General features: G+C 48.1%; 10 protein-coding genes, 2 long non-coding RNA genes and 1 other non-coding gene across 16 annotated transcripts; 2 read left to right on the top strand and 11 right to left on the bottom strand.

Annotated features, from left to right (window-relative positions):
- Window positions 1-27,990: 27,990 nt before the first annotated feature.
- Window positions 27,991-30,130, bottom strand: Hoxd1 (homeo box D1). Its single transcript, NM_001105884.1, has 2 exons — window positions 29,375-30,130; window positions 27,991-29,064 (listed from the first exon to the last, which is right to left on the bottom strand). The coding sequence occupies exons 1-2, from the start codon at window positions 30,024-30,026 to the stop codon at window positions 28,730-28,732; spliced, it is 987 nt and encodes a 328-aa protein (NP_001099354.1). The 5' UTR covers window positions 30,027-30,130; the 3' UTR covers window positions 27,991-28,729.
- A 9,033-nt stretch (window positions 30,131-39,163) lies between these two features.
- Window positions 39,164-40,785, bottom strand: LOC120101574 (uncharacterized). The gene is made up of 2 exons (XR_005502243.2): window positions 40,347-40,785; window positions 39,164-40,183 (listed from the first exon to the last, which is right to left on the bottom strand). It is a non-coding gene; the product is annotated as an uncharacterized LOC120101574 (long non-coding RNA).
- A 4,685-nt stretch (window positions 40,786-45,470) lies between these two features.
- Hoxd3 (homeo box D3) lies at window positions 45,471-61,573 on the bottom strand. 2 transcript variants are annotated; one of them, NM_001271038.1, is made up of 3 exons: window positions 56,748-57,045; window positions 48,844-49,467; window positions 45,471-47,075 (listed from the first exon to the last, which is right to left on the bottom strand). In NM_001271038.1, the coding sequence occupies exons 2-3, from the start codon at window positions 49,382-49,384 to the stop codon at window positions 46,318-46,320; spliced, it is 1,299 nt and encodes a 432-aa protein (NP_001257967.1). In that variant the 5' UTR covers window positions 49,385-49,467; window positions 56,748-57,045; the 3' UTR covers window positions 45,471-46,317. The 2 variants fall into 2 exon arrangements, with proteins under 2 accessions (NP_001257967.1, XP_038960342.1); XM_039104414.2 differs by having other exon boundaries at window positions 48,844-61,573.
- A 135-nt stretch (window positions 61,574-61,708) lies between these two features.
- Hoxd4 (homeo box D4) lies at window positions 61,709-81,285 on the bottom strand. Of its 2 annotated transcripts, NM_001105885.2 has the most exons (6): window positions 80,891-81,285; window positions 70,694-70,771; window positions 69,957-69,992; window positions 67,372-67,870; window positions 65,646-66,475; window positions 64,223-65,090 (listed from the first exon to the last, which is right to left on the bottom strand). In NM_001105885.2, the coding sequence occupies exons 5-6, from the start codon at window positions 66,070-66,072 to the stop codon at window positions 64,762-64,764; spliced, it is 756 nt and encodes a 251-aa protein (NP_001099355.1). In that variant the 5' UTR covers window positions 66,073-66,475; window positions 67,372-67,870; window positions 69,957-69,992; window positions 70,694-70,771; window positions 80,891-81,285; the 3' UTR covers window positions 64,223-64,761. The 2 variants fall into 2 exon arrangements, with proteins under 2 accessions (XP_038960343.1, NP_001099355.1); XM_039104415.2 differs by lacking the exons at window positions 67,372-67,870; window positions 69,957-69,992; window positions 70,694-70,771; window positions 80,891-81,285 and having other exon boundaries at window positions 61,709-65,090; window positions 65,646-67,307.
- Window positions 67,204-67,312, bottom strand: Mir10b (microRNA 10b). Its single transcript, NR_031815.1, has one exon. It is a non-coding gene; the product is annotated as a microRNA 10b (primary transcript).
- Window positions 80,728-83,036, top strand: LOC120101573 (uncharacterized). The gene is made up of 2 exons (XR_005502242.2): window positions 80,728-81,245; window positions 82,941-83,036. It is a non-coding gene; the product is annotated as an uncharacterized LOC120101573 (long non-coding RNA).
- Window positions 83,037-85,381: 2,345 nt separating this feature from the next.
- Window positions 85,382-87,948, bottom strand: Hoxd8 (homeobox D8). 2 transcript variants are annotated; one of them, NM_001399755.1, is made up of 2 exons: window positions 87,163-87,948; window positions 85,382-86,777 (listed from the first exon to the last, which is right to left on the bottom strand). In NM_001399755.1, the coding sequence occupies exons 1-2, from the start codon at window positions 87,743-87,745 to the stop codon at window positions 86,482-86,484; spliced, it is 879 nt and encodes a 292-aa protein (NP_001386684.1). In that variant the 5' UTR covers window positions 87,746-87,948; the 3' UTR covers window positions 85,382-86,481. The 2 variants fall into 2 exon arrangements, with proteins under 2 accessions (NP_001386684.1, NP_001386685.1); NM_001399756.1 differs by having other exon boundaries at window positions 85,382-86,774.
- Window positions 87,949-92,984: 5,036 nt separating this feature from the next.
- On the bottom strand, window positions 92,985-95,165 carry Hoxd9 (homeo box D9). Its single transcript, NM_001173469.2, has 2 exons — window positions 94,307-95,165; window positions 92,985-93,959 (listed from the first exon to the last, which is right to left on the bottom strand). The coding sequence occupies exons 1-2, from the start codon at window positions 95,094-95,096 to the stop codon at window positions 93,718-93,720; spliced, it is 1,032 nt and encodes a 343-aa protein (NP_001166940.1). The 5' UTR covers window positions 95,097-95,165; the 3' UTR covers window positions 92,985-93,717.
- A 2,849-nt stretch (window positions 95,166-98,014) lies between these two features.
- Window positions 98,015-101,224, bottom strand: Hoxd10 (homeo box D10). Its single transcript, NM_001107094.1, has 2 exons — window positions 100,380-101,224; window positions 98,015-99,017 (listed from the first exon to the last, which is right to left on the bottom strand). Exons 1-2 carry the CDS (start codon window positions 101,122-101,124, stop codon window positions 98,740-98,742), a joined length of 1,023 nt encoding a protein of 340 aa, NP_001100564.1. The 5' UTR covers window positions 101,125-101,224; the 3' UTR covers window positions 98,015-98,739.
- Window positions 101,225-108,482: 7,258 nt separating this feature from the next.
- Hoxd11 (homeobox D11) lies at window positions 108,483-110,777 on the bottom strand. Its single transcript, NM_001427402.1, has 2 exons — window positions 109,927-110,777; window positions 108,483-109,192 (listed from the first exon to the last, which is right to left on the bottom strand). Exons 1-2 carry the CDS (start codon window positions 110,699-110,701, stop codon window positions 108,957-108,959), a joined length of 1,011 nt encoding a protein of 336 aa, NP_001414331.1. The 5' UTR covers window positions 110,702-110,777; the 3' UTR covers window positions 108,483-108,956.
- A 6,166-nt stretch (window positions 110,778-116,943) lies between these two features.
- Window positions 116,944-118,065, bottom strand: Hoxd12 (homeo box D12). The gene is made up of 2 exons (NM_001191903.1): window positions 117,423-118,065; window positions 116,944-117,264 (listed from the first exon to the last, which is right to left on the bottom strand). The coding sequence occupies exons 1-2, from the start codon at window positions 117,988-117,990 to the stop codon at window positions 117,026-117,028; spliced, it is 807 nt and encodes a 268-aa protein (NP_001178832.1). The 5' UTR covers window positions 117,991-118,065; the 3' UTR covers window positions 116,944-117,025.
- A 3,712-nt stretch (window positions 118,066-121,777) lies between these two features.
- Window positions 121,778-125,094, bottom strand: Hoxd13 (homeo box D13). Its single transcript, NM_001105886.1, has 2 exons — window positions 124,327-125,094; window positions 121,778-123,492 (listed from the first exon to the last, which is right to left on the bottom strand). Exons 1-2 carry the CDS (start codon window positions 125,069-125,071, stop codon window positions 123,242-123,244), a joined length of 996 nt encoding a protein of 331 aa, NP_001099356.1. The 5' UTR covers window positions 125,072-125,094; the 3' UTR covers window positions 121,778-123,241.
- An 8,376-nt stretch (window positions 125,095-133,470) lies between these two features.
- Evx2 (even-skipped homeobox 2) lies at window positions 133,471-137,541 on the top strand. Its single transcript, XM_221512.9, has 3 exons — window positions 133,471-134,292; window positions 135,223-135,500; window positions 136,822-137,541. Exons 1-3 carry the CDS (start codon window positions 133,866-133,868, stop codon window positions 137,539-137,541), a joined length of 1,425 nt encoding a protein of 474 aa, XP_221512.6. The 5' UTR covers window positions 133,471-133,865.
- The last annotated feature ends 625 nt before the right edge of the window (window positions 137,542-138,166 follow it).

Below are 138,166 nucleotides of genomic sequence, written 5' to 3'. Positions count from 1 at the left end.
CAGATAGGATAATCTGAGTTTGAATGTGTGAGCCAGTTAGCAAGGCCCAGGACTGTAGCGCCCTCAGACTGTTTGCACTTGGCAGTTGACACGGGGTATAGAGAAGTTACTGGGATCGGAAGGCACAGAGGCTGTACACCAAGGTCTGTGGCTGTGACACAGTCAGCCGATGAAATCTCTGAAAGGAAAGCGGAAAAATAATAACCAGCCCTCCCTGGGCAATACCAATGAAAAGCTAAAGGCAAGGAGCCTTTGATGCTGGCTGGCTCTGTGCGCGCGCGTGGGGATCCGCTCAGACAGCCAGACAGAGAATGGTGGGTGTGGATTCCAGGGGCAAAAAGGGAGCCTTCTACCACAGTTTACTCCTTCCGGTTTCCAACCGTGTGGAAAGGCCTTCCTTCTCGAGTTAATCCTTACACAAGCTAACATGGAAACTCACAAACAAATCGAATTACAGAGCCTGGGACCTAAACGCACAGTCAGCTTTCTATTCTTTTTTTTTTTTTTTTTTTTTTTTTTTTGGTTCTTTTTTTCGGAGCTGGGGACCGAACCCAGGGCCTTGCGCTTCCTAGGTAAGCGCTCTACCACTGAGCTAAATCCCCAGCCCCCAACTTTCTATATGTAGGCGTCTTTGCTTGTCTGCTCGCCACCGTCTCCTAAGAATAATGTGAGGATATTTGATACTTGATGGTATGTTAACCTGCTTCAAGAAAAAAAATTGTAATTACTTCCTTCAATAGCTTAATAACCAGGAACTTCTCTGGTTCTCTTATTATTCATTTCTCTCTGTGCTTCACCTGATATTGAACTCTGCCTCGTGGGCATTCGGTGAACGCCTCTGTGGTTTAATTCCATGTTTGTCACATCTATTGCTCGACTCTGTAAAAGCTAATCTTTCGATTTTTGATTGAGTTTCCCCAATGATACCTTTCATAACTTATCAGAATTTTTTGAGAGAGAAAATTATTCACAGGTACACTTCAAAACCTCCTTGCAATTCAATACAGGAAGCAACAGCAGACGTCTCTTATTAGAGCTGCGGCTGTGGTACTGAATGAGGCTAGGGATGCTCGCTGTGGTTTAGATCTCAAATGTGTGCTCACGGCGGTTGGTGGCCAGCCTGTGGTGCTACTGGGGTCTAGTGAGGCCTGTAAGGGGTGGGGTTTAGGCAAAGGAAATTAGGTCCTATTCCCTGGAAGAATTCCCTCCTTTCCCCTCCCATACCACCCTGTCCCTCCCTTACAACCCTAACAATGAGTTGAGTAACTTCCCAATGACTGAAAAGTACTCCTCAGCCTCAGGCTTCAGGACTTACAGACTCCGTAGGACTCTGAAATGTGAGGACTGAACACAGGTCAAACCCTCTGACTCACCTACACTTTCCCCAATCAAAAGTAGGCTAGCGCTCTCAAAAGTAGTAGTATGGCTTCATCAAAACATCACATGACTCTACATCGCATGACACGGCCAGAGATCTCCACTTCGGGAAGGAAGAAGAAAAGTAGAGAAAAATAAAAACAGTTTGGCTGGGCGTGGGGGGCTGGTGATCAAATTTTGTCACCCATCAATCACTGAGTTAGTCCAAGTGTTACTACAGTAACTGAGAGTTCTACCTCTTCCTTTGATGGCTGCTGGAAGAAGATTGGCTCCCACGTAATTAGCTCCCACAGTGCTCACTTCCTCCTACAAGGCCACACCTCCCAATAGTGCCGCTCCCTGAGCCAAACATATTCAAACCACCACAGTCTGCAAAACCTAAAGCCGGGCCTCCGACTGAAGGGGGAAGCTATGAGAGGGATTTCTTCCCTCTGTTTTCTAAGGCTCCTGTAATACCCTTTCATTGCACTGGCTATCTAGTATTATGGAGCAGACTGCTCCTAAACCACAGAGGCTTAGGCAGGAAGCATGTGTTTTCTCAGTCTTCTGTGTAGAATCTGGACAGACAGCGTTATCTGATGCTCCAGCTTCAAGACCTAGGGTGTGCCCCTTTCTAGATGGACCCTGGAAAGAACTGAATGGACTCTTCCTCCATAGGTGTCATGTTGAGACACATTTCTTCTCTCATCCAGCTTACTGCGTTCCCTGTCACTCTGCCTCTCCATAGGGCAGCTTAAAACAAGGCAGCTGGTTTTCACCAGGGTGAGCACGTGTGTGTGTGTGTGTGTGTGTGTGTGTGTGTGTGTGTGTGTGTGTGTGTGAGAGAGAGAGAGAGAGAGAGAGAGAGAGAGAGAGAGAGCCAAACAATGGAAGCCAGAGTTTGTACAAACACAAACTGGCCATGCCAGTTACCAGGCCTTTGCATGGGTTCTGAAGATCCCAATCCCAGTCTTCATGCCTGCACAGCAAACGCTTTAGCACTGAGCTGAAGACAGATCTTTAAACTCTGCAGGCATCTTCGGTCACACAGTCTTTTATCCCAGTTTGCCGTTAAAACAGGACGAGAGCCCCCAGAGCCGATGAGAACACCGTTAAAGCTGTTTCTGTGGCCCTCTGAAATTGGGACTTCTCCCTTAGCAAGCATGGCTCACGTGGATATGTGATTCCAAGCCAATTATTCCCCATCCTCAAACCAAATGACATATCTCGAACCAAGGGGGTTTTCATTTTAGGTCATTTTACTCTCATGGAAAAAAGAAATTTGTTTCCGTTTTTAAAATCCTGCTGCCTCTTTCCCCCTACAGTGGGAATATGGGAAGTTTATTTTTTCCAGCCCTATCATAGATTAAAAAAAAAAAGTACACATATTGAGTGGGGCACACTTTTAATCCAAACACTTGGGGGAGGAGAGGCAAACTCTGTGATTTTGAAGAAAACCTGGTCTACACAGGGAGCTCCGGGACAGTCAGGAGCACGCAGAGAGACCCTGTCTCCAAACAACAAAAACAAGGGGAAAAAAAAAACCCAAAACAAAAGAAAAAGCCCACATCCTAATCTCCAGGATTTGTAAATATGTTATGTTACAGAGTGAAGAGAAATTCAATTTGTAGATCTAATTATGATTGTCAATCAGCTGACCCTAAAATAAGAAAGTCCAGCCTGGTGGGGACCATAAATCCAATTACAGGGGTGATGGGAGGAAAGGAGCTTCAAAAACATAAGGCCAGCCTAGCAAATGACTGGGACTCCTGTCTTAAAATAAAAAGTAGAAGGTGGATAAAGATGTCCACCCTTAGGGTGAGGTGTGCCTCAGTGATAGAGAGCTTGCCTACCATGCCCAGGGCCCTAGGTTCAGTTCCTAGTACCACACGTGTCAGGGGAAAAGGAGGGACAAAGAGGCTCCTGGATTTTCTCTTTGCAGGCGCCTGTGAAAATGGAAGCAAATGATAGAAGAATCAGAGTCTAAGGGATGTCGGTGTGAGTAGGAAAGACTCATGAGCTGTTCTGCTTTGAAGGAGGAAGGGACCGGGAAGAAACGCAAAACCTCAGGAAGCTGAAGGGAGAAGCTGAAGGCGCAAGAGTAGCTCGCTCCAGAGCCTCCAGAGAGGATGGAAGCCCTGGCAATGAATGCCTGGGCTCCAGCCCAGTGAGACCCAACTCAGAACTCACCCCAGAACTCACAGAGGCCTGTCTTAAAGCACGGTTTGCAGTATCTTCGTCAGACAGCCATGGGAAACAAAGGCAAGGCACAAGCCAAGCAAATTGCTGGAGTGGAGCTCACTCTGACTCAGACTGAATGGAGTGGAGCTTCACTGGAGAGGCTTCAGGACTCACTGGGCCTGGTACATGGGAATGCCATAAAAACCAAAACCAAAACCAAACAAACGAAGCACACCTATGCTGCTGAGGAGACAAGAGCCAAATGTAGGCACAGCACTCACATCGGCTTTTCACACGGAGCTGCGATAGGAACTTGGATCACAGCAGAAACTGATCTCAGCGAGTGCAGACGTTAAAGGGTGCAGGCTTGTTTTATTATTTTTAATCAAAATGAATGGGAAGATAAAAATATCTCCCTTCTTCTGAAACTCAGAGCACAAATGATCTTCACAGCATTCTGTGAGCCCCAGAACTCAGAAACAAGACATTTCAACCAATGCCCTACCACCAACACCACCAAATGTTCTTTAATGTCCACAGAAGCGGGGGTTGATTCTTTTTTATTTTGTTTTGTTTCATTTCGTTTTGACAGTCTCACTGTCTGGATCAGGCTGGCCTTTAAACCTACAATTTATGGTTAGTCTACATTGGCCTAGAATTCAGGATCCTCCCGCCTCAACCTCTGGGTTGTTGAGACTATAGACATACTCTACCAGTTCTAGCAAGATCTGGATGCTGTAAGCCTTTCTTTCCTAGGATAAACAAGGTAAAATCCTGGCTGTCTCCTTTAGAAAGATAAACAGCCAGTCCCACGAGCACGGGAACTTGTGATTCCGAGCAGTTGGGTCATGTTAACAAAAGCCTGGTGTAAGGACTGGTGAAGGCCCAGGGATGGACTCTACCTTCTTCAGAAGTCTTCAAACTCTCTGTCCTCCCTCTCCTGCCCCACCCCCACCCCCGCATGAGACCATGAAATGGAAGAGCAGCAGGTGGGCATGGACTTTAGAAGCATGTTCTTTGGGTGATGCACTCAGATGAGTTTCCATTAACACTTAGGGGAATTGCGTGCAACCATCAGAGGGGAAGTATATCTCGGCTGCTCCGGTTTTAATTTTTTTCAATTAACAGTTATGTTTAGTCAATCCCCAACAGACTGTGCTGGTGAGCTTGCTGGCTCCCTAATGCAAGTCTTTGTTCGGTTAGCCAAGCTAATGCTGATGACCTGTGTTTTAAATTCTGATGTGCTATTAGGTATATCCAATGTCCGTCTAAATGCATTTGTGAAGTAAATCTTGTCTGGAAAGGTTTGCTCGATCAACCCAGGGATTAGAGATTGTATTGGCCCATGAAGCAAGACTTGCTATATTTAGTCTGGGATCGATGCCAAAACATGCATGGCCAGACCAGAGGACGAGGGGAAGGGCTGTACCACAGTTACTCCAAAATCTTATAGAACATTAAGGTTAGCAATGGCTCTATTTAACACCAAAAGATACAAATCCAAGGTTTCATGAATTTTTGTGTGAATCACAATCACATTCCATTGTTAAAGAGATAGATTGATAGATAGATGGATGGACGGATGGATGGATGGACGGACAGGCAGGCAGGTGGGTGGGTGGGTGGATGAATAGATGGATAGATGGATAGAGGAAAAGAGAATTTGGCTCAGACAGACTATCAACAAGGTCTGGATTCTCCTTACACATCCTCGAAAGTGCTGGAATTGCAGGCATAAACCACCTCATGTCTTTATGCACATCTTGCAGCGAGGAAACCAGTGCACAAGGACACTAAGACAATTGGTGTTAGTTAACAAAAGGACAATGACACAGAGGGACAAGTGAGCTGGTACGAGGACCAGGACTCCAGCCAACGCTTGCCTGCCCTCAGTCTGTGCACATAGCCTTGGGAGGTATAACCTTCACTCGCCCTGGGCAGACAGGGTTGTGCACTTCTGGAAAAGTAACGGAGTGACCTCATTATATTAATAGAACGGCTTCAAACACTCACAGGAAAAGCCAAGGAGCTTCTGAGTCAGGCTTCCAGACCTTTTTCAGACCATCATTTCCCCTTCTCCTTCGTTGTCTTTTCTTCCTAAGAAAAGCACTGATTGAATTAAACATTAAAACTCCAGGAGGAAAAAAGTCTCCCGGAGGGCAGAGTGTCATTTATCTTTGTGTCTCTACTGCCTGTTACAATACCTGGCCCGGAATAGGTGCGTGTCACTGATGTCCAGAAGAAGAAGGGATCTGTCACTGATGTCCAGAGGAAGAAGGGATGAATAAGCCCATAAATAATTGACTCCACGAAGGCTACTTTATTTATAATACTTACTGAAAACGCTACTCTACTTTTCAATGGCAGATACACTTTTTTACATTTTTTCAGCCAGTTTATTTAAATATTCTACATACTATTTCTGATGAGTTACAAAAGATATGGGCTGAGTTCGAAACTATTTTTCTCTGTCACTATAAACACACACGTATCTACTACTATAATTTAGTACATTTCCAAAACTGAGTTGAAACAGTTTATAGTCTAACGTCTGAGGATGCTGAGTGCCCAACTAACATCTTTTAAAAGGGTCTTTTTAAATTTCATTAGTTTAGTGCTCCAGGTCAAACCCAAAGTCCCGGAGTGTGCTTTGCAAGGACTCTTCAAGGAGGTACAACCTCGCCACGTTCTGTTAAGTTAAAATAAAGAGATCCCTAAGAGTGGTGGTTTTCACAGCCCTCCCTTAAGAGCAGCTGCCCTTTGAGCAAACTGTACAACTGTAATAAAACATGCATATACAGAGAGATGGGTTACTATTAACAAGAATTTAAGATTAAAGTAAAACAGAGCTGAATATGGTGGTCCCTGTCAGTGATGACACAGAGAAGTGGAGACAGGAAACAGAAGAAGAAACACCACCCCCACCACCCTAAACACCCCATACTATTTTCACACACACACACATACACACACACGCACACACACAACACATCACATACATCTATACACACACGCACACACACACATCACATCACACACACCTACACACACACAACACATACACCTACACACACCCACCCACACACACACACACATCACATTGCATACATCTATACACACACGCACACAGCACATACACCTGCACACACACACACACACACAACACACACACCTACATACATACACACATACACCCATACCACTCCCCCACACCTCCTCACACACCTCCCCACACACCATCCCTCCCCACCCCACCCTCACACTACCCACACTCCCCACACTCCCCACACTACCTCCAATCCCAGCTACATGGGACCCTGTTTCTAAACTTCAACAACAAATCCAGAAACATATCTTTAGAGCTGTATACATATATATATCAAGACTTTGAGAACTCTCAGAATGTGCTCCTACTATTTCCCATACTGGATTGTCTTTCTAGAAAAAATCAAACTTAAGAATTTGTGTTAGAAAGAATTCCAAGAAAAACCTCGTTGCCAAGTGAAAACAGAAATCCAAAAAGGAAACCACCTTAATGAAGCAAAAAGACCGACCATTCTAGAACATTATCTTTTCCAAGGGTGTATCATCTTGCATGAGATACAATTGCAGTTTTGTTTTTCTTGAGACAGATTTTTTTCCATAGTACCACCTTCAGCAAATGTATTGAAATAATGAAACTGTCAATATATGAGGTCACAGATGGGGCACATTTGAATTGATTATGTGTTCTAATGGCCTGAAATCTGAATGAAGAGGTTTTTTAATAAGGAGGTAACAGGACTACAGAGATCTTCATATAACATAAAATGCATGAGGGGATGTATTGTAATGTGAATATGACTAATTGACCACCTTATTAGAGAAGCATTTATCTTGAGATGAAAAATGGCCGCACTGTTGTTTGACATTTGAATTGTCGATGGCTTGACCAGGAGAAACCTTAAGTTGGAAACTCCAGAGGCAAGAGCGGTTCAAGGGATCAGTTACCTGCCAAAGGTCACTGGTGGCATAATGGGGCTTTTATTTCTCACAGCCTTCAGAAAAGTATCTCATACCACTTTCATCTCAGTGAGGGGAAAATAAAATGCTGCCCAAAGTCATCGTTTTATTAAACGAAACCAGTCAATGTTCCAGCCAATGTGACAGGAAAGGCTGAAATCTCTCCATCACAAAATCCTTCAGTAAGAAGCTCAGGCTGATGGCTTGTGTTCTGCTCATCTGAAGTCCATCAAAAGTAGGGTATTGAATTATTATATAATATAAAATAGAACTTAGATAAGAAGTCATCTGACGGGCTGGAGAGATGGCTCAGCGGTTAAGAGCACTGACTGGTCTTCCAGAGGTCCTGAGTTCAATTCCCAGCAATCACATGGTGGCTCACAACCATCTATAATCAGATCTGATGCCCTCTTCGGGTGTGTCTGAAGACAGCTACAGTGTACTTATATATAATAAATTTTTAAAAAAAAAGGAGTCGTCTGAGTAACTGGTTCTCTACTTTAAAATTACTTGAATGGGTAGAATTCTCTTCATTTTCAAATTTCCATTAGAAAAAGAGACCTTAGGTAGTCTAAAAGTATGTGTAATGAGAGGGAGACATAGCACTCCTGAGTGACCCCAGACATGTAGGGACCCCGGGTACCACTAAGAGGACAAAGTAAATGTTGGAAAAATGGAAGAGAAAGAGAAACAAAAGGATGTGGGCACAATGAAGAGAGGCAGAATTAGAGACCTGATGGGGGTGAGGAACAGCCTGTTGTGAGAAGCCAGTGGTGCTGCCTGGAACCATGGTAGAGGTCCTGGCCTGTGCTAGGTACATGGCCCTGCAGCAGCAGGGTTCTGTTACCATCAAAGCCAGGCAGACATCCCTGATCTGGGCTGCCTCCCAGAGACATGTTGTCTGAGAGCTGTACAGACAGACCTGGCCCTGACCCTCACCTGGGCATTTTGGGAGAGCTGACCCTGGGGGCATGAGAGCAGGAAACACATGAGCTGATCCCTCCCCTCGCCAGCTGCAGTTCTTGGAAGGGTGGGCCCTGCACCTCTCCTGGGCAGCACAGCAGAGCTAGCCCTGGTCACAAGGTGCAGATGAGCCAGGGCAAGAGAGCCAGAAAGCCAGCATACTGACCAGTTCAGATGCCTCTCAGCCCAGTTCCAGGACTTTGAATTGGCCCACCCCAACATCTACCACACTGATGAACCACTGGAGTGCATGAAGGGGCTGGTCCTACATATCCAATACTACAGGATCTCCATGGAGCAACAACAGAATATCCTAAAGGAGTCCCAGTGACGTGCCATATTGATAGAGTAGCAGGAGCCAGAGGCCTGGAACCAGACCAACAAGTCATTGCAATGAACATTTGCAAGCAAAAGAGTGTGGAGAAAAGGGTATACTGACTCTGGCCTCCTCACTACCTCCCCAACACCTCCCCACTATCTCTAAATTTTTGCAGAGTGAATTTCAAGTTAAAACATGAAATCAAGGGCAATGGGGGTACATGCCTTTAATCCCAGCACTCGGGAGGCAGGGGTGGGGTGGGGATGGAGAGTGGGGTCAGGCGTATCTCTGTTTCTGAGTTTGAGGCCAGTCTGGTCTACAGAGTTTAAGGACAGCCAGGACTACACTGAGAAACCCTGCCTGGAAAAACAAAACAAAACAAACAACGACAACAAAAAGAGAAAAAGAAAGAAAGAAAGAAACAAAGGAAGAAAAGAGATTAAAATGATGCAATCTGTTTGCAATTCATACTCATCTTAAAACTTCCTGCCACCAAGCCTGATGACTATTTTGAGACAGGGTCTCACTATGTATTTCTGATTGGCTTGGAACTCACTGTCGGGCTGGCCTTGAGCTCAGAGGGATCTTCCCCTCCTCTGCCTCCTGAATGCTGGGACAAATGGTCCACCATTATGAAGCCAACCTAGCAACTTGGTGTGACCCTCTCCACCTGGAGCCAAGGTGGAGTTGTGCTTCTTTCTCCTTTACCTGAACTTTAGTGCCACCACTCCCCTTGACCCTCCTCCCAGTCTATAGATAAATACCCTTCCTTGCTCACCTTGATCCCTCTAGCATAAAAAGGATGCCCGAGAGCTAGCCCACCCTATCCCTGTGCACTGTGTCCGGATAACCCACACACACTGTATCCTCTGGCTATGAAGTGGGCTTCCTGTATTCTCAGTTGCTGTGTGGCTGCACCAGGCTAGCAAGGATATGTAAATATAGGTCACTTTCTCGCCTGCCCAAAAAGAAAGGCAAGCTGCTTTGGAGGAGGAATCTAGCTTTTAGCAGGAGAAAGAAATGTGTCATTCGAGCAATAAAGAGCTAGCAGCTTGACCTGGAGCAGGAGACCTGGAGCAGGAGACCTGGAGCAGGAGACGGGGCAGATTGAGGGAAGGAGAAAGGTTGGAAGCAGAACTGAGCCAAGCTGGGAAGTAGAGCAGTGAGAGCGGGGGTGGGGGTGTGTGTGTGACAAAATGGCAGGAAGTTTCATAGTTAGAGACTAGCTGAGAGACAGCCCCGCAAACATGCCAACAGCCTTACACCATGCAGATGTCCCTGCATTTTTATTATTAAAACCTCAAAAATCCCCCTCCCCCCCCCAAGCCCCATAAAAAGTCTGAGCGCTATCCACTGGTGTTTGCCAAGAAATTGGGATAGCCACTATCTTAGTTACTTAACTCATTGCTGTGGCAAAATGTTTTGACAAGATCATCTTCGGGAAGTGAGGACATGGGTAGAAGGTGGCACAGATAAGGGAGAGAGAGCTCACCCAGCACCAGCACCTTGATCTTGGCCTTCCCATTCTCTCAACCCCTGAGAAATAACTTTCTGTTATAGACCAGTCTGAGCCCGAATGGACTAAGATATCCCACAGTTATTCCCACTATGTAATATGTGGTAAGGGTCTAAAGAGCTGGTGGAGTGGGTAAGAGCATTTGCTATGAGAGCACGAGGACCTGACTTTGAAGCTCCAGCACCCACACAAAAGTGGAACATATCCAACACAGTGGGGAGTGAGAGCAGGGAAATCACTGGATCTGTTGACTACCAGCCTAGCCCACGGTTCAGTCTAGCCCTATCTCAAAGGACTAACGCAGAGAGTAAAACAGCAGGACACCTGATGGCATCCTTTGGCCTCCATGTATACATTTGCACACATTCAGACATGAGAGAGAGAGAGAGAGAGAGAGAGAGAGAGAGAGAGAGAGAGACAGAGACAGAGACAGAGACAGAGACAGAGACAGAGAGACAGACAGACGAACAGGTAGACAGGCAGACAGGTAGACAGATAGACTGAACTGTGTGATGATACAACTGAAACATCCGGACAAGAAGGAATGAAATTTAGAATTATTTCAAACAGATGTAAAGGAGGCAATTCTGTTATAAGTTCAACTCATTGTATTTGGACAACAATTATATGTCACTAATGAATGGCTTGTTTGTTTTTATTTCACAGGATACTTGTAGTGGTTTGAATGGGAATGCACCCCTACCCCACTAGGCTCAGATATTTAAATACCTGGTCCTCAGTGGAGCTAACCCAGTAGGTTTCAGAGGTGTGGCCTTGCTGGAGGCAGTATGTCAAGGGGCAGGCTTTGAAGTTTCAAAAGCCCTGAGCCTCCCTAGTGAGCTCACTGTTTTTAGCTTGTGGTTCAAGATGTGAGCCCTCAGCTTTCTGCTCCTAATGCTGCACCTCTGTCGGCCACATTTACACCCACAACGATGACATATTCTTATTCCTCTGGAGCTATAAGCCCAAATAAATCCTTTCTTCTGTAAATTGCCTCAACCATGGTGCTTTATCCTAGCAACAGAAAAACAACTATCACAACCCTTGTGTCAAAGGGGTCCCTAAAAAGATTAGAGCTGGAGAGACAGTTCTGTGGTTAAGAGCACTGGTTCTTCTCCAGGGAACCTGGCTTCCATTCCCAGCACTCACCTGGTGGCTCCCAACCATCTGTAACTCCAGTTCCAGGAGATCTAATGCTTTCCTCTCAAATCCTCAGTCATCGATACATAAATGGTGACCATACATGTGTGCATGGAGGCAACACCCCCCCACACATGTAAAATAAACAGATACATTTTCAAAGATGTCTGTGAAAACCTAAGACTATCAAGTGCAAAGGTAAGTGTGAGTAACTTTCAAAATACTGTACGATACTGAAAGCCGAACTCATTACTACAAAAACTTACAGATGGCCTCCAGTGTCCACCACACGGTCACAATTCTGGAGTCATCCTTTTAACTATAGAAAAATTCCACAAGAAGATTCTAATAATCCCCTGGGTCATCTGAACCACTGAACACATACCCTGTATTCTAAATATAATCCCCTGCGTTCTTCCTTAAAGGAATGCTAGTGACATGTGTGGACCATATGGTACGGTCTACTATCTCCCCAATCAGCAAGGAATTTCCTGAGATTCTTCATAGGAACCCCCAAGGAACCAGAAATGCACGGCAAGAGAATTCAGCTTGAATTAAGGAACCCTCTTAGATTGAATTAACTATAGTTCTATCTATAAGGGCATCAGGGTCTGTTAGAGTGTTCTAGATACATTGAATAATCCCAAGTGTGTATATCTCATCTATTAGTGGTTTTTTTACTTATAGGGAAATCGCTCCATTAAAATATCTTGTCATTCAAGAATAGTAAATAAGTTTTTGTTTGTTTGTTTGTTTAAGTAAAGACAGAAAGAGAGTGTGCACACTCTCTCAGAGGTAAGTAGGAAATGTACCCAATTAACTCGTGATTGAGGCCCTCTTCAGTATCATCCACCTGCTAAGTGAGCATGCGCAGCCTACAGAGGAAGAACGATCTGGGACCTGCCTGGTAAGACGTGTCAAAGTCAAACTAGGACTGTGTTGGTTACGACCATCCCCCAACAGTTCTGAGACAAAGATTCGGGGTTATGGTTCCCATGACCTTTAGAACACAAAACCCAAATAATGCATTGGCCCAGGGTCTCTTACTTGTGTACATATATATGATGTACATGTATATGTATATATATATATTCTGTAACTCCTGTAAGTGTGTTTACTGCAATTAAGTAACATTTTGCAGCCCATTACCCTGTAATGGATGTAGCCTTTGGGTATTTTGAAAACGAAAATTAAAAGAAAAATGAGCAAGTAAGTATGTTGATTAATTTATCTGGTAAGATCTTACACTATCTTTTAACCAGATGAGTGAACACTTTTAAACAAAATAATAACGTGAAAATAAATACACAGCATATTTGTAATGATAACCTGTTTTTCAAAACAGCTACCACTGAGTTAGTATTGCCTAAGGTATTCTAAAGATGCAGACAGGGAGGCTAAACAGACAACTTGCCGGTTTACACAGCGTGTTACTTGGAGCAGCACAATCTACTACATACCTGCCACCCCGAGTAACAGTAAGTACTAGAAAACCCTTCAGAGTTTCTAAGTTGTGCCCAGTTTCCTCAAATATGAATCATGCTATCTGTGTTCTTTAAAGCAGGTTTGCTTCTGAGCTCTGAATCTTCCTGATTCAAACTGTCTTCCAAGCCCTCTATACAGGGAGACGTTGATGAAACTCACTTTCAGATGATTGTATTTCTCCACTGGGGCTGATTTCAGATCCCATTCCAAATCCTTCAATTGTAGAGAAGTACATAACAGGTGAGCCAAGATTCCCTGCTTACATAGACAGACAGACAGACAGACAGACACACACACACACACACACATACACACACACACACACACACACACGCACACAGAGAGAGAGAGAGAGAGAGAGAGAGAGAGAGAGAGAGAGAGAGAGAGAGAGAGAGAGAGATCATTCCTAGGCTATAACACAAAAACAAGCAAACAAAAAAATTTAACTTTAATTTTGCAGAAGTTTGTATTAAAACCCAGAAATAACCCATATTTATTTATGCATATGGGAAGTTGGGGGTATTTGTTTTGTTGTTTTGTTTTGTTTTGTTTGTTTGTTTCTGTTTTGTCTTGTTGTTGTTGTTGTTGTTGTTGTTGTTGTTGTTGTTGTTGTTGTTTTGAGACAAGTTTTTTCTGTGCACTGGCTGTTCTGGAAATACCCTGTAGACTGGTCTACAAGCTGGCCTCAAACTCACAGAGCTCCTCCTACCTCTGCTTCCCGTGTGCTGGGATTGAAGGCATGGACCACCACCCCATGGTCAATGTGCTATCATTTTATTTTTTAAGAACTTAGGAATACTTTGTGACAGAGATGAAGTACAGCATATGATTTCTATTTTGAAAACCTAAGGCTAACTGAAATAGTCCAGGTACAGAAGAACAGATATTATGGCCTCGCACTTCTGGGAGGCCTAGGACAGTCAGCGTCACAGGGGTTGAGTGCAGAGCAGTAGCTTGAAGGAGTCGGGGAGGGAAGAGGGAGACTGTGCTCAGTGGGTGGAGAATGTCACTTAGGGTGGCATTGATCTGCACAACAATGTGAGCAGACTTAATGTCACTAAGGTTCATGCTTAAAGTGGATAAAGCTATACATTTGTGTTTAATCCATTGCTTTCTCTATGCCTAAAACAGATCATTTTTTCAATCCTTTCGACTTTTAAAGTGTTTAGCTAGTCTTAGCCTCTTCCTCTTTTGCCCGTCTCTACCCCACCATTTTCCTCCAGGGTGTCTGCTGTGTTTTCTGTCCTCATTGCTTCAGTCATCATCGTATCTCATCAAAGCTGTTGAAATTAATCCTAAGTGGCCAGAGTAACTCCTCTCTAATCTGTTTTCTACAACTGCTTTCTGTTTAAATTCTCTGGGTCTTGCTCCCGCCCTGAGAAGATGCCTAAAATGTACTAAGGCAGCCTGATCTCTCATGCGGAAGGAACCTTGTGTGTTTAAGTGTGAGCCTACTCTTACATACACATTAGTTCATTTCTTTTAGTTGGTTAGTACTTAGCATTGACAGAATGCACTCTCCATGGGGTGAAAGGGGGGAGCCCTGCAGGAAATAGTGAAACAGAGCCTCAGAAAAAGAAGAGCTGGGGTTGGGGATTTAGCTCAGTGGTAGAGCGCTTGCCTAGGAAGCGCAAGGCCCTGGGTTCGGTCCCCAGCTCCGGAAAAAAGAACAACAAAAAGAAAAAAAGAAAAAGAAGAGCTAAAGATAACTTTGCTTTACCTCATCACTTCACCCAAGCACAGAATGAAGCATCTCCTAGCAAGACCAGAGTGAACACATGGACAACGCTTTAAGAAACAAAAACCTAATCCAGCATGGTGACAGACGCCTATAATTCCAGCCAGCAGGAGACACAGGCAGACAGATCTCTGAGGCCAGCCTGGTCTACAGAGTGAGTTCCAGGTCAGCCAGGGCTGCAAAGAGAAACCCTGTCTCAAAAATTAAAAGGAAAAAGAAATAAAGAAATTTTCAAAAAAATATCTGAAGTAGTTATATATAATCACTACAATCCTAGACAGAATGTAAAGAAAAATAGCAAAGGGTTTAGATGGAGAAGATGAATATATTATATATCACATACCATATATCATAAACCATGGTTATGGCTTTGACCCTAGTGCTGTTATTGCTATAAGCAGCAGCCCCTTTATAACAAAGATGTGTACAACCTGTAATATGGGCCAGCGGAAAGAAGGAATTCAAATGGACAAAACCATCCTGGGCATGGAAGGGCAAACTGTAATTCCAGCACTCATGAGGCTGAAGGTAGAAAGGTTCAGGTTAGTGTGAGCTACAGAGTAAGACCTTATCTCAAAAAAAAAAAGAGGAAATAAGGAAGGAAGTGGGGAAAGGAGGAGGGAAGAAGGGAGGGAGGAATAAGGAAGGAAGGAAGGAAGGAAGGAGAAAGCGAGGGAGGGAGGGAGGAAGGGAGAAGGTTGGGAGGAAGAGAAGGAAAGGGGAGGGAGGAAAAGGGGAGGAAGGGGCAAAGGAGGGAGAGAGAAAGGAGGGAGGGAGAAATGGAATGGGGAGGGGAGGTCAGATCATGGATAAGGCTAAATAAACCATGAAACAAAACCAGAAGAAATTGATCTTTACCAGCATCTAGTCCAACATTTCCACTTTAACATAAGAAAGAAGGGTTTTGGAAATCGAAAACAGTAGAGAAAGAAAGCTGATCCTGCCTCCATCACTAAAGGCTATGAAACAACCAGCAGCCAGCCACCAGTGGGAGTTGTGGGATTCTCTTCTCCATAGATCTGGTAGACATTGAAGTCTAACGAATTCAATGGGTTGCCAAGTTTGTTAAAGCAACTGGACGCTGGCCAGACTGCCACTCCACTCTGTGCTACATAGACACAGTCCCATGCATGAGAAGCTCCCTAAAGCACTTACTATCATTTTTGAACTTTACTACCAGGTTTATAAGTTCCTTGAGAGTAGGACACTAGGTTCTGAGTAGCACACGCTGGAATCACTAAAAGCAGGGAACTTCCAATCTGTATAGGAGAATCAGTGAACTAGGATTCAACTCCACAGTTAACCAGCACTGCTATCTAGAATATGACTCTGACACAGGCCTCAGTGCTGGAATTACTACCATGGCCCCAAGAATAAACTCTTCCTTTTCCCCACCAGCAATGTGAGGGGCTGTTAGAGGAAGAAGAGATCAATATTAGGTGATTCAAAACAATGAGGTAGACACTCCACAAAATGTACACAATTCTAGACAAACTGAAAAAGCTAATACAGCTAGGCAAGGGAAAAAATAGTTTAAAAACCCCCGTCCCCAGTCTCCTCATCCAAACCTAGTGGTGTCAAGTTGCTAGGAAAATAAGCCATCTTCAGAATAAAGCCATTTCTCATCATAACTATTTAATCCTTACTAACTTCCTTCAGGCTTAACTCACAGACTGTCATCAAACTTTTCAAATCTGTATAGTAGGAATTCAAGAATGTTTTGAGGAGACCCTCCAGAAAATGCAAAGCCTACTTAAAAATGTACATTCATAACAAGGTGGTAACAATCCCAGCACTCTGGAGGCAGAGGCAGGAAGATTGCACTGAAGGCATCCTGGACTGTATAGGAACTTTGGGATCCTATCCTATCTCAAAAAAAACTCACAAAGTTTGGAGACACTGCTCAGTTTTAGAATGCTTGCTTCTTGTGTATGAAGCCATGGGTTTGATTTCCAGCACTACAAAAAGAAATATATTGACTTGCTTCCAACATTAAAATTTGTATTTCACCCAGTGGAGATGAAATACCAACCCACCCACAAAACTTTTGGTGGAAAGTTTTGCCCTGTCTACAAGAAATGCAGGGATGGGGGATCGAGCAGAGAGTGAGAGAACCGCCAGCCAATAACCTTCCCAACTTGAGACCCATGGGCAACCACCAATCCCTGACACTATTAATGATAGTGTGTTATGCTTGCAAGCAGGAGTCTAGCATGACTGACCTCTGAGAGGCTCCACCCAGCACATGGAATATGTTCTTCTAGCTGGGCTGCCTTGTATGTCCTCAGTGGGGAGAGAATGTGCCTTGCCTCACAGAGACTTAATATGCAAGGGTGGGAGGATACCAGAGGTCCCCACCCGCTCAGAGAAGGGGGATGAGGGAGAGAATTGTGAGAAGGGGTGACTGGAAAGGGGCAGTAAGCAGGATGTAAAATGGATAAGTAAAATAATAATAATAAATAAACAGCAAGCAAAATGTGTATTTTGTTAGTTTTGCTTTATAAATATGAAAAAAGATCATCATAAATATTTCCATATCTGTTTCTCAACTTCACCTAAGGTATATATTTTACAGATTTATTCTTTGATGTTTTTAATTATATGGATGTATTTGTGTGGGTGTGTGCAGATGTCTGAGGAGGCCAGGAACATTTGGACCCTTTGGAGCTGGAGTTACAGGCTGCTGTGAGCTGACTGGTGTAGGTTGTGAGAATCAAACTCTGACCAGAACCTTCCCTTAACTGCTAAGCAATCTATCTAGCCCGGTGGTAAACTTTCCTCTTCCCTCCTAATGAGTCTTAAGTTTATCAGCACAACTTAGAACTAATTTCCAACTGGTGAGGAGAAAATTGGACATATGTAGTATCCAAATGCCGAATTCCCTGTTGAAGAAATGAAGGTTAGACCTTATCTATCATTTATTTGACTCATGCATATACCCATGTATATTACAGACATTTTTATTTAATTATTCAAGAATAGGCACATGAGATGCATTATCTAATTCCTCTGGGGCCTCCCATTGGCAAAAAATAGATGCGGAGAGTGTGGCCATCAACTGCATTTTTCCTATATTTGAAAGTAATGACTTCATTATCTCTACATTTAATGATTCACTATTTTTAAAACTTTAAGTAATACAGAAAAGCCCCACAAAGAAAAATAAATCCACAAAGCCCCACTACCTAGAAGCAGACATCAATAACATGTATCAAATCATTAACAATGTATCAAAATGTATCAAGCCATCAGTAACAATGTATCAAACCCTGTACACTAGAAGTCACCATTCCAAACAGTCGATGCATTTCTTTCCTGACATCTCTGTGTTGAGGCTGGAAGCTGAGGAGTGATGGGGAACAAGCAGACACAATCGCTACCTGTCGTTTTTAAATAAAATATGAAGCTTACCTCTGCTTACATTTAGCAAGGGAGAGAAACTGATGGAACTATCAGATTACAATGTCTTCTTCACTAAGAGAGCAGCTAGAAGAAAAAAAGAGCCTTCTAGGAGGAAAGAGGAGCTTGATCATTTTTGGTTTGTTTGTTTGTTTGTTTGCTGTTTGTTTTAGCAACCCAAATGTGGTTTTGAGTTTTATAAGAGTGCCCTCATGCTACAGAATCTTTAGTGAAGCAGTCTTAAGCTAACAATAACATTTTAGGGGTGGGGTGAGATGTTGAGACAGAGACAGAGTTTTCTCTGTAGCCCTGGCCATCCTCAAACTCATTCTGTAGACCAGGCTAGACTTGAACTCAGAGATTCATACCTGCCTCTGCCTCCTGAGTGCTGGAATTAAAGGCATAAGCCACCGTGTGCTAAAAAAGGTAAATAATATTTTATAACTGTGAAAGATTGAGAAATCTGAAACCTTTATTCCTCATTTGCATATAACCTGGAGTGCACCTTGTTACTGTGATGGTGGGGAATCAACGGCTTGATTTATTTTAGGGCAGACTCATCGGTGTGCTAAAATATATGTGTTATATCGTTTGGTTTTTATATAGAATCAGTTTACAGACCTATAATATTCTCTTACAAAATTCTCAGAGTCAACAGCCAAATCAAGCATGACAAATTTTCCATAAAAATAGGCTCAAAAACTTCTCAGATATCTTCCCCGTGTGACAAATTCCAAGGCATCTTCAGAGACATAAACACAGCTGTTTTTAAAGTTTGTAGGGGAACCTTATGCTCCTAGAAATAAAACTAGATTATTCTGCTGTAGGTGTGCTTTTATTTGCAGTCAAGACAGAAGGCCAAATTGGCTATCTTAGCAGGTTGAATAGCTTTTTAAGTCAACTTAAGAGTTTTAGGGGCAAATAATATACTGTGTATATCAGAATGAAAAATACTATAATTTTAATTTATTCTTTGCAGGTCATTTTATTTATTGGCATTGACTCTATCTTAGCTACAAGTTTTTCATAAGCCAGAAGTTTCTTTCCTTAATCTGTATATTGCATACTTCACCCATCTGAAATGTGGCTCAGGGTTCAAATGTAAGAGGAGGTTCAGACAGCTATGTGTGTGTCATCGTTCATATGATCTGTTGAATAGCAGCTCTCTTTCGACAGTTAGATCATAAGCAGTTAGAAAAAAAATAAATAATCTTATTTACCAAGAAATTTACTCTATTCCAACGTGTCCTTTTTGTGCGATCTTTATTTGTTGTTTGTTTGTTTCATTTTAAGTTCAGACGTTAGTAAACTTTTGGTAGAAATAGCTTTATATACAGTTAAGAAAATTCACAATCCTCTCCTTCCAAAGTAAATTTAAACAGAAATTTCTTCTCTCTGCATCAACCGAGTTAAGAACATAACTGGTGGGTTGGGGATATAGCTCAGTGGTAGAGCGCTTGCCTAAGAAGTGCAAGGCCCTGGGTTCGGTCCCCAGCTCCGAAAAAAAACAAAAAAACAAAAACAAAAAAAAAAAAGAACATAACTGGTTGGTTGTTTTTTAACTTCAACAGAGTAAAATTGAATAAAAATTAGTAACTGAATAAAAATTTTAAAAAATACTTTGTTCTTTTGAGGATGGGGAGACAAGGTCTCACTGTGTAGTCCTGGCTGTTCTAGAACTCACTATAGAGATCAGTCTAGCCTTAATCTCATAGCAACCCAACTGTCTCTGTGGGTTTAAAGGCCTGCATTACCCAAAGCCTACTTTATTTAGTGTTCTTAAATGCTTCAATGACCAAGGGTAGCAAAGAAGGTTAACAGGGAAAGGGAGTTGTAGAACTGTTTAGAAGTAGTCCTTTGAGGCAACAACCTTGATTGTCAGGATGTCAGCACTCCAGTCCAATAGTAACAGTGGCTTGATCCAGCAGAAACTGCAAGGCCCCCACTGAATTGGCGCAAGTCAGTAGAAGCAGCAAGAGTCAGCTGGACTACCTCAAGAAGTTCTTTGTTGTGTTTCTAAGAGTGAAGACCAGTGAAGACCAGAGAAGACTCCTGAAGACCAGCAAAGTGTTGCATGACTGGTAACCACCAAGAAAGCATTGCAAGGCACTGCAAGACACAAGCACCTTCAACTGTCTGTGGGGCTATATTTATATTCTTTCTAAACATCGCACACCCTCTCAAGCATCTGCTCAAGCAAAACATCACATGCTTGCTCATGTATCTGCTTCAGCAAATCATTCTTTCATATGTCTGCTTCAGCAACACGTTCTATCTCAAGACAGCTTCAAAAAAACATCAAACGAAACAACCGAGTTTCCAAAGAAACCCGAAATTTCTACTTCACAGGAGCTAGAGAGATGGCCCAGCAGTTAAGAGCACTGTCTGCTCTTCCAGAGGACCTGGGTTTGATTCCCAGGACCCTCTTGGTGGCTCACATCCGTTTATAACTGTGGTTACAGGGGAGCTTATGCCCTTCTGGCTTCCACATGCACACTGTGCATCATGTGGTACACAGGCATACATGCAGCTAAAATACTCATGTGCATAAAATAAAATAAAAATAGCCAGACAAAGTGGGACACACATTTGATTCCAGCACTTGTGAGACAGGCAGGTGGATCTCTGGGAGTTCAAGGCCAGCTTGTTCTACATGCTGAGTTCCAGGCTACAAAGTGAGAGTATATCTAAAATAAATAAAATAAATAAAAAATAAATAAATAAATAAATAAATGATAAATCTTGTCTTCTGCACAAAGAAACTTCTTTGACAATGAGGGTGGTATGTCTACACTAATCTGTGAATATAAGGATAGGTATTTATAGTACAATTGGGAATTATACCGGCTTAGGAACACTGCAGTAATAGGTTCTCTAGGGTTCATGACTTCATCAGCAGTTGGCTAGGGTTACAGTACTAGTCATGAATTCCTTCCTATTCGACAGTCATTATGTCCAATCAGGTGGCCATTGGTTAATACTAAGACGTAAGTGCCACTATTACTCCCTTAGCTCCATCCTGCCATGCTGGTTACTGTTGTGTCTCATGGGCTTTACAGGTCAGTAGGGTTGTCAATTGCTCTTCTCCCTGGTCAGCTTACATATTGTGTTTGCATACTGTAAGAGCTATTCCTCAGGAAGGACATTCTCGGGTCCGTTATGACTTGATTCTGCTAAGCCTTGTGTTAGAAGTGTGTAATATCTTCATTAATAGACTCTTACTTTCATGTTCTAGCAGGCAAGCATGGGCAATGGCCATAGCCTACACTGTTTGGGGAGTCTTTTGAACTTCCCTGGTCAACAAGTCAAATGAAGGTATAGAGAGAATATCTTACAAACATCACTTGTCAATAAAAAGGTTGATGGCCAATGAGCTGAGGCAGTAAATAGGAGGTGGGACATTGGCAGGAAGAGAGAGGATTCTGGGAAATAGTGACAGTAGAAGGATTCAAGGGGGATGAAGAGAGATTCCAGAGACGAGATGAGAGATGGATGGAGGGGACAGATGTAAACCAGCAGGTAGAGTTAGTCAGGGAAATGCTGAGGGAGACACTGAGGAGATGCAGATAAAGAAGTGGGCCAGGACTGAAGGAGAGGTAACTAACCAAGTGGTAAACAGAAAATAGCTTAAATGAGTTAAATAAGTAACAAGCTAATCTGAGAATGAGCCAAAGCTTATGGCCTAGGCATTTAATAACAAATAATTAGTCTCAGAGTCAATGCTACTGGGAGCTAAGTGGCCGGGAGGAAAAACAGACTTAAAAATATTTTATTTTTATAGAGAAGTCTCCCATGCATGAACTCGGACTTTGGTAAGTAATTTATGCTTCTTTAGGGGATCATTATCACCCCAAATGGCATAACTTTATATGAATTGTTTGTATTGGCATGCAAACACATGATCTTCATGTGTGTATTTCTGAGAAAGCATAAAATGTGCCTTTGACATTAGTCCTTAGTATTCTTTATCCTTCGTTTTTCACAACAGATGGATTCCATCTCGGAGATCCACAACTGGTCAAAATGCAGAGAACAAGGGACTGGGAGTACCCATCTCCTACAGGTACAGCTACAATTCAACCCCTACCCCTAAGATTCACAGAAGGGACAGGAGCTGCGCCCATGAAGTGTGAACAATACAGTCACCTAAGAATACCTAGACAATGGCAACACCAATTGACCCCACCATGGATGGGGAAATCAGACAAGGACCCTGAGATAAGGAGCTCCTGTCAATTAGCGGCTGCAAAGAGACAGACCAGTCTTCTCCAGGGCCAAGCACACGGATGGGTTATCCAGTCCCAGGGGGTCAGCGCTAAACACATGTACATATGAACAACACCAAGTGGACCCAGCTGACTGTATTTATATGCACTGATATGAATGGGTAAATAGACAGGCAGGCAGAAGACAGACAGACAGACAGACCGACTGACATGTAAGAATGTTGAAGATGAAAAGGTCATGAAGTTGAGAGGGAACAGCAGAGGGTTTAGAATGGAAGTAGAATGTGGTGGAAATAATGTAAATACAGTATTCACATGAAATTCCTAAAATTAAAATGAGTTTTTTTTGAAAAAGAAAGAATGATAAATTTAATTGTGGAGGGTTCCACAATGTAATAAAGCCAAGTAGATAGTTAGTTACCACATTCTAATTCATGATACCTAGCCCCCAAAATCCAATACGTACGAATTCATATGTCACTATGGATGGCAGAGAGTTGAAGAGGCATATGATAGGCTTAGCTTTACCATTGTCTGGACACCATTGCCAGTATACTGAGAAGTATTTAGTGGCCACTTTTATTACTGCCAAGCTCCTCCTGAGCCTCAGGCCCTTAATTCAATGAGAGTTCACAGTCATTGCAAGTATCCTTTTACTAAGTGTCCTGTTACTGTAATAAATTACCCAAGGCAATGAACTTTAAAACACAAAAAGTTTATTTTGGCTCACAGTCTGGGAGACTTCAGTCCATGTCACATTGGTCCCATGTCTTTCACCCTGTTGCAAGACAATATGTCATGGTGGGAAGCAGCAAAGCTCCTCACTTCATGACCAAGACAGGAAAGAGAGAAGAACCAAAATTCCCATTCAAAGGCATATGCTCAATATGTTCAACCAAGACCAGGATCTCAAATGAGCCACCTCAAGTGAGGCCTAGAATCAGAGAAACCAGAGAAATCAGGTCATGGCTTCCTGAGAGATCATAAAACCTGAGCCAGTGGAGGATGGAGAATGTCCCAAGGCATACTGAGTAAATGCGGAAGGGACCCTATGGTGTCAAATAGAAAGGGGTGGTGGTGGAGAGATGGCTCAAAAGGCCGGAGAGAACACTGACTGCTCTTCCAAAGGTGCTGAGTTCAATTCCCAGCGACCACATGGTGCCTCACGACCAACTGTAGTGGGATCCAATACTCTTTTCTGGTGTGTCTGAAGACAGCTACAGAGTACTCATATACATAAAATAAATATACAAGTTAAAAAAAAAAGAAAGGGGGAGAGATTTGATTACCCACACACCCATTCACTTGGAGTCTCATACATCTTAATGGAATGGAATGGATTTGAGGGGTTTTTTTTTTTTTTGATGTTCTGGAAGTTATCAATGATTACCTCCACTCAAGGAATCTCTTGCTAGATCCCAGTTTATCTATTCAGGAAGTAGCAACTTCTAGCAGGCTGTAACTGTAGCTTTCTATTCAAATCAACAGCAGAGAGAGGCACTATGTATCCTACGGTAACAAGTGCTGAAGCCAAATAAATTACTTTTTAAAGCATCAGGCATGAACTTTAAGCCAACAGCTTGTTGATATGAATCTACAAAATTTAGTAGTATTAAGTAGTCATTTCAGTGATAACCAACAGAGTAAAGGATTGCAGAGAAATATTAAGGTCACGAGGATATTTAATGGCCACCCGGAGCAATCCCCTTTGTTTTATAGAAGAAGCTGATGTCAGGGAAGTTATTTTTTTTCTTTTAGTTATAAAACATAACTGATGATAAACCCCAGGTCACCTTCCTTCGAGTGGTCTTATGTCAAGGTCTTTCACCTCAGGGGAACTAACAATAAAGCTCTGATCTAATCCTTCCTCTCATCTAAACCTTCCTCCGTCTCAGAAGCAGAATCACCCAGCAGAGAACCCGTGAGGTGAAGAAGTACCATCTCAGCAGTGAGATAGGCAGGCCAGGGGCCCAGAGGCTCGGAAGAACACATGATTGGAGGGTGCCATAGAGCCAACCAGCCCTCTTCTCCCATTGTTTGCTCTCTGATGCATTTGAAGGAAGTCAGCAATGGTTCTGGTTCCTCTGCTGGAAGAAGGCAGCAGTGGGTGTCAATAAGAGCAACTCCTGGTCAATGATGTAAAGCGATCAGTTCAAGGAAGAGGTGGAGAACCATTGGCAGGAACCCAACAGAACCTAAGCTGCGTTCATCAGGACCCTTTCTGGTTCCGTGAAAGCCTCATCTTTCAATCACAGTTTTGTGTTCATCTTCTTAACGGGGCCCTTCTAAACTGCATAAGCGCAGGCCCCTGATGATGGGGTGTACTCAGCAGCTCAGTGTCCCCTAAAATAATGCCTTGAAACTGTCTGTGGCTTGTTTCATTAGCTATTGCAAGTTCAGATGACCCCCCTTTCCCACTGATATCAATAATAGGATTCAGGGCAAAAGAGGTGATGTTGAAACTTCTTCTTTTTTTTTTTTTTTTTTGTTCTTTTTTTTTTTTTTTTTGGAGCTGGGGACCGAACCCAGGGCCTTGCGCTTCCTAGGCAAGCGCTCTACCACTGAGCTAAATCCCCATCCCCGAAACTTCTTCAAGCTAAGTGATAGATAGTCTTTTTCATATGAATATTTGGGATCTCTTTCCTCTTAGTTTATTATTGAATTTAATTTAACAGTTTCTATTGAAATTATATTTCTGAGCAACAAGGATAATTTAAGAAGCAATTACAAATGAGGTGTTCAATAGAGCTGTTTTGCATATTTATTGCATTTTCATATCTTGGGAACAGGATAGAGGTAAAAAACAATGAAATCCTGATTTCTATTTAGATAGAGATTTATCATTATTTGCGAGATATGTCCACCATGGTTTTACTTTAAAACCACAAATAAAGTTTTAACAATGGGCATTTTTCTTGTTGAGAGGTCTGTGGTCAGACTAAACATCTCACAGAACCTGATTAGATCCTGAGGTTTTCAAATTCAATATTCCGCAAATATAGAGCACTTCTTTGGCCGTAAGAAATAATTAAGAACTTCGGAGCTGATGTAACTTGCCTGAGCCTGCTTCACTTTCTATGATGACATGATAATCAGACATAAACCTCTTCTTGTATTGCGTCCCATCATACATAGGTTTGAGGCAGGATAAATCACTCACAATTAATCTTTTCACAATCTAGGTCTTTCCATCACCAAGGTCTTCATTTGCCAATAGTCAAGTTAGGGAAATTTTATGTTATTAAATGCTTTCTTTTTCCTCCCAATTATCCCGAATTCAGAAAAGTAGACACTCGGTCATTATGTGAAGACAAAGGAACATTGAATAGTTAATTATACAACAGCCAGAACCGTCCATTGTGTATTCATTCTTATAATAGATCGCTGGAGGGTGAATTAGCATATTTAGTTTGAAATCTTGTAAGATAGAAATGGGATTGCTTTAGTGGCTAAGGTTTGCATGTCAGCCTCAGAGTACAAAGATAGCTGCTGTAAAGGATCACAGAGCTCCGAATAATGTCCAGATGGATGTTCGGTGAGTGAGTCACATGATAAGATGTGTCAGATGATGTCTAAAACCCACCGTTTCTGAATTCCCACAGTATCGCTGTGATCCTGCAGAGTTCAGTCGTTCTCCTACAGACAAACCCTCTCCACATGACAATCTAAAAATCAAATATGCAAAAGCCATTGAGTTATAGCAGTTTCTATAGTGTTTCTTTACTGGAAGAGATCTCCAAAGGTCACCTAGTTCGTCCCATCTCCAGCTAGGACTCTTCGTAGTACTGAATATAGCCGTACAGTGATCTGCATTAAGAAAGCTTTTAAAGATCCCTGGGGTTGGTCAAAAAATAGCTAATATTGGCCTGATTCATAGAACAGCATTATATGAATGTCAAAATAGCCACCTTCATCAAGGAAGACATCCATCAGGGCTGTTAAGTGCTAGGGCCAGCTTCATGAGAAAACACTTAACTTTCTCGGAGAACGGGTGGCAGACTAAAGAAACGACCAAGTGTGGTGGTAGCTTTTGTTTAGGTAGTTCAATGCTTGTCAAAAAGGAAACACTGCCATATCAAAGACCACAGCAGAAAACGCTAGAGGTGACTAAAGAGGACTAAAGTAACTAACGGTTAAGTGGGACTTCTGACAGGTCCCTTCAGGTAGCTGCCCTGTGCAGAGAGGAGGTAGATGTTAAAACGTAAGAGTAATATCAACGGACCTACTCTTAAAGTGATCTCCCCTCCACCCCCAACAGCTGAGATTGCTAGAACTAGAGTTCTTTCAACTCCATGAAATGGTAGATGAGGACAAGAATTCAGGTGTGATTTCACATTCCTAACACAACTGTCACATTGCTGTGTATCGAGAAAAGTAATCTCCCACTGCTGGTTAAACTTCTGAGCTATTACAGCTGGAATGCTTAGACTGAAGTCTGAAAACATAATGGAGTAAGGTTTCTGCGGGACTCATTTGCAGCTTTCAGTCTTTCTGCTGAACTATGTACAGATCTTAAGGAAGCAGGGATAACGTAGGGGGAAATGTCCTAACCTGATAATTTTATAAAACACCCACTTGCCTTTATGTGTTTCTGTTGCACTTTTCTTTATAGTTATGTAATTATGAGGTAACACGGGAGCCCTCTTGATTGTGGGCACCTTCTGCAGAAGGGAGACTGAGTGGAAATAAGAATCGAGGTTTTTTTTTTGTTTTGTCTGTTTTTAATCTACTCTCTTGACAGATTTCAAACTGTACCTCTTCTAAGAAATTAATTTAAAAATATTTCCCTGTTTAAAACAGACAAGTAGCCCGTGTTAGTGCCTCATGCCTTTAATTTCAGCACTTGGGAGGCAGAGGTAGGAGAATTACTGTGAGTTCAAGGCCAGCCTGGTGTATAGAGTGAGTTGCAACTCAGCCAGGGCTATACAACCTTATCTAGGAAAACTAAAACAAACAAGCAAACAAAACCCGAACAAATACCCTGTGTTCTCAGCCAGAGCTTGGTCTGGCTTATAGGAAGAGGATGCTCTTACGCTGGCTTCTCCCAGCCTCCATTACATAGGAAATCGGCCACTAGGAGCTCTTTTTATGAGCAGCTGCTTTTCTCAGAGAACACAAGGATAAAGAAACAAAGTCTTCAGGTCACTTTTCCTCTTCCCTTTGTGAGAACAAGAGAAACAAGAAAAAGTAGATCTCCCCACGTCTCTGGATTTTCAGCATTCCTGCAGTGGTACCTGGCCCCTGAGTTAATGTGCAAATCCACCATAAAGCTAAGGGGAAAGAACTAGTTCCTTAGTGTAGCTCTCTGCTATGTACATCAGATTTGCACAGATAATTGTGGATAATTTGCTTTGTGTTTACAACCTGTAAGAACTTTTGCCAGGAGTTGTGGCCCATGCATAACCTTAATTCCAGCACTGAGGATGCAGAAACAGGCAGATCTCTCAGAGTTCAAAGCCAGCCTGCTCTACAGAGTAAGTTCCAGGACAGTCAGGGCTACACGGAAAAACTCTTCTCAGAAAGAAAAAAAAAAAAAAAAAAGGAAGAGGAGGAGGTAATGGTGAGGGTGACACCCTTTGGTTACCAATGTAAACAAACTCTCAGTTTGAAACTGGATCAGCTTAAGGAATCAAAATGAAAGGGATGTAAGAAAAGGCAGAGAATAGTAGATTCTGTAACTTTTATTACCAAAAAAACGGTCAAAATCTTTACATGCTATGCATGACATTAAATGTCATATATAGGGTTCACTGCAAGCAAATCTTTAAAAAATATACATACTGTATATATTTATACTTCAAGTTTGAGTAACTGATGTCAAGGTATAATTAGATTCTAATCCTTATCTACCCAATGGATTTATTCCGGTACCAACTAAAGAGCGATTGTGTATCTTCACTCAGGCACAAGAAGAGGTAGGAACGACTTTAAATAAAACTGGAGTACAATATGAACATCATTGAAGCAGCTTAGCTCCATTGAGGGAACCCTGGCTAGCTTTGGTCATTTCAGGAAGCTGAATATATGTAGTCTGTCCAGGAACTTAAAACTGAAATGACTTCAGAGAGGTACGTTTTGACCACATCAGACTAAGAAGGCCTGCCATTCCGTACCCAAGAATTGTTCATGACTAACATAGCAGCGTTTAGGCTGGTAGCTAGACAGCTTTCCCCTGATGAGGCAAAAATAATATGCAAATAAAAGGTATCAAATATATATCTCTATACATAGCCTCTGGGCCTCAGAAGCCAGTATAGACAATTCCTTTGCCAAGTAAAATCCGTATTAACTTCTACCCACGCCCGTCTCCAGCCTAGACTAAGCTTTTAAGTCTATACAAAGGTGGCTGGGGGCAGTCTGTGACTTCTGTATAATCCAAAGGTCCTCAGCCTTAAGAGTGGGCCTCAGGAAGGCTCTTGAGCCTGAGAAGGGCTTCCTAGATTCCGGCCAGATTTGATGGGACTTGTTTCTGACCCGGGAAGTTGAAGCGAGGCCACAGAGGCAGCTGTGGCCAGAAGCCCCTCTCGTTCCCTTTTCTTCTGTTTCATCCTCCGGTTCTGGAACCAGATTTTGACCTGGGTGTCATTCAGCTGTAAACAGTTGGCTATCTCCATGCGTCGGGCTCTAGTTAGGTACTTATTGAAATGAAACTCTTTCTCGAGTTCTGTCAGTTGCTTGGTGCTGAAATTCGTGCGGATGGCACTGGAGGGGCTTGTGGCTCCATATTCGGACAGTTTGCCTGTAACATAAAGAAAGACAAGGTGTGAGCAGGATGAGGAGATGCTGAAACTACCCAGTGGGACTAGGAGTTAAGATCAAAGTCACAGCGCAGCCCTCCTGAGTGATAGACACAGCTGTACCAGAAGAAGCGCTCTGCCGAGGCCTCTGTCCTAATTTTCTCAGCTCCTGGGGCATTTTCTGACCCTGGGATCTGACCGCTTAGGGGCAGAAGCTCTCTCCAGGGCTCGGTGGCCACAGGCTCCCAGCTCTTCATGGAGGAGGTGGCTCCCTGGACCCCAGGTGCCTCCCCCCAGCGCCCACCTCCTTACTTTTCTTGGGGGCGTTCCTCTTCACTTTCATCCACTCGAAAGTGCTGTGGGCGGCCGGGAGGCCGGAGGTGGGCGAGGCGGGCTTGGGGCAGGCTCCGGGGGCCGGGGACACAGTCTGAAAGGGCCCGGGGTGGCCGTCTGCGGGTTCCTTGAGACAAGCGGGAAAGGGGCCAGGCTCGGCAAAGGCAGCGAAGTCCACCTGGCCGCTGAGCAGGAATGATCCTCCGCTGGAAAAGACCGCCGAGGTGGCATAGTGGACGTGCGGGCCGCTGTCGTCCGCTGCTCTCCCAAGCGCGCCCGGAAAGTCGAATGCCGGCCCGGACCCCAAGAAACCATACTCGGCGGCAGAGGCAGGTGCGGCGCCCCGTTCGTAGGCGCCTTCCAGGGTACAGGGCGCGTACCGGGACGCGGCCGGCTGCGGGCCCGGGGGCTGCGCGGGGGCTACGGGAGGTGAAGGCGTGGGCCGGGCAGCGGCCAGGGGCAGGCAGCTCACGAAGGCGCCGTCGCCGCTGCCCAGGGGGAAGGCGGGCTGCAGGGCCACTGGGCGCGCGTCGGCGCGGCAGAACTTGGGTGCGAAGCCCAGCACGTCGCCGCCTACCCCTCCGCTGCCTCCGCCCGCAGCGCACGATACGTACTCCAGGTAGGAGCTCATGGCTCGATCCGCGAGACCCAGGCGCCGCACCCTGCCGGTCCGCTACCCCCGCTGCCCTCGCCGAGCCATGGCGAGCGAGCCCGAGGTAAATAGTGGCCTCATATACCGGCGGCGGCAGCCACGTGGTGCCAGCCCGCCAATCGGCGCCTTCCCCGCACTGGCCGGTCCCGACTGGAGTGCGGTTCCACGCGCCTGCCCTGCTGCCAACTTAGCCAAAGCGTCCGGGGGGCCTCCGCCCAGCCCAGAGAGAGCGGCGCCGGCGGAAGGGCGGGGCGAGAACCCTGGACATCAGCTCCCGGGACAGGTATTGCCGGAGAAAGGCAGTGGAGGGTGAGGGATGCAGCGGTCAGGGCTGGTCCCTCTTTCGACCCCTGGGGACTGACCAGAGGGCTTGGAGGAGGCTGGGTAAAGTATTGCTTTTGCCCTGCGGGAACTCTACCCAGCCCTCCCTCTGCGAAGGTCCAGTTACTCTTGCCCCTTTTTCGGGGTGCATTCGAGTTTTCTTGACCCAAACCTGGAGGAGACGTTCGTTGCCTTTTCCCTCCTTTCTCCCTCACTGACGACTCCTGGGGACCACCTAGGACAGGGGATGAAATCATTTTCACTATCTTTTCTTTGCACCATCCCCCACAGCATTCATTCTCTTCAGCTCCCCTTACAATTTGTGGTGACATGCTGAGGATGGATGTTTGCAGTGTCAGTGTGGATTTGGGCAGAAAATAAGTTTCTGTGTTGGGGGGGAAGAAGCCGGATTTTCCCCTCTGACGAGGTCATCAGAATACCGAATCCACCCTGTACCCTGAGAGGTCCTTGTATACTATTTAGAAGGCTGGCACGCGAGCTGTGCATGCTTTCAAGGAGACTCTTGGCTAGCGGGTGCTGGGCATCTTGGGGACTGGTCAGATCTCAGAGCTTTGGACTGGCTTGTACCTTAAAGCAATTAAAGCTTCTGTTCCATCAGATAAGTGCTGCGTCGTCTCTTGTGAGTGTAATCTGAGGGCTCGTGATGTTAATGGGCTCACGTCTTTCCCTTGATAATATGGTTTGTTTACTGAGTGTAGAGAGACGGGAAATAAAAGTGTAATTGGCACAGGAAATGGAGAGGAGAAGGGTTATACAGACAGGCTTTACACTGACAAACTTTCCAACTTCCTTAACCGTTTCTTTTCATGTTTTCCTCTTTAGGGCAGTAGGAAAATGCCAAGATAAATAAATACAGGTTATTCACATACAGCCTTAAGTAAGAGTGAAGGCGGTTTTCTAAAAGCCTGTGTAGCGAAGATTCTGCTCCTAGTTTACTCAAGTGCCCTTCAACACTTGATCTTTCGCAGCCTCTAAGTTAGAATGAGTAAGGTGTTGTCATTGCGTCCACTTGTCCTGAAACAGCGATTGAGCCTTCGCCTAACATTCTACTCAGGCATCATAGTCCAGGGAGTGAGCCCCTTCCAGGGCTGTGGACTTGTAAGTAAACAAAGCTACAGCAAAAGTATTTTATGCTGGTGAGATGGAGCTGGTGCAGCTTAAGAACCTAGACTTGGGAATGGAAGTGGGGGGGGGGGACGCGTAACTGAGCACAAAGCTACAAGAGTGTGGGATTCTTGACACTGAATGGAAAGTAGAATCCTTCTACTAAAAACAGCCCTTCCACCTAAAACCACTCATTATCCGCTTTCCCTGGAGCATATTTTTGGCGATTCGGTCTTTGCTTGAAGTAGAAACTATACTGAAATTAAATAACTAGCTGTTGGTATTTGTACTGTTGTTAGTTTTAATGATCGTATTGAGAGTGGACATCAGACACGGAGGTTGGTGTAGGTTTCAATATGTTCAGGCTCAACTGTAGTTACCTGGTGAACCCATAACGGAGAGCTACGGTCTGTTTATCATCCTCTCTTCTTTTAGTTTTTGAGTCCTTGGGGTATCCTATGCTCTGGAGCTCAGACTGATGTCTTGGATCCAGGATTGGTTCTTTTATTTTGGTTTCAATGTGCTGGGTATCCAACCCAGGGCCAACACTTGCCAAGCAAGCGCTCTACCACCGAGCTACAGACGCAGCCCTTGAGTTGGTTCACTTGTTGTTTGTTGGAAGCCAAACCTCTGGTCACTTCATGGCCAAATTCAGCAGATGTTTGCCATCTGCACTAGGCAAGGACATTTTACTATGACGAGAAAAAATCATCCTCAAAGCAAAGGAACAATGTTCATCTCTGCTAGGTTCATCCTACTTCCATTTGTGCGCTCTCTCTCTCTCTCTCTCTCTCTCTCTCTCTCTCTCTCTCTCTCTCACACACACACACACACACACACACACACACACACACACACACAGATCACACACCCAAACCTCACACAGATTAGGCAAATGCTCTGACACTGTATCCCCCACCTCCTACTCCAGAGTAATCTTAGTTTATAATTATCTGAGGAGAGATCAGAAGGTATTAATGCGGGAAAATGTGCATTAAAAATTTGTGAATAGAGGATATATTTTAGCAACAGTTTGTCTCCAGTATTCACAGAACATGAGGGAAATATCTTACAAATTATATTACTCTGTAAGTCCTGAATCCCCAAGGGCCACTTGTCCCTATGTGTCTTAGTGCTGTGAGTTCTCCATGGGAGGTGACAGCCAAGGGGCCGATTGCCAGAATGCGTTTGATGTAGGAATGCTTTGAAATAGCCTGTCTGCTCACCACAGCAGCCATCCACATTCCCACCCTCCCCCACTACCTTTCTCTCCCAATCCAATAGCTTGCTAGCTTCTCTTCTGATAGAAGAGGTGGCTCCTGGTGGCCTATCTTCTGTGTGTTTAAAGCTGGTCTTAAGAAACACCAGGACACCCTCTGCTGTAAACATTGCTCGATAACCCCTGGAGATAGTAAAGCACAATCAGACTCTTGACTCCATAGATCCAAGGCAGAGCTGACTCTCTACTTTTGGAAGTAAATTAAGGGAGCCAAAATGTTGTATGCCAGACTAAGAGAAGAGAGATTAGGGTAGAGTTCTCTAAAGTATCTTCAGCCATCAAAGCATAGAGGTAAGGATGAAGAGGTCCTAAAAATAGGAATTTTAAACTTCTTAGCAGTCTAATAACAGGACCCTCCCTACAGAAACAGTAGAATGCTGTGCCTTTCCCTGAGTCTTACAGATAAGGCCCATGGGCCAACCAGATCTGGACACATGGTAGGCAGTTAATACATGTCTGTTGGTCAGAAAGAACAGAACCAGTATATGCTACCATTATTTAGGACTAGCTTAGGGAAGAGTACCCTCGAGTTATCGACACCCAAAACTAATTTGCAATTATGGAGTCACCATAGAGCAGAGGGTCTCAACCTTTTTAATGCTGTGGCCCTTTAAATACAACTCATGCTGTGGTGACCCCCCCCCCAACCATAATATTATTTTCATTGCTACTTCACAACTGTAATTTTGCTACTGTTATGAATTGTAATGTAAATGTCTATGTTTTCCAATGGTCCTAAGAGACCCCTGTGGAAGGGTCAGTCATCCCTCCAAAGAGGTCGTGACCCACAGGTTGAGAAGCAGTGGCACACAGGGCTGTCTAAAGGTGACGTCTCACTGGCGCTCTATGAGAGGTTTTGATCCTACTGACTCAGGAATCTTTATTTTTAACAAGCTTCTTGTTACTCAAAACCGCACTGTGAAACTTTTCGCTGTGGAAGATGGGACTCGGGGAACAGAACAGCAAGGAAATGCTTCTGTAGGAGGGACAGTGAACAGATTGAAAGACCAGTGTCACCTGGAAGTGACACATGAGCACACCTGAATCGTGGCCACGTGGGTAGCAGTGTAGAAAAGTAAGTATAAAGGCCAAACTTACAGAAAAGGTCTTAGAGACCTGGTCAGTTGGGGCTAGAGAGTTCAAAGGGTAAGAATGCTTGCTGCTCTTGTAGACCTGAGTTCAGAGTTCAGTTTCCACCACTCACATTGGACAGTTGACAATGACCTGTAACTCCAGCTCCCCAGGATCTAATACATTTTTTTGCCTTCCTCGGACACCTCCATATGTGTGCTTATATGCACACAGACACATATACACACATAATGAATGAATGAATGAATGAATGAACGGACGGACGGACAGATGGATGAATGAATGAATCTTAAGTGGTCATTTACTGACCAGTCAGTGTTTCCCGATGACTGACCACATTCTGCTACTTATTCCCTTAGCTGACCTTGAATGGGTAGGAAGTGACATTTGTTTCTTCCTTTCCTTAGAGAGATCCAGGAGTCCTTCCGAAGCAATGTTATAAGGAGAGGAATGAGAATGGGGTTTTCAAGTCTTATTTCCTTCCATCTCCCAACTTACCTGGAAAGGGCATCAGAGCCTAAGGGATCCAGAAGGGGTGACAAGCACCTTGGCCTAACTCCCTCTGGGTAAAGGGTGATCAGCGTATGGTGAAAGCTAGAAGACACCTTACACATAGAATGGGTCCAACTCTTAAGTGGCTTTACTCAGGAGCTGAATGAGAATGCTATCCTATCAAAAATGATGGAGCTTGAACTTCCCAGTGCATTGTCTTCCTACATCCTGGACAAAGGACGAATGAAGGCAGCCCCTTTCCACCATGGGCACTACAGCACCCTCAGTCCTGAGCAGGCAGAACAGTGCTGAAGGTGCCCTCATTTCTGGGAGATCTCTTCTTCCTTGGAGAGTTTGCTTAACCTGTACATTAGACTTCCGCAGCTCCACCCTGAGTCTCCAAGGAGAATAGGTCCCCGTCACCACTTTTCCCATGAAGGTTGACTATCAACCCTGGAAGGACCATAAGAAATGGCCCTGTGTGTTTCATCAGGTAGAGCAAGTACAAAAAGCAACGGATGCGAGATAGCCTATCTTTGGTTTAATATTTCCATTAGAGGGTTTGCATCGTCTCTTTATAGTCATAAATACTTTGTGTGTTAACCCTTTGTCATATGCTATACATTTTCTTAGCAAAGGGGCTGGGGTGTCTGGTGGTAGACTGATGCTTATCTAGCGTACACAAGGCAGTAGTTTGATCCCAGCAATGAGAAAAGATTCTCAGCATACCATTCTCTTCTCTGTGTGGCGTGTACGAGATGAACTTCTATATCATCACATCTTCTGGTTTCTGTCTTCAGTACTGTGTAGAGGCCTTCCATTCTCCTCTGCTCTGTTCACATTGTTAGAAGAGTACACACAGGCATACACCAATGTGATACACATCTACTGGCCACTTACACTTTGTTGCTTAAATTGTTTTTATGTATATCGATGTTTTGCCTCTAGGTTTATCTGTTTACCACATGGGTACAGTGCCTATCAAGGCTAGAATAGGGGTATCAGGTCCCCTGGAACTGGAGATACAGTTGTTAACTGCTATGTGGGCCATGAGAATCAAGTCCAGGTCCTTTGGGAGAGCAGCCAGTGCTCTTATCTGGTGAGCCATCTCTCAACTCCCGATTTGTTGCCTTGACGGTTGGGATGTAGTTCAGCTGTATGGTGCTTGTCTGGCATTCACAAAGCCCTGGAGTTCCATGACCAGTATCGATGATGATGATGATGGTGATGATGATGGTGATGGTGATGATGGTAATGATGGTGATGATGGTGGTGATGATGATGGTGGTGGTGGTGATGATGGTGGTGGTGATGATGATGGTGGTGGTGATGATGGTGGTGGTGATGATGGTGGTGGTGATGATGAGGAGCAGGAGGAGAAGGATGGTAGTGATGATGGTGGTGGTGATGATGGTGGTGGTGATGATGGTGGTGGTGGTGATAATGACATGTTGCTTTATTTTTTAAAATAAGTAATACATTGACAACTATATGGTTCATTCAAAGAAGCATGCAGTGAAGTCCTTGTCCCCAGCCATCTAGTCCTCTCTTCACATAAGCAACTAATTTTATTCATTTCACGAATATTTTTCAGACACTTAATTTTTATTTATTTTCTATTTCACGTGCATTCATGTTTTCCCTGTATGTACGTCTGTGTGAGGGTAACAGATCTTGGAGTTACAGACAGTTGTGAGCTGCCACGTGGGAGCTGGGAATTGAACTCATGTCCTCTGGAAGAGCATTCAGTGATCTTTACTGCTGAGCCATCTCTCCGGCCTCTCAGAAACACTTTATACATGAACAATCCATGTTTCTCCATATTTTTAACCCAATGGTCATCGGCTAGTCAGGGTCTATGGCTCTGGTGTTCTTTCCTGTGGGATGATGTCACAGGTGAGGCAGGTACAAGATAGAAGGAGGCCTGTCATTGGACAAGAAGGAAGGATGGGTGGGAGAAAAGTTTGAAGGAAGAGGAGGAGACTGGAACAGAAAGGAGGAAGAGACAGGAGGGAGAGGGAGAGAAGCCATGGCAGGACAATATGGCGGGTGATGTTAAGATTCCACACTATACCTTTACAAGTTGTTACAAATGTTTTTAAGGGATGGATGTGTATTGGGCTCTGTATGTTTAGGTAGGCAATTATATCTTAGCAATTGGGTCAAAGGTTATTGTGTTGTGTGTTCTTTCATGTGTAGATTTAAGTATAATGGGATGTGGGGCAGCTGGTCTGGGCCGCCACGGAGTTGGGATGTGTGTTTCTGGCATAGAAACTTGCCTTGGGACCTAGATAAATAGAGAGATTGCTGCCAGGCTCAGAGAGAGGCCTTTGGCAGTGTGATATGGGCTAGAGCAGAGCGGGTGAGACGCTTTGCTGACTGAGACTTAAGATATCTAGCAGATATCTTGGGGCACCTCGGTGCCAGACCTAGTGGGGGTAAAAGGCAACCTTACTTTTTTTATTTTTTATATTTTTACAACAGCACTTTCCTCTGTTGTATCTTAAGATCTTCCCATACAGTAATACAGACAGAACTACACAACTAACTTTTGAAATGTCATACTGTTCTACTATGTACACTTTCCAAATTGATTTTACTGGTTCCTGTTGACAGGTCTTCACCCATTTCAAACTTCTGCTAATAAATACATATATACAAGTTGTTACCCATTAAGAAATCCCTTGAAGCTGGGCAGCAGTGGCTCATACCTTTAATTCCAGCACTCAGGAAGCAGAGACAGGAGGATCTCCATGAATTCGAGGCCAGCTTAGTCTACAGAGCAAGTTCCAAGATGGCCAGAGCTACACAGAGGAATCCTGTCTCAAAAAACTATCTTGAAATGGAGTTACTCAGTCAAAGTGTGTATGTGCTGACGTTCTCAATGCATCCTGCTAAACTGTTCATTTTAAAAGCGAAGCAATGTAATTCCAGCACTCAAGAGGAAGGAGGACCGAGAGCACAAGCCAGAGGCTAGCGAGATGGTTCAGAGGTTGAGAGCACCTGCCTCTGCTCTCTCAGAGGACCTGGGTTCGATTCCCAGTACCCACAGGGTAGCCAACAACTGTCTGTAACTCCAGTTCCAGGGAATTTGATCCCTTCTTCTGAAGTCCTTAGACACCAAATATGTGGTGCACATGTCTACACGTGAACAAAACTGTCATATACAAAGAATAAAATAAATTATTCTAAAATGAAGAACACAAGGCACACTCTGAGAAATTGAGAAAGGCCCTGTCTCAAGTAAAGCAAAGACCCATCTTGTATTTCTATGAGTAACTTACTTATCAGAGTTCCTGTTTCTTTACACCCTTACCAAATCATTGGGGTATTAAAGGTGTTTGTTTTCTTTTTTAATCTGATAAACAGAAAATTTCATCTTTTATTTACCCTTACAGCATCCCATAAAATGTCATTTTCCCTTTATCTGATCTATTTCACAGACAATAACTGGCACAGAAAAAAACAAGCAACTGGTAGCCACAACCCTGTGAATGGCCAAGGTCAGATGCCCAATGCTCTTCCTATACTGTGCTGTTCCTCACAGAACTTAAGCATCCCAATATATGATGTTTAAAAAAAAAAAAAGCCAAAAAGCTTTTTGACATCTGCTAAGAGGCCTCCTCTTTAGTGGTTTGATACCAACACCACATTTCTATATGAATTCTCCAGAGAACACCCCCTCTGGAAGCAGAGGGCTCTGACTACTAATCTGATCTGACCTCGCCCTGAGCATTAGGGTGGGTTCAATATCTGGAAAGCAGTAGGGTGGTGTTGTTTTTAATTTCCCTGGGACTTATTTCTCTGTGGCCACCCAGGATCTCAGTATTGATCACCATGATGAGGGTGGGAGTATGTTTCCCCTAGGTTTGAGCTTTATATAGAAGATTTACTTGGGCTTTTCGAAGATAATTCTAGCTCGAGTGCTGGCAAACACACACACACACACACACACACACACACACACACACACACGCACACACGCACACACCATGATAAACCTATGAGGTAGATATCTTTATTGACTGTTTTGTTGACGAAAGTGAAGTTCAGAAAAATGAAGTGAATCGCTTAGGGTCTATCAGTAACAATGTAGAAAGCACCAAATAGACCTGCACTGAGCACTCCCAGCCTCTTCCTCCTCCTCTATGTATTGAAGTTAATGGCTTGACTCCCACTCAGTCCCTCGAAACAGAAAGTCAGGAATTTTACCCATCCTGCTTATCACCAAGTGCTCTGAGTCCAATCTCTTAAATGCCTCTTTTTCTCAACCTTGTTCCTTTCTCTAAACTGGACTATCTCCTTTCTCCAATTAGACACAGTGCCCCCAAGAGTTAGCATCCAGTCAGATAATGAGCATCTTGTCCCAGCTCAAGACCTGATTCCAGACTCCTCTCCGCAAACCTTGTAGAAACTCTCTTGCCAGCCATGGTGCCCACTGCCATTGTTCTTTCTTCCTTTTTTTTTTTTTTTTTTTTTTTGCATAAGTTCCTTTCTCTGCCTGGTTCTTCCTTGACCTGAAAAGCTCTTAACTCTTCAGAAAACCAAAACCACTTGAGAAGCTGGCTTGATGCTACAGTACGGTTAAGAGCTCTTGCCTTTATTCTGGAACAGTGAGAGCAAATGTATGTTATAGCCCTATCAGGCTGTAGGAGAATCTCTCTCCCTCACTAGACTAAGGGCACCTCCTGTTAATTACTTAGCCTTGTATCTATCCCACAGCATAAAGCAGTGCACACAGGAACTGCTTAGTGGGTTGGTGGAAGATCAAAGAAAGGGACAGGACAAACTTAACAGAAGAAGCAAGTTTAGAGTTTTTGGTTTTTTTTAATTGCTCAGTGGGTTAGCATATTGTATTAACCTTAAATGCCACATCATCTGTCTGAAACAAAATGGTAGTAGGACATTTTTTTACAAAATAAGTTCATTTCCACCCAAAATAATGACAAAGAGGGCTGAGGGAAGGAAGACATTCTAGGACTTTGATGAAGGCTGGGTACTGCAGCTGACCCAACTGAAGAAGCGTTTCAGCCAGAGAAAAAAGCACAAAGGGGGACTGGGCCAAAGCTTTTATAATTTACAGAGTGCATTTGCTACTCCAGAGGTAGTGAAGGTAGTTAGGAGTGTGTCACCACCTACTCCACCCAAACGGACCTGGTGCAAACAATTCCAAGGTTCATGCCTGTCTGTGGAAACCTCCATCTTTCCTTTATACTACTAAAATGAACTTTCCAAAAAAGCTGAAGTAAAAATACTTACTAGTCTTGCTGCTGCATTAGGCAGGAAAGATGTTGGAAGTGATGTAGATGGATATGCACATACTTTTATTGTAACTTTAAATGGAATTCAAGTTTACTCCAAGTTCAGTGGCAGCCTTGACCTACTTACTCCCACGCAGAGGCCTGCAGGCAGACTTGGGGTCAATAAGAAACCTTGATTCATTGAGATTGCTCTTGCCCTGCCTTCAGAGAGAGGAACAGAGAGACCAACGTGAGTGTCACTGGGGTAGAGGGAGAATGCAGGGTCACAATGGGTCAAGGGACAGCGTGGGTGCAAGTTTGCTATGAAGTGTGAGGTCTGGGGTCTGGGCTGGTGGGCGGTGGTTAGAGCTCAGGAAGTAGTGGCCCTCCCTTCGGGTGCAGTGCAGAGTCGTCCCCGACCTTCCCTTCCGGCGTGCCTGGAGCCTATCGTCGTCGCTGCTGGGCAGGCGCAGGACTGTGTGTCGCCCCCTCCCTCAGCGCTCACCCGGAGTGCCAGCATCTCCTCCGCTTGCGGTTTCTGGTCGGCTCCCAGCTGGCCCAGACTTGCTCCAAAGTAGGAGGAACCGCTGTCGAGCGAAAAGTGCACACCGGTGATTGATGAACTCTTAATAGGACTAACCTTTCCCGCCCCCCACCCCAGACACACACACAGAGGAACCCCACTCCCCATCCCGCCTCCAGGGCGGGCACAGAGGACGCGGCCGCCAGCCGGTAGGGTGATTAACTCACCGTTTGTCTTTTTCGGAGAGTTCCAGGTGGACGCGGGAACACCGGCGAGTGACCGCAGCCTGGTCAGAGCGCGAGTCTTGTAGCCGCGCGGACCAAGCGGGCTTTGTGCCGAGAGCCCGACCTCCCGGGCAGGCGGCTGCTATTGTTCCCGCGGGCGACCGGGACTCTGAGACTGGAAATCACACCAGCCTCCTGCTTACAGTGACCCTAAGGTCCAGGGACCGAATCGGGGCTTCCTTTGTGTTCTCCTGCCAGCCGCGGGGATGGCCTCCGTGCTGCTCCAAGGAATGGCAGACAGGAATGAGGAACACTGGGACCAACTCCCCAGAGCTCTCCTAGTGTGACCCATTTTCCTACAAGGCCTAGAGAAGAAGGAGGGGAGGGCTAGGGTATTTGCAGGCCAAGGAAGTGAACAATAAAGCCATTCAAGGGTCTTCCAGTCTCCTTTCCTTAAGAAAGGGCCTTGCCCACTGGCTCTACCAGCCTGCTTCAAGTCTGTTTCCCTGGTCCATCGTCCTTGTATCTGGACCAAAAGCTCTTCGTGAATCCTGACTTATACCGGGGATCTCCTCTTCCTCTGGTCCTCTTTAATGTTAAACCCCATTTTGGTAATTTTTCCAGACCTTATTGAAAAAATGAGCCAGGCTAGCCAAAGGAACCAGTCAAGTGTTTTTGCCACGGGCTGTGGGTGTAGCTTAGTGGTAGACTGAGGGTAGATTTGCCACCCGTCATGTTTACCACCAGTTCAACTCCCAGGTTGTTTTTTAAAGTAGTTATCCTAAGATGAAAAGCATAAAAACGCGTGCAATGGCCCCCAACCCCACAGACCTGATGGGATGGCATGGTGGCACTTATATCTCTGTGCTGTGGCAAAAGATTGGGCACGCATGTGGGAAGTCTGTTCAGTTTGTCTCGCATTGGACCTGACCTAAAGTGGATTGTCTTTGAACTTTGCAACTAGACAGGCAGGGTGTGAGACCTGAGGGAAATGTTTAAGGAAGGGCTTCAGGCTAGGTTTATAAATCCATTTGACACCGACCTTGGACCCCAAAGGTAAGAACGTTTGTAGTGGAGTAGAAAACAAGGTACAGGATGGTTCTCTCCATCACATTCCTTCAGCACTAGCACTGCAGCAAGGGCAGAAGATTCACCCATTCGGTCTTTTGCTATCCATCCAGGCTTTCTGAGAGAGGAATCTAGAATAGCCAGCCCTTACAAGTGTGGGTTAGTTAAGGCTTGGCTATCGACAACTCAGCCTCAGTTGGTTAAATGTCTCAATGCCCAAAAGTCTGTTGACCCAGGTTTTAATATGCCCTATACCCTGTCTGGGGAATTTCAATCCTCACGAGTGATGACAAAATGGGGTGGGGGTAGAGTGGGGGTGTTTTCTGGGCTTCCTAACTCTCCTGTATACTCATGAACTTCTGTTGTTATTTTCTTTAAGTTTCTCAAAGAAGGACCAAAGTTTTGTCAAGAACTCCCAGATGAAGACCTTCCTAGACCTGTATACTGGGATTACCCAATTCTTGACTTCACAAGGAAGTTTCAACCAATTCTCCTGGTAAAGCCAAAACAGACCTGTGACAACCCCTTGAACATTGAAGGTGTATACAAGCTTGTAGCCTCAGGGGGTCGAGTACTCAGAGGAAGAGTTAGCTTCTTTGTTATTCAAACACTCACCCCTCGTGTCCCCCCATTTACCCTCTGTAATGGAAAACCTCAACCTATGGAGATCCTGGGCTCCTGAACCTGGTGTCTGAAGAGAGCACTTCACTCAAGGACCATTGGAGTGGTACCGAGTGAGGGAGAAAGGACAGAAGCTAGGGTAGGAAGTCACTATCCGTTAGTAGTGACAGAAATTTGAAAACTCTTGTTCAGCAAGGTTAGCAGCCTCTGGGGCCTCAGAAACCAATTTAGCTGACACATCTCTGATAGGGACTGGGCTCGGGCTGGACCAAGGAAAAGCCCAAGCTCCTTGTTCTCTTCCTCTCCCCCATTTGAAAGCCTGAACAGAGAACCGGTACAAATGGATGCTTGACTTAATGATTCTATCAGGGGCAGATTTTTCTCAAGTTCCCTGGACGAGGTGGGTCTGAAAGCTAGAAGGCAGAATATGTACTGATCTCCCCTTTTCTTTTCTTTTCTTTTCTTTTCTTTTCTTCTTTTTTTTTTTAAACCTCCTCACCAGTGGCCAGGGCTTTCCACCGCAACTTCCCACCGTCTGGCTAGCTCAATTGGGTCTAGGCATTCCACTCCAGAATGGATCCCGAGGTTTCTGCGGGATGCAAGGAAAGCGTTCCCTCTTCCTCCACCCCCACCTCCATTTTGCAGCATGGCCATACCTCTGCCTGACTGTCATCCTGCGTTAATCTGGACAGAACAGCCAGGGAAGTCCAAATGATTGCCATCCATGAGCGAGGCTCAAGGACATGATCTCTTTCCTTTAGATCTAATGTCCTTCAACTCGACCGGAGATCCACAACCTTCTCAATTTCCCCCTCGACTTTTGCACACACACACACACACACACACACACACACACACACACACCTTGTACGCCCCAAAAACTATGGAGAAAAGGGGGGTCTGCCCAAGGCTGGAACGAAGTCATCCTCCCACTTCATCAAAAGAGGTAGACCTTCCAAGGCCAACGCCCTACGAAGGAGCCCAGATGCTCCCCATTTCTGGCATCTATTCTGTTGTGGCTAATGCTGTCTCTGCAGAGGACCAGAAAGGAAGCCGCTGGTACAAAGGACCTGACGGCTTTGGGCATCCTCAACCGGGCGGTGAAGCCTCTGGGAGCAGAGGAATGCTGTGGGAGAGGAGAATCGTGGGAGAAAGACAAGCTAGGGTGATGCTTCCCTGCCCATGCCAACTTCCCGCGTCTTGTCTTGAAGCAAGAACGGAGGCCTGAGACCCGGGCGCCATTGCTGGCCAGGCTCCCCTCCCCCACACTTCTTTCTTTGCTTCTCGAAGACCCGGGAGGGAGGAGGCGGCGGGCGCCTCGGTGGATAGAGCTGCTATTGTGACCTTCCCGGGCTGAGCGGGGAACCCAGCGGAGTGTGTACTGCCCGCGGTGGCGGGGGAGGAGGTGACTGTGTGCAAGCCTCGAGTGCAGAGGGGGTGGCACAGGGAAATAAATAAAGGCTTGCAACCTCGGGCAGTTGGGCCCTTCAGAGGGCGTTTGGTTGTGTTTAGACTTGGGTGCTTCCTAACACTAATTGCAGGCTCAAGAGGAGTGGAATTTATGGCGAAGGCCAAGGCGGCTTGTTTATAATTTATGAAGTTTTAAATGGTTGTGCCGCGGGCCCAACTCTCTCGGGCGGGCGGGCGGCCGCGTGGGAGTGTGCCCTCCCAGAACTCGCCGCCGCCCCCACCCACGCTAGGAGCGAGTGTGCCTATCACGTGACTCGCGTTAGTGGCAGGAAAGAACCGAGCAATTCTCTGAAGTCGCTAGAACTTCAGAAGGTAGGAAAAGGAGGCAGGTTTGGTCTAAGCGACCCCTCCCCCTTCTTCCAACAGCCTCGCTCCACCGCGGGGCCTGTGAGGCTGCGGCTGCCTGGAGAGTGGGAACCCCCAACCTGACACTTCCTTAGAGCCTATGTGTGAGAGGAAGCTGATGTCAGCCGGGCTAGACACTGTTTAAAGTCTAATCCATGAAACCCTAAGCCACAGATGACACTTGGGGTTTTGCAGACACCCGCAGACTCAGCAGATACTCCTGCGGTAACACACCGCGCTGGGAAACGCCTAGAGCCATGATGCATTATGTATTTTTATTATTATTTATGGTATGAAGAGGAGATGAGAGGAACCGGGCTGAATCTAAACAGCCTGACAATTCATCTATTTAATATTTAGCCGGTTAAGAAAGGTGGCTGTGGTTCCCTATGAGACAGCTAGCATTTCTTTGATTTCCGTAATAGCTTAAAAAATAATTTCTTACAATTATAAATTCTGCCTATGAATGCAAGTTTCAGAGAAAACAATGTTAAGCCTTGAGAGTGGGTAAAATATGCCTTCGATTGAAGTCATTTATTCTGTTGATACAATTCTACAACATATATACTTTAAACTTGCTCAGATAGAGTGAAATTTAGCAAAAGAATATCCCCTCCCAACCCCAGCCTAACATGCCATTTTAAAAACAGCACAAAGGAACAAGGAAACTAAATATTATTTTTGAGCCATCATTACTGAGCGAAACACAAACATCCAACTAGAAAATGATTGCTGTTGTACCAGAAAAGTAGGAGTTATCTCCACACAATGGGAATTTCACCTCGTGTCACCAGGCTGGTAGTGGGAGTTGCATATTTGCCAAACTAACTAGAGATGCGTGGGCGGACTTTGTTGAAATACAAAATAATTGAACCTTGTCTGAAGGCCTTTCTCCAAGTGCCCCTTCTATAGAAGTGGGTGTAAGTGCTCGACCCTAGCTCGAGCCACACTAATATTTACAAAACGATTATAAATTCTGTAGACTTTTTGCCCGTTTTGCACAAAGAAACAGGAGTAGGCAAGGTGTTTATATTATACGTGTTGTGTTCCGTTAATGAAACTTTTATTATTTTACATTGTGAAGAATGTTTGTTTTCTTTAGAAATGGACTACTGACTACTACAAAGGAAAACTTTGTGAGCAATTCCTAGAGGGGAAAAAAAAAAAAAAAGCCTGATGCTTGTTTCTACATGATCATTTCTTTTGCACCTTAGCTTTCATTTAATCCTTCCTGCTTCTCTTATGCTTTCTCTTTGATTGTCAGGGTTTTCCCCCAAGGTTTAATTTTTATTATTTAATGCAGAAAATGGACCCCCCCTCATGTGCCGATCATATGGAGAAAGAAGTGGTAGAACGAACAAGCCGTGCAGGTGCTGCTCTGGCAAGGTCCTATAGCAACCACCCCCACTTAGAATTTATCAAGGTTTGCAACCTACAATTACTGCCACCCAATTTTAAGAGCTTAAATGCAAGTATTTCTCCACGCCAATTTTATGCAATAGGTTCCATAAATAAATAAATAAAATAATTTTCAGAGTGTCCTTTCCCCCAACCCTGGGTCATACAGGGATAGAGACAGAGTGATCTGCTTGCAGATGTGTGTGATTAACACAGATACACTTCCAACTGAAAAAAATGTTTTATTCTAAATGTTTGTTCAAATAGTACCAGACAATTTGAAATCAGTAAGCTGTGTCGAGTGGTGAGGGCTTCGGCTGTTGAGAAACGACTCGCTTGAGTCGCGCTATGCCACCGGGCTGCCTGACTCTACCCATGAAGGACCATTTGTGATCTCAGTCCTTTACAACAACTACAGACACCAGCCACGGTTACAACTGTTCAAGACTATTCTCTCAACTAGTTCAGACCAAGGGGACTAAAGAGATGAAATATGCCCCCCCCCCAAAAGGCCTGGGAGCGAGTACCTAGGCCCGGCTGCAGAATTCTACAAATATACACATAAATACATTAAGACTAGGATAAATAATCAGGGAAACGAAATTACTCGCTTCAAATAATAAATACAGATTGTTTAGTCCGATGCAATCTTTACAGGAAGGGAAGGAGCATTATAAATTAAGGTCTCTGAAACTAAGCTAGACAGAAGGGCCAGGCCCGGGGTTCTCCAGGCTCTAGTCCCTCTCTTCAGGACACGCCACGGATAGGTCTAGGACTTACCTTAGGGACACCATTACCAGATTAGAGTCCCTCGGTCCGCAGTTTATGGCACTGTCAGGTTTACAGGGGAGGATCCTTGCGGCTGATTTATAGCGAGTCACCCAAAGGAGGACACGCCTGGAGGGGAGGCCCAGTCGCGTCAGCCTCGGCCGCTGGAAGCCCGAAACTCGTGTGGCATCTGCCAGGCCAGATCAGGGAGGGGGGTTCCCCTAAACTGCCTTTCGGGCCCCGCCCCGCCACCACCCCTGCCACCAAAACCAGAGAGGTAATTGCGCCAGGCCGGCGGCAACCGCTACAGATGTGTCAGTTTGGGGGCCTCGGGCAGGCGTCCCTGAGACGTGTGGTGAGCCGAGAGATCTGTGTAGGTGGGATGAGGGTCGCACGGTCCGTGGTGATGGTTGCCAGGGATTTGCGCGGCGCAGCTGTAGTCCACGCTGGCCGAAGACGGGTGCGAGAGGTGACCCAGATTGAAGACCGGCCCGGACGCGGGCGCCATGGAGTCGACGAAGTTGCCACCTACGTACACCGGGCTGCCCTGCAGGTTGGCGCTGGCGAAGCCGCCGCCGTTGCTCGCCATGGGGTGGGGCTCGAACTCGGGCGCCGCGTAACGCTTCTGCTGCGGCAGGCAGCTACTGAGAGGCGCCGTGTAGGCGGCCAGGCCGTACATATTGGGCTGCGATTTAGCGAAAGCCGGCGGCGAGGGTGCGTCGTAGGCCAGGCCGGGCACGGGCGGCAGCTGGCCGGAGTAGGCCACGTGGCCCGCCGCTCCTCCAAGAGGTGGGCTGCGCTCCGGGGACTGGCCTGCGGGAGAATGCAGGATGCCCTTGGCCTTCTGGTCCTTCTTGTACTTCATGCGACGGTTCTGGAACCAGATCTTGATCTGGCGTTCGGTGAGGTTCAGCAGGTTAGCCATCTCCACGCGGCGCGGCCGGCACAGGTAGCGGTTGAAGTGGAACTCCTTCTCCAGCTCTACCAGCTGAGCACTCGTGTACGCCGTGCGCACCCTCTTGGATGCCGGGCCCGGTGGGCTCTTGTCCTCGCAGTTCTCTCCTGGGCAAGGAGGGAGATAGAGAGGGTGCTGAGCGAGGAGTAAGGAACCCCCAAACGGAAAGAGATGCTTCTCTGACTCCATGTTCCTCCCCAGCTCTCACCTCCATCCCTGTTTAGAGCAGGGTGGGGTCTTTTGAGAGGTAAAAGTCTGAGGGAACACACTCCACACACCGCTAGGCCTACCTGTTTGTCGCACCTGTAACCTCTCTGCCTTACTCTGCCCTCTCTCCCTCCTCCATTCTAGCCCATCGTTTCATCCTAACCCAAAGGCCATAAAAGACATTATTGTGAGACTAAAAGCAGTTCATGAGACACTCTTCCACCAAAAGAGCTTCTATGAACACCCCTCCCAACCTCTGCTGCTTGGGGCTGGGAGCTAAGATGGGGATCTGAGGCAGCTTCAGCCAGCCTTGTTTGTTTACAGGTCAAACACTCCAAAGAGCGAAGAAGGAAATGGGGGTGGGGGGGTCTTGGCACCCGACTCAAGCCAGGGGCACCCAAAGGCAGGGAGGTGAAAATACCCTCCCCAAAGATACTGCCCTGGAGTTTTAGGGGATCCCAAGGCCAGGCTGGAAGCATGGTGCATATGGCAATGCTAGGAGCAGCAGCCTCAGCACTGGCGTCACCTCCCCTGCCACCCCTCAGCTGCTTGTCCACTCCTTCAGTGGGAAGACAAATGGATTTCTCCTGGGAGGGAGGGCCTGTGTCTGAGCTAAGGAGGGAGGGGCAGAGGAGCGAGCTTTCAGGCAGGGAGACACTTTCCCTTAGGAGCAACAGCCCAGGGAGCATCAGACAGAACAGAGACCTGATAACAAATCATATCCCAGGCTTCAGACTAGCCCTGAACCTGGAAAATAATCCCCATTACGAACACAAAGCTAGACATTTCCAAGGAGTAGCAGTCAGAGCAACCAGAAGCCATCAGCCCCTCACCATGCCCACTTTCTTTCAAACTCAGAATGGCCGGCTAGAAGTCTTTCTCAGCCCTAGAGTTTCTCTTTCAAGGGCAAGAAAGGGACAGCTGCTCTTGCTGCAAATTATTTTCTCCCCTTGGAACACACTCTTCCTGTTACAGCTTCACTAGAGTGAGTCTCACAGTTCTGCCTTAAAGGCCTTGAAGACATACCAGTTAGATCCAAGCCCACCACTTTGCAGTTCTGTGGATCTGGGATAAGTGAGGATGTTACCTTGTATCTGTTTTAAAGAGTTCTTTGGAAAGTTAAATAAAAGAAATGGATAACGTTTGTAACTTATTTGGGCATGAGTCTTTTTCTTCTGTTTTGCGTGTTGTTTGTTTCTACTTGGGTTTCTGTTTTAAAACAAGGTCTCTTCAAGGTTTCTGGGAACTCACTATGCAGCCCAGACTCTCCTTAAACTCAACACACTCCTGTCTCAGCCTCAAGTGGTGGGATTATGGGTATACAAAACTATACCCAACCTGTCTTCACGTTTGAAGGGCTATTGGGTAGGAGAGGAGGCTGAGTTATGACCAGCAGCCTTGGAAGGCAGATAATATGTCAGTGGAAGGAAGGACTTTCTATTAATAAGTATGGGTCTAGTTCAGCATTGGCACCAGCAATGAGAGAGTAAACTTTCTCTGCAGGGTATGTACCCAATCAAAGTCACTAAAAAGGATGGACATTTCTACAGGAATGGGAGTTTGGATACATTGTTGCTAATGCTGCCCTTAGAGCCCTTATAGTCTCTTGGTTTTTGAGTAATAGGTTCTTGGGGCCCATTTGAAGGGATGACCTGCTTAGAGAGCTACCTGAAGTGGCACAGCTGTTCTTCTGCTTTGAGTTCTGTCGGGATTCCTTCATCCAGGGGAAGATCTGCTTGCTGATGGTAGAGGAAGAGCTAGAAGCATTGGGCCCACCCTTGGTCTTCTTGGCAGGCACTCCGCTTCCGGGATTGGTGGGTGAGGATGGGGGCAGGGTGGGTGGTGGAGGGGGAGGTTGCGGTGGCTGCTGCTCTGAGTTCAGGCCAGGAGGTTGGTTGCCTCCACCCCCACCCTGGCTGTTCCCAGTGCCAGGCCGCATGCAGCTACCGTTGAGTTCCGCTCCTTTGTGGGCTGGGGCTCGAAGAGGTGCAGAACTCTGGATGGAGCAGGCAGAACTTGGGTAATCACTGTCCAGGGAGTTGGCAGCAGCAGGGGGTGGGTAGGGTTGATGAGGAGTGCTATAGCCATATGCATCAGTGGCTTTGCTGTATCCATAGCCTCCAAAGAGTCCTGGGTTCTCATAGTATGCAGCCTTCTGCATGGTGCACTCAGGAAGCTCCAGGGCCTGCTGACCCTGCTCAAATAACATTGACTACCACTGTCTCCTTCTCCACCAAGGCCAGTGTCTGCTAATCTTGAGAGAGCTGGGCCAGTTTCCAAGCTCCAGGTAACCTGCCAAGAAGAAAAGTGAAAGATCCTAGAGGGACTGTCATTGCCAAGACCAATCAGTATAGAAGGCCTAGAGTATGCTCCTCCTCGCTTCCCACTCACCTTGAAGCGGGAAGATGGGCAAGGTTCTGGACTGGGGGTTTTATGGAGCTCAGTTTATATAAACTCTTGAAAAAGTTGGAACATTTCTCCTAAATGTAAGGGGAAAAAAAACCTTTCCTTCTCCTGAGCTCAACTTTAGTCTAGGGAAGCATCTCTTTCCAACCCAAGATTCTCTTGGAGAATTGTCTTTCTCCAAGATTGTTAACATAGCTTTTGAGGCTGCTCCAGAAACCATTTAGGACTGGCTGATTCTTCCCCTAAACTATAAACTCCTAAAAGAGAGGACTATACTTTATTTATCTACATATTACTAATACTAAGCACAGTGCCCTGCGTGTAATAAGTGCAATAAATTGTTATGGAATAGCTAGATGAATGGGTTAGTCAGTCTTTGGATAATCCTGGGGTTTGGTTTTTGCATGGTGTTAGAAATCAACCCCAGGGGGTTGGGGATTTAGCTCAGTGGTAGAGCGCTTGCCTAGCAAGCGCAAGGCCCTGGGTTCGGTTCTCAGCTCTGGAGAAAAGAGAGAGAGAGAGAGAGAGAGAGAGAGAGAGAGAGAGAGAGAGAGACTGAAGCAGAGACAGAGAGAGAGATCAACCCCAGGGCTTTGTGTGTGCTCTGTGGGGTCCCCTACCCCCAAAACCCTAGTCTCGGTGTTTTGATAGATGAAAGAAAAAGCCTTATTGCACTCCCAGAGTTTCCAGAGCTTCCTTCCAAAGTATCTTTTCCATGTGGTGTCAAAACCACACCAACTTTTTTGAAGACCAAGACAGTCCTCTTGGATGGCAGGGTGGGAATCCACACAGCTAGTTTTGTGGGTCAGCACTATGAAACCAAGATAGTAAACTAGAGAACTAGGTAGAGAACTGGGTAGTAAAAAACAAAGACTTAAAGGCTCTCAGACTTACTTTGAAGCTTAAAAGGAATGCTTTTTTCACCTATACTTTTCCACACCCCTTACATTGTCCTCCTCCCCCTTTTAAAAGGGTGTCCCTGAAAATGGGTGATTTAGATTTTGAAATGTTTGCACTGTGGCTGAATAGTGAATGCTGTCATAACTCTATCATTTTTAGATCTTTACATAAACAGATACTATTATTGACCTCTTCTCTGGACCTTCCATTCTGCCCCACCTCTCACCCAACTTATAACCAATGAGAGAAGTTCTTGTGACATGATGAATGGACCCAGAATAAGAAGGGAGGGGGTAAGAAAAATTCTTCCTCTTTTGTATGCTTCGACTCTTCATGGGAGATGCTTTTCCTGCCCCTTCTGAAAGATTCCTGAGGAGTTAATGTATAACTAATATCATTCAATCACTTTTGTCTGTTTGATAAAGAAAACTCACAGCTCAGCTCTCTGGCTTCATCTTTCAGGCAAAGTTTCTTTCCCAAACCTCTCCCTGGCTTCCATCATCATGAGAGAACCCATCATGCAACTTCTGGCCAATCGGATTTAAACCCAGGAACCAAAATACTTTTGCATTAAATTCCCCCTGTATTTTCACCAGAAAGCCCACCCAACTGAAAAAAAAAAACCTCTCCAAATTAGCCTTCCTTTGGTAGTATCATTCCCCATTTTCTTAGAATATAAGAAAATATGTCATTTATCTAGGTGAGAGACAGGGCCTTTCTCAGTGGGTTGCAGGAATATACAAATGTGTGCACTTAAGATATCTACTTAACAAAGCTAGACTAATTTGTTTGATTAGTTTTCAATACCAATCTCTGACTGCTAGAGTTATCAAATAGCAAATGGACAGTTAAATGCTCATTCTGTGACTAATATTTACATGTTTGCCCCAGGCCAAAGGACCTGGCATGCCGGCTTGCAAAATTCTAGGGTTTTTCAGGGTTCGTGCTTCTAGATGTCTAAATGGTCACATCAGGCTTCTGAGACCACCAGAATTTGCTGCTGCTTTGTTATTCCTTGACAACTGTGGAAGCAAAACATCCCCCTCCTGCCTCCTTGTTGACCAAGTTTGTGTTGGATGGTGGACCAGCCACATTAAAATAGCTTCTTGAGGAACTAAGCAAGCCTATGGGATGGATGACTTTGCATAGTATTTGTGCTCTGTGGCATGTCCCTAGAAATCTCTCTCTATAAAAAGTCTCAGAGGTACAGCGACAGCACGACAGCACCGCAACCACAGTCATCTCCTGCCTGTTTACATTGTCTGAAGGAATTCCAGATCTACTTCATGGCCTAATGTCCGTCAGTTTCTCTACAAGCCAAGGTAGCAATTGTTTTGTTCTCTTGGGGGAAGGAAAAACAGCCTTTGCAGCACCCACCAGACAGAGCCCTAAAGAAACCCCTCTTCCAAAGCATGGTGACCTGAGAATATTGTTACAAAACTGGGGGAAAAAATCAGTTTATTTCTTTCCAGAAATCCCTACTCCTTGTGAACTCTGCTTGAACCTAAAAAGCAGCACTGGGTCATAAATCATTTGGACAATGGTCAACTGTTCAGTGGCTCATCTTTTCGATCACCCCCCCCTTTTCGATCACCCCCCCTTTAAGGCTTTCTTTTCTCACCCTTTGGTACCTTCGCTCATTTGAGCACCAAGACCCAAATGTTGGGGGGGGAGGGGGTTGGGGGAGGGGAAGTTGAGCAGGACTTCTTATTTTGGAGTAGTCCTCTGTTTTCCTCTCAGCTTCCTCTTAATTCCTCCTTCTCCTCTTCCTCCTTCTCCTCTTCTCCCTCCTCCTCTTCCTCCTCCCCCCTTTCCCATCTTCCCCCACCCTCACTCTAGCCCGGAGGAATGGGACTGTGCAGTCATTCAGTCCCCTAGAGAACCCCTGGACCTCTTAGGGAAAGGTCGCCAAACGGAAAGGCTAGTCATTTTCCAAAGTCCCTGGAAGTTACCTAACTCAACTTGGAGACCTAAAGGCAGGCCCAGAAGACAGGGCCGACTGGTTTCCAACCGGAAGGAAGGAAGGAAGGCCAGGCACCCTCTCAGAGCTCGCACTATTCGCTCTCCAGCCATGCTGGCCCACTCAGCTGGCCTAGCCTCAGAAGCACCGGAGTCCTGATACTTGCTCACTGCACTTAATTCTGCCCAGATCAATACCTAATATGATACCGAATAAATAAAAGGCGCTCACAGCGGCCAGGGGACAGGGTTATTAAGCAGCTGGAGCTCTCACGGTGCATATCAATGCACCTGTCATTGTGGTTTGTAACAAAATTTATGACTGTGACCACGGCAGCAGTAAACGCTTCAGTAAGGAATGAAAAGAAAAACACTTCCCAAGGCCCGGCACTTTTCAGAAATGGAAAGCAGGCTCCGCGTAGGAGGCAGCACAGCAAAAGAATCCCCCTACTCCGCACTTTTCCCGTTTACACACCCTGCGTGCGAGCTGCGGGATTATATAAAGTGGCTGGCGCCAGCCTGGCCTAGTAGCAGCTGTGTTCCGCAGCCCGAGTTGGAAAGAGAGGATCGCAAGCCCGGCCGGCCGAGGAACACAGACCTGCTGCTCGCCTGGTCTCGGACTCTAGGAGGCTCGATGGATGCCAGGCGTTCGCTCGCCCGCCCGCGGCGGCCACGGGAAGGCCGCTGAAGAGGGAGGCTTGGGCTAGGAGGGAGGCCACAGCCTCTGGCTGTGTCTAGCGTTGCTGAGGTAGTGAATAGCGGACCGCCACCGTCAGTCGGTGCCAGTCTTGGGTGCCAGAAGTGGGAGATGATGGACACTTCTTGTGTCAGTTTCTCTTCAAATTCTTGGAGGTTTAAGTTGTTCTAACCTCCACTCCCTATTTTGCCTAACCCGGGTCTTCCAATAACCCACGGATCTCTTCCTGGAGGCCCCGAGTTTTACTGGGCATTCTCGTTAATTCAGTGGAACGGAGCGATCACACTCCTTGCCCTGGTGGCTGCTACTTCTGGGAAAACAAGTCTTCAGCGGGTTTGCTGAGAAGAGAATTGACTGCCCACTTTCTCCCGACCCCTCAGCCTGAGCCTCTTCTGCCCTTTGGGAAGCCCAGGACGCCCATTCTAAATCACTCCTGTTTAGCCCGGATAACTCAGTACTGTAACATACCCTGCATTTAAGACAGCGGACGCACTCTATTAAAGCACCATAAATTTGAAGGCTGATGATCGGTTCTCATGTAACAGGCGGCATTTCACACTGAGGTGATCCACTTCAAAGCCACCCTTTGTTTTATGTCTTGATGTATGAATCCTGGGATGGCTACCCTGAGTTGAAGGAGGGGGGTGGAATGGAAATGTAGCGCAAATTGTTTTTTTTTTTTGTTTATTTAAATCACCCCCACTCACCACAATTTTGCATGTGTATTTCCTTGAATTTTATCTCTAACTCTTTTTGTAGGCTCTTCGGGTTTCTTAGGTATTCTGTGGAAGCAGATCTGGAACAAAATGGAAAGCTCAGTAACAGCCGGTTCTGACTTACAAACATACCAGGAGAGCCTTTACCCCCTTTAAGGGTGTCACAATCAATGTGACTATTGTATGTGATGCCTGCAGCTATTCCAGACGCTTGGCCCCAGCAGAATGAAGACACAGTTGGATCCAGGGGAGCTTAAGGGCAAAAATCTTTGGCTGGATAGGGGGTGGGGAGGACCTGAACGCACGAGGAAAGGACCAGAGGGTGAGCCAAGTGGGTCAGCCCGCTCAGAGAAGCCCTGGGAGGTGGAAAGAAGCTTACAGGTTAGAGGAACCGGAAAGGAGGGTAGATACGTAGGCGCACCTGGGAGGATGTTAACTGAAGCTGCGCCCTCAGGGCCCTAGTAAACCGGGAGTGAGGCGCTTGCTATATCCTGATTTGCACATTATATCTCTGGCTCAGCTCGCTTTCCTGGATGTGTTAGCGAATACACAGCATTCTGGGCTGCTCAGTTCTGAATCGGGACTAGGCTATAAACCGCCTAAGAAACCAACAACCTTCCCTATCTCCAACCCCAAACTATGACCAAGCCAAACCGCTCACCACTGCGGCTGCTCAGCAAGCGCTGGCCTCCGGTCAGGTGAAAGGAGGGAGACGCAGTCTCTCTCTTGCATCTGCCCTGTGCAATTTGTCGACTCAGTAGTTTGCAAACACTAAACTGCGCCCGGGAAAACCCCACACAAAGCGTTCAGGGCGCTTCTAAAGACTAGAGAGCATAGCCATAAGCCTTTGAAGTGACCTTTGGCTCTTGTTGCAATAACTCACCCCTTAATGAACACCCAGCGGAAGCGCCTCAGAGAGATCCCAGCCCGGTAGGACTTCTAACTTCTCGCCCGGACTTCAGCTTCCCAGACGACTTGAGTTGGGGAAGGATCCTCATTTGTCTGCTTTCTACACCCCAATCCTCTTGACTGGGCCCCGAGGGTGACATAGTGTAGGTGCAGGAGTTATCAGGATGCTCAAACCGGTGGCCCGCAGTCCCCAGACCGTTTTATATAATACAATCTCATGGGCAGACATCAACCTGCTCAGATTGATCATTTTTACTTATTTTTTTAGAAGGGCTTCTTTAGAAGTAGGATCACTCCCTGAGAAGAAGATCCTCGCAGTCCCAACGCATCTAGCTAAATTTTGTTTTCCAGGCGTGGAGGAACCCGGTAAGTTCGTACCTGGGTGAGGGGTGCTCTCTGAGCTCTGGGTTCAGGGGTTTTGGGAAGTGGAAAGCAGAAAGGACCCCAAGTTAGTTGGGTCATAAGCAAAGCACCCTTTTTCTCAAAGCTCTCTCCTACGTTTCCTTCCCTGCCCTGCTCCAAGTACTGGCCTAGTTTTGGCTTGTAGGTGCCCCCAATCGTGGCCTGAACCAGGCTGGCTTCGTCCTGCCTGAGTTCCAACACACTTTTCCCAGCCAGAAACTTCAGAAGCAGAAGGGAATCTTGACGGCTAAGCTGTCTAGCTGTCCGGGGAATCTAACTTCAGACATAACCCCCATACCCCACCCACCAGCATTATCCAGGGAAACCTCTTCAGGAGAGGGCCTGGAGAAGAGACTTGGTGGGGATTATTGAAAATTTCGGGGAAGTTATAAGTGAGTGCTCCGTGGGGCCAAATGAAATGCTGCTTGCTGTAATTGGATTCAGCTGACTAAGCTGGCAGGCTTGCAGCTCAGAGGCAATGAGCAAAGAAAAATGTCCACCGACTTCAAATTCTGATGGAGCCCAGTGCAGCTAAGTGACAAAACAACTTTTCCTGCTCCCTTTGATGGCCAGGACCTTGGAACTCAGTCCTCCTCCCACCAGAGACTGTCCCAACTTAAATTTAGACAGTGCTTCTGCTTTGGGGTTCCATCCCTGGGGTAGTCCAGTATGATTTGGCCACTTCTGCTCACAGGGTCATTCACTCTTGCCTTGTTTGAGGGAAAAGACCTGTGATATTTGTTTTCTACATTTCTAGCCTGAAGCCACGAGGAACAAGTCAACAAAAGATATGAGGGATGCAGGAACCAATTTGATTTAGCTTTCACCGTGTAGGGTTATTTGGACAGAAGGACCCAGAAACACTAAACCTGTTCATCATTGTAACAGCCAGAGCCTATGCTGAGACACTGGAGAACCCTCTCAAACTCCTCAGGGTAGTTTTTTTTTGGGGGGGGGTCCTTAATTTCAGAGACGTTTTAATTCCTATGGGGGAACAGAGGAAGCCAACAGCAAGAGGGAAAGGCTGAGCGTGTGGAGGTGGCCCACAGAACAATGCAGGGAGCTGGCTGGCCACACAGTTTATTTTAAATATGGATAAATCAACCCTCCTGCACCCAGCCCAGCAGCCCAAGACACAGAATTAATATGATGTTCCATATTACTTTGGCAGTGACAGTGTAAAAAAAAAAAAGGTCTCTTTTATTCATTCCATTTTCAGTCCATTCTCATAACTACACATTTACCCTCAAAATACTAACTCCAGCCCCTAGTCCGCTTAACAAACCCATTCCTCAAACTGCTACACCCCCTCCCCAATGCTGCCGGCCACCCTCTAAGCATGGTAAGGTAGTGTCCTCTTAACCTTTTGTAGGCGGGGAATGTCCCCATAAAAGCGCACCTCGTTACGATTAATCACCGTCCTCGATGTATATGTAGAAGTGTATATAGGTCTGCGGGCTGCCTCACCAATTGGCAATAATCAAGATCACAGATTACACAAAATAAATCATATTTAGTATCCCGCTCAGGGCAGCAAGCAGCCCTGTGCCCAAAGATTTCCATTTTGTCATGCAATTGCTTACCTGGATCCCAATTTATCATAAACCTGGTGTCCTCGGTCTCAGAGTGGGCGCCAGTGGGGGGCAGAGCTAGCCTTCCCCCTTTGTCTGCAGACAACAGTGTCCCAACCCTGGTCTTGCGCGCTTGCAGACTCGGCCATATACCAGAGTACACGGAATTCCCGGTAGAACGGAACCAGGCTGAGGTTCAACTACCAATAAACGCTGGAGGAACGAGTTTGTAGTCCCCAAGCTGGCTTCGCCTGCGCTGCTCGCTGGTCGGTCCACCCGCCCGCCGGTCGGCTCCCAGGCCCAAAGCGGCGGCCACTGGCTCCCCCACCCACTCCTGGGTTCCTGCCCAACCCTCCCAGGCCCCCCAGAGCTCGGGGTTTGTTTTGCTTTCGGAACGTGGTCCTTTCTGAATTTGGAGAGAGCCCCGGAAACCCCCTCATAGTCGGGAAATACAGACGCTGCCTTCAAATGCGAGCATATTTGTTCACGTGACCCCGAGGGAAGATTGTACTGATTGAGGCTGAAACTTTCACGCCATCCAGACCAAGAGCGCAGCCAGGCCTGGGGGCTGGGAGGAGGGGCGCAGGAAGCTTGGGACCCAGGCGCCTTTCCCCGGAGCAGACACTGGTGGGTGGACAAAAAGGAAAAGCTCCGTCCTTGCAGCTTGGGATCAGCGCAGCCACAGCCTGGCCCAGTGCGGTGGGATGGAGGCTTGAGAACCTCTCCGGGCAAAGACCTCTGACCCCGACCCGGCCTTCTGCCAGACCTACCAGTGGATTAGACATTTTAAAGGTTGCTTCTTAAAAGCCTTTCTGGAACAGGGCTACGGAACAGAAGCCTTGGACTCCTCGGCGTCTTGTACTTCACATCTACATGCACCTAGACACGATGCCTTGTCCGTCCGCCCAGGCAGATACCCTACTATCCCCACTCCCTGCCAGGCACTTAAGTTGTGCCACAACACCCGCTCCTGCCTTAAGGTGGGACCCACTGGTTCTCAACTCTAGCCTGTCACCCTGCCACCACCTGCACTCCTTGGGGGCGCTGGTTGGGGTTCGTAGACCCAGCAGGCAAGCCGCCACTTCTGAGCCAGAAAAAAAAATCGCCTAGCAGCAGGGCAGGACCCGGTGTGACCCCCTTTCTCGGAGCCCCGAGTACTCCACCCAAGCCCTTTGGGGTCTGGAACCGCTTAGGTGAGGATCTGCCCACCTTGACTAGTGTGATTCCAGACCAGCTCGGAGCCAGCGGGATCCCACAGGCCAAGCAACAGCCAAGCCGCATCTTCCCGCTTCCTGCGGTACCTCCAAGAGGGCAGGGGAGACTACTGAACCGGGCTTACCTGGGATAAGGAGATTTCTACTTTAGAATTATAGTATCAGAACACGATCTCACCACTCTGCAAGTGGCTAGAAGAGGTTTGCGGTAGATATTCTGCGTGTGGGAAGAAGAGTTAAGCGAATCTAGGCCAGGGCTCACTGCTGGGTTGCAGCGAGCTCCTAACCTACCTCTGTCCGGTCTCCCTCACCATAGAATTTCACACTATGGGAAACTACGAATTTGGCTTTCTGGGTTGTTGTTGTTGTTGTTGGTGGTGGTGGTGGTGGTGGTGGTGGTGGTGGTGGTGGTGGTGTGTGTGTGTGTGAGCGGTTCTGCCACGGAGTTGATGCCCGATATAGCTTGTAGGGCCTCCTACCCTCCTAAGAAAGAAAGTACCCCAAAGCCGTAAATGACCAAGGCGGGCGGCCCAGGAAGAAAGGTTCTGAATCCCCCGTGTAGAGAAGTCGGCATATCCCAAAGGAAGAGTCACTGGTCCCAGCTCCCAAACTTGACAGGAAATTCATCCCTTTCTGTTCACCTGTCCCAGCCAAGGATCAGGCCCACTTGGGGTGCTTGTCGCGACGGACCATAGGCTGCCCCCACTCCACCCCCATTCAGAGGACCCCGCCTCCAAGCCTCCAGCCAGGGGCTGAGCTTGCGGCCCCCGGCAAGTGTTAATCCCCTGCCAAAGAGGGGGGGCTGCTTTGCGGGAATTTGTCTCCAGGAAAGGATCTAAGCCTTCTTCAATCGGAGCATATGTTCATAGAGCAATAAACCGGAAAGATTTACAGTCCTCGCCCGGCCCCCAACAGCCTCACACCCTTTCAGGAATTACTTACGATGATTTATCACACCAACCCCGGCAATTGTCACACTGATAAAATAGCCCGGGCCTGTGCCCGCCAAGCCGGGCCTTTGGAGGCTGTTGGCGGCCCAGCCTCTGGTGAAGTCGGGTAGCCTTTTTGTGGGTTCCTTTCTAAGCTTACAAGGGGATGTGTGAGTGGATTGAAGTGGGTGGGGTGAGATGGGCGATGATTCTCATTGAGAAAAATGCAAGCCGAGAAAGCACCCGGAATCTGCGTGCAGGAGTCACTTGCTAAGCACATAAACATTTGTCATCTTTGAATAATTGAATTAATGTGTTATTGTTTGGATGTATAATTCATAATGGGGAAACTTTGTTGCTGTCCTGACTAGAAATATACACACACCAAAAAATTCACACACACACACACACACACACACACACACACACACACACACACACCCCTAAACAACCACCACACAGAGACAGTTCCTGCTTGCTGAAATCCTTCTCAAAGTCAATGAAGGCAAATCACAGATGTTGGGAGGCGGGTAAGGAGGTGTATGAACACTCAGACCAGAGCTTGCGGCTAAAGGAAGAGAATGTTTGCTACTTGCCCCAACCCCAGGGACAGAGCTAGCTGGGGTGGGGTAGGACTGAAGCAAAGCTGCGTTTGGGATGTCAAATCTTCTTGGAGTGAGGGGGGAAAGAAGCAAAAATGAGAGCAAGAGACCCTATCGCTTTTGCAGCTGGCCGAAGCCTCCTCTTCCTCGGAGGCTTCCCTTTGCCTGAGTTGCTCCGACTTGGGAGGTGGAGGACTTCTTTTTGTTTTGTTAGATATTCAAAAAATTACAAATACAAAACTAAAGAGGAAGCAAAGAGAAACTGCTGCAGGGGCGACAAGCAGCTGAGCTTGGGGTGGGGAAGGCGGAGAGCAAGAGAAGTAGCTTGGAATCATTATCCGTTGGTTAAAACCTGCCTGGGGTAAAATTTCAACTCGATTTTATAGCCTTCTATTATGACGCAAAGAAAAATTTACGAGCCTAGCCTGAAAAGAGGGCCGGGGCTTTTTTCTCGCTGCTTTAAGAATAGGCGGCAGATGCGGTGACAGCGACCATTGTTCCTGGTAGACACAGGCGACCGGGCAACCTCGGCCCGCGTGCGCCAGGAGTGTCCCCAGCCGGGCGGTTTTTTGTTTTTTTTTTTTAAACTACTGTTGTCTGGGGAGCAGCCTGTGCGCACCCTTACCCCTTACACCCTCACCCCTTGCACACCCTCACATCCTCATCCTCTCTCTCTCTCTCTCTCTCTCTCTCTCTCTCTCTCTCACACACACACACACACACACACACACACACACACACACACACACTCGGCCGCCCCGTAGTAATTTTTCATAAGTGCAAAGCTTCGCTGAACCAAAGGTCACCATCCAAGCCACTAACAACTTCTGACCGGCGCGCTGTTCCAAACCAGAGAAGCAAAGGCAACTATTTGTCAGCGACTCTGACAGCTAAGTTCATTAAGGATTGAAATTTGATGAAATAAAAGTCGCCCAAATATTTACCTGCGGGCCGCGCTAGGCGCCCGAGTCTGCGGGCGCAGGGGGCCCCCCTCGGCGGGCCGTGTTCTCGGGATCCCTGCACTTTCCAAGTCGGAGAGAGCCCTTTGCGTGGCAGATTAATGACGACTCCGTGTTTCTTAAGGGACGTGCTGAATTAATTATTTCGCCAATCACGTGGTCGCGACTTGTAGAAATCTATTCTTATCATCTTCCTCGCACTTTGAAAATTCTCCGGGTTATGAGCGGCCCTCCCCTGACTACAGCCGAGCCCCCAGCCTCCCAGCCCGGCGTGGGGGGCAGGGAGGGCTCCCCAACATGGCGCCGTCTGCCGAGGGTCCGATTTACTGTACTGTACTCAACGGGCTTAGCTATGGACTCGCTTCCTTCTCATCCCTGCCGGTGATTCAATACACACAGCAGTATTGATGTATTGGTGGGCACAGGAGGAGCCATTAACCAGAAGACGGGCAGAGGACAATCATAAAATGTGTCTGAATATTTAAACTTCTGTCTGCGCACTTATAAATACACATGTCCACGCGTCTGGGGCGAGCCCTTCCATATATTAAGGACATATGTCCTACTTTATGCATCCTGCTTATTTCCTGTCTCCAGCAAGACACCCCCTGTCTATTTTATAACTCCTATCTTGGCCCCCTCTTCAAAGCTGAGGCCAAGATGTGGGAAAGCCCTCTTGATAAAAATAGTGTATGCTACTTTTTATAGTAGAGAGTGTTTATTGTTGTCTGAGGGGTAAGAAAGATGCCTGGGAAGTGGCAGGGAGGAGATGGAAACACCAGAGAGGGTTTAGTAGCCCCAGAAAAGTGGGAGTCCAAGATGGGAGGCCAACTAGGTCAGGTCGGAGCAGCAACCATCAGCCACTCCTGGCTAGGCCCAGAAAAAAAGCAAACTCGCTCAGCCTCTGGAGAGTGTAAAGGTTTCTCATGCCCACTCTGAAGGGGGCCTAAAAACTGGTTAAGACCAAAAGCTGATTTGGAGCCCCATGGTAGCCCAAGCAGTTGCTTCTCTCTCAACAAATAATGCCCTCCATCCCACAAAGAGCCTAGATTCCATGCCAGGCTCTTCACTGCTCACAAAACATAGTCACCAAATCAGGAGTACAAGGGGAGTGTAGAATTGCTAAGCCTTGAGTGACTTAACTTTTACACCACAGGCACCAAATAAATTGGTGTCTAATTTATTGCAGAAAATAAGATGAAATGTTTATAATGAATGGTAGTTTTTAGAAAACTTAACAGAGTTTCTAACGAGGCACCAAACAGGAGGGAGATTTTACTACACCTTTTATTATTTCAAATATAGATCAATGAATTACATCAAAACTACAGGCAACAATTAGTATAAATAATACTTTAATCAGTGGCAGCGAAAACATGGTCAGTCCTATTTTAAAAAGTGTCTTTTGTGAGCAGACTCCAAGGGGCTGACTGACAATCTCATCTCACAACAAAAGGCTGTAAATGGACAAGTGAGATGGGAGTCAGAGGCACACTGACTGTCCTCAGCAAACATTCCACTCCTCAACCCCAGGCATGACCCCAACACAGGCTCTGAAACACCCAAACAAATGCTCCTGGCTCATATTTGGGGAGAACAAACTGGAAATAAATAAGAACAAATGGGCACTGGAACCTTTCCACAGCTTGCTTTCTCTAGAGCACGTTCCCAGATGGAGACCTTCCTGCTCTAGGTGACTAGGGTGGGGGCAGGGGCCACCTCTTTCCTGGTCCACTCCTTTGGGCCCAAATGGGTTTTAGGACCAGAATAAGACTTTAGGACTAGTAACTGCTCAATGGGCCGGCAGGCGTCATTAGCATTTAAAAAGACAACCCCTCCCAGCTGGGAGGAAGAGCTGAGATTTATAAACAAAGAAGTTGTTTCTCAGCTCTAGTTAGTTTCCAAAGTAGTGGGGCTATGTTTGAGGAGAAACTGGGGTTTTCTTCAGGAAAGCACACTCTTGTCTTTTGGCTTTTCTTTGGGGGAGGAGGAAGGAGGGGTAGTATTTGGTCTGAAGCTGGATGAGTAACCAGAACTTCTGAGGAGAGGGAAAAATCTATATGATAACCTCCATACTGGCTATATAGTTGAGTATTGTGAAAATATACAAGCTAGGACACAAGGATTCAGTTCAATGTTTGCTCAGATGTGGCTTTTAAGAAAGAGTAGTAACAATTTTCCAATTGGCCTAAGGATAGCGCCTCTTTTCAAATGCTATATCCAAAGACTGCCTCCATGTTACCGGGAGGAGAAAAAGAGAAGAGGGTAGTTAGAGTCCAAAAGGTTAAGGGTTTAGAGGTCAGTCCTCCAGGCTGAAATACAGCTAATCGAACAGAAAATTTGTCCTCTGGGTGAACCTGATTCTGTAATTTAGCCGAACTTCAGTAAAATACCTTTTCAGCTTCTCAACGTGAGGGCGTCAGAAAAAAGACGTCTTAACTATGTATGAACTCTGTGCTTTTTGTCACAGAAACAATGACGCAAATAATGCAGGAATATCCATCTTTAATATCCCGACGTGGTGATATTCAAGTATTGCCATGTGCAAGTCTGAGAGGCAGGCTCACCCCAAAGCAGAACAAAGAGCCTTCCCCAGGGTCTAATACAAAAGACCAAGGCTGGAAGATCCTTCAGAGAGTAGAATTTCAGCCTAGGGACTCCAGTGAATCCCTGCCCTCAGCTCTCATGAGACAGAGAACCAAGGAACAGGCCTTTGCCTTCTCCACCTAAGTCTATTTTACAAACAACCACTGAAACTTTCTAAGGTGTTCTGAAATCCTGAAAGAAATACCACCACCCTGGATAAAAGAATTAAAATGTCAGTTTACCCTACCCCCATTTCTTACTTTTGTGGGGGTAATTGCAATCAGGGGTTTCTGTTTGGAGTTTTGGGGTTCACGCTTTCAAAGACTTGTTTCATTTGACTATATAATAAACCCTGTCATCACCTTGGACTCTTATCCTCCTTGTCCTTAAGGAGGTTTTAAGAAAATGAGATTTGAGCTTTTCCCAGGCATGGAATAAAAATAAATAAATATTAAAACATCTTTCTTCTTGAGATTCTTTTTAAGTTACTATCTTCAAGGTAAATAAGTGGGCCTAAAAACTTTCAGAGCTTACAAGTTCTGCTTCTAATTAATGTCTCTTTAAAAAAAAAAAACTTCAAGGGAAAGCAGTTTAAGATCAACTCTGTGGGCTTCTAGAGTCTATTAGTTTCTTTTTAAAAATAAGGCTTCCTTACCTGCCCACTCTCCCTACTACACAGCACCACTCCCTGTATAAGGCCATACACGGAGTCCTATAAAATGCTGCTATTTGGGCTAGTTGGAGCATTTGGCATCTAGGTGGAATAAAATTCAGACATTATCTGATGACCCAGAGCATATAGGTTTTGTTTTCTTTCCCCAGAGGAAAATATTAGACCATTTGTTCCCCACCCCCTTTCTTTCAACCACCCAGAACTGCTTGTAAACACCGTGCTGGGAAAGCACATGTGCAAACACATTTTCAAAAACTCGGGTTTTCCTGGATCCTTGGTTTCCCTCTTGAAGGGTTAAGGGCCTCCTCCACATATCTGCAGGGTGGGGTGGTGGTAGGAGGGAGGAGCTCAAGATCCGGAATAGGGCCAGAAAGGAGTCCACTGCCCTCTAATCCTATTCACCACCCTAAGGGTTTTGGCACGCAGGTATCAGTTACTTTCTGTAGTCCATACCCCGGAACAAATAAATATTCAAGCAAATATAATCTAAACATAAAATAACCCGTTTCCACTTCCTTCTTGGATTTATTTCTTTGGGCATGGGCCACTGGGAGCAAAACATTTCTTTTTATCACAGAAGAAATTCTATAGATTATTCAGAAAGTTCTGAGCTTCTGACTCAGCTCTCCTGCTTGCAGTGGAAGCACCTAGCACTGGGTGCTGGCCTTCTGCCTCAACTCCCCCACAGTTACTATGCCACGCAGCTCCCTGGAGGGGTGGTGCGGAGGAGAACATCCCGGTTCACACTGGGGTGAAGCCTCCGACCTTCATTTGCAAATTCAAAATCCAACAGCAGAGATTTTCAGGAGTTTAATGACTCACCAAGGGTTTATGTTCTCAGTAGCTCCTGCCGTTTGATAATCTATTTAAAGAAGCCCGCCCTCCCTCCCACCCTTCCCCACTTTAGGGAGGGGGCTGCCCTCAGGCAGGATGGTAACCTGCGGGTCCCAGGTCCACCCCCACAGTACCTTAGAGCCCAGTGAGGTGACAGCAGGCCCCGCCTGCACCCGCAGCTTCGCCTCAACCTGGAGTGCAAGAAGGAATGGGCCCAGGGTTCCCACTTCTATAAGGTCGTCAGGTCCGTATGGTGGTCCTTGGCCATTGGCTGCAAATGCTGGCTGGGGGCAGCTGAAGAGGAGCAGGAAGATGAGGAAGAAGAAGATCTGCCCTTGGTGTTGGGCAGTTTGTGATCTTTTTTCCACTTCATCCTCCGGTTCTGGAACCAGATCTTGATCTGGCGCTCAGAAAGACACAGGGTGTGAGCGATTTCAATCCGACGGCGCCTGGTCAGATACCTGTTAAAATGAAATTCCTTTTCCAGTTCTAGGACTTGCTGTCTGGTGTAGGCCGTCCGGGAACGCTTGGGCTCCCCGCCGGTGTAGTTGGGGTTCACTATGAGATAAAACAGACAGGACAGCCAGGTCAGAGCCCGGCCACTAGTTAGGCCCCAGGCTTGCCTCTGCCCTCACTTCCTGGCGCGTCTCGCAGCCCTCGGGTGCCCCCCCCCCCCCCGTGCTCCAAGCTGGCCAGCTTCCTACCTCCCGCCCTCCTCCAAAACATACACTCACTCCATCCAACCCCTTCCAAGCACCCACTCCCCACGCTCACAGGTCCTTAAAGGTACTCCCTTGCCCCTGGCCCACCAAGAGCTCGGGATCTCCAACATTTTGGAAATGCCCTTCTCTTGCTCTGCGTTCCCTCTGCTTTGGAAATGGAGTCCTCCCCCACCCCACCCCCATCCCCACCCCCTTTTGCGCCCACAGTCAAGCAGCCAGCCACATGGTCCCGGCCTGCTCCCTCAGCTATAAAAATTTATGGAGAGAGTAATTGCGGCGCCCAAGGAAGCTTCCCAAGCCCCCACCCATTCGCAACCCTCCGGGGGGCCCAGGCCAAAAGATGCGAGTAGGGGTGAGGGAGGGCTATGAGGTCGCTGCACCCGCTCCTTACCCGAATTCACATGCACCTTCTTCATCCAAGGGTAGACCACAGCGGGCTGCTTGAGTGCTGTCCCGGGGGGCGGCTGCTTGGGGCCGGTGGGCTGGCTGCAGGCCCGAGCGCCAGGCAGGGGCGCAGGCGGGGGCGCTGGGCACGGCTCTCCCGGGGCACTGTAGTGACTTCCCGGGCCGCTCGGCTCCTGTCCGTGACCCCGCGCGGGCAGCGCTGAGCCAGGCCCGGGCCCGCCGCCTCCGAAGGGTTGCTCACCGAAGTCGGGCCGTGGGTAGAGCCCCGGGGGCTGGAAGTCGGAGCCCTGTGCACCGCTGCCGTAGTAGTCGGCTCCCTGCTCGCCTAGGTAGCCACCCTGCAAATATTCCTCGCACGGAGGAAACTTGGGGTCCACGTACTTAGAGTTCACCATATACGAACTCATGGCCATTAATTTCAGAAGGTAGAAAATACTAATTTTTCTCGTGTTGTCTTTTTTCTCCTTCCATTGGGCCCTCCTACTTGCTGTCAACTGAATAAAGTTGGGCGGCCATGTGACCAGGCCAGCCAATAGGAAGAGAGCATGTTTATCACCGGGTTGGTGAGCATCTCATAATTTTCACAAATTTAACTAAATAACATACGTGTAATCAAGTGACTTGCCATGCCACATTTGAGAGTCCCTGACAGATGTTAATATAGTTTTGATTCTATCCCCGAGACCCCAATTTGCAGCAGATAATCTTCGCTTTTGTCTTCCACTGACTTTGCTAACCTCCCATGCCCTCCTCACTCACCATCGCCTGAAGCAGCCCCCAGAATGGGCATAGTTCAAAGAAGAGTGAATTCTCCTACTGGGGTGCAAAATAAGGAAAAATGAGTGTGGGCAGTGTGGCCTCCGAGTTGGGTAGAGTCCTAGGCAGGCAGCCTGCCCGGCCAGCTGGCAGGAGTCCCTGGACTCTGACATACAAAGACCTGTCCTGGCTTTGTCTTCATCAGGGTCACCCAAAAGTTACCCGAATCTGGCGGACCTGAATTGAGTTAGGCAATGAGTAACTACTATGCTTTTCTGTCAATGTCCAGGCTGGGATGTTTCTAGTTGAAGGTGGGTCTTGCTGGTATGGCAGGAGGCCCTCACAGTTCTGGGTCTGGTGGCTGAGGGTTGGGTCAGGTTTGGATGGTGGTGAGGGGGGGAACTTAACCTTGCCTAAATGTATCCCAGTGGTCTCCGATGGCCTTCTTTCCAGTTTGTCTTCTTCCCACACAAGGGTCTTAAAACCAGGTGAGCCCCATTTGGGTACCTTTGTATCTCATGCTCCTTGGGGCAGGGCTTCTGCCGAGCTTGGGGGCCTTTCACCTCACTCTCCACTACCCTAAGACCGGGTCCTTTGGCCTTACACCCAGGAAACCACTTAAGCACCTACTGGAACATCTATAGGAGTTTCTCCAGGAAAAGGCTGTACAATCCCACCAGGCAAAGCCGATCATCCTGGAGTCTAAGGTAATGAAAAGAAAGAGGTGGCTTGCCGGCTCGGCCGCCACTTCTCTCCGCGCCTGAGGCTCTGGCCATGTCGGATATATATGAAGTTTTTGCATCGACCATATATTCCCCTAGAATCGAATCTGTGACTATGTGGGTACCACACAAATTCGGTTCTACAGGGTATATATAGACAACGTTACAACTTTGGGTCCTACCCAGAGCAGACATTCAGGCAGCTGCCAGACCTGATCTCTTCAGCACAGTCACCAGGAACTCCCCAAGCCTGGTGTTCAGAGATGGTGCAGGTAGGCTCGGTGACAATTTGTAGTAATGAGTCCCCTCATCCTCCCACTGCCAGGATGGGGGCCACCAAGCAGCTGAGCAACCAGTACCTTCTTTTTTAAAAAAAGGAAAAGAAAAGATGAGGAATTTCTTTCACCCCAGAGATGGCGGCTTTATTGCCCCTTCTCAGAATACAAATCTCCCGCCCCCTTATCAAGTGGTATTTCCCAAAAAGAAGCAAAGGCCTTTAGCAGCAGAAAAGGAGTTTTGAAAAAGGCAAAAGGGATACTCTTCAACAAAACCTGAGCCAAGTTAGTGGCCAAGACTAGTCCTCCTAGAATTCGAGCATTTACCTTCCTGGGCCCTCAGCCCCGCCAGACTTTCGGATCCGCTGCTGCTGCTGCTTCTGCTGCTACTGCTGCTGCAGACCCTGCGGCAGGCGCTGTTTGCGGCCACGGAGCCTCCCCGGGCTGAGACTGTTGAGCTAATGGTGAAGGGCAGGGCTAGGGGTCATTCGAAATCATTTACAAACATATCACAAAGTTTCATTATTTTTGCTTTGCCGACAGCAGCACAGAAGAGTACAAAAGTTCACGAATTTCGCCGCCCCAGCGCCTCTGCTATCCTGGGCTTGCCCCTCAATTCAGGGCATCAAGAGCCCAGATGCACTCTGGGGCTGGGCTGATTTCGGGGGCAGAGGGATGCCCTGGCCTGGGCTGATCCTTTTGGGTGTCTGATAACAGATTGAAGATGTCCACATTTCTAAGTGTTGTTTTGATCCCTTCCTCCATAGTTCGAAAATCATAGTTGGAAGTGTTCAAGCTCCATGCCTTGATTTTGAAGGGGTGGGGCAGGGAGACTCCCCTCATCATGTCTAGCAAAACTGGGCGCTCACTTTTACTCTGTACTTTGCACTTCCTCACCTTCTTACCATCTCTCCCTTCCACTATTTTGAAGGGATTTCCTGGGTGCTGATTCTAAAACGGGTTAAAATCCATTTGTTTAAAGACTCTCCCCAGTTTCTCCTAGGGCCAAGCCCTTTCACCCATGGGCCCATGGACGGATGGACAGGCTTTCCTGGGGACACTGGGCCTACCTAAGCTTCATCCAGACAAATTGGGGAAGTCTGATGGACTGAGTGGGGACCACGATGAGTACACACATTTTCATATTTGTTAGACATTGTGACCTGCATTTCACCTTATTGCTCGACTTGTTCAGACAGGTCAAAGCCAACAAGTTATTGATGAACAAAAGCGTTAAATATTCACCTCCCTCTCGACTGCCCATACAAATGCTTTTGATCTCTCCCGGCTTTTTGTGCTGTGTGCAGCTACCAGGCGCCAGATTCGGGTGTGCAAGCAAGCAGCTTCGGCAGAGACAAGCCCTCACAGCCAAGGGTGCCAGGAAAGGAGTCGGGGCAAGACCAGAGAAAGTCTGGGGAGTCCTGAGTTTTCATAGTGCAGACAGATTCACTATGTGCAGGCCTGGATCACAGAGGGAACCACAAGCTGCGAAGGTCTCAACCTATGAGCTCAGCAAAGAAACCTGGCCCGGAGCCCAGTCTCAGTTTCTCTGACCATGAAGGAAGACATCTCACAAGAGAGAGGGAGAATGCCTGGTCCCTGTGGCCCTTACCAATCTACTCTTCCATTAAAATTAAAGTACCTGGGGTTTGCAGTGAGTGGCAAGCCCCCTCCTATTTCCTTGGCTCTCCTTCTAGTGCCAACCCTTCCAATGACATCCAGAAGATGTTACCAGCATTCTCAGTTTCAAACTTCAGAGCCAAAGAACTGGAGTCCCTGCCTCTGATCCCACCCAGTTCCATTGGACTCTGGAGTAGAAATTCTTTAACTGCAGCTGAGGAGAAGAGGTGGGGTGAAAGAGAAAGTCCTCTTCTTGTTCACCCGTTATCCTAAACCTAGGGCTCACACCAGTGAAGCTAGGACCCAGAAAGGGACAGGAGAGGAATGTCCAAGTAAGCTCAGAAGTTGTAGCCCTTCCCAGAAGCAGGCCAATCCAACCTACCCAAGGCCATCAAGGGTTACATGTTTGTTTCTGTTTGTAATAAATCAAATTTTAAATTAAAACACTTATATATACAGCAAGAGAAGGTTGAGATAGACTGGGCAGAGATAATAATGGCTGGACCGCAGAGGGGGGGAACACTGCTGCCTCAGTGCTGATTGGGTCAATTCTAGCAGTTGTGGATGCTGGCCCACCCGCAGTTCGTTGATATGGTGGGCTGCTAATTAGCTGCAAGTCCGTTGCACCTGTGCGAGCCAAAAGAAGCCTGGGAAAGGCCTGTAAGGTCCAGGGAGGTCCCGAAGATGAGGGTGATCCCCTGCCGTGCGTTTACTAGTGCAGGTGACTGTGACCTAGGCCCCAGAAATACTTTCTAGACGGTAAACCTGAAGCTTCCACCCCCTCCCCAAGTGAGTCCGTTTTTGGCCTGGGGAGGCAGCACCAGTCCTTAACCCTCCCTTCTCCGCTGGCGCTGACTTTCGCCCATCACCTCCAAGTGTTAGCACTGCCTTTTCGTTACTCGGAAGAATAGGAAAGGTACTTACAATGGTTCTCCCTGATAATTCCTGGTGCTCCGAAACCTGTTGCAATGAAAATGGGGTCTCTCAAATTTCACAGGACAATAAAGCAGACATAGACGACCTGCAAAAAGTGACAAGGCCCAGACACTCCACCGATACCTAGAACTCCTTGCCTCTGGTGGTCGACCGCCTGCGGGAACTGCGCAAAGTTCTTCTCCGATAGCATCCTCGAAGGCAGAGCTAAAAGGTTAGGAAGTCGGTTCTGGTCACCTCCCTACTTCATGCACCCTTGGGCAAAACTCTTCAGGTTAGGCGGCCTGACTCAGATTGCCTGAGGCAGGGTTTCCCCAGGGGGGAAATGGGAAGTCAGAAGACAGGCCTTTGTGCATTTCCTTCTGCAGCAGGCCGGTGGGTGCGGGTCCACTAGTCAGCCTGCAGACATACTATTTGTCCCGACCCCAATTCCATGTCTGTTCCCTCTGGGAACAGTTCAGCCCTCCTTTTCGAGTTTCGGGTTGGTTTCGAATTCCACCCCAGCGTCCAAACCTGCATTCTCCTCAAAGGAGGAGCAGGCAAGGCAGGGACATACTTCCCCATATCTCCAATTCAAAACAATCATTTCCTTCGGAAGGGTAATGAGAACCCAAAGGTAACCAGAAAGGAAAATGGATGCATTTAAAGGAAAATGATCTAGCTCTTACAGAAATGGTCTAACATATGATCTAATTCTATCGGCTTGACACTATATTTTTTTAACATACCTGCAGGAGAACCTACAGACGGATCACAGAATGGTGGTTTCCTCAGGCGCTCATGTCCAGCTTCAAGTTTTTAGTCCCCTAGGAACAGAAAGAAAAAAAAAAAAAAAAAAAAACTCCTTCTGAGCTCTCTCAGAGGTAACTCATCTCCATCCATCCCCTCTCACTCCCCACCCCCAACCATCATCGCTTTCTTCTACTTTAAAGTAGTTGCCCCACTACTGAGAGGAGAGTATAAGTCCTGCTTTTGGGGTAGAAACTCTCATCTCCCAACTTTCCAGGTGTACAAAGGGGGGGGGGGGAGGACGCCAAGACCCTCCTTCTATTTCTTAATAGGTTTAGGCTAAAATTAAAATTAACTTCGATAGATAGGCTTTCCTCAAGCCGAGCAGGCTGGGCTCAGACCCCCCTGCCCCACAACTCCAGAGTTCTTGTGGGGAAAGTAATAAGTGACTTACTGTTCTTCTTTTCCAGAGGGTAGGACAGCTAAGAGAAGAGCTGTCTCCTGAGCCTGGCGGGCGGGCGGGCGGGCGCTGGCTGGAGCCTCTTACTTTCCTATCGCAGCGACAGGAACCAAGCATCTGCACTTGTATGCTCTTAACCTAATTTATGGTGGGAATTATATTTTGGCTTGTCAACTCTCAAGCCATAAAACAAAGTTTATTGGAATCACGTGTTTGTAAACAGCCACTCAGGTCCCTGCACTGCAGAACCATAAATAACCTTTGGCTTTAAACTTTTATTCACTAAATAAAGGTTCAGTGCAACTGTCCCCTTGGATTTAAATAGTTCCAAATATCCAGAATGCAAGGGAGGTCATATTCATACCAACACCCCAGGCTTTTCAACTTGCATCTTTTCAGAGAAAGCTGTTTAAATTGGGGGATAGTGCTATTTGGAAAAGGCTGGTTGGTGGGCATGTCTTATGACTCTTTGGCTGCATTCGCTGTGAGTACCATCAACTCCTTTATTTCAATCATTTTCTAGCATTCGATGTGGTGAGCAGGAAGGACAAAGGCCACTTCTTCCTTGCTTATCACAGAAGTTGGAAATTATTTGAGATTTTGCTTGATTCAATGGAGAAGAGTGGCTAGGGGACTGGGGGTGGGGAGGCAGCTGGGGTTAACACTTATCGTCCTCTGTATTGTTGTGGATGGGGCTGGGTGAAAGATGAAGATTGCCACATGCCTGGAGGTTTTTATAATTTGCTTAGATCTGAAAGAGAAGCCTTTGCAAGTGACCAAACTGCTTAAAACAGCAAGACTTGCGGGTTTGGCGAAGTGAGAAAGTGGAGGATAGCCCCCACCGGACTCTGGCGAGTAAGGCTCTAAAGGAGGTTATAAAGCAATAAAACAGCCCTGGTGTGAAGAGGCCGGGGTGTGAGGAAACACAGGAGGCTCTTAAAGAACCTGAGCCCAGGAAGTCAGATGTGCACAATCCCACTGTGTGCCCAAGTCATTTAGTACCGGGCTCAAGGGTCCCGAAGGCCCACATCTGAGTGGGTTCTTCAGTAGCTCCTCCCCACTGTTGGTTCCCATCACAGGGAGAGACTAAGAAAGAAAGAGGTATAGGGCTATCTCTGTCTATCCTGCTGAGCAATCCAGGAAAGGGGCTGGACTCTCCACATGGAGAATGTGGCTGTCTCTGCTTCGGAGAGATATGAGAGACAAGAGTGGGGGATGGTAGGAAGTCCCCACCTCCCAAGAAGAGGCACAGATAAGAAGAGAATTGGCCCCCATCACCCTTCAGTAGCTCTACAGAAGTGCCACAAACCTTGTGAAAACGTGTGGCTTTTTTTGGGGGGGCGGGCTACTCTGATAAAATAATGGATGTGTTGCACAGATTTGTAAAGTGCACACCACACACACACACACACACACACACACACACACATTTGATTTATAAATCAAGTGCACTTACAACAGTTCCTAACAGAAAACCCCCACTTGGTATAAAGATCTCTTTGCATGCTAATTTCCAGCCATTATATGTGCATTTGCAAATGCACTTCCTGATTTGACTCTCATTAGCCAGAAAACAGGGGATTGTCAGACCAGATACTAGGACAACCCTTTATTCCCTCTTATCAAAACAAAACAAAACAAACAAACAAACAAACAAACAAAAAAAACCCCAACCAACCAAACAAAAAAGACCAAAATCAAAAACCATCAGCCATGTAGAAAGACTTTTGTGGGTTTGGTTTTGTTTTTATAATAATTGGTAGCGTATTCTTAAAGTAATGGGTAGAGACAAACCTTCAAAAACTGATTTTTGGTAGCACTAGATGAGCAACTTTGAAATGAGTCCTGAAAGAGATAATGACCACCAGAGCATTGAGAAAAGTTTCAATTTTTAGGATATGAGGAATCAAAGGGCAGTTGACTTTCTAGGCCATTGTGATGAGTCTTTTGTGAGGAGGTGACAAGGCGGATGGACAACAGTGCCTGGTATCTAGTTGGGAATCACTGGTTAGTTTTTATGGATGAGAAGTGATGAAGAAAGCTGTCTGAGACATGCTTGCAAACTTGACTGTAATTTTCACAGGAAGACGCAGCCTGCTCTGAGTGTTTAAGGGAGTGACAGGAAATGAGGTGAGGTGTGAGAAAATGGGAGGAAGGAAGGAATGTATTGGAGACGGACATCTTTGTTTCCTTATCTTAGAGCTCAAAGGCAAAATGATTAAGAAGCAAGTATGTACCTTCCTCTAACCGTCCCTGTTATTGTGTCACACCTCCAGTGGCCTAGGTTTTGTGAATGAAATGGAGAGAACAGGGATCTGGCAGAGAGAATTTGAGCATCGGTGGGGGAAGGAGGTCTTCTGTACTCATGCTTGAGTTCCTCAGGGCTTCTCCACCCCACCCCTGTAATTGAGAGTCCTAGTAGGATCTTGGGAATGCCAGCACAAGTGCTCAAACTCTGAACCCCAACGAACATCCTGTCTCCCAAGGACTTTGAATGTTGGCAGTTGTTCCAGTTGACAAGGAAGGGAGAGAGAGGGTGGCCTTCCTGTAATGTCTGTAAGGAAGCTGGGCAGTAGAGTGCAGGCCTTTAATCCCAGCACTTGGGATGCAGAGGCAGGAAAATTTCTTGTGAGTTCAAGGGCAGCCTAATGAGTTCTGGGACAGCTAGGGCTATAAGGAGAAGCTCTGTCTTGAAAAAGAAAACAAGAGAAACCAACAAAAACAAACAAAAACCACCACCTCACAAAAAAAAAAAAAACAAAAAAAAAACAAAAAAAAACAAAAACAAAAACAAAAACAAAAACAAAAAACAAAAAAAAAACCAAAAAACAAACAAAAAAAGTAAGAAATTAGTTCCCTAGTAAACTAGAACCTGGGTATAGCCTCTTCTCATTTAACTAGAGCCAATCCTGAGAATTTCTTCCCAGGCCTTCCATGATATAAGGTCCCCTGTAAGACTTCCCCTACCCAGATGTTCCCAGGAAGGAGAGAGGGAAGGAATCCCAGAAGACAGCAGATATTTCAGGTTCAGTGCCGGTCAACCTTCTGTACACTCAAAGAAACTCATGCTAATGTTGGCTCAGTAAGAGGCCTGTTACCTAGAAAGGATGTTGAGCTTTCAAGCTAAATGTTTGCACAAGTAGGGACAGATAGAGTGAAGCCTTGATTGAATCCCTAGCCAGAAACATGTTGTACAAGGAGTCTACCCAGGACTTGTGCTGAAGGACACAGGCTAGTGTCAGAGCCAAAGAAGAACTGAAAAGGGATTCCCAAGCAAACAGGAAATGTAATTCTGTCCTCTTGGCACTACACTACTGAAGTTCCTCTCAATAGAGCAACTTACTAGTTTAGAGTCCTCGGTAAGGAAGGAAGACCCTAAAGGAAAAAGATCTCAGTAGGATATGAGAAACTTTTGTCAGAAAAGGGCCTGGAGGCAGGATGTCTGACTTGGGGTCAGAGGCTTTGTGGTTCCAAGAAGAGGACTGGGCTTGATGGCTTGGGAATTGGATGGCCTGTAGTGTTGCTCCCTTTGGCTATAGATGGAACTTTACAAGGCCCAAACTGGAGGGAGAAGACACTCTTGTGTGGTTTTCAGGGATAATCTGACCCAGACTCTTGGAGTAATCAAGAAAAGCAGCTTGAAAACTGGTGGTGGAAGGCAGAGCTCAAGAGGTGGGAACCTGGTCTCAGGCAGTGTGCACATATGTGTGGGTTATAGCCTGAAGTGATGTGATAAAAGAGAAGAATTGCAACCAGGCACAGAGGCACACACCTACAACCAATCCTCACATTTGGGAGGCTGAGGGCAGAATGATTGACAGTTTGAGATGAGTTTGAGCTTTGCAACAGGGTCCTCTCTCCAAAGTTTTGTTTGTTTCTCTCCAAGAAATGGGAGGGCCTTTGCAAATTTGAAGGATAAGTCCTTCTAAAAACATGCTTTGTCATTACTCTTACCCAAGTTGGGTATTGGGTTCAGCCATAGCCAGGATGCCTAAATCATAGGGTGCAGGTAGATTAAGCGAGGGAGAGGGGCCTGGCCTTTTGCTTTCTTACTCCATCCCATTCACATTCCCAGAGACTAGATGCCCTAGAACTGTAGGAGAATAGAAGAATGACCCTCTGAGTGGGCGTGGCCGATAGGACAACAGGGTGATGCTGGAAGGGACTGGAGGACCTGATAGTGAGCTCAGGAAAGATGGCAAGCCCTCCCAAGCAGGTCAAAACACACCTATTGGAGCCTGAGGCTACCTGTTAAGGAGCCAAGAGCTCTTTCCTCCTGGGTGGAACCCTGATGTGTGTAGGTACTAGACACCAAGATCTGACAGGCCATCGCTGATGAGACCTGACCAAGATTTATTTTATTTTATTGCTTTGTTTCATTGAGGTAGGGACTTGCTAAGTAGTCCTATGAACTCCCTATGAAGCCCAGGCTGGCCTCAAATTCAAATGTTGATCCTTCTGCTGCAGCCTCCTTAGTGCTGGGACTATAGACATGAACCATCATGTCCAGTCTGGGTCTCTTCTATCCTCTCTAGAACTTAAGGATTTGGTGAGTAAACCAGCTAGTCTCTTTTTGCCTGTAAAAGCCAAGGTCTTATGAGAAAGCAGAGCCAATGCTATTAAGGGCCAGGTGTTAATTTTTTACGTGCCAAAGCACTGTTTTAAAGTGTTTATACTCATCACAGTTAGCATTGTGCTCATTACAAAAGTAATGTGAAAGCGGAAATCAAGACACATGCAGTGGGCTTGAGCTCCCATGGTACCCTGGGGACTGGAGGGGAAGGGCTGCTGTAAGTCCAAGGCCAGTCTGGTACCATCAAGATATCCTGCCTTTTAAAAAGTAAGATCCTTAAACATAAAACAATGTTTGGTTAACCAATAGAATAAAAAATTATATTTAAAAAAAAGTAAGATCCTCATAAGAACTCTCGCTGATACTCTTATTATTCCAACTTTCAAAGGAGGGAACAGGCTCAAAGATATGGTTCTGATCATCCAAGTTCAAGCAGCAAGGAAGTGTAGGGTACGGGTTTGAACCCAATTAAGCCTGAACCTAGCTTAGAACCTGTTCTTTGAGCTTTCCAAACCCAACGTGATGAATGCATAGACCCTGGAATTATAGCGCAGTAACTTAAAGACAAAACAAAACATGATCTTCACTCCAGGGACTCTGGGTATGCCCAGTGTAGACAGAGAAACAACTCAGGATCAGGAGGATAAAGAGCTAAGCAGGAGATACCCATAACCTCTCCAACCTAAGCACACATCCTCACTGCCTTGGGAGAGTGTTTCAGGGTGCCTGGACACTGCTTCTTGACAATGGAATTCAGGGTGTTTGAGGCGAAACCTAGAAACCTCATTTATCCAGACATTTGGGTTCACACAGACCTTTCCTGAGAATCATTGCCCTCAAGTAGGGAATGGGGGAGGGGCATTGCAGGGGACAACAGAGGATCAGTGAGGCTGGGTGAGTTGAGGCCATGTCACCTTTGAACCAACAGCCAGCAAAGCACACAGTAGGCCTGCAATGAGCACGTGGTGGGGCAGTAGTGTTGGGGACAGAAATCCACACATCAGCCTGATTCTCAAGCTGTGGATGTGCAGGGTGGGATTTCCCCAGACTCTCAGAGAGTCAGAAATGTGTCACAGGGCCCAGGCCCTGTTCTAAATAAGCAGGAGGAAGGCAGTTGCCTTGCTACAAAGGGATTCCATCCATGCTGCGCCTTCCCAAGCTGCCTGTTCTGGGTGCTAGGAACTTGGGACAAGTGAAAGGCAGGAACTGAGGCTGTTCATGGAGTGCTGCTTCTCACTGTGTTTTAGGTACAGCTTGCTCTACCACAAAATCTGGTTGCCTGCTCCTAGACAACAGAGTGAGGAAATAACGCCCTCTCTGGGTAGGCGAGGGAAACAATGTGGCCTTTCACCCCAGAATCCGTTTTCAGGCTTCGAGGACCTCAGAGATGCCTCTGTTGAGGGCAGCTATCGGATAAGTGACCACACCATCCACCCTCGTCTGATGCCTCACACGCTGAGCTAGCTGAGGTGGAAGGCGGGGCAGAGGAAGGGGTGGCTCTTGTGTCCTCCCATTCCCCTCCCACTCGGGGCATCTGCCGCATCGGCGAAGCCAGCGAGACGCTTGTCCTACAGCGCCTCCTCCTGGACAAAGCTCTAGACAGCCGAAAAGGGACACTACCAGCCCTAGAAACCAAGACCAGGCACTTCCTTCCTGGGACATCAGAAACTGGTCCTGCCACGTCCACTGGAGAGGCAAAAAGGGGTCCAAAAGTCTTTGAGGCTACATCTCACCGCCCCACCCCCAGCTCAGACAACAAACTTGTGTGAATCAAAAGCGAGCATCTCTCATTGATTGGGCGAGGCAGGAGTTTGTTCATTTATTTATTTACTTATTTATTTGACTGCTCTCTGAGGAGCTCTGAGCCTTAGAACGTGCTGTGCTGATGTACGTAACAAGAGAGAACGGTTGTCCCGAAGATTGTCAGTTTGAATGGGCGCCAGGAAGAAAGGCTTTTTCCTAGAGCAGACAGTGCCAGCCTGGGCGCGCGGGGTGGGGGGGAGGGACATGATGTATTTCTGAGGTGTGTGTGTGTGTGTGTGTGTGTGTGTGTGTGTGTGTGTGTGTGTGTGTACGCGCGCGCGCACGCGCCTGGAAAAGAAAAAATTCTACTCAACTACTCTCTCAATATTTGTAACCTATTTCTAATGTACAGACACATTAGGGTGGGGTGGTAAGTCTGAGATTGAAAGTAATTGTAGTCAAGGGTAAAGTAGTGGCTGTCTTTAGATGAAAGGCTGGAGGGAATGTTGAGCAGCAAATCCTAAGGAAGAGGCAATGGATCTGGTTATCTCCTCCGATCGCTCCCTCCCCCAATCTGTGCAGTGCTGGGTCAATCCCTGGGCAGGGCTATTTCACTGCACATGCGCTGGGCGTACGCAGCCCCGCACTGCAGAGGCTCAGAGCAATGCCCAGCCTCAAGCACAGTGCGGTGGGCTCCAGCAAGCACTACTCCAGCGCCTGGTTGTGGAGGGACTTGAAAATCCTACCTAAAAGAGGCAGGACACGTAGTTTCTTTTGCAGAAAAATCTGAATTAATGCCTCAATCAGTTTTTCTAGTTTGCTAGTCTGGTTGCTTTAAATCAACAAGATCTCCATGTTGCTCACGGACACTCTCAGCGTTGTATTCGGATCAGAATTTTCACATATGGGGTGCAGCTTCCCCCTGTCATCTGTTAATGTAGAGGGGGAACGCCACCCTGGGCTTAGAGGGCATAATTTCTCCTTTAGTTTTGCAAAGCTATCAAGTCTAGGAGATACTTTCCTTTGAGACAATGGTATCTATTTTTATCGTTTCCGAGAAAAAGTGCACCTAAATTGGACTTAAATCGGAATTCCGAATTCTTGGTTGCTTCTCCACAGTTTCCGGTGCCCCTGAGTACCCTCGCAAGCCTCCGCACTGCGACAAGGCCGTAAACACCTCTAACAGCTGCCTGCCAGCCCAGGGTGAAATACTGTCTTTGTTCCGGTTTCCCCTGCCTCTTGGGCTCAGAGAACAGAATTCTGGCAAAATACACGTTTTAGTAGAAAGATATGATAGGAAAAAGACGGTTGGTTTGAAGCCAGTTTTCTTGGCTACGTTTGCAATAGCGAACTTTGCTTTTTTTCCCCCCTAGTCTTTCTGGAGACTGCAGTCCCAGCTCTTGTGTCCACACAAGAAGCACCAAGGCCAGAACATTGGCTCCCCAGTCTATAAATAGAGCTTTGGACCTGGGACGCTGGGAGTTTGCCCACAAACCTCTGAGCTCTTAGGCTCCGAATAACCTTTACATTTCGTTTCTTTTTCTCTCTTTTTAATTTATTTTCTGTTGTTAGGTTCGCAGAGACAATGGAGGCAGTTATGGCGGTGCCAACCTCTTATCCTTTCCTTGTAGAGAAAATGTGCGATTTCCCAAACATTTATTTCTCAGGATGCAACCAACCATTTCTTTCCAATAAGCGTTTAATATGACCAGGAGGCTTACAAAGATACCCTTGACCCTCCATGTCTGTGCATGGCATCACCTTCCTCTACACCGTCAGAAAGAACCACGTTAGTCACCGAAGCAGACTGGGCTACCAAACCCAGGAAAAAACAGCTGAAACCCCAAATCTACAAGTTGGACAGCAGAACCTCAAGCCCATGGCCCCACCCAGCCTCAGAACTCCAAGTCCACCCCCAGCCCCACCCAGCCTCAGACCATCAAGTGTTTGAGCCCCACCCAACGTCAATGGACCTAACTAGCTGCAGGGCCTGTCAAGGGCTTGCTTTTCAAAAGGGAATGCCTCCTCTCACTATCAGAGGATGCTCTAGGTGTCAACGCTGTGTAGTGGGGAACTGCTTACAAGATACAGACACTCGGAATAAGATGAAAATAAAAACCAAAAACCCACTCCAGAGACAGTGAGCCCTCAGAGTTACTGACCCAGCACAATTCTGCAGACATCAACTGTTCCTCCATTTTGAAATGAGAGTGATTCTATCTTTAATTACTAAAAACACCTTTCTACAAATGTACCACCTATTGTTCCCAAATATTTGTACAGTCAACACTGTTATACTGGAGTGTTTGAGCAAACAATAAGAATTTGTGGATTAGGCATTTTGGGGAATGTAGCCCACCACCGTGTGCAGTCTCATACGCAATGCGGCAGATTGTCTAAGGTCTCAATGCTTCCCTGTGTGTTCACAAAGGAACAGAAAATAGGGGCTTCAAAATGCATCATCAAATATCATCCAAAATTCTGGGGAGGAAAACAACATTATGTCCTGCAATGGTTTTCTTTTTCTTTTTTTCCTGTGCGTTTTGGTTCAGTAGTTTCAAAGTAGGGAAAGATTGCTGTGTGGTGTTTATTGGAAAATGAAAAAAAAAAAAAAACCACAAGACATTTGGAAAGCAAAAAGATCTACTCTTTCACTACTCTGACAAATGAGAAACACACGCGATGTTTGAACTTCGAAATGTCTCGCATTTCTCAAATATCTATTGGTTTTATCCTAAAACCTGTACCAGATTTTCTGATATTACTTCCCATGACAAACATCCAATTCGTGACAGAAAAAAGTCCAAATTCACCTGACACACTATTGGATGTAGGAGGAACCTAGCTTGGGTTATTATCATTTTCTCCTTAAAAATTAGAGAAACGTTTGAAAATAACTACAGCGTCTTTATACACAAGGCCCAATAAACTTAGGTCCTAAAAATTGGCCTCACCCGTGAAACACACCCTGAATACACCGAAGCCGCCCCACCCCCACCCACGCCCCAATCCTCGAAAAACACCTGTTAACCTAGGGTAGCTCTGACCACCATCAAACCACAGAAACACAATATCCTATACATCCGAAACCCTTACTAACCCCCACCCCCAGCCATGCCAAGGAGTCCAGAGACCATTTGCACATTCTTCTCAGGGCGGATTGGGGGAGGGGTTCCAAGTCTGCGGGTTTCCAAGTCAAGAGATCTCTGGGGTGGAGGGCGGGGGGTGGGAACGAAGCAGTCCCCTATGCACTTTTGAGCCTAGCGAGACCCTACTTCGAGCCCCAAGGGACGTACATTAAGGACGGGGATGCAGAGAGCGATCCCCAGGCTCTTGGATAATGCAGGGAGCAGGGGAAGTGGCACCCATTGGCCAAGGCTGTGGTGGAGACAGCTCGGGCGCCAGTAGGGCGGCTCTTACCCGGAGGGTGCGGAGCTGCGGTCGGTCGGCCCGGGCCACCGCTGGGATCCATCCGGCGCTGCGGGGCTGCGCTTACCGTCGGCCGCAGGTTTGGGCTCATGTTGCTGAAGGGGTCCGGTGGGAAGTGCGCGGCCCGGGTCGCCTTGTGGAAGCAGGCGGTCGGCTCTCCGCAGGAGTGTGAGCGGCTGCGGGTGGCTCGGCGCCCGGGGCTCCTTCCGGGCTCCCCGCCGACTCCGGAGGCGGCCCTGATCGCGACCCGGGGCGAGGTGCCGTGGAGTCGCGGCGGGAGCCCAGGCCGCTGCGGACCACGCGATCCCGCAGCCGGCGACTAGAGCCCACCTCTGCAGAGACAAAGGTTAGAAAAAGAGGGGGTGAGGCTCTGGGAAAGCAGAATGCGGGGGCAAATTCGCCTGGGAAATCAGGAAAAAGGCCGTGAAGGCGAGCGGCGCCTGCACATGACCAGCCGCAGCCAATGACGACCGCAAATAGGTCATAAAAAGGTCTATTACCAAGTTGTAAATTTTCTTCAAACAAAAAGGAATTTACTGCAATTCCTTGCGGATTTTGCACATACAGCTCGCAAGCGCCATGTTTTCCTGTTCTCTTTTTCTCCTCATTCTCCTCTCTCTCCTTACTACCACTCCTCTTTTTTATCTTGCTTCTTTCCCTTTCCTTTCTCTTCGGAATCCCTTTCTTCTCTCTCTCTCTCTCTCTCTCTCTCTCTCTCTCTCTCTCTCTCTCTCTCTCTCTCTCTCTCTCTCTTCCCTCGCTGTGTCTTTCTGTCACACACACACACACACACACACACACACACACACACACACACACACACAACCAGAAACACACACCTCTTCTAGGAATTACTAGGCATTTTTGTTTTGTTTTGGCTCGAAACGTCTGTGCAATTGTCCGCCATGTGGGAGAAAAATAAGCAAGCAGTGCTCAAGCTCCGAGGATGTCATCCCACAGCGCCCCCCCCCCCCAGTCCCACTCCCCCTCACCCCACGTTGGTCACTTGGCTTCTCTCTTCTGTTCCCTCACAAAAACACTCGTCCAGAAGGAAAGTCGGGCACTCTCAGTTTTTACCCATTCATTTCAGGAAAGTCACATCCCAATAATTTGCCCAGAAAACAGGGCCGCATAGGCCGAGAGAGAGAGAGAGAGAGAGAGAGAGAGAGAGAGAGAGAGAGAGAGAGAGAGAGAGAGAGAGAGAGAGAGAACATTCATTACCCTCTTGGCTCCAACCTAAATTCGGGTCCCTCCCACCTCCTGCGGGTTTCTGTGGTGGGGGAGCAACCACCCATCCCAAGGGCTGTTAATAGTTTGGGATACTTGTCTACCTCTCTGAAATACCATTTTGAGCACCCACTGTTGGGTTTTTAATCTATTAACCCCCTCCCCCTAAATTCCTTACTCTCACTTTAGGTCCTAAGATCAATCTCGCTTATTGGGGAAGTTAATACTAATCCTCTGTGCTCTTCCTTCAATCATTGCAGCCCCTTGTCCCCATGTTTGATTACTGAAAAATGTCTAATGAAGTTCTGCGAAGAAAAGGGGTTTTCTCTGTTCTTGAAAAGAAGAACATCTAGGAAAAAAATATCTTCCTCAAAGGTTGAAGTCATCTCACCTTTGTATTATTGTCAGTGGGAAGCTCCCTGGAGAGCCCCACCCGAAAGTCAATGCTGTCGTGGGTTCCTCTCATGGGCACTGCTGACCAAGCCTGCCTGGAAGGGGCCACCACCCTGCTCAGTCTTTTCAGAACAATCTAGCAAGATGTTTCTAAGTATCTGCATGAGATGCTGAAGCTCTCTCTCAGAAACATCTTTACGCCCTGTAAGTAGCTAGTGGAAGTGAACTTATTTAAGTAGGAAACTCTGACATCCTTTTGTGCAGGCCATTTGTGTCCAAGAGAACGTTCTGATGACCTTGGATGATTTTAACGAAAGGCTTTCTGCCACCATCTGTCAGCAAACTTCTTAGTCCTTGAAAAGGCCAGTGGGCCCTAATTTTTCTAGTCCACTAAAAAATGTTTTTCTCTTTGCCTTTCCAGGCATCCAAGGTTTCAGCAAACACCAAAGATATGGAGGACAGACACTGGATGTGAATTCTTAAGCCGTGAATTAAACAATGTTATTGCACATGTAAATGGACAAGCTGATGTTTATTCCCTGGTCTATATATATGGACGTGGGTAAAGAGATTGTTCAATTTTAAAACATCCGAAAAACTAATCTCAGTTTGCCTCAATATCTTCTGCCTTCTGTCCAAAGAAAAGCAGAGCTTACCGCTTGCCTTTTCAGCCCGGGGAAATGAGGGATGGGAAGAGACTGCAGAGAGGCAGCCATTTTGCACTGTTTGTCTGCTGTGCAGAAGCACACTCCGTGCAGTACCACTCAGAAAATGGTATCCTTGAATTGACTTTTCTCTAAAAAGGAGTAACCACCACACCCTCTTTTTGTATTTCTTAGTCACTCAGAAGGCTCTTCTGTTTTAGCCCGTCTTCACATTGAGGGGCTTTTAATTTTCCTGTAATAGGTTTACAGACCTCTCTAGGTCTTCTCTCGGGATAGAAAAGCCCACCTGGTTTTGCCAGGTCTCTGAAAGTTTATGTAAATTTATGCAGCAAAAACAAAAGTTCGTTTCTCACTGCAGTGCTTCACTGTTTACAGATCTGAACCAATCAGAAAAGCATCTTGCTTGCTCCCCTAGCTTCTCTCTCTTCTGAGACACCATGGGGGGGGGGGGTCCAGTCTCCTGAAGAGGAAGAGAGGAGTGGGGTAGGGAAATTCCTCAAGGTCTTTATTGGGAAAACCTATGCTCTTTGGTAGCTGCAGAAGCATCCATTTCTGCATTTATTATCAACATTTTCTGTATGTGGGAATCTATGTGTGTGTGTCCAAATTTATACTTCAAAGCAGCATTTGTACTTGAGCTGGAATGTGACTATGGTTTAGGGGTTAGTGTAGCCCCAAACTAAGATTCATCTGCAGAGCAGTTGTCTGTCAGAATTTCAAAGATGTGACTCCCCCCCCCCCCCCCCGGAGCTGGGGACCGAACCCAGGGCCTTGCGCTTCCTAGGCAAGCGCTCTACCACTGAGCTAAATCCCCAACCCAAGATGTGACGTTTTTACCTTACTTTTCTCTCCTTGATTTCTGTTCCCACTCATCCACTTAGTAGGTCCTTTTGCTAATGGAATCTTGCCCAATTTTATCGTTTGAAGAGTGATATTTGAGGGGGGGCATTCTTGAGTTGGAGATAACAATTTTTAAATTTATTGATTTTATTCTACGTATAGAAATGTTTTGGCAGCATAAATGTGAGTGCACCACACTCCATTCCCTGGAATTATACATGGTTGTGAGTCACCACATGGATGCTAAGAACTGGAACCTTGGTCTTCTGCAAGAGCAACAAGTGCTCTTAACTGCTGAGCCATCTCTCTAGCCCCAAAGATAGTAAAGTCCCTTTAAAGTCCCTTAAATCAAAAGCAGTTGGAGTTCCGACCAACCCAGCGCTGGTCTTCAGGTAGTTTATACCTAAGGCGGCTTCCCAGCTAGACTCTCAGCCTGAGGCTGCCTTGCTCTCAGCTTACACAGAGAGCGATTGGTTCAGGCAGTATACAAGAGCAAAAATCCCCAAATCCAACACTGGCCTCTGCAGCTGTCTGCTCTGTACAAATGTTTAAGCCTTGGCCACTCCTGACTTAAATCGTCTTTCCGGGCTTAGGCTGACAAATGTCACAGCCGTGGCCTCTTTTCTGGGTGGAGAGCCAGGTGGTGACTTGCCTTTAACCCAGCTAGTACCAATCTTATTGCTATCCACAAGATAGCAGACAAACCACCCACTAACACCTACATGGCAGTGAACCTGGTTCAAAACTGAAGACTCTTTTTTTTACTGATGTAATAGAAACCTGTCTGGATATTAACAATAAGGCAAAAACTACACCTGTCAAAGTAAATGTGGCTAGAAAAAGCAGCCAGCTCTCAATGTCTACTTTAAGATGTTTCCATTTTCTTCCCCATGAGAAATAATATATAAATATACTTGTTTCTCCTTTCCTTCCCTTCTTTTCTCTTCCCCCCAATCCCATATAAAAAGGCAGCTGCATGAACAGCCCTAAATGGGAGATGGATATCATGTTAATAATAGATGCCAAGCCCCAGCTTCAACTAGGACCTTTTGGAATCAAGCTATGGTGTAACCTGGACTCTGGGTCATCAGGCCTACGGCTTGACTTGATTCCTTTTGAAGTTCAAAGCTGTCACAGTATCATGCCAGAATTATTTAATGAAAGAAGTGTGGATAGTCAGCCCACTCTAGGAGGCCCCCATACCACCACAACCACCACCATTACCATCAAACAACTTGGAACTATATAGCCACACCCATTTATTACATAGAAGGCTTGACTAAGTCACTGCCTTCATGAGAGTCATTGTTTGTGACTGGCCAGGATGGTGTTCTCGGCGCTAAAGATACTAGCCCTGCTCTTTATGGAGGTACATCTCTTTATTAAGGAGCTATGCTCTGGAGCGGTTGTTTACACTCGGAGTTTCTGCATTTACACTCAGGGCTCATTTCAAATGGGCGAGGCCATGGCTTTCCTGAAGAACAGCAGAGGATGGACGTACCAACCGACATCTGAGATGAACACAGCAAGCATAGGAGCAGTGCAAGGAGAATACAATAAATATGGCACCTACTTGAAAAAGCAGCATAGAGCAAAGACCTAGAAATCCCAGGTGATCACAAGCGGGCTTCAAAATGAAAGCAAGGCCACTTGCCAGGACGAACAGTTAGTGAAAATGTTGCAATAAGATTTCAAGTATTAATTCTCTAGATTATTTGATGGCCTTAATTTGTACAAACTACAGACACAGGACTAAATTTGACATCATCCTTAAACTCACTGGCACAACACTCCCAGGTTTAAGGAAGCCGGCAGCCTGGACAGTACATTGCACTCTTCAGCTAATGTGCTTTTCCAATATTTGGCCCAGACTCTTCCCTGACAACATTTACAAAATGCTCAAAGGAACCTTCTGGAAGTAAACCAGAAGACACGCAAACCATTGTTACAAAAGCAGAAAGAAAAATATAAATAATACATTTAATCAAATAATAAAGTAAATATTTTGCAGGCATAATTTTAAAAACATTATTAATAAACTTCTTTTAATTTACTCACCATAAAGATTTAAAATGTTCAAGTGCACTTGTTTGATTAATAAAGCATTTTATATTCAATCATCTAGTGCTGATCATTAGGAAGTTTATGTTGTTGAGGCAAATCACCAGCTCAGACGTTAAAAACTACCATTATAAAAATATAGCTACAAGGTCAGTATCAAATTACCCTCTACGGACCAGCTCAAGGACTGCCTCTATGCGACACTACAAAACTACTTTCTTTGAAAACACCCAAGTCCCCTTCAAAGCGCAGAAACCTCAAGAGCAGCGACATTAAGGTAGCTTGAAACACAGGTAAAGTCCTTTCCAAAAAGGAAGAGGGGAGAAACGGTGGCGTCCACCAGTATATACTTATACTGATCACTAGTCTTAACAGTCTATGATGAAATGTAAAGGTTTAGTTTGTGGGGCCTTCGGCTCCGTCTTCCTCCAGCCCTGAGACTTCCTTTTTGGGGTCTCCATCCTTTGCCTCCGGCCGGGACGCTGGAAACTTGTCTCTGTTGTTCTCTTTTTTCCACTTCATTCTCCTGTTCTGGAACCAGATTTTTACCTGTCTCTCCGTGAGGGCCAGAGTATGGGAGACCTCGATTCTTCTCTTCCTGGTCAGATAAGGGTTAAAAAGGAATTCCTTTTCCAACTCTAAGGTTTGGAAGCGACTGTAGGTTTGTCTTCCTCTCCGTCTACCAGGAGCTGCTGATTAAAAAACAACAACAAAAAAAGGGGGGGGGAGGAAAATCAACGTTTTTTTTAAAAAAATGGTTGATTCTTTGAACGCTGCTGGAGTTTCTGGAACAGGCTTAAGAGGTGAAACACACACTGGTCTTTAATTCTGATACAGATACAGGGTGTGCAGGCAAGAGAGGCAGAGACAAAGTCTTCACAATTATTCTGTCCCCATCTTTACATACTTTTTAAAAGTCTGTATTAGTTTATGTACAAGAGCCACAGTGGCTACACTAGAAGGAAAAGGAGGGGGAGAGGGAAAGGACAGGGGAGTTTTAAAGCTAGGACGTGAGATGAAAGCAGATTTCTCCCTTTCTCCCCTCCTTAAAAAAAAAAAAAAAAAGTGCATCCCAACCTTGTGGTCTCATCCAGGGAAACATTTGAGAAGGAGACGAGCTCTGATTTAAGTGGTCTGGGTCCTCGCCAATATTACCACTGGACGATTTACAGTCAGGATATTGTACCAGCTCGGCCTCTTGCTGGGTCGTAAAAATCGGCTGTCTCTGTAAGTTATCGTATCCGTAAAACTTCGCGGGCTCCCCGTGACAGGCAATCCCGCCGCAGGGGGGAGGCGGCGGTGGAGGCGGAGGGTGCGGAGGAGGAGGTGGGGCGGCCTGGTAGGCAGCGACTGGGCTGCCCGCGCCGGCGTGGAAGTAGTTCTGGCCGGGGCCCGGGCCGCCCCCTCCGCCGCACCCGGGCGGCGGCGACGGGTGCGGGTGCGCGTGCGCCTGCGGGGGCGCGTGCGGGAAGCCGGCGGCGCTGTTGCCATAGAGCTGCAGGGCGGCGGCGTGGCGGCCGCTGACCTCGGGCGCGAAATGACAGTCGTAGTAAGTGGGATTGATGGCCTCGCCCGCCGCGGCCGCCGCCGCCGCCGCCGCCGCCGCCGCGGCCGCCGCCTTGTACTTGGAGTACAGCGGGTTCACGAAGTAGGAGCTCATCGGGGCGGCGGCCGCGGGCGGACGGGCGGCACGGAGCCGGTGAGGAGCGCGCCTCAGCTCGGCCGCGCTGCCGCGGGGGCCTCTGGGGCGGCTCGCTCGAGCCGCGGGGGCCGCCGGGCCTCGTCGCCCGGCGCGCGCTTTCCCCCTCAGGCCCGACCGTCCGGCCGCCGGCCGCTCATGCCCGGCTCTCGCGCCTCCGTGTCGGCCTCGCGCCGCCTCCCTCGCGGGCCGCGCGGCCTCGCCCGCCCCCGCGCGCCGCCGCCCTGCGAGCCTCTCCCGGCGCGCGCCTGCTGGGCCGCAATAGAACCGCCGACGCCCGGGCGACCTGCCCCGCGGCCTCCAGTTTCCTCCCAGGCACCAGGCGGCCCTAGCGCACCGGGACGAGGAAAAGAGTGCGCCCGGCCCACGGGGGAGACGCTTAGGCTTGGGTTCCCGAGCCCCCGCTCTGCAGGGAGACGAAAAGAAAACACACCCTCTGCCCGGTGCCACCTCTCACCTCAGCCCTCCCCCCGCCACCCCCTCCCAGCGCTGTCGCCGCCGCCGCCGAGGCTGCCGCCCCGGTGCGCGCCGGCGAGGCATTTTCGCACCCCGCCACTGCGAGGAGCGGGAGCGAGATGGGGGCGAGATAACCGCGCGGAGGGATCCCGGCGGCGGCGAAGCGGCCTCTGCGCCGGGCGGGACGGCGCACGTCGGCCCCGGGATGCCTCCGCCAGCCTTAAAGGGGGCCCATAAAGCCGCACTGCCAAGGGCTCGCGGGGGCCCCCGGGTCCGCAGAGAGGGGGGGCGCGGCCGAACCTTAGCCTTGGGGCAGACGGGGAGGTCACTCCCAGGAGGCTGCGGAGCAGACGATCTCTCCGCCGTTCCTGGAACTGCCCAGTAGAGACTGGCCTTGGTTTTTTTTTTTTTTGTTTTTTTTTTTTTTTGCATTTTGCATTTTGCATTTTGCATTTTGACCGTAGTCCAGCGAGGTTGGCGGATTGGTCCTTGCGTTCGTTTGGGCCTAGCTAAGTGGTTTTGATTAAAAAGCCACAATCCAGCCTCCGAATCCTGACCTTATCAAAGCGAATCAAAGTCCTGCTTTTTCCAGCCGAGCAGGCCTTGTGGAAATGAGATGTACATTTACCCTTGACGCATTGCATGCCTGGTTGAGGCTCCCAGGTTAATTGATATTTAATGGAAATCATGCCCATGAATATAGTTTCCATCATTTCACCCTTGATAGACGTCAGTATTGGCCACGGGAGGGGGGAGGCGAGAGAATGTGTAGTGTTGCTGAGGGAGTGAAGAGTGGCAGAAACATTCCCAGTGGACAGAAGGACTCAAGCCGGGGTGGGTGGCATTTCCTAGGGCAGGGCATAGGGCTCCAGGGTCCCAACCCAGGGGCCCAGACTTGGGCGGGCTGTGGCCCCCGGGTGGAGCGGGGCCGGGGGGGGGGCGGTGGGGAGTGGGGAGGGATGGCGCACGAGAAATCGAGTTCCCCAGTCGGCATTCGGACGGTGCCGGTTCCAGGCAGCTGTAGGCAGATCCTCCCTGTTCCGTGCTTAACGATTTGAGCTCACACACCAATCTGAAATAACCGCCAGAGACTGGATGCAGGCCTTAGCTTAAACTTGATTTTCTCAGAAATAAAGAGAACGCCTGGCTTGTGGGCGTTAAGGAAGAGATGCTGTATCATCTGCGGAAGCCCAGGATTTGCATTTTCGGGAATAGGCAGCGCCCTTATTGTGGCACCTGTACAAGCTGTGTGGTTTTGCACCCACAACCGCTTCCTCACAACTTTCATTTCCCCCCTCTCGTTTGAATGTCCAATAAATATATTTATATTCTTATTCTCCCGCCTCACTCTCTCCTCTCTTCTCTTTTCCCTCTCCCTCCCTCCCCCTTTAGGTGTTCAACCCTTTATCTTTCGGGATAATTCGGTGTCTAGAGGACACCAGACTCTCTGGCCTTGAGAACAGACTTTGAAGATACCCCCCAGCTCACCAAAGACTCTCGAGCTCACACTAACTCACACCGTGCCGACTCTCCACAGCCAAATACAAATGCCTAAAAACCCAGATGGACTCAAAGGTGTAGCAGGCCAGAATTTTAACGACCTTCCCTTCCTTACGGGTTTGTTCAGCCCCTGTGGACAGAATGGCGAGGTCAGTCCCGGTGGACTGAATCTTCTTTTTATGAATAAAGTCGTCATAATAAGGCATTTTCGTTAGTAATGTCCGACTCAAGTATTTCGACAAGAAATGGCTGAAAGTGGTGAAGGTAAACAGATTATTGAGGAAGCTGTAGATGATAAAGGCATGTGTTATTAAAATTTACATTACAGAGTGCTCGAGACTTGTTTGTTATTGGGGGTGGTCAAGGGCAAGGGTGTTTTATTAGGTTTTGTTTTTCTTCCAACCATCCTTCAAATGTGAAGTTTAACAACTGATTCTGCTATTTAGGATTTGAACTTCAGTCCTGTAAATCTGTAATTAGATGATTTTCTTTTCAATAAAGCCTCGGGGTTAAACTTGGTAATTGTGCCCTTTTTGTTCCACTGTTTGTCCTGGATGTTCGTGGGTGTATTTACCTTGACTGAATGAACAGGTTTGGGACTGGAATGGGGGCAATATTGAGAACCCAGATCTCAGAAACAGGCGTCACCTTTTAAAACTCCAGATATTTGGGCGGATGTCCATGAACATGGCAGTCATATCTACATAGTCAGGCCTAATTTTTAAATCACAACACGTTTCTTCTGATGACAAAGTATGTAGGTTTTTTTCAATGTTATTTAAGCATTCCGTCTGTTGTCCGAAAAGAAAAGCTGGTTAACTTCGTCAATATCTGTTTTGATACAATGCATTAACTTAACAGTTTATAGTTTCTGCACTACAGTCCAGATTTTCTGAAATGCTGACTGAGCCAAAATTTTATGCCTGACTAGCACGGCTTGAGAATTTAATAGTTCTTGTTGTTTATTTTTGTTAAATTTATCCTAATTTAAGATTAAAAGGAAGATTGTAAATATTTTTAATCAAAACCTTCCTGCACCACAACGCTCACGAGGTCAGAAAGTGGAGCAACAGCGCTATCTAGTGGCCAAATGCGGTCGCAAGCCAACAGAGTTTGATTTTCCTTTCATTTGCTTCAAACCAATTCTAATCTTAATTCTTCAGTTTGACTTGGGCTTGGACCGCTGACACTAATAATGCTTCATCTCCTTGACTGTCAACAAGTCAAGTTCAGCGAACCGGGACTCCTGAATGCAGAGGAAATTCCCATTTGTGCTCACAAGAGCTTGCTAGTAGCTTGTTTGCCAAAAGCTTCCAGCCCGGTCTTTTGCCAGACACCGCAAGTCCCCCATTCTGTAATCTCCCAGCTGTGCTTTCAAGGCACAATTATAGGACAGGCAAGGTTTAAAAAATCAAAACCTTAAAAATATTAATTGGTGAGACACTTTTTCAAAGAAACCAGGCACTTTGACAGCTAAAAAATTTCTGGAAGTCAAATACTGTTTTTCTTTTAAAGGCTGCTACAACATTAAATCATCAGTATTTGCTAATTCAACTTTCTAATTGTAATGTTTTGTATTTAACTGAATAATTTGGAATGGATTAAAGTCAAATTAGAAGCTTTTGCTGCATGTCAAGTGCCTGTTTGGAAAGTCCCTGTTGGGCTTATGTTTATTCAAATTTCTCCAGACGATAAATGCGAATTTTTTAAAGTTGTATAAGTGACAGACTGAACAGAATTGGATAAGTGGTCTACTTGTCTTTTTTTAAAAGAATCAGTGTGTTTCTTGCTAAATTAATTTGTCTCTCATTTTCAGAAATGTTTTTTCCCAATTTAGCTTAAATGACTGTATCTGTAATAAGCGAACAAACTTCTATATTTTGCCTGAAATGTGGAGTGGAGAACCCGTGAAGACATAATTCTAAGAGATGCTTGCTTGAATAAATGGCCCAAGATCACTACCCTGCCTCCCCCCACCCCCATCTCAAGTAACAGCATAGTGTCATTATTGTCTTATTTTTCTTATTAAAAGAACCAGACACATCATGGCCACAGTCAAAATATTAAAGAGCCACCGGCCATAGAATACCTCTAACGTTCGCTCAATTTTAAAAATCAGAAATATATCACCTCTCATTTTTTATTTCCTGGATGCTCACACCTCACTGGGGGGCTTCCAAGCCCTTTCCTTCTTGGTCCAGGTCTTGTTTATATTTTATTGTCCAGATTTTAAGACCCAGTTTTGTCTGCATTTTTCTTTTCCTCCCACAAACATCAAAATGAGATGGTTTCAAAGCGAAGCGCCTGGGCTGTCGTAAACTCATTACCTCCAGACGTCTCGCCGGCTCGATGGCTTTATGACACCTTGGCTCTTCCTGTTTTCAAAGAGCTGTAGGTATCCGCCTGGCCTAATGGGCGGAGGATGCAGCACCTTCGGCCGGATCTGGGCCTTGGCTTTCCCTCCCAGCCCCCATCTGCTTTTTCTTGGAGTCCCCCTCTTTCATCAGGATCCCCAAGATCTCGACCATCACCCCTGCCTTCCGCCCAACCCAGGCTGCCCGGCGCCGCGGCCTCCTCTAGGGCCTACAACGCCAGTGATTCGCCTGAACCCTCACAATGACCTTCATTTTAGCCTCTCAAAGCGGCCTCAGAGGGCCAAGCTGGGGGCTAAACATACACAGAAGCTGGGTGGAGGGAATGGGCGGCAGGATAAGGGTATGGGGAGGAGAGCCTTGACCATTTTGATCTGCTAAGGTCACATTGGGGCTTTGGTGGGGAGGGGTGAAAGCTCACTACCCAACCGGCCAGGACCTCCTGGAGCCAGCCAGCCTCGCCGGCCTGGGGGAGTTACTCCAGAGTGCCCTTTCCCTTGTTTGGAGATGGGGGTTGGCGGCTGGGTCTCCAGGATAGAAGTAAGTCAGAAGTGCGGTGTGTCAAAGCCTTAGCAAAAGGATGCCTGGTTCCTGGCGCCAGAGGCTCTGCAGAGAGACTTACCCAGGGCCTAAGGGAATTCACTGTGGCCCTGACTGCAGGAGAGTGGAAGTGCCAAGACACCTTCGACAGTTGTGCTCTTCAGCCAGGTGTGCTTACAAAATGGGAAGCTCCGGGGTGCCTCAGAGACCCTCCAGGTGCTAGGGCCTCTAACCTTTAGCTATGTGTCCCCTTTCAGGGATGGGACAGTCTGATGGTTATGTTATTTTGCAAAGACACAGAGAGCAGTCACACAACGTTCAGGGGCAGCGGCTGGGCTCCATTTGTTCAGATCAGCATTTATTTGTAGGAAGCGGTAACATTTACAACTGGTCCTCAGGCAGGAATATGGAGGGCCACCTCCCGAGGCCGCCCCAGGGAGCCCAGCCCTCCTGGGGAGAAAGTAGCTTCCCCGTGCTCCAAGGACTAAGCCTCTCCTCAACCCCACCCCAACCTCGTGTCCCAGGGCCCAGGGCTTCTTGGTAGGCCTCTCTGGAAGTCAGTCCGCGGGCTCCCTGAGGATAGGGGTTTTCCTGCAGCTGAGCTGGGTTTTTTGGGGGAGGGGGTGTGTGTCCACAGTCTTTCTCTTCTTTCAGATTCTCGGAATTAGATAGTTGGCCCTGTTTGGGAGGCTGGATGGGGTGAGACTACACTACAGCACTTTCCAGAAACATGAGGAACATTTACACAGGATAGGGCTCCATCAAGCCTGCGTGCACTCACAAAATAAAGCATTTCCTAAGGAACCAAGGGAGTGGGAAAGGGAGGGAGTGAGATAGGACAAGACTCCAAAGCCACTTGGATTCTCCAATACATATGCGAGCAAATACAGCGTCCCCCAAATAACTCACAGAGACCAACCACACAGTCACTTCTACCTAAAAAAAAAAGAAGAATGTCCGAATCGCTGCAGAGTTTCTGAATCAAGCACCCACAAAGAAAACAATCAACAACAAAAAACCAAAACCCGCTGCCTTTTGAGCGCTGCAGGCCTGACCCGCACTGGGTCAGTCTCCTTTAGGACATTTCTCCTTGCTCATCTTTTTCATTTTCATCCTACGGTTCTGGAACCAGATTTTGACTTGTCTCTCTGTAAGGTTCAGAATCCTGGCCACCTCGTAGCGCCGGTCCCGGGTGAGGTACATGTTGAAGAGGAATTCCTTCTCCAGCTCTAGCGTCTGGTATTTGGTGTAGGGACAGCGCTTTTTCCGGGTGGAGCGAGCGTGGATCCAGTTCGCTGCAGGGTTGTCTAGGAAGAGGGGGGTTTGCAGACAAGGGAGCGAGGGGCGGAGGGGAGGCAGGGAGAGACGACAGGGTGGGGAAGAGAGGTCGTTAAATTAATTTCACCAAGGATGGACGCTTTTCACAACTTGGGGGAATTATCATAAAAAACCTTAATGCCCGCGCTCTGTTTACCGTACAAACCGCGCGCCCAAGGTAGGTGGTTATGGGAAGCTTTTTTATGGATACGTGTTGCTCGCCTAGGCTTGGGTAGGCGTCTAGACGTTTTTATAGGTTAGTAAAACTATCAGTTTTGCACATTCGAGCCTTACAGGTTTCAGCAATAAATCAGGGGGCAATTTCTTTTGCACTTACTTGGGTCAAGTTGCTGCTGCGGCGGCTGCGGCGGCTGCTTCTCCTCCTCCTTCAGCGGGCAGCCCGGGCTCGGGTGATCGCTGCAAGCTGAGGGCTCGGACGAGCCTCCCGTCCCAGGCCCGGTCCCGATTCCCACCCCGGGCCCGTTCCCTGCCGCCGCCGCCGCCGCCGCTGCCGCCTTGTCCCGCAGGAACGAGTTGCACGGGAATTCTGGGCCGCCGCTCCCCTGGGACTCGCGGGCCGCGGAGCACTCAGTCCTTTTGGAGGAGGAGGACGAGGAGGTGGAGGAGGAAGTGGAGGCTGCAGAGGGGGCCGGGGCTGCTCCGGTTTCAGGCTTAATCCCGTAGTGGCGCCCGTTGGCTGGACCGCCGGGGCTGGGAACGGGACCCGGGCCTCCGCTACCTCCGCCACCGCCGCCACCACTGCCACCGCCACCGCCCGCGCCGCCGGGGAAGCCGGGCAGCGGCTCCATCCAGGAGCGTACGTAGCGGCCCGGCTCGGCGGCGGCCAGGGGCGGCGGGGACACGTACGGGTGGTACAGGCCGCTCATCGTCGCCGCCGCCGGGGGCTGGGCGGCCACCGCGGACCACGAGGCGGAGAACACGGACGATTTGGGGGCAAAACTACACGAGGCGAACTCGGCGGCGGCGGCCGGGCCATCGGCCACACCTGCGGGCCGACCCTGTGTCCCCGGCCCCGGTGGCCCAAAGCGCGCGGCGAACACCTCGTCGCCCTCATGGCCTATGAGCGAGTCCACGTAGTAGTTGCTGAGGGTGCCACTGGACGACATGTTGAGGCACCGCGCGCTCCCACCCAAGGTTACACTGCCCACCGCCGAGCGGCTCCTCGCCGGCGCCCGAGCCGCCGACTAGTTCGCAGGCTGCAGCCACCACCATTGGTCGCGCGGCCCACGTGATCATATTTACCAATACCCGGAGTAAATCAGTCCGCTAAACTGGGGGCTGCTGTGATTTAAAAAAAAAAATCATCATCAACAGGAGCGTTGCAATTAGAGCTGCCGGGCCCAGGTCCACGCACCAGCTCGGCCTGGCCCGACTCAGCCCGCCCTGGTGGCGGCGGCGACCACAGGCCTAACTGCGGCCGCAGGAGGCGCTGGGGACTATTTGTTCATCTCTTCTTGCCTCTCTGGGTCCTGCGATCTCCACCCGGACTCTGGCTCTCCGACTCCTGGGCTCTGAGCCGTGGGCCGGGCTTCTAAGTCACACCTAGGCGATTATCCAAAGCCGGGAGCAGTTGGAGGCTCCCCGGCCGGTGCTGCCCCAGGCAGGCGGGCCTTACGGGGCGGGCCCCCTGTCGCCCAAAGGGAGTCGTTCTCCCCTAGCCTCTTTTCTTACCTAAACCCACCCCTCCCCACACATACCCACACACGCTCTCTCACAGCTTGTCGTGTTGTTTAAAACAGGTGGAAGACCTCTGTAATGATATTATGCCTTTCAATAAAAATTTTATGAGGTGTATTTGATTATAGATTAATGTGTCCCTAATAAAACGGACGGATGGAGCAGCTCGGAGGGCCCCCTCCCTCTACCACACTCACACACTCCCCGGGCAGCTACACGCACACCCTCAACGTGAGGCTAGGCACACGACCCGAGGCTCAAGGGGTGAGCTGGGTCAACTGGACTCCAGGGCCTGATCCAGCTCAGCATGGCTTCCAAGGGGCAGCCTCCAAGGGGTGTCTCTCTGCCCTCGGTTAGGTAGCGAGCACTGAAGTCCAAAGCAGCTGACAGTGGTGGCCATGATGCCTCATCTTTTCCTAGCCTTCTGGAATGGCCCTGGAAGAAAACATGCCACAGAGGGGAAAACCCAAAGGCCAGTGAGGCCGGTTCTCACTAGCCAAATTAGCCCAGTCTCAGTGAGGCCTGCAGGAACCGCATCTCCGAAGGTAGGGTCGCTGCGTGACATTCACACTGAGAGGCCTGCAAACGGATTCTAAGGATGTCTTCAAAATCCAGAAGGAATAAGAGGTCTTTGATCCACCCCCTTTCCAGTTTTCCCCACTTGCCTTGAGAAGTAAGGCCGGGCAGCCTTGAATCTGAGAGAAATGACCATTGTCACTCCCAAATCCATGGTACAAAGCCTAGCCCGGAGACAAAAGCCGCACGCCAGCCTGCGGCGGCTGAGAGAACATATCCCTCGCTCTACAAGTTGCCCAGAGCACCCTTGGAGGGCTCCCAGCCCACCTCTAGCCCCGGAAAGAAAGCGGGTAAATGGCTCCTTAGGGCCTGATTGATTGCCTTTGCGAATGTCTTTCTGATTTTGTTTCAGGGGCCTGCCCTTTTCCTGTAGCACAGGTTTCCCCCTATCAGCGACTAATGGTGCTCCCCACATCGCTGGGAAAGACAGACGCAGGGGTTAAAATTACTCTACTTCTTATGCCCATCCAAGGTAAGTCAGGGGCAGATTTATCCCAGACCTCTCAAGCTAGTACTGAGTCAGACATCTCTCTCTGCTAGCCTCAGAAAATATGCCCCTAAAGGGACCCGGCTTGGGATTTGGGAGGATTTGGGATTTGGGAGCGGAAATTTAAAAGAATAAATACTGAGCATCCCAAAGAATGTCTGGATGGGGGCTCTGAAGCGCAGAGATACTAAATGGACCGTTCTTTGAGAGGAAAAGGGCCTGTATTTAAAAGAAAACAAAAATCCTGTTTTGTGAAATTCTTTGAAGATGGGCTAAAACCACAGGCCGGACCTGGGGCAATGAGTTTAGTCACCTCTCTCCACAAGAACCTCTTTCCCTTTTCCTGGCAGCACTGGATGGATGTGGGTTCAACGGTGGGGATTCTACAGAAGCTGGTTTGAATTTTCCAATCTATGTGTGTAAAAGGCCCATTGGACAGACTTGTTGGGAAGTCATGGTCACTTGCAAATTCTTTCAGTCACCTGACAGCTCAGAGAGGGCTTCGATGAGTGTTTTGTAACTAAATAGTGAGAGATTTGACTGGGGGAATATTTCCATTTTTCCTTTCAAAAGTTAATGTGGGCCACTCAAAGGCAATGACTGAATATTAATCCATTTCGGAAGGAAAAAGAACCAAGGTAAAGTAAAATGAGAAAACTCACCCAACCTTGGCTTCGCTGGGTCTGGTTGTCTTGAGCTTGGGGCAGGTGGGAAAGAGAAAGGGGGTGGGGGGGGCACCATTGGATCCAGTGCCATGCCAAGCTGTTGCTTGTTCCTGCAATGGCGGCCAGGCAGGTTCCAGGTAGGCAATACTAGTTTCAACCTAGCCCCTGAAGATGGATTCCCCAGCCAGAAGTCACCAAGAGCTCACTGAAAGCATTAAAAAATAACATAACCAAAACCAAAGAGAAGAAAACATACAGGTGGGGAACTGAGGGCAAAAACTGGCATAGGGCATAGGCTTACTTACCAGGCTCCAGGCTTGAGGTAGAGGAAGGCTCATCCCATTGAGGATGCAATTATATTAGTAAGATTAGGGTGTGGGGGAAGAGAGAACAGTCTTCCCAGTTAAGAAGACTGAACTCCCAGGCTGAATCATAAACTCTTCTCACTCCATCATGCTCATACTCTAGCACCCTAGGTCTCCTCCAGCCTTTCTCTTCCCATCTCCTTTCTCCTGCCCCCCCCAACGCCCCTACTCAACTGCCCCCGAAGAGCAGTTTAGTCACAAGAGACCCTCCCCAAAGGGACGTATTTCCATTTCAGAAAGCAGAGGGAACAAACTCATTTCCAGAGTTTATTGCATTACACATGCGACCAGAACATGCACAAAAAAGCACAGGTTGCTCTTGTATTTCTACCAAACCACAGATGCACCACAAGGAAAGGCTACAAGGCATAAGTCAATAATCCATTTCACCAAGGACAATTGCTAAGTTCGTTTGTGAAAAGATACATTGTAATGTGCTTTTAAAGTCCCCCTCCCCCCCAAAGCTTGTGGGTTTTCTTAATCTTTTGAAATATATATAGATATAGGATTTTTTTGTTGTTTTTTTTAAGTACTGGATGTTTTCAAAATGTCATGAGTTCATGGGCTAACCACACACAGAGAGAACTTTTATGTTAGGAAAAACATGGAAAAGTCACATTGCTGGCTGGCTGGCTGGGTGGATAAGGTTAGATGGATGCTCTACAGTTCCAATAAGTTAAGACCCAAATGAAAATGCGCAGTAATAGTTACCCTGCATTACGATGAAAAAATAAATTACACGTGCTAAGTTTTTTTAATATATATATATGTATACTCGTAGGGATTACAGATCACTTGCAGCACGAACAGAATGACCCCAAAGTCACATTCTAGCAGGAAAACAGAACAGAACAAAACAAAACAAAACAAAACAACCAAAGAGCAATGAAGGTTTTGTTTCCGCCTCCCTAGTCCTTCAGTACTCGGGCCTGGAACTCGGTGCCCCCTCTCGGATCCTGGCCTCACATGGGCCTCAGACCTAAGAAAAGGTGAGGTTGGCGGTCAGTTCTCGGATTCGATTCTCTCGGCTCATCTTCTTGAGTTTCATTCGGCGGTTTTGAAACCAAATCTTGACCTGCCTGTCGGTGAGGTTAACGCTCTTACTGATCTCTAGGCGGCGCTCGCGGGTGAGGTACATATTGAACAAGAACTCTTTTTCTAATTCCAGCGTTTGGTGTTTAGTGTAAGGGCACCTCTTCTTTCTGCCACTCTTTGCAGTGAGCCAATTGCTGGTTGGAGTATCAGACTTGATTTCCTCTAACAAAATTAAAGGGAAAAGAAAAAAATCAAGAATTTTTTTTTCTCTCAGTCCATTCAAATATACCCTTGGCCATGACCCTGCTGCCAGACAGGCTGCTTTTGACAATGCTGGTATTAAGCATTACTTACTTACAAAGGTGGGCATGAAGGGGATTGCAAATTGGTACCAATTTAGAACTCAATGCTTAACTCGATGAATGAAAGGATATTCTCTCTCTCTCTCTCTCTCTCTCTCTCTCTCTCTCTCTCTCTTTCTCTCTCTCTCTCTCTCTCCTACACAACTTTCTGGCTTGCACAAAATGAGACTATAATAGCAAACTTTACAGGATTTCCTCAAAATAACATTCTAAGCGATCACCAGGAGGAACAGGAGCTTGCTTCATCTACCAATCTCACTGCTGCTCCAGGGCCCCAGGTCGGTCGCTTCTTACCCACCCCTCCTAGGCACACAAGGAGCTCTACAACCAGCTTTATAGGGACCAAGTCTGTTTCAAGAGATAGCCGAGGAAGCAAGGATACCTTCTCCACCCTGACTGGGCATTGTTGCAATTAATTCCCCCTCCCCCCTCCCCGAATTTCCTCAATTTTTCTTTGCTCTCACACAAAAGCCTTCCTCCAGAAATATAACTCTGTGGCTCACCGGTAGACACTGAGGGACAGACTGCAGAAATAGGGGTGGGGGCTCAAGATTCCTTCTTAGAAACCCCTATCTCTGGTTCTTTGCTTTATCCCAACCCTAGGAGGGCTATGCAGATCCCTTCTCACCCCCTCCTCTGCTTTTGCCCTCTTTGTAGAAGATCGCAAAGCCTGCGGCACTTTCCCCAGACAAAGCCAAGGTTACCTAGCTCAGTAAAGGCAAGTCCTTTGCTTCCCCACCCAAGCACCAACAGGCCAAACCATTTCCTTCCCCTCTCAGATCGCAGGATGCGGGGTGCAAACCCTTGAACACAAACACCGTGTCTTGGGCTACCTTAAAATGATCCCTGTGTTAAAGGCAAAACGAGGGCTGCAAATCTGAGCCAAAGAAAAGCGGGCACTGGAGCCCTGTTTACAAGCGGCTGGTCTCCTTTTAGCTCTTTTGTTGTATTTCAGATCTGGCCCAAGACAGATAAACCCGGCAAGCCTCTCCTCTGCCCAGGCGCCATCAGCTTGGGGCCAGGTCTGGCCGGAGCAGCGGGAGAGAAGCCGCGACCCCTTCAAGGCTGGGGTCTCCCTTCTAAAAGCTGGGTGGAGCAGCACCTGCGGAGTTGGGCTCTGGGCTCCGCTGCCGGGGCTCCGCTCTGGGCACCCGAGCGCTCCCATTTCGAGGTTTTACCGGACTGCACGCCCCGCTGGGGTGGCAACTCTGTTCATACCGACCTTTGCTTTCCTTCTCCTGCACTTCGGGGCTGGACACGGAGACCTCAGCCAGGCAGCTCCTCTCTTCTGGAAGGCCGCCTTTGGCCTCGGGGCTCTCCACTTGGGAGACTTTAGTGGGCTCCTGGCCGCTCGCGGTTTCGTTCATCTTCTTTTCCATCTGCAGCTGGGCAGCCGAGAGCTGCGGCTTGGCCGCGCCACGAGGGTTGAGCTGGAGCATGACAGTGGAGCTGCCTTCGGGGTTGTTATTGTACTCTTGGGTTTTCCCGGTGGCGTAGGTCTGACTCAGTCTAAAATATCCAGGGACAGGAACCTCGGGGTTCTCAACAGGACAAGACTCGGGGACCAGCCTCTGGTACGAAGGGACCTCGGCAGAAATGAGTTTGTTGCGCTTATCAGAATACATGCAGCAATTGGATTCTTCTTTAATGTTGGCGGTGAATGAGCAAGTGGGGACTTGCTGTGTAACAGGTTGCTCTATTCGACAAGATCTGTTCGGGTCTGTCCAACTGTCTACTTGAGGTATATAAGGATGTACATTCATACCCATATTTTGGTGGTTCACTTCTCTTTTGGCCAGAGACGGGAGCAGTCCACAGGTTTGCATTCCATAGGTCCCCATGTCTGCGCTAGGTGGTGGCATGTACATGCTGGCGCTGCTCGAATAAAAACTGTCACTCCTGCAGGCACTGATCAAGGAATCTACTAAAAAAGTATTAGCAGCAGGAGAGCTGTTGGGAAAGGACATTTTGGGGAGGAATTTGAAGAAGAGAGATTGTGTCCTTTGTAGGCTGACATCGCTAGGAAAACATTCCCGGTGTAATTGTGGATGCCTCTGCCGACCACATGACAACCAAGCCAATGAGATTTGAAAATGGCCTTGAGCCGCAGCCTCCTTGCAGGTCACGTGTTCCACAGCCCGGCCGGCCGGCCGCGGAAGCACGGACAACAGCGACATCTACTAAGCGCCTGTGATAGTGCGCGCTGGAGACAACCGGCCCAGAGCTCTGCTGCCGGCCAGCCTGTCTCCCGGGGCTTGTTTGGCCGGCCTGCCTGCCCCACTCGAGTCCCCCACCCGGCCACCGGGCCCCGCCAGCGGAAGGAAAGGCTTCATTCGAGGGGCCTCCGGGAGGACACGCGCACTGAGGGAAGTGAGAGCGCTGTGGCGCCTGCTCACAGAAGTGCTTTCCCTGCACATACCCAGGCAGAACGCGCCCAAGAGGGCCGGTTCCAAGCAAGGGATAGGGGCTCGGGCTGGTTAATTTAGTACTGGGCAGCCAGGAAGGTGAGTCCAATTCCTCTAGTTCTGAAACATCCCTCCCTAGGGTTCCAAAGGGGGATGAAAATCTCCAGGGCAAAGATTGGACCAAAGAGTCGGGGAAGCACTGGCGAATAGGGCCGTGAAGGTCGAGAGGCCACACAGCTGGGCAAACCCGAAGCAAACCCGAAGCAAACCCGACGATGGTTCCAGTCCATAGTTAGTTACCCTCTCCTTAGATCCTTCTGCCAGAACTCCGGGGCGGAGGGGGTGGGGAGTTAGGCACCCAGGAGCTCCTGGAGCCTTGACTCTGAGAGTAACCACACCCTGACCTTTGAGGGCCGACCGGTGGGAGCTTCCTAGCTTGGAGATAATCCTTCGCCAGCCATGCCCTATCCGCGAAAGTATCTCTCCGGCTCCCAGAGACAGCTAAACCGAGATTTCCTTTCCCTGATAACACAGGGCAGAGAGGAAGGAAGGGAAAAAGAAAATATTTTTTCGAAAGAAAAGGGAAAACTCTGACCCTCGGACCTCTCAAGTTTTAGAAAACCGGGCCGGGGGGTGGGGGGGGGGAGAAGAAGAAAGCAAAGCAAACGTGTCATTTGGATCTTCTGCAAAGAAAAATATGTTTTCCTTTTATGGATTTTGTAAAAGCATTGGTTTCTGACAAGTGCAAGGTACAAAGGGTTGTGGAATTTATTAATACATATTAAGAAGAATCAGGGCGATCAATAAAATTCTCATCTACATTCTTGGGCTACTTGGTAATTTTCTTGCTTCTGAAGGTTTTTAAAGAGTTATACCCGCTGTTGCCACAAACGGGAAGATATTTTATTAACAAATCAATCGAGACTTTGTAAAGGATAAGATTAATAGTTAAGATTTAGCATAATGGCGTTCGCTTTATGAATTATTGAAAATTATACTATTGATTTTTCCCCTTCGCTACTAACCAAGAAGGTCAATTTTTGTTTTAACACAAATCGTCAAATATTAAAACCTATACTTTTGTCAGAAGTTAAATTTTATAGTTTTGGACAATCCCTAAAATTCTCTGACAAGGTTTTGTTTGGACAAGAAGGGGAATAAGATGGGAGAGATTTAGTCTTTCGTTTCCTCTGGTAAGGGAAAGTTTTATAAAAAGGATATGGTCTGGGGTTGTGGTCCAGCTCATTAAAGAACAACCACTGCCACAACCACCGTGGAAACTCAGAGTTTTATGAGAAACTTGAACAACTTCCTCCCTTCTTCTCTGGTTGCAGGCGGGCCAGCCGCCTTGCGGAAGCCCCAGGCCTTAGGACAGCAGCAGGGCGCTTTAACCTTGATTTCCAAAGACTTGCCCTGGACCAGAGGCCCTGCCAGTGTGGGGGAGCCGTCTTTCGGTCAAGAAAGTAAAGAGCGGTCAAGAAAGTAAAACGGACCCGGAAACTGTGACCGTGAACCAGCTCCCAGTCGGAGAAGACATCTGTGTTCTCTTCTCCCACATTCACCCAGGAATGGGCTGGCCTTGGATTTCAGGCCCAGAGACTGAACTTGTGGATAAATCTGTTTTCCGCCTCAACAGAACATTTCTGTGGGGTTCTATGCTCTTTAAGGAGCCTTCAGCGTTCTTGGGGACCTAGTTGCTACTTCACAAAAACATTTCACACACACCCCAGCAAAGTCCTTTGTCCCCTCCCTCCCCTAAAGGAATTTCTGCTGGCCTGCTGAAAACAGGCTTGGAGGTTATTTTCGGCCTTGGGACGGATTGGCTAGCCTCCTCTCAGTGCCCTCGCCCAAACAATAACCCCTTTTAAAAAACTCCACGGTGGCAATGAGACAGACCTTTTAAACCTTTACGCAGCTGTTCAAATACAACATCATTGTCAGGTTAAAGCCTAGTGCCTCTAACTGCTCTGGCTGCTGCACCCCGGTGGTGGAGCCCGAGATTTAAACATTACCTTTTTACATGGGTGGCTATTTTTAAGCTGGGGAGGGGGTGTAGGGTGTTAAGTAAGGCATAGGAGAAAAAATAACTTTTGTTTCTAAGTTGCTAAGATCTTGATCAAACCTAACAGCCACTGATTAGCACCTCAAATTTTCCCTTTTTACATTGTGGCGACCAAATACTGAGTTACAGCTAAATATGCCCAGAGCTGGACAAAGTGCCCGCTTCACTGCTCTCGGCAGTCGCCCTGACGCCAGTTTGGCGCTTTAGCATTGTGTTGCCTTGTAGCTTGGCCAGGAGAGCTGTCCAGATTTCCACTGCCAAATTTTCCTAATCCCAAGCAATGCCGAACTGTTCGATCTAATCAGGAATTTTATGCCCATCAAATGCCCTTTCATAATCTTTATTTATACACGAAGAAAACATCCAGTCTAAAAACAAGCAATTCCTTACTGAGCTGGTAAGTCTGCAGTGAAGTAGGAGAGGCAAGCTCAGCCTTCTCTCTGTGTGGCTCTTTCTGTTTTCAGTGTCCCAAGGCTTCAAGCTCAAAGTCATCTCGTATGAGATTTGCCTTTAAATAGACCTTCACTCAAAGGAAGGGAGAAATTTTGTGTGCCAATTTAAAAATGGAATCTATTCTCTCAAAATTCTAAGGTTCTTTCTCTTTCGAATGTGTGCCTTCAGACTGATTCCTCGGGGCCAAAATTGTCAGTCAATATGTTAGATTTCCAGAATTTAAAATTTGAGCAAAATGAAAATACTGTAAGGGACGACGGAAAGTGTGCCTTAAGATCTTAGAGCTGACACAAAGCAAATGGAAAGGGAAGGCAGTAGCTTTAAAGCCCAACTTTTATTTTGCTTCGAGTGTTTAATGTAGTGGCTAGTGTTTTTTGAAGTCATCTTTAGATCTTTTAAAGCAGTTAATATTAATAATAAGTCAATAAAACATCATAAAAGAGATGGATATTCATATTTGTACCAAGACGCCTGTTTCCCTGGCAGTTTTTTTCCCAGAGGAAAAAATTAAAAGGTCGCCTTAGCAAGAAATTACCATTTGTAGTAATAATAATAATAATAATAATAATAATAATAATCTGGCTTACATCTTCACTCTCTTGTCTTCTTCGGGAGGGTGGAGTGGAGGTTCTGGGCCTAAGAAGACCTATGGGCTCCTAGAGTCTCCCTGAATTAAAGCCGTGAGCTGCCTCTGGATTCTGTCACTCTTTGGACATAGAGTGGATAGGGACAAATTAAAAGCTGCCTCCCCGGGGCGTCCGTCTGGGTTGCACAGTGCACTAAAGCAGCAATTGGAAAAGAAGGGGCAAATGGGAGACTACTATGGACTCGGTAAGGGATCTACAGAGACAAGCGAAAGAGGTGGAGAAGAGCCGAGCCTCTCTCTACACAGACACAAAAGACTCTTTCCTATTTGACACATTTTCTTTCTACTTCAAAATCTGAGAATTTGGCGCCTCAGAATCCTTGGCCTCAGTCAAGGAGCCCCATGCACTCCAGCCGGCCCCAAGGGGGGAGGGGATTTTCAGCCCCTGAAGCCCCAGATCCCATCCCCTGGCCCGTATCAGGACCACATTGGGCGAGCGCGACCGGGAGGAATGATACTGTGGACCGTGCAGCAGCGGTGGTCTGCCGGCGGCCGCCAGCCAAGGCCAAGGGGTCCCCGCACAGCCAGATGCGCGGTGGATGGAGCCGCCTACAAAGGAACACAACGACATTTGGGGAGGGAGGTCTCACCCCATTATACTGAAACCGAGATTAGGCCCTGAGAAAGGTCGCTTTACAGGAGCAAAGCCGACCGGCAGCAAGACGGGCAGAGCCGGGCATCCGCGCGGGGAACACCCACGCCTCTCTCTGGCGCCTAGCCGGGGAGTCATGGCGCCCCAGCCTCCCGCAAGCCAAAGCCAGCTCCAGGAAACCGGGAGAACTAGCGACAAGAGAGCCCTAGAGCCTGAGGTCCAGAGAATGGAGGGAGGGAGACAGAGGTCAGTGCAAATTTCAGGGGGCTGCAGGCTCTCAACGAGGAATTTAGGGGTGAAAGGGAGAGGGAGCCGCTATCCTTCCTTTGAGCCGCCCACGTCCGGGAGCCCTTTCTTCACACTTGTGGACCGCGGGAAAGGGTGCAAGCGAAGGAGACATAGATATTCCCCAATGTCCGGGGCTTTGCAGGAGCAGTGAATCACAGGAGCAATTTTAACTGTTTGTAGGAGCCAGTGACCAAAGCAAACTGCGCACCTCAAGGTCAGCGGGCAACTAGGAAAGGTGGCCCGGATTCTGTCAAGTACAGTGGCCTGCTACTTCAAATGCGTTTCCATCCACAACACTTTGAAATACAAACGTCCTCACAAAGACTCTACCATCTCCAGTAGCCACATCGGTTCAGTCTGGCACCCGCACCCCAACTTCTAGTCCTCTCTGCCCCCGGGGTACCCAGGGGTAGCATCAAGCTATGCATGGACTGGAATCCTCAGCCCCAAACGACGCCCACGGTTCTCGTGGAGTTTCATTTTTTTTCTAAGTACATTCAGCTAAGTTGCCAACGCCCTAATCTGTTTTAAACAAAAGCCGTTTAATCATCCCAGCCATCTGAAAGCTCATAAGACGCGTGCGGTTTTGGGGAGGTGGGAAGGGATCTCAAGGTTTGTCATCACTCTCCACACTCAAACCAACATGAAAATAGATTTCCCTAATTTAATTAACTCTCTGTGGCTATGACATATTTCAAACCACAGCTCTTTGTCTTTCAAAAGTATCTTCTTGACACCATCAGGTTATATACCAAGGTATTTTTCACAGCGGCTTTAAGGAGACAACGACTAGGGGTATCTCCTGTTTCAGAAGACCCGTTTCCTCTTTTCCTCTGTTCCTCTACAACTTCTCAAACTCATGGCTGGCTAGAATAAGCAAATAGCAAACACCTTAACTACTGCCTGTTTCTAACGGGCGGGCCAAGATTCCTTATTAGAATCTAGGATTGGAAAAAAAAAAAAAAAAAAAAAAAAAAAGGTACCGCAGCCTCTTGGCAAATAAGGTTTCTGGAACGTGAGCGCGCCCTCGTGTGGCTATAGAAGTTCTTGCAAACGGAAAATAGTATTTTCTCTCGTTTGCTGGAGTATGATGACTGTCACACAGCTTGTACATTTAGACGCAGTTAAAAGAAGAAGAAAAAAGAAAGATGAAGAGAAAGAAACAAACCAGCTTTATGGTTTGTTTCAAACAAATAGTATGAACCCAGAAGGTCATACTATTAGGGCATTTACAGGCAAATCAGTGCTCAGAATTCTAAAGAAAATAATCGCTTTCTGAGTGAAATACTTTGATTGTCTGCTTTGTTTCTATTTTATCCTTTACCAAAGATTTAGAAATGAGTTTATGAAACAATATAAATATATTTTATTTTGTTCTATATTTTATAAAGTGCCAGAGTTTATTTAGCAAGGTGGCAAATTGCTTTCAAATAATAGGGATGATACAAACCTAATCAGAATGTACTCCCTGAAATGTCTTTTTAAAAACTAGTTCCTCATTACAGCAAAGAGAAACTCTTTCTAAGATCTTCCCAGATTCTCAGCACACCCTAGCTTTAGTGAAATTTAATGGGCATTTTGATCTAACAAGTGTTTCTATTTTTTCCTAAGAAGTCAGTGGCTATTAAATTACTCAGATGTTTGGAGGGAAATTATGGTTATTGATCCTGAAATTAGGAATTTTCTTAGATTTATGATGAACCCCCAGTATGATCCTGTATGGTCATAAATATGTGTGTGGGTCTGGATGTATGAGCCTGTGTTATGAGACTGGGTGGTGGTTGGAAATCACAGAAGAACTTTAAGGCGCCTAATTATTCAGAGAGGTTAAAGGTGATGACCTTGACATTTTGGAAGTTCAAAGGCATACACTTATGCACTTATGTTTTTCTTTACCCCCAAAAAGCTTTGTCAATTTAAAGAAAAATCATATTTTAAAAAAGCGAACTTCCTCAGAAGAGGCGTGAGGCGCTGTGCATCTTATGGAGTTATTTTTAGACTTTGGGCTTCTGAGAGGTTAAGAGTCATAAGATCCACTTCACTCTTGTCAGATCAAGAGGAGGTTTTCTCACGTCTCCAGTTTATTGCACATTGCGGAAATCTCTTTTGGGCCCACCAGAAGGTGTATAATATAACCCAATTAAGCTGTTTAGAACTTTGGGTTTTATGGTGTTGTCTAGACAGTTCAAGGTTTTGTAAACAGCCTGGCTTGGTCCTGTGACATAAAGTGCACTGCAACCCTCACCACATTCTTTAACTTAAAGCGATAAATGTGGTGAGAAGCAGTTTTGCAGCCCCTGGCCTTAGTCCAGTGAGGAGGGGGTCACATTCCCTGCTCCGTGTTCACTATGACACCAGAAAGACCCCAGTCCCCTGTACCTATTAACTTCCTCTTAACAAACTTCCCCGTCTCACATGGGGATTTTTTCCTTCTTCTTCTTCTTTTTCTTAAGGAACTCTGGCTCCTTGTCACCATGTTGAGAGATCATCTGGATCTTCTAACTAATTTTAAAATTTGTTTTGTCTTTCCAAAAATTCCAAGTTCATTAGACTAGAGGTGGGGGGGTAGGGTGAGAATTTGCTTAGACTCCTACTGCTTCAATCTCATTGCCTGGAAAAAAAGATAGCCAGCATCGCTGGATCACATCATCAATTCAAAAGTGTAACACTAACGTGTTTTTTTTTTTTTTCTTTTAAAGAGCCAGTGTAGCCTACAGGGGGTGTGAAGGACCAACTCCTATTATGGTGAGATTAAAAAGTGTCCCAGCAGGCTTTCAGTTGCATGGGGAATGGGGTTCTGGTCATTAAAACAGCCTGATTAGCCACTAAACTTCTTCAAACAGTAAAATCCATGCAGTGTATTGAAGCTGTAACCTCCATTTTGCTAGAAACCATTTATTCACACACAAAAAAACAGTGACTCATGCCCAAAGATACATTTCCCAGAGTTTAAATAATCTGTGTTCACTGAAGGGGAAGAAAGGGATTTCTTAAACTTAAAACAAAACACCGACTCCTTTTAGCCCCATGGCCTAACTCCCTACAGATCTCGCCGCGTCCACGAGGACTAGGAGAGGGAGAAGAGGAACAACAGCACATTGGCGGTAAAACTGTAAAGGGATGTTTGCATTTACCATGTTCCCCTCATTAGGATCCGCTCAGCCAAGTTCCAGGCCTCTTCCTCAGGCTGTAGTGGTCGCAGGGAGGTCCCGAGTTGAATGCGAGAAGGAATGGTGAAGTTCCACAGAGAAGAGGCGTCATTGAACCCAAGGACATTGGGCCTGCGGAGGGCAGGCTGATGGGGAGGAGGGTGGGTGAGTGGGGTTCTGGGGAGGGAGTACATCCTGGAGCTCTCAAAATAAGGGGTTTCCAGTGAAATACTGCAGACGGTCCCTGTTCAGTTTCTTTTCTTTCATTCTGCGATTCTGGAACCAGATTTTGACTTGCCGGTCAGTGAGGTTGAGCATCCGGGAGAGTTGGAGTCTTTTCTCTTTGTTTATGTATACATTAAAGAAAAACTCGCGTTCCAGTTCGCGGATCTGGTACTTGGTGTAGGGACAGCGCTTTTTCCGGGACCTCTGGGGGGCCACTGCAAGAAAAAGAAACCAAGGGGTGAGAGAAGCTACTACTTGCCCCCACCCGCTGTGGCCACTGAGCTAGGGCCAGGCCTTGGCTCAGTTAGGGACGTCCCTTGCCGCTGTTGAAAGGCCCTGCCTGCGTCGTGGGGGATGATATATGGGCGGGCACAGGAGAGTGCGGGCGTGGACATGTGTTCACGCCCGGACACACACACACACACACACACACACACACACACACACACACACACCAGGCTGGCACTGAGATAGGAAAAAAGATGGCATGGCAGGCTCTGAACTGGAACGTGAGGGGAGAGAGACAGGAGCACGCCCACAGGGGCATCTGCTCAACTCCGAGCTGAGCGCCAGCCAGAGGCTTGGGTTAAGTCCAGTGTGGAAGATCACCTACCCCCTCCCTGAAAGGCAAGAGGCTCTCGTGTTCCCACTCACCAACTGGCTCCAAATGTTCTTCCCTCCTCTAAGGTCCTCAACTCACCCACCCCTACCCAATAGAGGGAAAGCTCTCTACGGCGATTAATGTCCTCTTCGAAGTCTACCTTAAGCCCACCTAAATTGGTTTCCTATCATAAACACGCTTTACAACGACCCGGGAAATCTTATAGGATGTATAAACCCCCTCGAATGCTTATAAAGTAGCACATAAAACGGCGCAAGCAGAGGGAGGTCCCCGCCGCCCCCCCTCCACCGCCCCGGGCCAGCCCCTCGGCCGGCTCCCCGCGCCTACCTGTGCCGCCGCTCTTTTCGGCCCCCGCCTCCCCCGGGGGGCCCTCGCCTTCGCCACCGCCGCCTTCCGCCGCCCCCTTGGGCTCCGGGCCCGGAGTCGCCTTGGAGCAGGGACTGCCCCCGCCGCCACCAGCCCCAGCCTTGGGGTCGCCCTTGTCAGCGGCGCCCTCGGGCTGTGGCGGCGCGGGAGCGGGCTGGGGCTGCGGACCGGCGAATGGGGGACCCGGAGCCGCCTCGTAGAACTGATCAAAGCCCTGGGGTAGGATGCCGTTGCGACCCACGGCGCTGTAGAAGTTAGAGGCGGCGGCCGCGGGACCGTGAGGCGGCCCGGGAGCGCCGCACACCGGCTCAGGAGCCTTGAAGAGCACGTCTGGCCGGCGGCCCGCGGGCGGGAGCAAATCTCGCTGCATGGCCGCCTCCTCGGCCGCCGCTGCCGCCGCCGCTGCCGCCGCCGCCGCGGCGTAGTAGGGAGCGTAGCCCCCGGAGCCGCCACCGCCCCCGCCGGGGCCACCGCCGCCGCCGCCCCCCGCGCCGCCGCCGCCGCCGCCGCGGTACGGCCACTTGGCGCGCTCCAGGCCGTAGTCGCGAAACGCCACCTCCCGCACGGGCTGGACGTGCGGCGCCAGGTTGGACGAGTAGGGGAAAGTCATCTGGCACGAGGACGGCTGCGAGAGGAACGACGGCTTGCTGGCGAAGTCCGACGGGGCCACGTAGTAAGCGCAGCCCGGCAGGTACATGCTGGCTGCGCTGGGGCCGCACTCGTCAAAGTCGTTCATGGCTGCGCGGCGTGCACGCCGGCAAGCCTCGGGCCGCTCCCCGCGCCTCCAACCTGAGCCATCGATTGCACAAGAGGCTTGGGCCAGGATCAACTAAGCAAAAATCCCCACCGGGCGCTGACGTGCAATTCATCTTGATTGATTCTGGTGGTAATTATGTCACGTGACGCCATGGAGAGAAATGTCCTTATATCTATATCAGCGCTCGCCAACACGCCCCGGGACAGCTCCTGGCGCCGAGACGCGCGCACGCTGGGGGCGGATCGGCCTCCAGCTCCCGCCAGCTCTCCCAGGGCACTCCCTGACCAGGCTGCGCTGCAGGCCGGTCACCTGCGCGCCGCCCGCGGCTGCCACCGCTGGGCGCATCTGCCGCCACTGGACTGGGCCGCCCGCCCGCCTTAGCCCGCCCGCGCTGCTTTAAGTACCCGGACCTAGGCCGGAGGGGAGGAGGAGGGAGGGAGAAGGAGGGGGAGGAAGGGGGAAGGGAGAGCAGCCGAGAGCAGTGGGGGGGAGCCCGGCCCTGGCACAGAGGACTAGGTGTGAGAGTGTGAGGTTCCCACCCCCACCTTTCCTGCAGCCTCTCCCTCCCCCGCGACACAGCCACCCTCTATAGCTCACCGGCTGGGAGCTTGTTGCTTCTTGTTCAAGGGGCGTAATTGCGACACTCTCTAGGGCGCAGGGAGCCCTGATTTACATATTTCTCTGCGGAGTGCGTCCGGCTGGTAGGGATTTGGCTCTCTTGGGTTCTGACACCAGAGTGCAGACCCTGGAAAAACGACTCCCAGGAGCTAGGCTTGGCGTGGGCCTCGGTGCCCATTTCGGCCCTTCCTCTTCCAGGTTCTTCCGCTCTGTTCCCGTCCCTCCTTTCTTTGCTTAGTCCTCACTCCTCTCCTTTCTCTCTCGTGTCTTCCTCTCTTCCTTTCCTCGCCTCCGTCCTGCTTTCTCTCCTTTCTCCAATCTTTTTCAGTACCTTAATCCTTTCCCTTTATATTCTCTCTCTCTCTCTCTCTCTCTCTCTCTCTCTCTCTCTCCTCAGCCAGCCTGAAAACCTGGAGGTCCTGGTTTTCTGGCTTTCCTCAAAGCTGAGGGTCTGGAGAACAAAAGGAAGATAAGTCCTATTCTCACAGAATAAGGCCCTACTCACCGCCCACAGACAAACCCCTTATCCTTTGGCCTTCCTCAACGTCTTCAGTGCTCAGGTTCCTTAGAGCTTTCACTGTGTTGGAACCCCACTAAGGCCTCAGCAATCTCATGGCACAGCCCCAAGACTCCTCTGGAGCCCTTGGATTTGATGGTTCTAACAATTCCCGGTGAGATCGGTTGACTCTCCAGGGGCCCTCAATAGCGCCTGCCTGCCCCTTGGCGTCTATCTGCACCACCTGACTCCAAGGTATACTTTCCAGGTCCCCAGTCACTTGCTCCAAAGCCTCACTCTCTCCTGGCTGCAGCAATCCTCTTAGGCCTGGAGTTCAGAAGAGGCCTAGGCTCCCACCTTCAGTTTACCAGGCCTAAGTCTCTCCCCAAATCCAAATCCCAGAACCAAAGGCGGCGACAGTCCGCCTCCTTCTCAGTATTCCTCTGCCCAGGAAAATCAACCCAGAGGCCTGGACTTCAGCGCTACGCCCTGGTTAGGCAGCTCTGTTTATGTGCTGGTTCCCTCCCTCTACTCAGGCCGCTGCAGTTCGGGTCCTATGCTCTCTCCGCACCAAGCCGACTTAAGAGAAGAGGCGGGTGGTCTGAGTAATATCTATTTTCTAGCCGTCGCCCCTTCCCCTTCTCCTCCCTCCTTTCTCCATTCCTCTTTTTCCTCCGCCCTCACCCATGTCTGCTTCCCTTCCCCCCCAACTGCGCAAACAGGTCTGTGGCAGTGATGACTGGAGCTCACCACGCTCTCTTCCCCACTATGTGACCATCCTATGTGACCCCTCCCTGCAACTTCCACCCCCACCCAGATTCCTGTTGGCACCATTCTCCTAGCCCAGAGTCCGACACACACCGTATTTTTATCTGCCTCCCAATCTCCATCCAAGTCCCAAGCCTCTCTCTTTCTGAACCCTGGTCGACGCCCCTGGATCTGTCTCCTAAAATGGCTCCCCAGACACAACACAGCGTTCCTGGGGTCCTTCAGGACGGAAGGCAGCGGCGCCCCCCCATCTTTGCAGGTCTAGGGATGCAAAACAATTTCCCCACCTTCTCTCTGCTCACCCCACCGAGTGGGTTGTAAGTCATATCGTCGCCCCTAAAGTGAAGTCTGCTGGCTGCCGAAAAGGGAAATGGAAAGGAGGAACCATTCAAGTTCAACGACATGGCGACGGCAGCTCCGGCGGGAGCCGCGCTTTGGCAGGGGAGGGTGCGCCATCTGCAGCGGCGCGCTAGCACATAGGGGAAGGGGCGATGGGCCCCCCTCCACGCTTTAGTGTGCCAGTCGCCCCCGCATAGCACCCACAGCATTCATCTTTGGCCCAACCCGCTTTGCTCTTTAGCCCCAGCTCTCTGCTTTGGTCATCACCCCGAAAAACCGTGAAAATCCACAGCCCCTGGACCCGCGCGTTCCGCTAGAGAACCTACCGTGAAGACCCGGGCGTTGTGTCCTTGTCCTTGCTTATGCCGTCCTACTCGAAACACAGGGAGCACTCAGGGCCTTCGGGGCTCGGCCAGCAGCTCCGAGAACGATAGCTTTCTGCGCAGCGCGTAGACGCGATGCGGTAATTTTGAGCCACCCAAGATAAGACACTAACTTGACCTTAACTTTGTCAGGGCGCCCCTGGTATCTGGAGAACGTGAACAGACACTGTCTGGCAGCTCTCGTAAAAGCTGACTGGGGAAGGGATTCTGAGTCATTTCATTTATTACCACTACAGTTCTGCAAGAAAGCTTTTCCTCCCTGCCAAACTTTAATTATTTATGCTCTTTTAGGAAACGAAAGAAGAGAAGAGCAGGGGAGGTGGGGGAAACACCCAGAGCCAGTCTCTTCCCTGCAGAGCCTCCCAAAAAGACTTCTTAAGTGGAGACTGGAAAACAGCAGAAACAACAGCAGCAGCAGCAGCAACAACAACAACAACCACACCACCAATGTGGGAAGATCACCTTTGTCCGAGGACTGTTGGACAGCCGCTGTGCCCCCCACTACCACTGAGGGGAGTGGATGCAGCTGGGAGAGGCCAGTGATGGAGCACACCTCCCTCCCCCACCACCAGACATGAATATTTACAACGATTCTGGATTTCTCCTCCACTAGCTCGCAGCCAGGAAGCCTCCCTAGCCTGCCTCCCAGGGGGAGAACCCTCGGCCCTTAAAAGCTTCCCCTTTTCGGCCTCCAGAGCTATCAACGGAGTGAACAGCAGGGTAAACCGTTCTTTTTCTTCATTTTAAGACCTCTTTCTTAGTCAAGAGGCCTCCTGGACTGTAGCGTTTCAGAGCGTTTCTCTTTCTACGAGGGAATGTGGAGCAATCAGATCTCAATATCATTCCTCTTTGGCATTTGTTTCCTACCCTGCTTCCAAATTTCTGCCTGAACTTCGGTTAGGGAAGGAGACACCGTAGTCTTTGAATTTGTGTGGGTCTCCATTTGGAAAACACCGCTGAACCTACAGATAAGATTTTCTACTTAGGCTAATTTTCTTCTGGGACTAGCCCCTAGGAATAACCCTCCAACCCATCCCAGACTACAGAGAACGGAGTGACTTAGTATCATATCTATCTAGGAAATTGGCCTGCATGTTTTGTTTTAGGGTCTGGGTCTGAGGAAGTCTGGTTTCTTCTTCCTTTCTCAGTCCTCTGGACCCAAGGTCTCTCAGTATGGCTTCTGCCTTTGTTCAGTTGTTTTCGAGGAGAAAATCTCTCAATACAGACTCAGACTCTAGAAACCAGGCAGTACCACTCCTTTCCTGCACAGTCAGATGGGGAAACATTCCAACCATTGGACCTTCACAACCCCTTCTTACCTTCCAGTTGTTGTGGGCAAATTTTTTAATTGTAAAAAAATACTGTATGCATCAATCGAATTTCTTTTCCAGGAAGGGAATTGGAACTTGATCGGTCAGTATTAGAGATGCATTGGTCTTCTTCATTTTTTCTCTAGTGAAAAGCTACTTTCTACCTCTCTGAGTTAAGAGTCAGGATTTTCAAAGGGATTAGTTTTAAGCAGGCCCTGGTTTTATCTGACTGGACTCTGGGCTCCAAAGGCATAAGGCAGAATTCCCAAGGGAGCCTGCCGAGCTCCTGATGCAGTTGCTTAGGGGGTTTCCTTGGACTTAGTTTGGTCCAGAGAACTCTGACCAAAACTTGGCAGAAAAATGTTTTGTTTTGAAATCTGAGGAGTCTCAAATCTTGACTCTCCCTTTCCCCACCAATAATAATGAGCTTTAAAGTTTGAAAATTTAGGCAAAATTGTGAATCCTTAGTCTACAAATTCCCAGTTTGCTTTATGTTTGAGACGCAAGCACATCTACCTAAGGACTCCTCATTTGAATATTTCACACACATTCTAAGATATATATATATATATATATATATATATATATATATATATATATATATATTCTGACTGCCTGGGAAGCCATTTTCTCATGTAATGAACAGCAAAGACTAGAGTTGAAACCCTAAGTGGAGAAAAACAAAAACGAATTTGAGAGCCTGAAAAAGATTATAAAAGAATTTAAAGCATCCTTCTAAAAATGAACATCAGCCCCCTAACACCTTGGTTGGGACCCAGATATTTATTTTCACTATGCAGCTAATATATACAGGGAAATGTTATTTTACAAAATCCAAACAAAACATGTATGGTAACTGTTAGCACAGAAAATAATATTTAGAACACCAACCGAGGTCAGCTGGGGAGAGGCTCTCATAGGTCCTTGTGAGATGTCCTTCGAGGTCCAGTTCCTGGAGACCTTCGCTAGAGGAAAGCCATTGCACTTTGGGAAGGAATCACAAGCCTTTGGGATGTCGTGTATCTTGCTACGGACTGGGGGTGGGGCTTAAAGCTCAAAAGAAGAGGCAAAGATTGTAGGGGAATACAAGGTTGATTTAACTGAGAATAAGCCTAGGCGTCTCAAGGTAAACCTGGCAAGGCTCAGGACCTTAAAATCTTTACAAGAGCTGGCCACAAATCTCTGAGAAAGGGCACACTGGCTAAGTTTTGATGGAATTGGTGGGTGGTGGAGAGGGTGGGGGGAGAAGTTCTGTTTTTTTGGGTTTTTTGTTTTTTTGGGTTTTTGTTTTTGTTTTTGTTTGTTTGTTTGTTTTCTGTCCTTTAAGAGCAGCAACCACAGGCTGAGAATCTGAGGGGTCTCTTCTCCCACCCTTCAGACTCCTCAAGGAGGCATTTTTTTTTTGTCTCTTCTTGTTGTGATCCATTAAGGAAACTCAAGAAAGACAGACATGTGGACACCTTCATCCATTCAAAAGGGGAGTCGTGGTTACAGCATGAGTGTAGATCCTCCTCCCTCGCTTACTCTTCTTTCTTTCCTGTGCAACCAAGCCTAGAAACAGGCCAGCAGCTCCGCTCACCATAGCTCAGGTCTAGGGATCTAGTTACAGAGTGCATGGCCTCAGCTCAGGGATAGGTGAGGCTGGAGCAGGGGCCTTCTGCTAGTTTAGAGACCGTACTTTCTCTCCCTATCTCTGAGGAGATCTTCCGGCATATTTTACCCAGCAGGGAGCCTTTGTAGAGCTGAGATTCCAAGGTATCTCTTCCTTCCCCCCTTAAGTCTGAAGGTCTAGGGTAGCTTTTGTCGTCCGTCCCAAATCACTCAGGGCAGATGGGGGTTGTAGTAGAACCAGGCTCTTTCCTTCCTCCGGAGGGAGAGCCTAGCTTTGTCACAAAAGGCTTCTGCTGCGAAGCGGCTGGAGTCAGCATCAGTCCTCTGCACTGCAAAGGGCGTCTAGGGCCTTTTTACATGCACTTCTACTCGGAGCTCTAGCTAGGCTCCTGTTTAATGCACAAAGAGCTGGATAGAGAAAGAAAAGAAAAAGAACATCGAAAACTGAAAAACCCATATACAGTGTTTCCATAGTGAACCCTGGATGTAAACATCACAGACAAGGACAGGTGATCCCAGACACCATGATGAATGCTTAAAGCCAGCGTTAGATTGCAATTCCCAAACACCTCTTAGGAGGGTCTCAAAGAGAGCTGAAAGCCAAGGGGCTCCACTGGCCTCATCTCCAAATCTCCTCCAGCTTCCTGGGCTTCAGACTGAGCTAGAGGACTCCCAGGACCAGAGGAGTGGGAGGGAAATCTCCAGCCCCAACACCTCCTCCACAGCCAGGCCTCGGTCCAAAAGGGCAGGCTTGGCAAGGCCTCAGCCCCGTGGGCAGCTAGTAGAGCGCCAGTGCTTGCTCGCGCTGCACCACACGCTTCTTCTTCATACGCCGGTTCTGGAACCAGATTTTGACCTGCTGGTCGCTGAGGTTCAGCCTGTTGGACAATTCCTTACGTTTCTGCCGGTTGATGAATTCATTGACCAGGAATTCATTCTCCAGCTCCGCAATCTGTTGCTTTGTGTATGGTTTCCTCTTCTTGCGGGCCCTCCCCGGGGCCGCCCCCCATGGCAGGCCTGAAACAGAGCCCCGACCCATGTCAGCTCGCTCAGATCAACTGCCCGCCCCACAGAGGTTCACCACTGCTGACCGTTCTCCTCCCTGTACAACTGTCCCTGATATCCCACCTCCCGTCCCTGCCTAAACCGGCTTGGGGAGTTTGGGCACCGTTTACCGTCGGGCAGCGAAGATCGCAGGCACGAGGCCACCCCGGCCACTTGCACTGCCATGTTCAAGTTGAGCGGGCCTTTGGTGTCTTCCTTGAAGTTGGAGGCGCAGGGGGCCCCCTGGAGCAGGGTCACAGAGCCTGGAGCGGCTCGGCCCACACCCGCGAAGTCGTACTTGGTGCCTTTGAGAGCCGAGTGAACCAGGCTAGACTCGGGGGCGAAGGGCGGCCTAGTCCGGCTGCGTTCCTCAGATGCAGTGGCCGCATCAGGCGTATAGAACTTGACCTGGTCTTCGGGTCCGTCTTTGGTGCCTGGAGACTGCAGGCCAATGGGCCCAGAGCCGGTCAAGTACGGCTGAGAGAAGCCCCCAAAGGCAGAGGCGGTGGTAGGCTGCGCAGGGGTGCACGAGGCGGGCGTAGCGGCCCAGGGCAGAGCGCTGCGAGGGTATGAGATGGGGGGAAGTGCGGCCAACTGGCTGCCATTGGGTCGCAGGTTAGAAAAGTAGAAAGAGTCCGGTGACTGTAAATTCAGAAGCGAGCCCACATAGCCAGCTCTGTAGAGACTGCGCTCACACATCTCCAACAAAGGGCCTCGGCTGTGCTCAGCAACAGTATTTAGTTACAACCCGGAATAAGAGGACCGGCTCAGAGGATTGGACGAAACTTCGCCTGCAGGTTCTTCAAAGCCGGTCATTTCAGCACCGCCTACATCCCCCGACCCGTCCCCACCCCCACCCCCTTTCAGGGTATTATGATAACACCCGCAATGTTCGACGGCGAAGGACGAGGCTGCCAGCAGAGCCAAACCGCGTTGAGGGAAGGCAAAGGTCCTTTAGAGTTTCCAGATCTGTTTCAGGAGCCGGTGTCATTGGGATGAGGGGGCCTCTGCCCAAGTGTCTCTTGGGAGTTTTCCTGGTCTGGGTTGGTCTTCCCAGCCCTTATTTCGCCGACCCCAAGCCAGGCTTGCTTCTACTAACTTTAAGTTGCAATTCAGACATTTTCTAATAAGGGTACCTCTGGGCTTGACTGGAGAAGGTCTGGCAGTGCCTCGGACTGCTCCTGGAATCTGATCACTGCTGCTCCCAGACCAATCCTTTTATAGAAAGGTTCTCTAAAGTGGCCTTTGCCCAAGGCACTTGGCAGCAAAGACCCATTTACTTGATTTTGTAGTCCCAGGTCACAGACAATACAAGAGGTTGATCAGACAATGGTGAAAGGTGTCACAAACTGCTCAAGTGTGGCACCTAAGGATTCTTCACACGTTTCCCCCGACGTTTGTTACCAGTAACTAAGCCCAGAGTGTTGTGATCCAGGCCCCTCAGGTAATTCCGCAATCCGAGGAGTCAATTTTGTGGAAAACTACATTTCTTTTATCTCCTGGAGTCATCTTGGTGACTATTCCCTATCAGCCAGAGCTCCTAGATGTTCCACTGAGCGTTGGAGGGGCAGACAAATCCGAGCCACTTGGCTGAGGAAGAGCATTCACACAGGATCAGTTAGCTGCGTCCCTTGGGTTGGTGCCTCCAGGCACGCGGGTGGCTGCGGTTCACTGTCTAGGCAAACAGGGAAGCAGGAAAAATAGCTGCTCCTTGTGTGCGTAGTATGCTTAGCCCCTGCGGCAGAGCCTTCTGGATAGTCCAGAGGGAATAAGGCTTTTTTTTTTCCCTCCAGAGACTGTGTGATGGGAGCCCGCGCTAGCCTATAGTAGGGCCCAGGGTCCCTGAGCCAAGCTGGAACTGGTTAGGCCCCCAGCTCTGGCAAGGAGACCACACAGGCGCCGCCGGAGGGCAAGGCTGACCACCTCGCTGGGACTTTATTGTGTGAGTTATGGCGACCAATTGGGCGGCTCAGGACGCAATCGGCCTCTTCCTCCGGTTCTGGGGAGGAGAGTGGGGGTGGGGGAAGTCTACGGCTCCTGGGGCATTACTAAGTTTCCTCCTTCTCAGGCACTGGGACAAGACTCCATACTCCATTCTTTTGGGGAATGGGAGAAGGCAGAAGTTTCAATTCTGTTTTTAGAATATCTAGGGCAAGCCTTTGGTATTCGATAGCTTTCTTTTTGAAGAATTCTCCGTTTTCTACTGGAGCATCCTCTGGCATGAATTTTCAGTTTTAATAGTCCCAACACTCTCAGTGCCCCTGCCTCCTACACAGCGATTTCTAGGTAGTTACAGGCCTAAGGGTGCATCCTATCTTATCTTTTTTTTTTTTTTTTGGTTCTTTTTTTTCCGGAGCTGGGGACCGAACCCAGGGCCTTGCGCTTCCTAGGTAAGCGCTCTACCACTGAGCTAAATCCCCAGCCCCGTAAGGGTGCATCCTTAGACGGTGTCTACCTTACAATTATGTTTGCCTCTCAGGACTAAAAACATAAGTGTGAACCAGGAAAGAAAAGAACAGCTAGATTTTTTTTCCAGCACCCCCCCCCCCAATCCACGTCATTTCCCCCCTGGTCTAGAACTTTCAAGGTCTGGTAGGCAAAGTTCTTTTCGAGGAAGCTGGTGGCTGAAGCTGAAGGCTGGAGACCGTGAGGGAAGGTGTGTGGTAGGAAAGGAGGTTTGTCTGGGGATATGTATGTGTGTGTTTGGGGTGGGGGTGGGGGTGGGGGTGGGGAGTGGGGATGGGGGATGAAGCTGAGGAGCGGAATGGCAAGCTCTGCCAATGTCACCAAACGCCCAGGAGATGGCGAGCGTGCTCCACGCCTGGAGAGGCGCCGCAACACGGTCAAGATCAACAGTGAAGGGCGGTGGGGCGGGCTTGGGGTCGCCAGTGCTTGCGGTCATGGCCCGCTGCCAAGGCGCTACGGACAGTCTCAGAAAGCCGGAGATTGTAGCAACTGACCCAGACGGCGGAGCCAAGCGGCCTGACGCAAGGAAGCCTGTGGCCGCGATTTTTTGTTTGACCTTTCGCCTCTGTCCTAACGCCTTTTTCACCCCTTGAATCACGAGTCGATCTGGATCTGAGGATCTTGGTCCCTACCCCAATCGCTAATAAGGTGCTAAATTTCTGATCGGCTCTCAGCTTCTAACTGAAGGAAAAAACATTCTCCAAACTCCCTCGGCCTTCCGGGCTCCCCGCGGGCCTCGCTTCCAGGGCCTCAACCACTTACCCCTGGCTCTCCTCCTCCCGCAATCCTGAATATAAAAGGCACACATATAAATAACAAAGTCTTCATCTGTTCCTCATTTAGCCATCAATCCAAATACCACCAGAGAGCATTTGAGCGCAGTTTTAATCTTTAGCAAACCCCATTTCTCTTAGGCTCAGCGAAACTGACGTGCGACCTGCAGATGAAAGGAAAACCTCGAGGCCATTCCCTCTATCCAATATAGGAAACCTGAGAAACGGACCTGAGAGATGAAGTGTGGTCTTGGAGATTAGAACCCACAGAAAGAGGAAAGGGAAGAAAAATGAAGAAGAGGAGGAGGAGGAGGAGGAGGAGGAGGAGGAGGAGGAGGAGGAGGAGGAGGAGGAGGAGGAGGAAAGAAAAAGGAAGAAAGGGAAGAAAGAAAGAAAGAAGGGAAGGAAGGAAGGAAGGAAGAAAGGAAGGAAGGAAGGAAGGGAGGGACCGGAGAAGGGTGTTTTTTTGGTTTGTGTTTGTTTTGTTGGTTAATTGGTTGGTTATCCCTCCCCCCCCCCCCCGCCGCCCACCACACATCTTGTGAAATAGTGAAGGTATTAAGATTTCCTTCCCTAGGTGACTGACGTCCAGGATGATGTGACTCTCTCATTTTCAGGGGTTTATCCTCCATAGACTGAGCCGCCTTTTGCATCTGTATTTCTCCATCTCTGCCTGTGCCCTCCCCCTCTATAATCGAAGGTGGCCTCTGTAGTTGGCAGTAAGATGTGAAACAAGTCAAGTTGGACCAGAGAAAACGAAAGTAATTCTCAACTTGAAGGCCCTGTGTTTCCCCTAAGGGAGTCCTCCTAGCACGAGCGTTTCCTTGTTGTGTGAGCTTTTAGAAAGCTGTTCAACTAAGTTGCACATCAGAAGGTTAGCTCGCGCTAGATTGTAGCAGTAGCTACAAGGAGCACCTCTTTCTCTGCGGCGGTTTCCCTGTGTGGCAAAGAGGACTGAATGAGGAAAAAAAGTTCCTGATTCCTAAAACTTCTGTCTAGCTGCTAGGAGATATATATACGGTAGTTTTTTTCAGTTGTCAATTACTGCATGCGACATGGGTCGTTCGAAATGTTTTCTTGTTGATTGTCGACTATGGATATAGCTTTCTCTAATTTCACAACCTTCTTAGCGAAGATATTTATAATGGACCCTCTATAGGCCCTAAATGTTCCAGTGAGTTTTCCTCTACCCAGGCACCCACGTTCACATTCATGAATAAATAAATAAAATTGTTAAATAACTTGAAAATATTGAAAGAAAGAAAATTTATTGATTTTTAATGAGCTGGCCTGGTTTAAAAAAAAACGATTATTTTAGACACCACAGATGATATCCTCATTTTAAATATCACTATTTGTGTTAGAAGGAGGTGGACAGAAATGGAGAACAGAACATGGAGGTTTCAGAGACCAGAACTGGTATTGTTTCCTTCATCTACAGATGTCGAGGAGAACAAAATTTTATAATAAATAAAAACAGTTTCTAGAGGCAGCCCAAGCTTGAAAAACACAAATGTATGAAAACTCGGTGGAGACAAGAGAGTTCTTTTTATTTATATCTCCCTAGGAGTAAACTGTGATTTTTAAATGCTCGAAGCACTGCTCACACACATTGCATCTACAAAAATAATCTTTCAGTCGCATAAATATGCAACCTTTTTGAAAGTAGTTCATCATCATTTTCAGAAGCATATTTTCCCCCCTTAGTCCTTAGAACTCCATTTTAAAAAACGTGTTAGATATTTCAAAGCTCTGAGAGGCCCGTGCGTTCAGATAATTACCTTCTTCAGTAGGTTCTGGACAGAAGTTCCCACCCATGGCCACATTGGCTTAGTCTCTCTCCAAGAATTGAGGAAATGGTCTCAGTTCCATTCCCACAGACCCAAGGAAAGAGATGAATTTATACCATCCAGAGTCACTCTGCCAAGTGGTAAGTATTTTACTAGCTGCATCTAGAGTTGGAGAAACGAAGGTATTCATGAAGAATACTGTTTTCAGATTAAAAGATTACAGCTACAGGGCATGTTAAAACCACATGAAACAGCAGGGAGACTGCCAGAGATATGGAAGATTGTCTTCATTTTAATATTAATAAGGTAGCTGCTTTTAAAGCCATCACGTGCCTTCAACCTCTAAGTTTCAGACTCTCCCAGAGATCCTAAATCATTGACTGCCTAAGAGCTGTTTCCACTTGCCTTGGGGAAACTTCTGAGAGCTAATGATTCAATTACACAATCACAGGGTATGAATGGCTGAAAATGATTCTGGCCTAATGGATTATAACCATAATCAGTGCTGGAAACACATATAAAATCCTGTTAAAAAATAAACCCCTAAATCCAAGGACACTTCTGAAATTCATTTTGGGGGATTATTGAAAAATACTTCAAGTTTTTTTTTTTATACTGGCCTGGAGGGAGAAACAATGTTTCAAAATTATAAAAACAAGCCTAGACAAGAACAAAACCAATAATAAGCAAGTAAGAAACAGAATTACAAAGTCAGATTGGGCACCAAAAAGTTTTAGAGTCAGAGAAAGGTCAAAAGAAAAAGAGAGAGAAGGGGAAAAAGAAAAAAAGAAAAAAAATTCACAATGCTTGCCATTCTAGGCAGGGAAGGGGATGAAATTAAATACATTTTCAAGTCTTTTTAAAGGTATTTTTGGAGACAACTGAAAGCATTTAAACTGTCTGTGGCCAACCTGGCCCACATCAGGAGACAGTATCTTTGAGCTTGGAGACGATTTTCTTGTCCTTCACTCTTCGATTCTGAAACCAAATGGTGACTTGTCTCTCGGATAGGTTGGTGGCAGCTGAGATCCGCCGCCGCTTGTCCTTGTTAATAAACTTGTTAATGGCATACTCGTTCTCCAGTTCTTTGAGCTGCAGTTTGGTATAAGGTACCCTTTTCTTCCTTCCCCGACGGTAGACGCACATGTCCGGCTGGTTTAAAGCCACATCCCCTGCCACAAATAACAGCATGGGAAACATTAGACTGGAGGTTGGAACACCTAAGCTCTGAGTTGTTATGTGAATGTGTTTGTGTATTTCTTAGTACTGGGGAGGGGAGGGAATAAAAAAAAGAGATTGTTTATACTTTATTATTATTTACACAGACATATTATTTACAGAGTATTAAAGAAAGACTATTTGCACTTCGAGACAAAGGCTAATTTGATGGATCAGCATGGTTTTTCAAACCGGCATTTTAACAAGCCTGTGATTTTATGGTCTGGTTATTGGGGGAAGCTCATAAGGACAGTTTCTGCAATTGCCAGTTGCATACATTCAAACACACACACACACACACACACACACACACACACACACACACACACACACACTCTTCAGATTTTTTTTTTTATTTAAGCTTTAATTTCTTTTACCGTGTTTGAGAATTTATGGGCTCTAAGAAGCTTCAATCGTCATTGGAACCCCACTTGAAAAATGGAGACCCAACTCTGACACCTTTCAGAAACTTCTTTAGTCAGGAGAGTGAGGAAGGGAGGGGCGGGGGGGGGGAGGAAGAGGGGAAAAGAGGGAGGGAGGAAGGGGGGGGAGCAAAGGTAACTAAAGCTCTTGAACTTTAGTGGATAAAAAACACCTGTGCTTCACGGGAAGGAAAACTTAGAAGAGGCGGTTTTAATTGGGAAAGTTAGAGATTACAGAAACGAAACAAAATTTTCTAGTGGATTATACCTGGCTAGGCCTAGAATATAAGTAACCACTCCCAAATAGGGGCTTTTCTCCTCCCACCCCCGTCCCGCGTGTTCTTCCCCTTTCTACGTTGCTCTTACCTGGAAAGGATGATTTCCAAAAATGGGACCCCTGCGGCTGGTCCTTGGCACAATACACCTGGCTGTTCCACCCGTTGGCTAGCGTCCAGGACTGGTAGCCCTCCATGGAAATGTACGCCTCGTGCCGAGGTTCCCCGGATCCAAAAGTGGACACCATGTCGATATACCCAGGCACGTGCTGATAGGGACTCGTGTAGCCCTGGTAGAAGGACACTTCCTTGGCTCGCGCGGGCACCTCGTTGGTCGGTACGCTGCTGCTCGCCAGGCCCGACACGTCCATGTACTTCTCCACTGGGAAACCTCCGAGAGAGGCGTGCGGGGACGACTTGAGAGCGTTCTGCTGTAAGCCCACGCCGTGCGACATGCGGCAGCTGTAGTAGCCGTTGCCGAAATGGTAGCCATAGCCCAACGCGGGAGCGCCCGGCGGTGCTGCTGCGGTCGCCGCGGCCGCTGGCGCGGGACACTCTTTGGCCACTGGAGCCTCGGGGCGAGTGGCGATCACAGCCGAGGATGACGACGACGACGACGAGCCTGTGCGCTCAGAGGTCCCTGGGTACGCGAAGCTGGAGGCTGCCGCCGCCGCCGCCGCCGCCGCTGCCGCTGCGGCCGCCGCGCGTCCGGAATGTGTCCCCGCGAACACCGGCGCCGACAGGAAGCCGCGACACTGGCCAGGCGCCGCCACAGAGGAGGAGGAGGAGGCCGGTGCCGCCCCAGCGGCCCCGCCGTCCGCCCGCAGCCCATCCATGTCCCAAGTCCCCGAGCGGCTCATGGCCCGGCCTGGCCCGGCCCGGGCCCCGGCCTCGGCCCCGCGCAGGACACCATGGCGCGCCGCGCCTCCTCCCTCCTCGCTGTGCTCCGCGCCGCGCTCGCTCCCGCCCTCTCCCTCCCGTCCTCTCTCCCTCTGCGAGCCTCCCGCCTCCTGCCCGCCCGCCCGCCCTCCAACAGGTTAGCTCATCGCGGGACGTTTATAAAAACGAAGTTCAGGTTGGGAGGGGGCCTGGGACGGTCAGGGGGCCGCCTCCCGCCCCGAGGGCGCCGGTCGGGGACCGTGCCATTGGCTGCGCTGGGACACGTGGGGGTGGGGGCGCGGGAGAGCCTGGCTCCCAGCCCAGCTCCGGCTGGACCCACCCACCCGGTCCCCACCCCTCCTCAGCCCTTTGAGAGGCCCACCTCCCATTCCCGCCCTCCCCCAGACCCAGGAGTTTGCTTTGCAGCCACCCCCTCGAGTTGATTGCGCGACGGCCCATCTTGGGCCTGTCTGCGAGGCGGGCGCCGAGGCCTGCGCTTCATCTCCGCAACCGCTGCTTTTTGCCACTGCTCTTTGGCTTCTCGAGCTGCACACCAAAGTGTGGATGAAGGACAGAGAGGAGCAGAATGATGTGAAAACAGAGCAATTCTATTTTAATAAACCTGTTGCTTAATCTTTTCTTAGTCTACCTCGTCACCCCCAATTTGAGACAGCTCATTTTTTCTACGTTGAAAATACCTAACGGGTAAAAGTATTCCACATATCAGTCGGAGTAGAACTTTCCTATACAGCATCATCGGCCCACAAAAATACTCACGAAACAGTCGTGGGGCAGCATCAGAGACTTACAATTTATCTCGGAACCACAAGCCTGACAATCGGCCGCAGCTAGGAAGTCCACGGATGCTAGGTTTGCGTCTCTACCACTGGCCAACCGGTAGTCGCTTCGCCTGGCTGGCCTTCTTTGCTTCAGCGTGGCCTCCTCCCGGCCAGCCCAAAAGACTCCGTACCAGCGCAGGAGGAGAAAGCCACTCAATAGAGTGCCACGAATCTTCTGCGCCTCGCCTACAGCCTACCGGCCTCTAGCATTTTGCAGCCACCACCCACCCCCGCCCGTTACTCACACCAATTAATTGAAAACTTCACTTTCCCAGGGACCTTTGTTTCGCTTCCTTTTTCAGGCTGCCAACTGCAGAGAATTGAGTGTGCCAAGTTAAAAGGATGTTGGTTTCTCCCCCCCCCCCCAACACACACACTAAGTAAAGTCGGGGCTGGTGACAGGCGCAGTCTGAGCACCTAGGCTGGACTTCATAGCGACTAATGAGTACTGGAGGAGCTAATCCCAGATAGAGAGGTAGATAGGGCAGCTCTAATCTCCCTGTATTTCCACATCCTTACACAGAGTCTTAACAATCTATGGGTCGTCCTTGTGAGCCCTGAGTTGAGTCGGTCTCCTGGGAGCTATATCAGACTTGGTGAATCAAGAGTGCTGGGTGGGTGAGGGCCTCAAAGCGAGCCAGTGTGGTGCTGTACTATCAACCTTTGGACCAGTTTATCTCTTAAGAAATTCACTCCCCTGAACGTGTGATACTGAGGCCAACTTGTCACTCAGCCCCACTGCCCTCTGAAAATAGGCTCAGCGAAAGAAGAAGAAAAGAAGAAACAGAGTGAACAAGGTCCTTCTGGGCCTGGTCTGGTCTGGCATCCCAGGGTGGGCTGATGGCTTGGGGGTGTTGACACAAAAAACACAGTAACCATTAAAGGCTCAAATAAAGGCGGGGTGCGGGGAGGTTATGAGAAGTACTGAACCCGGAATGTAAGAGAATGTGTGACTTTAAAAAAATCCTAGACATGCTCATGGTCAAATGCAAACCTGGACGGTCTCTCCAGGGCTTTGCAGTTGTGATGGATAGTAGTTTGTTGATCGCAATAATTTTGATTACTCAAGAGAGGACAAACGTTAGCATGGAAGCTAGATTGCATTTAAAGGACCAGGTAGCAGCGTTTCTGAGCTTTTGAAAAAGATTAACAATTAGATGTTTTATTTTCCCCTTGTTTCCTTGTTACAGAGAGAGAGAGAGAGAGAGAGAGAGAGAGAGAGAGAGAGAGAGAACATGGGAATTATTGATACTGTCCCCACTCCCACCCCATGGCTTCAAACATTTATTGAAACGTTTTTTTTTAAACAAAAATAAACATAAATAACCAGAATCAACACACCATGTCTCCTAAAACTTAATAATTTAGTAGTTTTGTGTTCTTTGGGCTTCAGTACCATTTAAAAAAAAACTGACGAATACATTGAATAAGCATTTTATATTTTAATCGAAGAGAATATAAAGTTAAAACAAGAAAAGAATCTGCCACATTCTGAGACTCCAGTTCACACATCAACCTTGGCTTAATTTATCATGCAAGAAAATAAGTTGTATTTGACTGGGAGGAACGTTGGAGTTCATGCTTAGGCTGAAACCTCTCGATATGGCTTTCTTCCCTATAACGCTCGGTGGTGCCCTTGTAGAACTTAGGGTTTCTCTGCCAATTTCAAAGGTTATTCAGAAACAAAGGGAGCTTTTAAATAATCAAATTCACCGGCTTTTCTGTGACTTCAACAAAGTTAAGTCTAGGTAGGCAGAAATAGGCTACACTAGAAAAGGCTCTCTGAGAGGGTCCACAGGTAGCATTCCAAAGGATCCCAGGGAAGTTATTGCTATTGCTCCATGACACTGAGGCTGACTAGGAGGCAACATTAGGAATGCTCTGTGTATGAGCTAATGGGGTTCACAGTTTACAAGATGGGTAGGCGGGTACGGAGAGGATTCTGATGTTAAATAAGAAGAAAGGTTTTCATTTAGCTTTCTATCTTGTGTCCAAATTGTATTCAAGCTAAAATTTAAACTGTAGTCCGTGTTTTTTTTCCCTTCATTTTTTTGAGACATAGACCCACTCTGTAGCCAAGGCCCGCCTCAAACTTTCAAACGGGGTAGGATTACAGGCATGAGCCACCATGGCAGGCTTCTAACTATTTTCTTCAGATGTCCAAGAACATAGGGTGGGCCCCACGTTTGTGTGGGGACACACACACATATCATAGTGAAATCTTAACAAAGGGATAAGCAAAAGAGTTTAGCCATGACAACCGTCTCCAAATACTTACCTATTGTTCTGTGGGGGAAAATTGCTACATTTCCTGATGAAGAGGCCATGGTGTCCTTTGCTGCCCCAAGTCCTTCTCCATTTCTTTCCAGTTGCTCCTCTTTCTTTCTTTTCTCAAGGGCTCCTTTGAGTCTTGAACCTGTGCTGGAGACATAGCCTCTGTTCTTTTGTGTAGATCTTACAAATTGTACATCTGTTTGGGGATGGAAAACGAATGGATACAAACTAGGATTTAGACTACTGAAGTGTCCTGTTTACCAAGACAGCAATAGGTTCTATTAACTACACAATTGCTGGCTATTACAACCAGGAGGGCAGGATCCCGTCAGAAAGGAGTTGTGGGAGATTCCTCTGAAAGTATTTACCTTGATGATCACATCCAGGAAATACGGGATGCCCTTTTCTTTAACTTTTGAGAAACCAAAGTTTGAGTAGAAAGTTTCAATTCAGAAGCAGAGTCTTAAGTTGAGAAGAACTGGCTGGTTACTGTTCTTTACCACGTCTGTCTGCAAGCTCTGGAGCTAATTTTCCCTCTCCAGCTAATAATCAACTTCACTCAGGCTGGGAAAGAAACAAAAGAGTGGATGAAGTATGAAGCAAAACCTAACAGAATCACAACATTTTGTGTAGAAGGTAGGTTCTAGCAACAGCCAGAAGATGTCCTGTGTTCGGGGCATTTTCTAAATCTGAAAGGTGGAATCCTTTTAGGTTTGGCAACAAAATGAGCTTCTATTTAATGAAAATCTCGGGCAACAACAAGACCCCCCCAAATACCACGTGATTAAAATTTTGCCTCCCACTGGACAACAGGCCTCTATCTGAGATGAAGAGACCGCTTCTAGCTATGGACTGTAGGAAAGAGGTAGAATCTTCTCTTCCAGGAAATGCCAGAAGGTAGGGCCAGAGCTTGAGGACTGAATAACTTCCTCCTTTCTTCCTAAATAGAAGCAAAGATTGTAATTTGATGTTTGTCTGACGTTTTGAAACTGAGTTTCTAGCGACAACTTTTCTAACTTGCTAAATGCTTACTCTGTGAGTCAAAACTTATTACCCTTTCAATAATTCACATTCTCCATGGACAATCCACACTATGAATATCAGCAAAGCAAAGTGGGTGAAGGGTAGGAAACTCTAAATGTGTGGGAGGAGTTGAGAGTCTGGCAAAGGATACCATGCCAGTGGTGGGGCTCGGATCTCTGGAAGGCGCCCCGCAATACCCCGTGTCTGGCGCTAGATGTCCCTGCAAGTTCTTGGGTCTGATCTGAGGGCACATAAACTCCTGGCAGTTGGCAAATCTGAGTAGCCTCGGGGTCCAGGAAGAAAGTAACCACTAATTCCCTCACTTACGACCATTCTAGCCTGGAGTTGAAGGCGGAGGGAAGAAGGAAAACTAAAATAAGTGGACCGACCCAGGTGAGGCAGAAAGCTAAAGGCTTGCCTGAGGAGAAATGGGAGCATAGCAAGGGTGAGGTTACTCCAAACCTCACCCTCTCCTAAAAATCGAAACCTGGTCCTGAAGACCGCACTTACCCTAAAGAAAACACGCCCTGCCCCGCATCTCAGACTCTGCAGGTGTTTACTGCCCTTTCACACCATCTGCATCCCCAGTTTTCCAGCGATCTTGAAATTCACTTCGGGTTGAGAAAGGGTGGGGTCTTTCTGACTGGCATCTTGCACCGGAAAGCCTAGAGCTGGCTGAGACCACGGCACCGCGTGGCCCTGTTGCAGCTCCGGCTTTACTTTTGACCCATTCCCCTGAAAATCTAGGACACGGGTCAAATGTTCACCACTTTACCTAGAGAACCCACTGCTTACAAGATACAAAATACTTAGTTTGGCGGTCTAATTCCATCCCAGAGGAAAGGAAGAAAGAAAAAGAAAGAAAGAAAAGAAGAAAAAGAAAAGGAGAAGAAAAGAAAAAAGGCCTTGCTTTGTTTATGCCATTTTTTGGGGGGTAGGAAAACTGTGCTTTTTGGATAATACGAGAACGTTTTTCCTGAATGTCACCTCACTCCCCAATCTTAAAAATTTGGCATGCCCTTTGACATAGGTGGAAGATGCCCTCTGAAGGCATGGGTGCATGGGTTAGATTTTTGTCTAATTGAGTGGCCCTGCTCTTTGGTGGTGGTACTTTGTAGACATCAGAGGCTGAAAACTGAAAGTTTTTAGTCTCCGCCTCTCCATTCTGGAAAGGGTACGAAGTTACTGTATTTTTTTTTTTTTTTTTACAAATATAACCGTATTGCTTTCTCTCTCCCTGCCCTCTCCACTGGTGTAATATTTTCGAGGTAGGCCTGACTTTAAATAAGACAGGCAACATGAAGGGAGAAAAAAAGGTTGTGCAAAACTCTCAAACCCCCCCCCCCATGACTTATGTATAATTGGAGATGAGTATCAATCATGAACAATTGCCAAAGCTCTCCGTGTAAGAGTTTCCTCCCTGCTGGGGCTGGGGATTTAGCTCAGTGGTAGAGCGCTTACCTAGGAAGCGCAAGGCCCTGGGTTCAGTCCCCAGCTCCGGAAAAAAAAAAAAAAGAACCAAAAAAAAAAATAAAGAGATATTTACTTTAAAAAAAAAAGAGTTTCCTCCCTGCTAAAAAGGGGGAACCAATTACCCAGGGGTTCTCTGGTCTTCAGAAACCATAATCCATGTAAAAAGCCACTGATAATTGCATAGTGAGTTATAGAAATCAGTCAATATTCTTTCTAGTAATAGGTATGGAATCTAAAGGAACATTAACTATTAAAATGGAATGTCACTGTGAGTTGCTACCATCTGCTAAGTGCAGTGAAAGGTTATGGATGCCTTACACTGTGATGGTTTGCCTGACATGATCACAAGTGTATGTGCTGCAATAAACATTCTAGAATTGTAATATTAATATTACTTAAAAGGTGTCAGCTAGTTTCAAAACCACTAGTGTCGCGGAGAAAAATTTTTTTTCTTCATTTTCAATAGAGTGAAGTCGTACTTGGCCAGCTTTTGAAACCAGAGGCGGTAGGTCCTAGAAGAAGGTAAGAAAGCTTCTTAGGCCTCTGAGGCTTCTGCGACAGAAAAGCAGCTCACAGCCGCTGAAACCGCGAGGAAAACAGATGGGGGCGCCAAATGACAGCAATAAAGGCATCGGCGGATTTCCGCCCAGGCTGAGAGACCACTTGCTTCCAGGGTCTTGGCCCCCCATGGAGCCTAGCCTAGACCAAAGAGTCTCTTAGAGTCCCTTGGGTAGGGAAGAATTAGATAGCAGGATCCTCCCAGAGATACTGGGGCATCGACTGCCTGGACCGGTAGAGCTAGTCGTCCTGGCTGAGAAGCAGTTGGGGGCGCCCGCAGAGCTGGGCTCTTATTCCTGTGAATAGCGAAGAGAGGTAGCCAAAAAACCTGCTTGAGGAGAATGCAAGTGCCAGGAGCTGAATGACCACTAGGGTAGAATAGCCAATGGGACAGGGGCAAAGGTGGACGCTGGGTCAAGTTCTCAAATGGAGGTCATCGCCCACCAGACAATTCTCCTGAGTCTGCGAGCCTACACAGCTTTCCAATTACGACTTTAAAGAGGTGGGATTGATTTTTTCCCAGCAAAGCTTGCCTGTAGAAATAAGTTGGCGCCAAGGGGAAGAGGAGAAAAACTTTTTGGCATTGACTATATATGTGTACACACGTATATAAATATACTTCACACCTCAACTCCCCTTACATTCCTGACGCGCCCCCAACGGGTTCAAGGTTAAAAAGAAAGCGCCAACAGACAGATGGGCAATTAGATCAGGGGTTTGCCCCCTAACACACCCCAATATGCTGGGTGTGTCTCAAAGCGGGAAGGGGGGGGAGGGTTAGGGTCTGAGTTAGTGTTGTGACCGGGATGCAAAACCCGAGACCAGCGTCCAGATATCCAGGCTCTCCAGGCTGCTTTGGAAAGAGCACTGTGCCCTGCCCCTGTCCTTCGTGGACCTCGCCAGTGCGGGCGAAGCTCTACCTCTGGGGCAGCAGGCGGGCGAACTGGCACGACGCATCTGAGTCGGACAGGGTGGGGCGCAAGCGCGGGAGGAGATGAGCGCATTTGAGTGAAGATTGATCTTCCTTAAAATGGTTGCCACCGGCGTCATTATGACTATCAAAGTTATCGCCAAGAGGCTCAGCCTCCAACCTCAGGCGGGAAGGAGAAGAGACAAGGCTGGTCGGAGACTCTCTGTGTCCCCAGTCAGCACCAGGAACACCGGGGGCCACAGGTAAGGGGCTAGGGTGGAGGAGGAGGGGACGGAAAGGTGGAAGAAGAACAAAGTGGGAAAGGAAGGGGGGCAGCCGGAGATTCCATTCTCTCCACTTTGACCCCGAAACTTCACCATGAATTCCTCTATTTGAGAAGGGTGGGAGAAAGCCGGCAATTAAAAAAAAAAAATGGATTCGGCGCGGGGCCCCTATGGCATGGTAAATCATGACTGTGTTTAAAGTTAGCTGTCGAATTCTACTATCAAACCCTCCAGTCTAGTTTATTTCCCCTAAGGGAAAATACGAGGGTGAGAAGCTTATTCATCGGCCAGGTTATAAAACTAAAAATCTAGGGTCTTCGAGTTCAGAAGTCAGCCTGCAAACAGTGGTAGAAAATCAGAGAAGATGTAATGATTTCCGTTTGGAGGTACGGGCCCTATGTACCTCCTCAGCCACGTAGCAAGAAAGCATTTTCAAAAGTCTACAAGATATCTTCTGTCTCTGCCTGTGTCTGCTTCTGTCTGTCTCTCTGTTTCTTTCTCTGTTGGAGGGGGGGGGGAATCCAGACTGAGAGGAAGAAGTAAGGAGAGAATGAACTCAGGATCCTATTTGTTAAATAAAATACTTATTATTAATATTTGGTTCTTTAACACAGAAAGATAAGTAATCCTGACAGGAGTGGGCACAAGGTCTTCTTACGCAACTCTTCCTGTATCCTCCCCCTTACCCGCCCCCTTACGCCCCCAGCTTGTAAATGTTAAAACAAAACAAAACAAAACAAAACAAAAACTTCTCAAGAATCTAACCAGGAAAATCAAAGCATTATCTATTATTTAACACGTATCTGTGTTCGTGGAAAAATGAGGAAGGCGCTGCATGATTAGGACCTAAGGGGCAACCCAGCAAACTGAGAGCGTAATGATGCCCCTAAATGAAGGGGGAAATGTGCCGCGGCGTGCTCTATTAATCAGACTGTCAATTTCACCCCCGAGGCCAAACCCCCGGGCGAGCAGAACTGGCTGGGAGCGGGCAAAGGACCGGAGCCTTCTTCCTCACTTCTCCTGTCTTCTCGTCTCCTACCTGGATCTATTTGTCTGCTCTGAAGTCGCCTTCATTACCCACTGACAGGATCGTGTATTTATTTGCTTATAAACCTGTTACAATAAATGATTATTCGAACGGCGTCATTCGTACCTTAATGACGAGCGGGCGCTACTTTTTGATGAATGACATCTCCGACTCGGAAGGATGTATGGGTCATTTTGACCAGTCATTCCCTCGCTCTGGCATCCCACAATTTTTCCGCCTCCCTCCAAAAGAGATAATAATATTTAGAGCCGCTTGCTGGGGCTGAATGAGAATCAGCCCTAGGCGCAGCCCATCATTAAGACGGGACAGCCAGGCCATTGTGACATTTTTTAGAAAGCTGAGATGATGGAAAGAATAAGAAAAGAGATGATTCTGATGGAGAGAGGGCTCCATAGCCCTACTGCTGGCAAGAGGTTCTCCAATTTGTCCGATTCGTCTGGCAGTGCTGTGCTCGAGGCCCTGGAAAATTCGCAGCACCCGGCTCGCCTCAGTCCGCGCCTGCCGTCCGCCCCGCTGCACGGTGCTCTGGGAGACCTCCCCGCCAAGGGCAAATTCGAAATAGACACTTTGTTCAACCTGCAGCACCCGAGCAGCGAAAGCACCGTCTCCTCCGAAATCGCCTCCGCCACCGAGAGCCGCAAGAAGCCTAGTCATTATTCAGAGGCGGCCGCTGAGGCCGACATGAGCAGCGACGTGGAGGTGGGCTGCTCCGCACTGCGCTCCCCCAGCGGCCTGGGCGCCGCGCAGCTCAAGGAAAACAATGCCAAAGGTAACCGGGTAACCCACAGACTCCAGCCCCATCCTCCGGGCTCTCTCGCGGGCCTCCCCAGCCCTTTCCACGCCTTAGCTGCTCCGACTCTTAACTACGTGCTGCACAGAGCTGGCAGGGGCAGGGGAGGGACGCATGCTAGGAACCGATCCCTCTGGCTCTGCTCTTTGAGCTTCCCAGCACAACCCGGGCCTATGGAGCCTAAGAAACCAGGCCCACGCGCCCAGGCTCCTGCCTGAGTCCGAGCAAATGTTTCGCTTGCGGATCTAAGAGCTGGGGCGAAGCGACACAGGGCTAGCCTGCGTGGCTTATTTGCTTTTGGGGAAGGGTACCCTGGACAGGAGCTCTGAATTCTGGTGCTTCTGGAGCCCCCAGGGCCGGGTGGAGGGGTCATTTCTCTGGATAAGTCTGAGGCAGACAGTCTGGCCTCACACCTCTGCTCAACCGCTTAAGTCAGCGGGCAGAAAAGAGTTTGAAAAGTGGACAGTCCCCTTTACTGACTCGGGTTAGAGCTGCAGATGCTTTGATAGTCTTAAAATATTTTAAACCCAAAAAGCTGTCAAAGAAAGGTTGGAGGCCATAAAAAGAAAGAGCTGCCCTGTGGTTTCTAGACTATGTCAAATCCACAGCTTCTTAAACTGCTTCTGAAGTACGCATTCTTCCCTAGCAAAATTCCCTACCGAGTGGAAATTTTCTAATTATTGGAAAAAATACAACCTTTTCAAATTCTGTTTCTATTATTTGGTTAGGAAGGGCTCCCCAAACTTCATTGATTTCATTAACAGTAGCAATTTGTAAGCCTGACAGATCCCATCAATTTTGACAGCGACTTTCTTTCCCAAAGCCTCTTTTGCCACCAGCTAGCAAAAGCCAACTCTGGGTGCTCGGCCACTACAACTACTCATGCGCTGTGGATTGTTTGCTTGCTAGGGTACGCGGAGAGCGGCTCCGTCGCGGGCACCACGACGTCGGCCACCGGATCCGGCCTTGGCAGTCTGCATGGAGGCGGCGGCGGCAATAGCGGGGGTGCGGCGTTGGGCGGCTCTGGCTCCGGTTCCGGCGCCGATCAGGTGCGGCGATACCGTACCGCATTCACCCGCGAACAGATCGCGCGCCTGGAGAAGGAGTTCTACAGGGAGAACTATGTGTCTCGGCCCCGCCGTTGCGAGCTGGCCGCTGCACTCAACCTGCCCGAAACCACCATCAAGGTATTGATTACGGCGCATGCCTGCTCAGACCTCCCTCGGGGCACCAGGGTTGATTTGGGTTTTTTCCCCTTTTTTCTCCCCTTCTGGGTGGTAAGAATTTGGTGTGGAAATCCACCGGGTTTTGTCACCGAAGGAGTAGGCTTATTTATTTCTTCTGTGCCGAATTGTAATCGGCTGACAGGCCTGGCTGATCTGAGAAGGAGCCTTGAATCCTGAGGCCCATGCTTCACACCTCTCACCTTGCCCACTTCCGCCCAATGGTTGTCCAGATGCCCCCTTACTTGTGCCCACGGTCCTACTTTGCCCTAAGCGGCAAGGCGGGCTGGTTTTTGTTTCTCTGGCAAAAACCCGAGGTGCAACTTTTCTTTCGTTCCTGATCTCGGAGATTTATTTTCCACATTAAGAGTTACTACCTGAAGAAAAGGTTACAGTATTTTTAAAAATCGATTTTATTGAGAACGTGGTTTCCTAAAGAGTTTTTTTCCTCTTGTGCAATGTGAAAGAACGAAATTGGCCTTGTTTACATATATACATTTATGCATTTATGTTTATATTTCGGTTATTAATTTTTTAGTATGCACCCAGAAGAGATGGCTAGAAACTAGGTAGGTCTGGTGAACATTTCACGGAGCATTCGACTCTTCAGCAAAAGAGGACACCCCATGGGATAAGAGACTAGAATGGATGTCTTCCTCTAGTTAGATCGGGCTTTCTTTCATTTAGACTTGTGACGAATGATGTCTTTATTACATACTGTGCTAGAAGGTGGTAGAAAAGTTCCTTTTCCAGGTTCTGGGCACACGGCTTTTTGTCACTCATTTAAAGCAAATGATTCCAACAAAATCATCCTTTCAATACCCTAATCGGACCCATACCCCTAGGGAACAGTCCTTGCAGCTCGGAGGGCTCAAGACCTGGAGCTGCTTCCTTTCAGAAAAACTGCTAGACAGCCTCTCTTCAAAGGCTGCCCAGAATCCCCGTGCAAATCCTAGGATTGACAGACCGGTGTTCAGTGAGGCTGGGCGCCGGTGGGTGGTTAGACGGAGGCAGATAAAAGGTTGGTTTGGGGGAAAGAAAAAAGCATCAAGTGTAAAGCCAGAATCTGAAGAGTCCTACTAAACTCAGGAGGGGAGACTCTTGGTTGAGGAGGGTGTGCCCCAGACGGCCCGCAAGTTAATGTGCACCCTGTCCCGTAGAGGAGACCAGAGGGATTAAACCCGGCCAGGCCACTCTGGGACCCAGGACGGGTTGGAGACCCTGGACAGGGGCTGGGACTAGCCAGCGCTCCCTAACCTGGGCGGTGGTGCGGCTGTCCCCGCAGGTGTGGTTCCAGAACCGGCGCATGAAGGACAAGCGGCAGCGCCTGGCCATGTCGTGGCCTCATCCAGCGGATCCCAGCTTCTACACCTACATGATGACGCACGCGGCGGCCACCGGAAGCCTACCCTACCCTTTCCACTCGCACGTGCCGCTGCACTACTACCCGCACGTGGGCGTCACGGCGGCTGCAGCAGCGGCCGCAGCCTCGGGAGCGGCGGCGGCGGCGTCTTCGCCCTTCGCCACATCCATCCGTCCTCTGGACACCTTCCGTGCGCTCTCACATCCCTACTCGCGGCCGGAATTGCTCTGCAGCTTCCGCCACCCCGGGCTCTACCAGGCACCGGCCACCGCCGCGGGCCTCAACAGCGCGGCGTCGGCTGCTGCAGCGGCGGCGGCGGCAGCGGCGGCGGCCTCCTCGGCGGCGGCGGCCGGGGCGCCCCCCAGCGGTGGCTCGGCGCCCTGTTCGTGCCTCAGTTGTCACAGCAGCCAGTCTGCAGCCGCGGCCGCCGCCGCCGCCGCCGCAGCGCTGGGCTCCCGGGGCGGCGGTGGCAGCGGCGGCGGTGGCGGCGGGGGAGCCGGGACGGCGGGTGGCTCGGACTTCGGCTGCAGCGCCGCGGCGCCGCGCTCCGAAAGCGGCTTCTTGCCCTATTCGGCCGCGGTGCTCAGCAAGACCGCGGTCAGCCCGCCGGACCAGAGGGACGAAGCGCCGCTCACCAGATAACTACACCGCCACCAGGGGCCGCGCCAGCCTCTAGGCGTGCGCCCCCTCGGGGCCCCGCTGCCCTCGGCTACTGCTGCCGCTAGGGGGCGCCCCGGGGCACGGGAGGGCGAAAGAAAACTGCCCGAGTTGGGGACTGGGGGAGGGGCCGGCGTGAAGTCCTGGCGGGGGTCCCCCAAATGATCTCTATTTTTGTATTTCCAACCTAGCTTCTTCCCTCTCCACCCCAAACCCTACGCCTTCTAAATGTGGTTCCCGCTTTGCAGGCCCCGCTTTCCACCTGTCTGGAGCCCCATGTCTCCAGAAGACAACTCCCCACGGGCCAGTGAGACTGATCCTGTCGCGGCTGATCAGTCTCCGGTCGGAGTTACCCTGGAGGTGGCTAGAAGCAAAGAGGGTGCCGTGACACGAGAGAACTGTGGGCGCTAGTACTTAGGCGAGGGAACATCCCCACCTCCACCATCCCCAGATTCCAGCTGCTGCTCTTTTTGTCTTTGAACGACGGGGAGAAGGAAAAGGCCGATTTTCTGAGTCTCAGCTTGCTAGGTAGGGGCCTTTGTCCAAGGGGAGCAGGAGGATGGAACTGTGAAAAGGCACAAGGCAGACAGGGAATGCGTGGTAGACGTCT

Source organism: Rattus norvegicus, chromosome 3, assembly GCF_036323735.1.
Source record: "Rattus norvegicus strain BN/NHsdMcwi chromosome 3, GRCr8, whole genome shotgun sequence".
In the NCBI taxonomy this organism is placed as follows: Eukaryota; Metazoa; Chordata; class Mammalia; order Rodentia; family Muridae; genus Rattus; species Rattus norvegicus.
This window is presented reverse-complemented; position numbering and strand designations above follow the sequence as displayed.

Coding starts and splice junctions, on each gene's coding strand:
- Hoxd13 (NM_001105886.1), bottom strand. CDS start 125,071: ATGGATGGGCTGCGGGCGGACGGCGGGGCCGCTGGGGCGGCACCGGCC. Junction 123,493..124,326: donor TTGGAAATCATCCTTTCCAG/GTAAGAGCAACG, acceptor TATTTGTGGCAG/GGGATGTGGCTTTAAACCAG.
- Hoxd11 (NM_001427402.1), bottom strand. CDS start 110,701: ATGAACGACTTTGACGAGTGCGGCCCCAGCGCAGCCAGCATGTACCTG. Junction 109,193..109,926: donor CGAAAAGAGCGGCGGCACAG/GTAGGCGCGGGG, acceptor TTTTTCTTGCAG/TGGCCCCCCAGAGGTCCCGG.
- Hoxd3 (XM_039104414.2), bottom strand. CDS start 49,384: ATGTTATTTGAGCAGGGTCAGCAGGCCCTGGAGCTTCCTGAGTGCACC. Junction 47,076..48,843: donor GAACAGCTGTGCCACTTCAG/GTAGCTCTCTAA, acceptor CTCCTTGCCCAG/GAGAGAACTGCGAGGACAAG.
- Hoxd4 (NM_001105885.2), bottom strand. CDS start 66,072: ATGGCCATGAGTTCGTATATGGTGAACTCTAAGTACGTGGACCCCAAG. Junction 65,091..65,645: donor GAAGGTGCATGTGAATTCGG/GTAAGGAGCGGG, acceptor TTTATCTCATAG/TGAACCCCAACTACACCGGC.
- Hoxd8 (NM_001399755.1), bottom strand. CDS start 87,745: ATGAGCTCCTACTTCGTGAACCCGCTGTACTCCAAGTACAAGGCGGCG. Junction 86,778..87,162: donor TCCCTGGATGAGACCACAAG/GTTGGGATGCAC, acceptor TTTTTTAATCAG/CAGCTCCTGGTAGACGGAGA.
- Hoxd9 (NM_001173469.2), bottom strand. CDS start 95,096: ATGTCGTCCAGTGGCACCCTCAGCAACTACTACGTGGACTCGCTCATA. Junction 93,960..94,306: donor GCAGCAGCAACTTGACCCAA/GTAAGTGCAAAA, acceptor CCCTCTTCCTAG/ACAACCCTGCAGCGAACTGG.
- Hoxd10 (NM_001107094.1), bottom strand. CDS start 101,124: ATGTCCTTTCCCAACAGCTCTCCTGCTGCTAATACTTTTTTAGTAGAT. Junction 99,018..100,379: donor GCAGGAGAAGGAAAGCAAAG/GTCGGTATGAAC, acceptor TAATTTTGTTAG/AGGAAATCAAGTCTGATACT.
- Hoxd1 (NM_001105884.1), bottom strand. CDS start 30,026: ATGAGCTCCTACCTGGAGTACGTATCGTGCGCTGCGGGCGGAGGCAGC. Junction 29,065..29,374: donor GAGGAACGCCCCCAAGAAAA/GTAAGGAGGTGG, acceptor TTTATGTTACAG/GCAAACTGTCCGAATATGGA.
- Evx2 (XM_221512.9), top strand. CDS start 133,866: ATGATGGAAAGAATAAGAAAAGAGATGATTCTGATGGAGAGAGGGCTC. Junction 134,293..135,222: donor CAAGGAAAACAATGCCAAAG/GTAACCGGGTAA, acceptor TTTGCTTGCTAG/GGTACGCGGAGAGCGGCTCC. Junction 135,501..136,821: donor TGCCCGAAACCACCATCAAG/GTATTGATTACG, acceptor CTGTCCCCGCAG/GTGTGGTTCCAGAACCGGCG.
- Hoxd12 (NM_001191903.1), bottom strand. CDS start 117,990: ATGTGTGAGCGCAGTCTCTACAGAGCTGGCTATGTGGGCTCGCTTCTG. Junction 117,265..117,422: donor GCGATCTTCGCTGCCCGACG/GTAAACGGTGCC, acceptor GCTCTGTTTCAG/GCCTGCCATGGGGGGCGGCC.